This window comes from Python bivittatus, unplaced genomic scaffold (genome assembly GCF_059951505.1).
Source record: "Python bivittatus isolate LINGU-HERP-01145 unplaced genomic scaffold, Pbiv_v1 ctg000660_np1212, whole genome shotgun sequence".
In the NCBI taxonomy this organism is placed as follows: Eukaryota; Metazoa; Chordata; class Lepidosauria; order Squamata; family Pythonidae; genus Python; species Python bivittatus.
In genome coordinates, this window is record NW_028277092.1 from 1,484,378 (window position 1) to 1,614,342 (window position 129,965).

General features: G+C 50.2%; 5 protein-coding genes across 7 annotated transcripts; 2 read left to right on the plus strand and 3 right to left on the minus strand.

The window, feature by feature from the left end:
* The first annotated feature begins 253 nt into the window (after window positions 1–253).
* Window positions 254–15,471, plus strand: LOC103059951 (inositol-trisphosphate 3-kinase B-like). Its single transcript, XM_088151106.1, has 8 exons — window positions 254–386; window positions 3,501–3,991; window positions 8,464–8,548; window positions 9,114–9,327; window positions 10,915–11,119; window positions 11,200–11,301; window positions 12,352–12,423; window positions 14,361–15,471. Exons 2-8 carry the CDS (start codon window positions 3,602–3,604, stop codon window positions 14,598–14,600), a joined length of 1,308 nt encoding a protein of 435 aa, XP_088007232.1. The 5' UTR covers window positions 254–386; window positions 3,501–3,601; the 3' UTR covers window positions 14,601–15,471.
* A 2,177-nt stretch (window positions 15,472–17,648) lies between these two features.
* Window positions 17,649–61,399, minus strand: ATG2A (autophagy related 2A). Of its 3 annotated transcripts, XM_088151056.1 has the most exons (42): window positions 61,051–61,364; window positions 56,051–56,213; window positions 55,754–55,906; window positions 53,471–53,576; window positions 52,558–52,711; window positions 52,278–52,406; window positions 51,128–51,224; window positions 49,565–49,726; window positions 47,393–47,535; window positions 46,508–46,583; window positions 45,218–45,473; window positions 44,011–44,161; window positions 43,252–43,353; window positions 40,645–40,812; window positions 40,312–40,549; window positions 38,888–38,990; window positions 38,574–38,736; window positions 37,945–38,087; window positions 37,127–37,287; window positions 36,736–36,893; window positions 35,775–35,925; window positions 34,462–34,655; window positions 33,246–33,326; window positions 32,922–33,028; window positions 32,300–32,392; window positions 31,572–31,642; window positions 30,931–31,007; window positions 29,334–29,504; window positions 29,006–29,123; window positions 28,383–28,591; window positions 27,359–27,588; window positions 26,152–26,292; window positions 25,070–25,262; window positions 24,153–24,254; window positions 23,503–23,587; window positions 23,081–23,213; window positions 22,230–22,302; window positions 21,135–21,217; window positions 20,437–20,558; window positions 20,165–20,319; window positions 19,803–19,955; window positions 17,649–18,282 (listed from the first exon to the last, which is right to left on the minus strand). In XM_088151056.1, the coding sequence occupies exons 1-42, from the start codon at window positions 61,219–61,221 to the stop codon at window positions 18,046–18,048; spliced, it is 5,976 nt and encodes a 1,991-aa protein (XP_088007182.1). In that variant the 5' UTR covers window positions 61,222–61,364; the 3' UTR covers window positions 17,649–18,045. The 3 variants fall into 3 exon arrangements, with proteins under 3 accessions (XP_088007182.1, XP_088007183.1, XP_088007184.1); XM_088151057.1 differs by lacking the exons at window positions 55,754–55,906; window positions 56,051–56,213 and having other exon boundaries at window positions 61,051–61,399; XM_088151058.1 differs by lacking the exons at window positions 55,754–55,906; window positions 56,051–56,213; window positions 61,051–61,364 and having other exon boundaries at window positions 17,650–18,282; window positions 52,584–52,711.
* A 7,713-nt stretch (window positions 61,400–69,112) lies between these two features.
* LOC103063061 (solute carrier family 22 member 6-B-like) lies at window positions 69,113–84,541 on the minus strand. The gene is made up of 12 exons (XM_025174642.2): window positions 83,460–84,541; window positions 80,892–82,030; window positions 79,938–80,795; window positions 77,280–77,383; window positions 76,275–76,429; window positions 74,777–74,945; window positions 74,204–74,327; window positions 73,933–74,045; window positions 73,468–73,682; window positions 72,075–72,183; window positions 71,093–71,296; window positions 69,113–69,817 (listed from the first exon to the last, which is right to left on the minus strand). The coding sequence occupies exons 3-12, from the start codon at window positions 80,346–80,348 to the stop codon at window positions 69,736–69,738; spliced, it is 1,686 nt and encodes a 561-aa protein (XP_025030410.2). The 5' UTR covers window positions 80,349–80,795; window positions 80,892–82,030; window positions 83,460–84,541; the 3' UTR covers window positions 69,113–69,735.
* A 3,175-nt stretch (window positions 84,542–87,716) lies between these two features.
* On the plus strand, window positions 87,717–108,482 carry PPP2R5B (protein phosphatase 2 regulatory subunit B'beta). The gene is made up of 13 exons (XM_088151065.1): window positions 87,717–88,892; window positions 95,133–95,329; window positions 97,126–97,227; window positions 97,436–97,528; window positions 98,656–98,786; window positions 100,030–100,089; window positions 101,705–101,813; window positions 101,956–102,009; window positions 102,628–102,678; window positions 102,810–102,929; window positions 103,064–103,191; window positions 103,435–103,536; window positions 106,306–108,482. Exons 1-13 carry the CDS (start codon window positions 88,694–88,696, stop codon window positions 106,433–106,435), a joined length of 1,476 nt encoding a protein of 491 aa, XP_088007191.1. The 5' UTR covers window positions 87,717–88,693; the 3' UTR covers window positions 106,436–108,482.
* Window positions 108,483–110,542: 2,060 nt separating this feature from the next.
* GPHA2 (glycoprotein hormone subunit alpha 2) lies at window positions 110,543–114,939 on the minus strand. Its single transcript, XM_007444692.3, has 3 exons — window positions 114,846–114,939; window positions 113,685–113,869; window positions 110,543–111,822 (listed from the first exon to the last, which is right to left on the minus strand). The coding sequence occupies exons 1-3, from the start codon at window positions 114,937–114,939 to the stop codon at window positions 111,721–111,723; spliced, it is 381 nt and encodes a 126-aa protein (XP_007444754.1). The 3' UTR covers window positions 110,543–111,720.
* Between the last annotated feature and the right edge of the window lie 15,026 nt (window positions 114,940–129,965).

Genomic DNA, 129,965 nt, shown 5'->3' on the forward strand with positions numbered 1-129,965 from the left:
TCGGGACCGAGCAGCATTTCGCACCCAGACCCTCTGCCCAATTTCCTGACTTCAGGCCGCCGCATCTTTCTCTCTCTCTTTTAATGCCCCGGCCCTGGGCACCGAACACGTCAAGCGAGGTGGAGGGAGTGCCTCCGAGCATGGGCAGAGTTCCGCCTCTTCCTCCCTGGGCGCTGCCTGCGGGGCCGCCGGGCGAAGGGAGGGGCTGCGCTCCCGCCCGCGGCCAGCAGAGGGCAGCACGAGGCAAGCCTTTCCGCGGGGTCCTCCTTCCTCCGCCGCGCCCCCTCCCTCCCCGCTGCCCGGGTTTTCTCCCCGCCTTCCTGACGTGCTCCGCCAGCCAGAGGCGCAGGGACGGGGTGAGCGCCCCGTAGCTCCGTCTTCTGCAGGTGAGGATTTGAGGAGGGGGCTTTGGGGGCGCTGGAGAGGGGCGGCCCGCAGGGGAGGGGCGGCTTGGAGCCGAGGGAGCCGCGGGCTCCGGCCAGGGCCCTTCGAGGCCTCCTTCGGGGGTCCAGAAGCACTGGGGAGGGGTCTGCCCGCTGCAGCCGCCCTTCCTCTGCCGCTTCCGTGCAGAGCGGCGCGCGTGGGGAGCGGCGCGTGGGGAGCAAGATCCGGGGCGCCCGGGAGCTCCGGCTTGGCGGGGGGCGGGCCGGAGAGGGTCCCCCGTTCCCGTTGGGTGGGGTCTCCCGGCTGCCCTTCCCGGGTATCGATCGCCCTGCCTGCGGTCGGAGGCGGGCGGCTTTCAGAGGGGAGGAATCTCCGCGCCGGTTGCCCCCTTGAGAGTTCTTCTGGGCATGTGCAGAGCGCATCGCCTCCTTGTTCCCGATGGCACGGGAAAGAGCGGCTGAACAGAGTGCACCCGGTGCACCTTGAGGAGCACGTCAGGCCGCCCAGCGCAAGCCCCCCGGGCGATCGGCACCCAGCGGGTTGTGTGAATCCGGCCACTGGGTCTTTCGGCGACCCGGGTGCGACAAACGCGCTTCCTCGTTGCACTGTTAAAATGTTGCTTCCTTGTTGCTCCTTGAGGACCCCGTGCCACCCCACGGCTTGCCTCCACCCCGCATGCCAGCCAGGTTCCCCTTTGCTTGCGTTTTGCAAGCAAAGCTGTCCAAATATTGTGCAACCCCCAAAAAGGGAATTAATTCAGCTACTAGTCAAGCCTGTTCTACAAACGCAAGGGGCTTATTTGGGGATGGGAGCGTGGCTGGCCGGAGGCCCCCGACCGGTGTTTGAGTCACGCCCCAGAAACTGCCCTGCGGAAATCCAAGGTCCGGATTTCATTACTCCACCACAATTCAAATTCTGGAAAGTCAGAATTTTCAAAGATAAGTTGTGGGCAACGCTCTCTGGGACTTTTTCCCCGGGTAAAGCTGGTAATTTAGCAGCACCTTGCTAGCCCCGAGTGCCCCAGGTGTGGTGGGCAGGGAGGCGGGAAATTGCCTTGCAGTCTGGTTTAGATGTTCCTGTCTATTCCTTCCCAAAGTGGAGTTTTGCCTTAATCATTATTTCCATTTTAGTGCTGGGCGAAGGAGAAGCATTTTAAGCTGTGTGGACTTCACCTCCCAGAATTCCCCAGCCAGCATGGCTGGCTGGGGAATTCTGGGAGGTGAAGTCCACGCATCAGGTTGAGAAACTGCTGTAGATCCTGTTTTGCTCCAAAGAAGCACCAAAGAGCCAATCTCAGTTCCTTAATTTTTTTCATTTTCCCGGGGCCCTTACCCCACTTAGCCTTCCTACGCGGCCAAAACAACGAAGTAAACTTCCTAAAAAGGCACAAATCAAGGAAATAATCTTTTCGAGGGATTATTATCGGCACCTCTGGCCACCTGCAGCGTTAAACCTGGTCCCGCGTCCCGCCCTTCCCAGCCCTTTCAGGTCGTTTGGAAGGAGGGCGCGCTCGCCCTGCAAACGTCTCGATTCGGCGGAATTCCTGCTTCTCCCGCTACCATTGTTGGATTAATCATTTCTCGATTAATTACATTCCCTCCTGGGCCAGGACAGGAAACCTACTATTCAAAAGTCACTGGAGTCCGGCAGCCCCTTCTGCGACTAATGCATTTTATTAAGATGCTTTTGTTAAATTCTATTTTACAAGTTCACGAGCTGCATCTCAGGAGAGCGTCTGCCTTTTAATAAAATTTGCCGGTCGGGAAATGTGCCGCCGGACTCCTGATTTTTTGCTACTGCTCTCCTCCTACAGTGTTTAAATGGGAACCACTAGAACACCACTAGAACAAACTTGGTTTTACAAGTTCCTGAGTTTCAAGACCAAGACACATCAGACAACCACATATAAAACAAAGCTTTTAAAACTGTTTCTAGGCCTGATTTGCTGTGATTAAAAACAATCGCTTTAAGAACAGGTGGGTTGAGAACAATGCACTGATGGGAAGTTAAGTGTTTTTTTTTTCTTCCTCCCTCCCCAGTCTTTTTTCCTTGCATGCTGGGTCTTTTAGATGATATACTATCTCTCTTCCTCACGTGGCTAATAGTTGCAGCTAGTTTAGGGGCCTTTCTCAGCAAAAGCATGGGACTTTTTTATGCTTTAAGTAATAAACCAATAGATCACCAATGCGCCACCACCGTCTTCATTCCAAGCCTAGCAGGGCATGAAAAACGAACGTCTGCCTGCAGAAGAGGCTACTCTCCTCTGCAAGGCCCGTGGAGTCGGAAAAGATCAGGGGCAGAGCAGGGTGGCAGGGCCGTGCTAAGACGCAGAAATATTTGGCAAGGAGGGGAAGACGGGCTGGGTGAGCAGGTGCAGATTAAATGCAAGGCAGATCATTATTAACAATTGATAGTTAATAGATATAGACTACTGCATTGCGCTCTACGGGGGGCTACCCTTGAAGAGTATCCAGAAGCTTCAGCTGGTCCAGAACGCAGCCGCACGGGGTATTTTTGGAGTCCCCCATCACAGGGAGATGGGCAGAGATAAATCTAATAAATAAATGAATACATAAATAGTTGTGGGGTCGGTTGTCAGGGTGGGTAGCGTGTTCAAGACCCAACCTGATTCTCACAAGCAACAAGCCACACCAGGAGGATGATGCTAACGTGGGGACGAGGCACTGCCAGATGCCCACGGTGCCCCCCATCTACGGCAGCAGCACCCTCACAGGACCCCCAAGAAGGACCCCCACGATCAGAGGTGCCTTCACCTGCTTTTCCTCCCACCTAATGTGCCGGATGGCATCCTCGGCCCCCAAGCCCCCTTCTGCGTCCTGCGCAGGACCAACGGGGCAAGCTTTGCATGAAAGGACGAAGGGAGACACGTTTGTCTCTCAAAATAAGGACAAAGCAGTAATAATAATCGGCACATTTGCCTTCCCCCCACCTCAACCCGGTTTAAATCCTACATGAGTTCAGCCACGCTGTGCCCGCAATGAAACGAGCTGTAATTTTCAAAAGCTGCTGCCCTTGGATCAACGTTGTATCAGAAAAGGTGCCGTCCCTTTCCTGATTTCTTTTTCTTTTTGCCCCCCGTTTGGCTTCCCTTACAGACGATCCTGGCAGGATCTGAACCTGGAGCATCCGAGGGCGCGGGTTGCCTGGTCTGCGATCCGGCGGTCCGTCGCAGGGGGGGGATTCCTCCGGAGCCCCGATGGCATGGCTCCCGGCCTCGTCCGGATCACTCGTCCAGCCCACCGAGCCGGAACGGTGGGAAGCGGCAGAGAAGGGGCCTGACCCGCCCAGAGCCCCCGAGGCGGCCGAGGGAAGGGGGCAGCTGCCGCGGGGCCGCGGGGCCTTTCCCAGCAACGGCTTGCAAAGGTGCCAGGGGCCCTCGCCCTGCAAGGCGGGCAGGGCGGCCTCGCTGGAGCCCCCGGTGCCGTCCCCCTCCCGGGGGAGCCCCGGCCCCGGCTTGCCGTTCGATCGCTCCGTCTCGGGCTCGTCCACCTGCTCGTCCGTGGTCAGCTCGTCCCAGGAGTCGGATGAGGTCTTCAGCGACGCCGAGGGAAGGCCCGTGCCAGAGAAGAAGCGGGTGCTGAGGAAGGTGAGGCGGAGGCCGGCGGGCAGGGGCTGGGCGGGGGTCTGTGGGCCTTCCCTTTGGAGGGTGGCCCCGGAGGGGGAGAAACCCCCCAACCCATCCAGGTCCGTCCTTACGCAACGGGGGGCTGTAAATCAAGCCAGGCTTTTGAGATTCGTCAGACGGGGAAAAAGTTCTCTTTGAATTGAGCTTCGGTTTCCTGAAAAGGTCTGGGGTTTTTTTGTTTTTACCCCGTCTTTATTATTTTTATAACTAACTCAAGGCGGCGAATGTAGCTAATGCTCCTTCCTCCCCCTGTTTTCCCCACAACAGCCACCCTGTGAGGTGGGCTGGGCTGAGAGAGAGAGGGGGACTGGCCCAAAGTCCCCCAGCCGGCTTTTGTGCCTCAGGCTGGACTAGAACTCACCACCTCCTGCTTTCCAGCCTGGGGCCTTCACCACCAGACCAAACTTGTTTTTTTGGCAACCAGGCAGAAGTGGCTTACATCTTCTGCCATGTTTTTTCCCACTTCCCAAACCAGTTTCTACTCCTGGTGGCCTCTCAATCGAGCATTAACCAAGTTGGGCCCTACTTCACCTTTTTTCAAGGTAAGCCAAGGATGGGGCCATCTATCCAGGCCTGAAAGTTGAGTCAAACTTGACTCCTGTATACTTTTCGTGGCAAGAACACAGAAGCGGTTGGTCGCCGCCTTTTTCCAGCACCGAGATCTCTGTGTGGTCCCCCATCCGAGTCCTAACCCGCCCTCGCCCTGCTGAGAACGGTGGAGCTCAGCCAAGGTTGCCGCGTTTCATCTCTCGGCATGGTTCAAAGATCTGGAGGCCAAAGATCTTTGCTGCGGGCGCCGCCCGGTCAGAAATCAGTGATTTATTCGGGCAGGTGGATCGTTGCAGTTTCATTCTGATCCTGAAGCAGGGAAGCGAAGCTGAACTCACCCTACAAAGGACGGCATTTTGAAATCCGGCCAACGGATCAGGAGGATTTACCCGTGGTTGGTTTGCTTGTTGACTTGTGTTTTAAGCCTGAAACCTGCAGCTTAGTGTTGTTAGCAAAAGGAGAAAATTAGGTGGATGTTAGATGATGGTATTAGAAACTCAGGAGGCGGAGATCTCCCGCCGACGTGGAGACTTAGATTGAATTCCTGCCCAAAAATTCAGCACTGGGTTCCCTCGGAGCAGTGTTCCTCAACCTTGGCAACTTTAAGATAGGTGGACTTCAACTCCCAGAATTCTGGGAGTTGAAGTCCACCTATCTTAAAGTTGCTAAGGTTGAAAAACACTGCCTTAGAGGGAAGTGAGGAGGTCTGCATGGAGTTAAAATGGGAAGGAAGTGCAACGGTGGTTCAGTGAAAAGTGCTGTTGTTTGCAAAATACCCACACTGGATTTTTGCAAGATTAGCCATCAGGGGGAAAAAAAGAAGAACGTTTGACCCTGTAATCTTTTGCAAAAGCGAAAGAACCCTGTGGTTGGACAATCCTGACAGGGAAGTCTGGAAGACTTCAAATAACGCTTTAGGACAACCTCCCCCAGCTTGAGGCCCCCAAGGGCCGGGGGAGCGGGGTTGGACCTCACCGCCCCTAATCCCCAACCCTGCAGGGTGGGGATTGTGGGAGTTAAATTCCAGTCCAGCGGCGTTAAAAGTTGGATTCCTGAGGAGCAGCAAATGCGACGGAGAGCAGCTTGGTCCTTCCTTAAAATTCAGTTTGTTTCTTTGCTCGCTAGCCCGGCAGGCTGATAAATATCTTTCTGCAAATACTAATTCTGTGATCAGTCTTGCCCCCCCCCCCCATCAAACGTTCGAGCGTCCAAATCGAAAGATGAAACCTGTTCCTTCTCGCTGCACTTTTTAAAAGTTTCCGAGCGTCTGCTTAGGAGTCGGGTTGCCCCTTTCCTGACCAACAAAAGTTATTAAAAGCCAGCAGCTTTTCAAAAGCTTTCTTTCAAAGCCTTTTTTTCAAACAAACCAACCTTCTGCCTTTTAATACGTTTCTGCCTTCTAATAAAAGCTTCTGCCTTTTAATAAAGCCGCTTGGCCGGAAGAGGGGCTCCCGGCTCTTGATTTTCTGCCAGATATAGCTCTCCTCCTACAACGAGCGCCTATTTCAGTTTAAACGAAGGCCTTTAAAGAAAAACTTCTGCTTGTTTTACTAAGCGCTGCGTGACTGTGAGCCGGTGCCCCAGCAAAGCTCACCGGTGCTTCGCTGCCCTCCAAACTGGCACTTTTAAGCTGAGAGCGGAGGAGGCGGCAAAAGCAGTAAAATAAGCCAAAGTCTTTGCTGTCTTTGATTTCCACCTCTTTTGCACCGCGGCCAGCCAGGCTTAGTTTTTTAACCCTGGGCCCACCGGCTGTGGGGAGCCCCTCTTCCAAACGCCCCTCCCTCGGCTGGTTCTGGGCGCGAGAGCGTGGGCACCCCCCTCCCTGCCTGGCGTCCCCAGGCGAGGCTTGCAAAGCCTCCGCGCTGCGTTAGAAAGCGGCCGCGTTGCCATAACAGATCCAGACGAGAGTCCCCCGCTTAGCGCACGGGCCACGTGACGGCCCACAGGCCTGCGTTTCCGTGCAGCAGAGCAGGGTGTGCAGCGGCGACTCTGCAGGCTTGCAGCCAGGCTTTGCACAGACCGCAGGGGTTCCCGTGCTGCTGCTGCTGCTGCTGCTGCTGCTGCTGCTGCAGAGGCTGCGTGCTGTTAGCAGGGCCCTCGTCCTTGCGGTCGGCAGGCGTAGCCAGGCGTGGCCGCGCTAGCTGGCGCGCAAAGGGTTCGAGGCCTGGCTTGCACCCCCGGCTTGCTTTGCAGCAGAAGGCGGCCTCTTGGCACAGCTGCTGGGCTGAGATTTCCTTTCCTGCTTCCTCCGCCGTGTGGGAATCCTGGCGGGCCCCTTCAGGCGGCTCTGACGTCTCTGCCTCGGTTTCCTTCGCTGTGGCCGGGGACGAGGCCCGGGGCTGCCGGGCTGGGAAGCGAAAAAAACAAACCCTTTGCCGTTTTGCATGCATTCACCAGAGAAGCCCGGGAAGCTAATCCTGGCGCCCGGCCCCAGCAGCTGGGAGCTTCCAAGGCTTCGGGAATTTGCTCCTTTGTGGAAGCAGCGTCTGTTTTCCTTGTCTCGGGGTTGCAGCCTTTACTCTGGATTTGAGCTGAACGGCTGTGGGCGGCGAGGGGGCCCCCGGGCTGCTGCTGCTCTCGCGGGCGCTCAGGGTTCTGTTCGGCCCCCCTGTATCCCTTCCCAGGCTGGCCAGACACCCCCATCGAAGCCGCCCCGGGGGCTGCAGACTGCAGGCGAAAGGCCTGGGCAAGGAAGGAGGGGGCATTTGCAGCCCTCCCCCCAGGCCATCCCATTGCTTGCTGGCTGAGTTACCCCCAGGGGCGTCTGCTGAGGGAGGGGCGTCAAAAAAGTCAAGGTGCAGCTGCAACTGCACGGTGGAAGCCTTGCTTACCTGCACTCGTGCCCATGAAAAGGGTGGGGCTTTGATCATGCAGGCGGGGCTGCCATCTTGACTTCTTTGACCCCTCCCCCAGCAGACGCCTCGGTCGGCACAGCATCGAGGCAAGGGTCTCTGCTGGCCCCGCAGGCTAAGCTTGGTTTTAAACCGTGGTGCTTTTGTGGTTTCGCACATCAAGTGCCCCTGGGCACGTTTACAGTTCAGTCTTCTGCATGAACTCAGGAAATGGGTGAATTCAATAACTGGAGTAAACGTGTTTTGTGAACTCCAGAAGGGCAAGTGCAAGACTTACTTTTGAAAGACATTTTTTTTAAAAATCAGCTTGAATGAGAGCTGTTTGAAAACCAGGCTGGAAGATTTTGGGGCGTCACCGGAAGAGGCTGCCGGGCCGTTCGCACCCAGAGCAGTTACAACCCACCATCGCCAAGCAGACCCCAACATGGCCAGGTTCACAGATTACACGTAACGTGGCTTGTCTGGCTTCCTATTTTATTCAGTAAACCACGCTTAAAGCTCAGCAGACTCTGCAATCGCATGCCCTCCATCCTTCAGTGCTGCAGAGCGTTCCTCGTGTTCACACAACATGCTTGACTCAGCCAGCTGCAAAACTAATGGCCGCACTTGCTCGTGCTAAACGTGGTTAGTTTTAACCTTGGTTTGTTTGGGGTGGCTTAGTGGGTGTGTTCTGCACACTCAGCCCGTTGGGTTACTTTACGTCCTGCAGTTCCAGGTATTATGTGAACCCGATCATTCATTTAAGCAGGCAGGTCAAGCGAGTTGGGTTAAGCGCCGCTCTTGGCAGCTCGTGCCAAGCGTGCGTTGCCCAAGAAGCAGGGTCTTTGCGTCCCTGTGCGTGTCAAGCCCAAAGAGCCAACGCTGCCCCTTTGAGCCTGGCCTGGCGGGCCGTGTGGGCCCAGCCCCTGCCTCAGCCGAACCAGTCCCGTTCTGAGATGTCCGTGTTTGGGGCCGCTGCCGCCGCCCAGGGTTTCTGGCTTCACCCCTGGGGCTTCCGCATTTTCAGCCACCTGCTTTCTGGCTCCCCTCCAGACCAAGTCCTGGAAGACGTTCTTCACGATGGTGCACTGGTCCTTGCGGCGACGCAGCTCCTGGGTGCAGCTGGCCGGGCACGAAGGTTTGTACTGTGCCAGGACCTGGGGGTGCCCGGGAAGGGAGGGGCGGGGAGGGAGATCAGTAGCCAAGGCCCAATGGGGGACTGAACAGGCCATGGGGCTGCTCTCCCCTGCCCCTCCATGCCGTTTAACACGCTTGGCCCAGGAAAGGTTTGTTTCACAGCTGTGCAAACGCGTCTCCTTTTTCCTGGCTCATCCCACAGTTTTCCACATTGAAGGTGTGTGTGGGGGGGGCGTGCATGTGTGACTTTTCATCTTGCGAGAGGGTGAGGCAGGCAGAAAAGTTCAACCTCCCCTCCCTCTCCAAAAGCTTTGCTTCGGCTTGGCACAGCTCTCTGAAAGCTTTGGAAGCAAGCCTGGCCCCCTCCCAGCATGGGAGCTGGCACAGTGCCACCCTCAGAGCCACAGCGGCAGACCACACTCTGGGGACCGGGCAGGTCGCCGGGAGCCCTGGTGGGCACCCGTGCAAGTCACGGCTTCCAAGCCACCCGAGCATCTCTTAGAAAGGCGGGACTGAGCAATGGCGGAGCGTCACCCCCGTGCATTCCCCGTCTGTTCTCCTTCCAGGAAACTTCAAACCCAGCGAAGGGGGGCAGATCCTGAAGAGGTTCAGCACCGTGGAAGAGGCGTGCCTGGCTGAGCTGATGACGGACGTCCTGCGCCCCTTTGTGCCCGCCTACCACGGGGTGGTGGAGGTGGGTGGTGAGCGCTACATCCAGATGGACGATCTTCTCCGCGGCCTTCAGAACCCCAGCATCATGGACTGCAAGATGGGCACCAGGTCAGAGCTGCCCGCCTCTCAGGGAGGGGGGAACTGGATTGGGCCAAACCTGGTACCGGCCAGTTAGTCTCGGAGGGGCTGTTAATTGAGGGAGCGTGGGTTGGTGGGGGAGATTTGCACCTAGAGATGCAAGCGCATTATCTGCACGTTGGAATGGCCTTGCGGGGGGGTGGGGGGCAGGAAGATGCAACCTCAGTTTGGCAGCCCAGGAGCAAGCCCAGGAGAGAATCCCCTTGAAATCCTGCCTGGCATCAAACGAGCAATGCAGGCTTGGGTTTGGTCTCCGAAAGGTGCTCCCAAGTGTGCAGGGAGGTGAACGCAGCGCCTGTCTGCTGCACCATAAAACAGTCTCCTCTTTTCCGGATCGTTGAGCTGTTTTAAACAGCGGCACACCGGCTTCGGGCTCCGGAACCCCTTTTTGGAATTGAGTCTGAAGCATTTTACAACAGTCTGAATGCACCTCGTTTGCAGAGAGAGAGAGGTTCTAAATCAGTGTTTTTCAAACTGGGCCACTTTAAGATGGGTGGACTTCAACTCCCAGAATTCCCCAGCCAGCCATGATTCTGATGCCACAACAGGCTTAAGTAGATCAGATAAAGATTGAGCAGACCATTTGCACACCATGCTAAACTTGGTTAGCATTTGGATGGTGCTTTGGAGTGCAAAACCAGCCCTTTGGGGAGTGTGTCGCCATCTCGGTCACTTGAAGATATGTGGACTTCAACTCCCAGAATTCCTCAGCCAGCCTGCTTGAGCACACGTCTTAAAGCATGCTGGCTGGGGAATTCTGGGAGTTGAAGTCCACCCATCTTTAAGTGGTTGAGATGGAGACCCACTACCTTTGGGGCACCGAATCCAGGCAGCTTCACAGTCCTGATTAGCCGCTGAACTTCTCCCTCACCTGTTCCTCGGTCCAAAAACTCAGGAGTTGACCTAAACCAGGTCAAAGTACTTGCTCATTAAGAATCTGGAAATGGCAGAATATCAGAGAAGATTCTGGTCCTCATGGTGGTCAACAAAGGCTGGCATAATAAGGCTTTGAAAAAGCCAATCTGCAGCAAGTAAGCCTCCAGAGCATTTCCATCTGAACCCAATTCCACATGATTTCTTTGCCGCCATACGTTTTCCTTTCTCTCCTTCTTCATGAAAGACAATCATTTAGGAATGACTTCTTGAGGCCCCGAGGTTCTGGGGGGCTCAGGTGGTGCACCTCGGATATAAAGGGAGGCAGCCTCAGGGCCTTCTGCTCTGACGTGTCTGGTGGCAGGGGATGCTGGGAGCTGTAGTTCAAGTGTCGGAAGGGCCCCCCTGCCTTTGCATGCCAGGAAGGTCCGTGGCCACTGAGCTATGGGTTTCGTCCCCCCAAGGGCTGCCTGAAGCGTTAATCGGGAGATCCGCTTGGGCACCTCCCTCTGCCAATCTTGCTGAATCCAGACACAGGCCTCCCGATCCACTGGACGAGGCAGCAGCCCAAGCCCCCCCCGCCATTTTGTCCCATCCACCGGGAAGTTCTCGAGTGGACTGGAGGGAGAATCCGAGCTCGCCGATACCAGCATCGGCTGATCTTCCTTCCCTCCCGTTGCTCAGGACGTACCTGGAGGACGAGGTGTGCAAGGGCCAGCCGTGGCCGGCCCCCCGGCGGGACCTGTACCAGAAGATGGTGAAGATCGACCCCTGGGCCCCCACGGCGGAGGAGCGCCGCCAGGGCGCCATCACCAAGCCGCGCTACATGCACTGGAGGGAAAACATCAGCTCCAGCGCTTCCCTGGGGTTCCGGATCGAGGGGATCACGGTGAGGGGCAGAAGAGCCGTGCGTGCGCGTGCGCGTTGGGGAGCGGCCGGGAAACCCCCCTTTCTAAACTCTCTCTGCAGATCGAGGGGGGAGCCGTGCAGCGAGACTTCAAGCAGACGCGGAGCCAGGATCAGATCGTCGAGATTTTTCTGCAGTTTGTGAAGAACCGCGTGGATGTTCTGGTGAGCTCTCGGGGAAGGAAGAGAGGCACAATCGCTTGCTCAGAGGCGGGGCCGCGCTTTGGATCAGTGGCCGAGTCAACGTGTGCGTGGGGGGGTTATTTTTATTTTTTGCTATTCTGTGGCTGTCTGCCCAGCCCAGTGAAGTCCAGAGTTCGGCCACCAAAAAGAAATAATCTCTTGGCTTACTCTGTTTCTAGGTTTGTACAATATTTGGAACCGTCCGTGAACCCTGATGACCTTGCTGTGAACATCAGATTAAGCCACAAAGAACTAGCCCTGGTTAAAAATAATCTAAGTTAGCACGCCGTGCGAATGCCTCCGCTAGGCCTTTAAGGTGGTTCCGTCAACCCGGCCTAACCTGCGAGGTGTTTCAGCACCTGCCCACAAAGTTCAGCGTTTAACTTTCTTTGCGCCAAGTTAAAAGAAAGCGCTCAGTTGACGGTTACGGAAACGGATTTGTCGCGTTCACACAACGTACTTTGGTCATTTCAGGATCTGGCGGCCACACTCAAACAGGCTAAGCTTAGGGTTCATTTTGATCAGTTTTTTTTTCCTCCTTGTGGCTTAGCCAACGGTACACGCTTGGTTAGTTTATGATGCATTGTGTCAGTCTGCTCAGAAAACGTTGGCTAGTTCAGCAGCCGGGCTGTGGGGATGCAACCCCAGAGAAAATTCGGGCTCCTCGGTCCATGCGCGCCATTTCCCCTCAGCCTGGTGTCCTCAGATTGACTGGGGCGAGTTCCAGTGGGCATCGTTGTCCCGCCACTGGAAGACTCCACGTTGGAGAAAGCAGATGCAGACTTTTGCTAGCTGGGGTGGGCGAGCCACGCTTCGAACTGAAAACCGGCAGGGGTGGCTTATTCAGCCAACCACGGCTCTGCAATTTCTGCAAATACGCCCTCAGTCGTGGCCACCCAAGCCATTGTTTTAAAGTCGCTCTTATCTTTATTTCAATTTTTTTTCTTGGTGAGGCATGCTTCTAGGAAGAGACAGGTTTGGGGGGATCGGGCCCCCACCTCTCCCTCATTTAATGCTCGCCTTGCCTTGCAGAAGACCTACCTGGCACGCCTGGAGAATCTGCGCCAAGCCTTGGCTGAGTCCATCTTCTTCAAGAGGCATGAGGTGATTGCTGGGAACCCCCCTCCCAAAAAAGGAGGAAAGCCGAGGGCTTCAGAGCTATCCACTGGGGCAAGAGATAACCTGTTCTATCAAAGCAGCTCTGAAAAAAAATTCTCCAGCAGCCCCCCCAACACACACCATCTACAGGTAGTCCTCACTTAACAACCATTCATTTAGCGACTGTTCAAAGTTACAACAGTGCTGAACAAAGAGACTTACAACTGGTCCTTGCACTTACAACCGTCGCAGCACCCCCGCGGTCACGTGATCGCAATCCAGGCCCTTGGCAACCAGCTCGCACTTACAACAGTTGCAGCGTCCCAGGGTCATGTGATTGCCATTTGCGACCTTCCCAGCTGGCTTCTGGCGAGGAAAATCAATGGGGAAGTGTGCAATTTGCTTAATGGCTGCATGATCTGTTTAATGACGGTTGCAAAAAAGGTAAAATAGGCCGCAACTCACTTAACAACCGCCCCGCTTAACGAATTTTCTGGTCCCTATTGTCATTAAGCAAGGACTACCTGTATTAAAAATAACCAGGGGAGGGGAGGGGAGGGGATCCTCCCCTCATTCTGAGAATTTACCAATGCAAGTTGGACTGGGAGGTTTGGGAAGAACAAGGAAAAAATTGCTCTCGGACTGGGATTCCTACCCGCCAAATGGCTGAGAGCTGAAAGTGTCTGGAGTGATTCAGGGATGGCCCCCTCTGGATGAATTAGACTTCAGCTCCCATAATTCCAAGTGCCGTACTGGGGAACTCTGGGAGTTGCGGTTCCATCAGGAGGGCCCAGGCTGGAGATGGCCTGCTTAAGTACAGGCAACTGCAGCGATTCCTGGGCACTTTACTTGCGAGGAAACCTCATCAAACCCAAGGGCCGCACTCACACAAGACCCGCAACTGGGTCCGTTCAAGGTCTAGCAGAGGCATTCGCACACCTCTCAAGCCTGCTTGATTTTTATCCCCGGATGGTTTTTAATGCCTTTGTTTTCGTGCCTGAGGGCTCAGTTTATGGCTCAGCACGTTGCATAATCCAGGCAAAAGGATTATATTCAACAATCGGATTAAGCGAGCTGTGTGAATGCAGCCAGTAGAACTTATTTTGAACTAGGCACATTATAAGGTTGGACATTTAATTTGCAAAAGAAGAGATGAAGTCTGGTTCCTTTGAGGCAGTTTCCCAACCTCTGCAACTTTAAGATGTGTAACTCCCAGAATTCCCCAGCCAGCGTTTGAAAAATACCGGGCTACAGGGATGCTGGAAAGCAGTGGATTCTTGCATCCAACCGTGCTCCCTGGTGAGAGAAGGCACTTTTTGCATGCTCAGTGGCTGCTCCCCCTGCTTAAAGCACACAGCGCCTCAGGGTAGCAGCTGAGTCTCGCCACACAAGGGCTTGAGGGTGGGCCCCGGGCGAACCCTTTCTATTTGCATCTTTTGCAGTAGGGTGTGTGTGGGGGGGTGCTCCCCCTTTCATTTGTTTATCTGCTGTACTACGTACGGTAATATTTACAATTGCTTTTGCCAAAAAAGAAAAACCTTCTCCCAGGGTGGGCGGCATTTCAAGGCTCTGATTCAAGTCCTAGCACACTTTTCTGAGGCCTGAATATTCTTCTGGTTTGGGGGAATTTATTTGACCTTCTTTTCTCCCCTCCTTTTTTTCTTTCCTTCCTTCCTCCCTCCCTCCTTCCTTCCATCCATCCATCCATCCATCCATCCATCTCTCCTCCCTCCCTCCCTCCCTCCCTTCTTTTCCTTCCTTCCTTCCTTCCTTCCTTCCTTCCTTCCTTCCTTCCTTCCTTCCTTCCTTCCTTCCTTCCTTCCTTCCTTCCTTCCTTCCTTCCTTCCTTCCATCTCCCCTCCCTCCCTCCCATCTTTCCTTCCTCCCTTCCTATCCCTCCCTTCCCCCTCCCTCTCCTACCCACCCACCCACCCACCAACCAGGTGATTGGGAGCTCTCTGCTCTTTCTCCACGACCAGAAGGGCCAGGCCAGCATCTGGATGATTGACTTCGGCAAGACGCTCCCAGCTCCCGCAAACTCCCACCTTTGCCACGACGTGGCCTGGACCCCCGGAAGCCACGAGGACGGCTACCTGATTGGCTTGCAGCACCTCACCGGCACCATCCGGGAGACTCTGGCCAGAGCCGAGCAAAGGCAGGAGCCGGCACCGGGGCCCTCCTGAGCGTGCCACCCTCGGGCGAGCCTGGACAGAGCCTAGTGTGGCGGGAGAGGGCTCGGCCCGACTCCCCCCGGGGGTGGCAGGCGTGCTGCTCGGGGGCGGCTGGGAGCGTCCGCAAGGGCTGCCTGGCCAGACGCGGAGCCGGGGCTGGCGGCCAAATCCCAGCCCTCGCCGAGACTCCGGCGGTTTGGGCTAGAAACGCCAGCAGAAGCAGAACGCAGCGAGTTTGGGTCTGTGGACACGGCCTGATGAATGTAGCGGCGTCTCCTCCTCCCCCTTGGGATTCCCTTTTCCGCGCCCCCCGCAGCCGCTCAGAGCGGGCCTTTACGCTCCCCTGGCCGTTTTCAGTCCCCTCCGCAGCAAGGCTGTGCTCTGAAAAGGAGAGCCGGTTGCAGCGACGAGCTGAACGGGATCCAAACTGAGATTAATCTGCGAGCGCAGGAGGCTGTGCGTCGCCCAGACATGGATCCAAGCCAGGCCTTCAGGGCGGGGAAATCAGCTGTGATGGCCTGTGGTGAACTGAACCGTGGTCTACTCAATTAGCCCAACTTTCTGGGTTCGCGCAAGCCACCGAGGCACGAGCTAATCGCAAGGGCCGGGCTTTCACGGAACTCGGGTGAAAGTTGGCTACTTTGCGATTCAGCGTGTCGGGCAAACACGAGCTGCTGTACCCGTGCAACGGCAGTCAGTCCCTGTTAAAGTTTGGAACTGTACATTTGGAAGGAACACAGCCTCCTCTTGTAACAGCAAGTTTAGATAAATAAAACCCGGTCACGGATGCATCTTCCAGTTCTTATCTGGATGACATTCCAGTATCTTCTCTCTCTGCCTTTTAAAATCAAGGGAAACTGACATAGGGGATCAAATCTCTTCCTTTTCCTCCCCTTCTTTACAGCCTCCAAGCCCAGCTCACCGTTCTGGTTTCAAATCCCCCAGGATAATGCTGGCTTTCTTCCCTCCGATTCCACCCAGGCTGCTTCACCTGCGCAGGGTCTGCAGCTCCTTCAGAAACCTTTTGCCGCAGCCAAACCCCCCACCCGCCCCTGCAACCGCCCAACTGCTCTGTGCCGGCCCAGATTCAGAGTTCGGGCATTGCAGTGGGCGTTCCACCTCTCGTGTTGCAAAAAGCCAAGATTCTAGTCCTTATGAAAAAATGAGGAAAGGGCTGCATTAAAGCTCACAGGTGAAAAGGAGAGAGGCCCTTCCCCAAGTGGCTTGTTGGAGAGGGGTTTGGCAACGGAGCCAGCAGAAGCGGACACAGAATGCCCCTTTTTCTGCCCGTGCCTCGGCAAGGGGCAGACAGTGACGGCGCCTCTCCCCCTCCCTGCTGCTCAACCCAGGCCCAGCTGGCTAAAGGAACTGGCCGTGTTCTTCTTTTCGTTCTGCAGCTTTACTGGCCTCGCCCGGCAACTCCTCTAATACGCCAGGTTGCCACAGAGACCGATGCTCCTTTCTCTTAAGGAGAGCGAGTGGGAGGAAGACAGCCAAGGGGAGAAAAGAAAAGGAAAAAAAGGGGGGGGGAGGCAAGATGAGACGTAGCATTTCAAGGAACGAGAGGATGAACAGGAGCCACAGGGCTACGTTCACAAGACCAGGGTCCCCTGCTGGCTTCAGCCCCAGCACCCGTCCTTTTGCAAACCCAAAGCCTGCGAAGGTGGGGATGGTCTGCTGGAACACAGACCAGGGCCCGACGCCTGTGCGGTTGCAGGCTGGGGAGCCGCCAAGGTGGACCCAGGAGAACGGAAGCCGGGCCACCCCACCCCTCCCCTCCCGAGGCAAGCGGGGGGCCATGGGAGCAAGGCCTGCCAGGCTTGCTTGGAGGATGTGAGCTGGGCACGCTGCAGGGTCAGCTCCCCGTCTCCCGAGGAGAAAGTGGCAAAGCTTCAGCGGGCTGGCTGGGTTCCTTCCTAAACCTGCGCTGACAGGAAAGGGCTGAACGATTGCATGGAGGAGGAGGAGGTGGGGGTGGCTGGGTGTCTCTGCTGCTGCATTCCGGAAACCAGAAGCTGGTTCCCCAGACCCCTTGGGGATGGCACCACGCTGCCCTCTGCCGGCTGCGGCTGGCTCTCCCGGGGTTGCATAATCGGTCCTTCAAACGAGGTTCCCCCAGAGCAGTGTTTCTCAACCTTGGCCGCTTGAAGATGGGTGGACTTCAACTCCCAGAATTTCTCCTGGCTGGGGAATTCTGGGAGTTGAAGTCCACCCATCTTCAAGTGGCCAAGGTTGAGGAACAATGCCCCAAAGGAATCCTTGCTATTCCTTAATTACCAGCTCCACTAACCCCTTCCTGCATTGCTCAAAACATCACTATGTCCATACAATGCCTTAACCAGGTCAGGCCCAAGCTGTGTTTGCACAGCAGGCAGAGCTCGGTTCGCCTGGGGGCTGGTTAGCCTGTGGAATGAACCCAGGATCTCTGGTTAGCCCAGGGGTCAGTTCAGGAAGCGGGTTTGGCACATCGTGTCAATGCTGTCATCAAGGCATAAATAGGCGAGCCGGATTTTCAGCTGCGGGTCCCGATCTAGACCTGTAAGTTGGAAGGTCCTGCAAACCCTGGAAATTGGACTGAGCAAACCCTGGCAAAATTAACCAGGATTTATGCAAAGGGTTAGAGGAACTCAGTTTTAAAAAAAAGCTTGGCTACATGACCCATTCAGCCCCAAACCATCTTTCAGCTTGACCTCGTGGGCTGGTTCCCAGAATACGCTAAGCAGGGGTGTCTTCGGGGAGTGTCAAAAATGTCAAGATGGCGTTTGTGCAACCGTGGGACTGCCAGCTCAACCGGACGCCTCCTTTGCGAAGAGGATGCTCACAATCTGTTGAACCAAACCAAGGACACCAAGCGGGGTCTGACCTGGCCTGAAAAACAGTCCAGTGGTTCCTCTTTCCTTTCAGCACCCCCCCAGAAGATCAAGGGTGAATGCAAATCCCCGATGCAAACTTTTGGGTTTCTGGGCTGGCCCTAATCAAAGGATCCAGGCTGTCCAGCCACTCAGCCTTAATTAAACCAAGGATTTGGCCTCCCGGAAGAAACACGAGGCCCTCCTGTGACACCCAAGTGAGCGAGAGGTGAAAACAAGTCACATCTTTTAATGCTCAGTTATATTTCTCTCCCCCTCCCGCCCCCCCCGAGTGCTTTCTCGGGGAGAGCGCACAGCTGCAGATCATGCATCAAATGGGGGGGGCAGTGAGACACTTCAAAAAGTACAAAAATAAGGGCAGGCGAGAGGAGATGGCCAGAGTCCCATCGCGCCCTGGGCCGGATGCCTTGGGGGCTCGGCTTCTGCGTGTCCTGAGTCTTCAGGCAATGTCTAAGCCCCCTTTGCCGTAACGTGGTTTGTGGTCATCCTGGCCAGGGTCATCTCTGGCACGGTTGTGCAAATGGCGAAGGGGGACAGGGAAAGCGCTGGGTCCGTGGTTCGGATCCGGGGCTGGCGAGCGCCCCACTCTATTCCTGGCTCTCTTCCAAGCGCCACTTCAGAGACTCTTCTTTGAGGGCGTCGGGCTTGATCTGGTTGCGCATCCCGCCGAGGAGGTTGGAGGTGGCTTCGGAAGCCACAATCAGCGGCTTGACGACCGTGGGAGGGATCTGCCGCAGGACGCCGCCAACGGCCCCCGTGATGCCCTTCTGCTCGTGCCCACGGGCTGCCACGTCGCAGATAGCCTGGGCAGTGTCTATGACGCCCTGGGGACAGACAGGGAGACAAGCGTTGGGGGGAGAGCAACGGGAGGGAAGGGCCCTTCTGGACGGCCTCCAGGATCATTAAGAGTGGGTCCTGACCTTGCCGGGAGGCTAGAAGTGGGGAATACGCAGCGGGGGGAAAATGGAGCCTGTGTACGTCAGTGATGGCGAACCTTTTGGCTCGGCATGTCAACAATTCAGAAAATGCCTCATCCAACTCTGCTGGTGTGTCAACCTCCCCCCCCCGAACAAAAGAGAAGCCATTCTTTCTGCATTCATTTATTTTAAAAAAAACACAGTCCAATCGTGCGTGGAGCTGTGTGTTATAGAAAGAAATGTCAAATAATTATAAAAAGGAAATATGAGTGAAACAAACTCATATTTCTCTCTTTGGTAACTCAGGCAGGGAGAACTGTGGTTGTCGGGTGCTGGGGAATGCCGGCGTGTCACCCAAAACGTTGACGCGTGTCACCTTTGACACACGTGTCACAGATTCGCCATCGCTGATCTATATCCACAGCAGGGGTCTAACCAAATTCAGGCAGGAACGGGTTCCCTGATAGATATCTAACTTGGAGCCAGCCGCCCAGAGTTGCTGTGAGTTGGGCACATCACAAGCTTAATAAATTATTATTATGAATGACACAGCAAAGCAAGCTGAGACCTTCAGAATGTGGTTTTTGAAGACAGAGTGTTTAAAAATTAAAAAAAAAATCCAAAGAGAAACGCGCCGTAATTGCAGAGGTCCAAAGCACAGTATACAATATTTAAGTAGAAATTAGGGGGGGGGAAGGGGGGAAAAAGAGAAGGGGGATACCAAAATGCTTTTTCTCTTTTTTCCTTTTTGTATGTTATTCTTTTTTAAATTGTTTTATAATCATATTTTCACTTCAGCCTTCACTCCATTGCAGTGTTTCTCAACCGTAGCAACTTGAAGATGTGTGGACTTCGACTCCCAGAATTCCCCAGCCAGCAAGGGGTTCCCAAGGCTGGCTGGGGAATTCTGGGAGTCGAAGTCCACACATCTTCAAGTTGCCACGGTTGAGAAACACTGCTCTAGTGTAAAGGCTGAATATATGTGTATTCCTTTCCCTTTTCTCTGTGTTTGCGTTTCTGTTGTTTGTTTTACTTATTTAATTAAAAATGGGGAAAAAAGAGCAGTTTTCAGCGGGGGCATCTGGAGAGGGTGTGGGGCGAATTCTTGCAACAGAGCTCCCACCGGGGGCCTCGCATGCAAAATAGCTGCAAGGGAATGAATGCCAAAGCGTGCAACAATTAAAAAAAAAGGATTAAGGAAAAATGGCTTGCTGAGGGAGGGGTGTTCTGCTCAGGAGCTAGGGAAGAAATGGAGGAACATCCAGCAGAGGGCACGGCCGGGTGGGCCCTGAAGTTGAGGACGTCACGCTGCAGCATTTTGCTGCAGCAGGAAAGGTGACGCCTCCCCCCGCTAGCCAGTGATGGGACTAGATCTCTCCCCCAGCCCTCGCCTGTAACCCCAGGGGGATCCCGGGGGGCAGGATCACCTCGCGCACGGTGTCGTAGGCCTTGGCCACCCCCTCGCGTAGATCTGCTGGCTGATGACCCCGCCGTAGCTTGCGGGCGTACTTCTTGTCCGGCAGGGTGCGTGATGGCGGAGCCGTGGGGGAAAGGATGTCGTAGACGGTCTCGGCGGTGGCCTGGGAGGGGGAACAGACAGAGGGGAAGGTCTGCCATCTCTACCCCCTCCAGCCCCGGGGAGGGAGGGTCTCAGGGCTGCCCAGTAGCCAGATCCACCCAAATGGGAAGGGGCAGGTTCAGGATCTGGGTTCAGCTGCCCCCACCCCCCCGACCATCCTGGGGTGGGCTTTGGCGGACCCCTCCCTGCATGACCGATGCCCCCAGAAACCTGAATAGCCTGGACCAGGCGGTTGCTGAGCTCCAGAGCAGCAGAGGCCGTGGAGGTGCCGAAGGAGGCTGCGCCACGCTGCAAGCCACGGATGATGCGCCCGTCCTTGCGGTACTGTTCAATTGGGAGCCAGAAGAGGTCCCGCAGGCCATGGACTGTGGGGGAGAGAAAAGGGGGGAGTTAGGAGAAGGAAGCCTTCCAACCTGCCCCCCTCCCCAAAACCAGCTTGGAGAAAAGCTGGAGAGAGGCCAGCGCCCCCCAGGCCAACTCACAGAGCTGCACAAACGAATGCATGGGTCCAACGCCACCCAGGATGCCCGGCAGCTGGTTTTTGCGAATGTCCGTCAGCCATTCAGTCAGCGCGTAATTCACCACCTTTTCCACCCCCAGGAGCCTGGAAGGAGAGAGCAGGGACGCTGACAGGGCAGCAAATAATTCTATCCAGCCTCCACACCCTCCAGATGAACTTGGCCTGGCCCCCCGTGTCAGTCAAAATGGGGCACACAAGCCTTGGGGAGGGGTGGCCCCGAACGCCCTAAGGGTCAGCAAGTCAGTGTTGCAAAGAGCCTCCTCTGAGCTGCAGCCGGTCGTGCAGGAAGCCCAAAATCTCCTCCTCACAACTCGCTTATCCTGGTTACGGAACAGAACTGTTTTCTGGGCTTAACCAAACACTGAAATATAAATGAACCAGGATGTGTGTGTGTCCCTGCAACACTCCAAGGTCCTTAAAGAGCCCAATCTGGGTTAAAACCCACCAAACTGTGGGGGGACGGCACCCTGATTAAACATGTTGTGGTTTTAGATCAACAGATCAAGGAAGAAAAGAACGTTAAAAATGAGCTGGGGCTGGGGAAGCGGGTGGGGTGGCCTCTCAACTTCGTAACTCCACCCCACCAACGCCCTCTTTCCTTGCAAGTACTACATAAGTCCCCCCTTCCCTGACCCCTAAATAAGAGAGAAGGGTCTTTACCCATGGCGGCAGCAAAGCCTCTTCAGCTTCAGCTCCGAGCAGTTGAGTTGAGCCAAACCGATCAGAATGCCAGCAAAGGTGCCCTGACGGGAGAGGAAGAAGCTTGTGCCAGCTCACCCCCTTCTCCTTTCAGGCGGGGTCGCCTCTTCCACAGCCCCACAGCCCTCGCCCTCCCACGGGTCCCGAAGAACAGATTTATCACAGAGAGGATTCCCTTTAAGAATCATTTCAGCCGGTTTTACCCACCAAGCCAACGCTGACAACTGCATTTTGTCCAACGTAGCCGGTATGTACACAGTACTCAGCGTGACCTCTGGCCGGCTGAGCAAACCACAACAGCTGGGTTTACAAATCACAGGGGCTCAGTTCCCACAAGAAACTGAACTGTGGCTGCGGGTGAACTACAGCAGCCACGAAACCTGGTCTTTAGGTCGAAAAGGGACGATCCAAAAGGAAAAAGAAAGCAGGACCAAGAAGTGCAGCTCCTTTGTCTAAACCTGGAAAGATTCCTAATTCCAAATGGTCCTTCAAGATAGGCCTTTTAGGAGGAGGCTTCGTAAGATGGACAAATTGGAAGGGACCTCAGAGGTCATCTATCCCAACCCCTGCCACTCGAGCATCTCCAACCGGACCACCAGCTCCCACGTTCTTACCACCAGCCTTTATTGCCTAATATACAGCCTTGGTTCTTGTAATGTATGGAATCACAGGCTTGGAAGGAACCTTGGAGGACATTTAGTCCAACCCCTGCTCAGTGCAGGATGCCCCACATCATCCCAGACAAACCCAACGTTTCTTGGAAAGCATCCAGGGGGCTCACCCGTGACTCCAGGGGACAGGCGCTCTGCTCTTCAGAGCTCTCATGGTCAGGAAATTCCTCCTTATTTCAAGGTAGGATCTCTCTCTGTTAAACATCCACCCACTAGCCTTTGTCTCACCCTTGGGCACCACGGAGCATAAATCCACCCCCTCTGCCTCATGGCATTTGGCATGGTAATTCAGTGGCTGCAATTTCAACCCACGGGCCAGCCTTTACGTTCCCAGAGCAAACTCTTTGGCTTGGGACAAAGGGCTTTGGACGGCTTAGCTACCCACCACCTGGTCCACAGTGACATGTTTCCCGTGGTAGTCCAGCCAAATGGGGACTTCGGAGGTGAAGCGGAATTCCCTGGGGGAAGAGAGAAAAAAAGCTGATGGGTCAGGGTTGCATCTCTGTCTTTGGGGTCAGGGAAGAGGGGGACTTTCTGCACCAAAGGCTTTCACCCCCATCTTCAGTGGGGAATCTGCTTTACAGTCTGGGGTTCCACATCAAGCCAAACTGCAAATGTGGCCTGTTTAGTTTGGGCTCCATGCCCTGTGCCAACGCAGCCTGGGAAACCAGGAGGACGGGCAACCTCAGCCAAAAACCGTGGTTAAACAAACCCGATGTGCCACCCATGCCACTGACTGCCAGTGGAGACTCCTGGGGTTTTAGACTGGAGGGTGGTTTAAAAGGGGCAAGAGGGCCGCCAAAACGCCAAAATTAATCCCCCACCTCCTTTGGAAGTGTCCCTCACATGCACCAAGCATGGGGAAACGGGGTGGGGCTTTGGCTACACGAAGCATCCACCCTCTTTTAACATAACCCTGGGATGTCCCTGTCTAATCAGCCCTGTCTGGAAATGCTCAGATTCAAAAGTTGGGACCTGCTAGAACAGTGTTTCTCAACCTCGGCAAGGTTAACATGTGTGGACATGAACTTCCTGCTGGCTGGGGAATTCTGGGAGTTGAAGTCCACACATCTTAACCTTGCCGAGGTTGAGAAACGCCGCTAGATAAAAAGCAGGGTCTGAACTCCAGGGGGGCTTCCTTTGTTCCTCAAGGGAGTGGGGCAGAGGGCTCCCCCATTGACTCTGTCACTCTGGCAGTCCTCCTCCCCCCCGGCCCCACCTACATCACGTTCATACCGGAAATAAATGGGCTGCTCTGAAGAAGAGGAGGCGTTGGAAAGGGAGCTGTTTTCACTGGCCGTGGTTTCCACCGAGGCTGCCATTATCCCCTCGGCTCCCTCTGGGTCCTTCCCAGGGGACTCGACATGACCTGCAGGGGTGACCACTCTTTCAAAGGCCTTCTTGTCACACGCAGGTGCCTCCAGGACAATCCTCCCCACCCTCCTCTGTTTTACCCAGGATTTGAGACAGGCACCCATCACCCCAGCCAGCTAGTAAAAGAAGAATGCAGAGAACTGCAGTCCAGACTGGGAGGTCAGGAAGCTGGAACTCACCTCCCAGTATGGCCAAACTACATTTCCAGCATTCCTCTCTACCAACCTGGCTGCCTGGCTCAGCGCCCAGGCTGATCCAGGAGCGCCACGTGGCCAGGGACATACCTTCAGGTCCAGCCTCAACGGACACGACAGGATTGATGCTGGCCGCCACGCTGGTGAAAAAGTCCTTGAGGAAGAACAAGGCATCCTGGAAGGACAAGCAGAGCGGAGAGGGAATCAAGGAATGGCTCAGGCACCTCCTAAGGAAGCCTGGGTGTCGGCCTCATGGGGCAGACCAGACAGGAAACACGACTGGATGAGCTAATTCTACTTAATTTTATTTTTTAATTAAAAATTAAATTAATTTAAATTAAATTAAAGTAAAGTAAAGTAAAAGCTACATTGACAGAATCTTGCAGGTCTGAAAGTACAATTCTCCCGCCATCTCTTTTACAGCCCGTGAAACTAGGGAGGGTCCCTTCTGAGCCTCTTTCTCCATCCATTATGCAGCTGAGGGCTGTGCCCTCTCTTATCGGACTGTTCCCTAGGCAGCATCTCTTCACCCCGTCTCCCAAGGTCTTTCCCACATACCATTACCCTGGGAAACGTCAGCAAGAGCTGCAAAGAGGGAGAATCCAGACCCCTCCCCTCGCCACCAATCTTGGCTTTGCCTGAACCTTGTGATGGGAGCTGGTTGAGTTGCAAGGAGCTACATTCATCTTCCCAACTCCCACCTGGGGCTGGGGCCCCACAAGCCAGGATGCATCCTTTACCTGGTCTATGTTGAGCCGGAGAGGCATCAGGGAGACCCGAAGGCAGCACTCGGGACCCCCCAGGCCAGCCTCAGGGCAGACATGAAGAGCTTTGATGGTGAGCTGCAAAGGAGGAAAGAGAACTGAAAGCAACCAAGAGCGGGGTGGGGTGGGGTGGGGTGGGGGACATCCTGAAGTTGGTCCAGCCCAGGGTACCAAGCCTCTCCCCACAAAAGCAGCTGACAAAGCCTCCCTGGACTGGAACCTTTTCCAGATGTGCTACCAACTATCATCCCAGAGGGAACTGCTCAAATCCCACCCAGAAAGCAAAATCCATGTGGATAACTCTGTCTTCTCCGCAATGCCAGCGCTGGAGGCTCCCCCACCCCCCAGATTTGCAGGAAAATACACCCCCACTTTTGAATAGAAAACCAGGAGATGTTTTAATCAACAGGTAAATATGGTGGCACCAACTTTCCTTGGCCGCCACCAGACATTTCCCCGGGCACCTGGCAGACCCGTATTACCTACATTCTTAGATCGAATTAATATTTTAAAAATTAAGTGGAAATTCACATTCTGCAAAACAAAGCCCCAGCTTCCGGCGTCGTCTTTATTTACAAAACTGCCGTTAATCCCCCCATGGGTATTCTTAGGGTATAAAGGCAAGCTGCAGGCCTGGTCTTCTCCAGGGGCGGGGGAGAGGCCCCAGCGACATGGGGGGAACATGCCTCCTAGCAAACAGTCTGGCGATCGGCCAGCTGCCCTGCCAACTGTGTAGTGAAAGTGCTGAGCGCCCCTTCTCTCTGTGATGGCCAATGCCCACAAACCCCCACGTGGCTGCTTCCATCTGGTCTGGCCAGAATTCCCAGGGCAGTTTCGCCGCACCTCGATCAGAACTGCCAGATCCCTGCTGGAAAGAGAGACCCGGCCCATACCATGTTGGAATGGGCACGCCGGGGCATGCGCTCGCTGCTGTACAGGTACAGGAACTTGTTGATCTGCGAGGAGGCCAGCCGGTCTCGGATCTCCAGCTCCTGGACGACGAACACCTGTCTGGCTAGTGGCTGTTCCTCCAGTTCCAAGGACGGTTTCTCTGGCGCGCCACTGGAATAGGACTCGTGCTGGAAGCTCACCTGAGCACAGAGAGGAAGAGGGCAGCGTCACTGACACGATACAAGCAATATGTGGAACATCATCCCCCACAGAAATAAAACTGCCTCCCCCTTGATGCTCTTCCGCACAGCCCCGACGACGTGGTTTTGCCAGCGGGCTTGGGGATCCCAGGGCGACCTGGAGCCCCTCAAATGGCTAGTGTAAATGTGTCATTGTCGCCAGGGGGGTGGGGGGTGTAGCGGGTTTCATATTGGGGGTTTTTACTCTTGTAAGCTGTGGGGAGTCACCGTGAGTGAGTTGGGCAGCCATATAAATTGCTCAAATAAATAAATAAATAAATGCAGGCTGGGTTCGTATATCTTCACTATGCTGTGAAGGGGCTTAGCACGCTCGATAGGTTACCCCCAGCTCAACAATAGGCAACATTTGAATTCTGGGCTCCCAGTCCTACTTTTATATTTAGCTGCATTAAACTGAATGAGGATTAACTTGCTTCCTGAATTAAGCCAACTTTTCAGGTCCACGCAATGCATTGAGCCCCACGCTAACCCAGCAGGCTGGCTTTGCAGAAGAAGCCGAGTCGTGAAAACTAACCCAGGTTAGCAGGCTGTGTGAATGCAGCTACCAGGTCTTTCACTAACTTCATTCACGGGTTTGTGCAAAGCCCAACCACACGTGCTTAACCTGACCAAATTAACCCACCTTTTGGATTGACACTGAACTGCAAACTTATCAAAGAGGTTGGGCTCACACAATAATCTAAGATCCCCAAACCCCTAAAACAGGCAAACTTTAATCCACCTTGGTGTATGCAGCCGCTTGGTCTTTTACTGACCTCGACTAGCCCATTGTGTGAACGCAGCTGAAGAATCTCAGGGCGCTTTAGGACCCAGGCCCTGCCAACCTCACCTTTGTTAGCTGGATCTCCATCAGCAGGTCGTGGATGCGGCCGGGGCCTCCCTGAGCCCGCCAGGAGTTCTGGGGTCGGCTGGGGACTGAAGACCGAGAGGGGGAGGAACGAGTGCTGGAGAGGCTCGACTTCGTCCTGGAGTTGAGAAGATGGGGCAGGGGGGAATCGCTTGTTATTAATGTCCCCCAAGAGACCTGACTGATCTCTTGCCAGCATTAGATAATTTCACCTACACCAACATTTTTCAACCTTGGCAAGTTTAAGATGGGTGGACTTCAACTCCCAGAATCCCTTTCCCCTTGTAGAATTCCCCTCGCTGGCTGGGGAGTTCCGAGAGTTGAAGTCTACCCATCTTAAACTTGCCAAGGTTGAAAAACACTGATCTACATGAAAGGACACCTTTCTCTCAAGCTGTTTATCTTCAAAACGGGGAAGCGATCTTAGTTGGTCTAATCTTCTCTTTGGTGGAGGGACTGATCTAAATTCAGGATTGGCTTCTTTATAGCAGTGTTGTCCAAACCTGGCCACTTTAAGATGAGTGGACTTCAACTCCCAGAATTCCCCAGCCAGCCATGCTGGCTGGGGAATTCTGGGAGTTGAAGTCCACTCATCTTAAAGTGGCCAAGTTTGGACAACACTGCTTTACAGGGACTGCAAAGATGATTCCAGGACAGTTCTCCCAATCATGCCACAGCTTCCAACGGCTGACAAGCAAGATTAACTTTTTCTAAGATTTTTATTTCCCCGGTCTGCAAAACTGCCAATCACTTGGCTGTTTTTGAATGATCCGTTCACTGATTTCACAATTTGAGTTCCTATTGAATTTGCCTAAAGATCCTGGACAGCAGGGCGGCGGGGTGGAGAAATCTGTGGCCATCGAGTCCCTTCTGGTGGCATTCCCCCCCCTTCCACAATCAAGGCTGCAGAAAACACACAGCACAACTTCACTGCATTTTGCACATAATGGAACATATGCTATAAAACATAACCCGAGCCCTACAATATGCCTGTCACTGTTCAAAAGGCAAAAAAGCCCCCCCACATTCAACCCCACCCACATTTATGAAGTTCATTCCAGGATCTCCAGCCCCCTCCCCACATTCAGGGTGCAATGAGCAATCCCTGCTTAGCAAGCATTGAGTTTCCGTTGATGCGGGAAATGAAACTTGTCAGAAAGCAGATCACGGATGGGAAGAATCACCTGGGTGAATGCGTGTGGCCAGAAGCTGAGCGCCCTGGCCCAAAATCTCGGCCCCCGTAGAGATGCCAGACCACTGAAATTTCCCGCATCATGACTCGGCTCTCGGGCACCGGGAAGTGCGATGGGGCTTTCAATAAATCCGTGCTGCCCAGGGGCCGGGAGAAATGCCCCTCCTGGATGTGGACAGGCCCTTCCAAAAGCTTTGTCACCACCGGTTCTCCATCCCGAGGCTGCAGAGACAAAAGTGCAACCTCTGTCAGGGGTGCATGAAAAAAGCTTTTTTTCTGACGGAGCTGGGAAAACACCGGGACTGCATCGACTCCCTGCTCAATCTGGTCCATCTCAATTTTCTTCCTTTTTTCGGGGGAGTCATGATTCAAATCCCTGTAGCTCACTGACAGTTTGGAGTTTAGATGTGACGGCTTTGCTTAGTGGCACAGAAATGTTCCTCCTGGCATTTCTGCTCTTGCAACTAAGAGAAGCCACGCACATCGCTTTCCCGCTCCGTCTTCCTTCACAGTCACCCTGCGAGGTAGGCAGGAGAGTGAGGGAGTGAGGCAGCTGAGCGAGTTTCATGGAAATTTCAAGCTCGTTTGCTGGATGTGCAACTTTTCCCAATGAGATGCTTTCCAAATGCACAGGGAGGACAGTTGGGAGACCCAGCCGCCAGCTGCTCTGGCTAGTAATTTGGAAAACGGTGATCCCAACACATCTGGAAGGCACCGCCTCGGCGCAGGAAATTCAGCACTATCCCACAACATTTGCACAGGAACGCACTTGGCTCAGCGAAGATGGCATTGGACAGTTTGGAGTCCAGAACCAGGCCGTTTCCTTAAACCAAAGCGTGGCTTCTTTGGGCAACATGTAACGTCAATACAGCAACTGTAGGCTGTTAACTTGGATTTGGGGTTGAGCGTGCTGTCTGAACGCTGCGACCGGCTGTCTTCTGAGAAGTTCAGAAGAGGCTGGGTTGCTATTGTCCAAAAACGTGCTAAAGGAGACACAAAGAGGGCCAAGTCCTTACCGGGATGCCTGTTCCTGGAGCATCCAAGATGCAGAAATCATCGGTGGCCTCGCTCTCGCCTTCGCTGTCTTCCGAAGGGCTGAAATCAAGCCCCTCGCTCACTGGGATCAGTGGGGGGGCCGGGGCCTTCCCCTGGCCCGCTGCTCCGTTCTCGCCAGGGAAGAGATACACCGAGACCGGCGAAGGCTGCCGCCGCATCCCAGAGTCACCTGGGAAAGAGTATTTCGAGCGTATTGAGCTGCTGCGTTCACACAACCTGCGTGTGGGCCAATTCTCTTCGTTTTAACCTGGCTTCGGTTTTTTGCAGCTCGGCATTGGGTGGAACCCAGCCTGCTGGATTTGTTCCATGTGTTATACAGACCCAGAAAATGGGTTCACTCAGCCAAGTTAAGCCCGGCTAGGTGGTAGCACCGTGCCGATCCTGGCTGATTCAAACAGCCTGGTTACCCCTTGGATGGGAGACGCCAAACAGTCTGAGAGTGGGGAGAGAGATCGGGAAATCAAACACTTGGAAGCTTCCTCTCAATTGTTTAACTGATTCCAAATGGCAACGCCACCGCTGTTATGAAGGGTTGCCTGTGGGCAAGCTAAAATCTGGCCTCCCGGCTTCGCACCAGTCTCACCGGCCACTTCCTGGGGGCTGCGCTCCGTGTCTATCAGGGCATCGGTGAGGTCCCGCTGGTTGATCACTGCCGTCTCAGCTGGGGGACATGCGGGCAGAGAAGCAGGGCTTTCGGATAACTAGCGGAGGATAAGAGCAACACTGAGGATGCAGCAAAGGGAAGGGAAGGGAGAGGGAAGGAGGGACGTTCTTTGAGGCGGCTCCCCTCCAACCCAAAGGGATCCTCCTTCAACCCTGGACATCTGCCACCGAGGGAGGGGAGGGGAGGGCACGCCCCTCCATCTTGGCTCGAGAGGGTCGGGATCCCCCCCCCCGCCCTTTGGATTTACCTGCACCTTCTGCCCTGCGATCTCAGTGGGGCTGTCATGCCGAGGCGGTGGGTGCAGGTCGCCGTTGTTGACCACATACTGGATGAGATTGGCCAGTGCTGCGCAGGAGTCAGCGCACGTGTGCACGTGGACCACGTTGTTGGAGCAGCGCAGCTCAAAGAGGGGCCGAGTCTATTATATATATACACATATAATAGATAGATGGAAATGTATTACTAATCCTATTGAAAGTTAAAATTTTTTGTAATATATGATTTTATAGATTAGCTATGAATGATTAATAATTGTTAATTGATAAGTATACAAGTATATTTTGAATAGATGATATGAGAATTTAAGATTATGAAAGGGGCACCAACGAGTTTAACTGGTTGACACACGGTATAAAATGGAAGATGCTTTTTTATGCCTTTTTATGTTTTTGTTTGTTCATGTTTGTTTTGTGTTTGTTGTAAAAATAAAAAAAAAAAAAAAGAGGGGCCGAGTCTGCACCAAGGGGAGGGAGACGGGGAGGGAGAAAGCGAGTTAAAAGGACCTCCAAGATTTACTGCAGGGACCGCCAGATTTCCATGATACACTAGGCCAGTGTTTCTCAACCGTGGCCACTTTAAGATGTGTGGACTTCAACTCCCAGAATTCCCCAGCCAGCCCTGGGGAATTCTGGGAGTTGAAGTCCACACATCTTAAAGTGGCCACGGTTGAGAAACACTGCACTAGGGGGTGGCAGCCCCCCCAGCTCCACCCACCCTGTCTTTCTCCCCACCCAGCTGTATTTTGGCAGCCCCCCCAGCTCCACCCACCCTGTCTTTCTCCCCACCCAGCTGTATTTTGAAGACTAAGTTCAACCAGGTTAATGGAATGAGCAGCGACAATCATGCGACAGGCTACCTAGGTTAGTTTTAACTTGCCCCAAGTTGAGGCTTAGTGAATCCTGCAAATCCAGCCAGATGAGTTTACATGTCCAGCAAATGACTGCATTCAGTAGTCCAGCTCAGCGTGTTGCAGGAAGACAGGCCAAAAGGCTGTCAGCTCCCCTGGGAGAGCTCTCATACTGAAGGGCGGCTGTCCTGTTTTTAAAGAGATGAGGTGGGCAGCATTGCGCAGCATGTGCCAAAGGACATATTAATTTCAGCCCTTCAGTCCTGGCCAGGGGACATCTTCTTGGGTCAGTGCACATAAGGGGAATGTTGAAAACACATTCAAGAGTGACATGGGAGTCTCATGTGTCACAAAATACCAATTTTCAGAGCTGAAGATTTAATTTTCACATTGCACTTCATTCTCATGCTTTCCAGGATCTCAGCTTATCTGTGTCTTTTGTTTTTTGAGTTGGCAAGACCCACTTCTAAGGAAAACTCCAAGTTGCGCTTCTGACCCCCACCCCCACCCCCCATTGTTCTCCACCTCTACCAAAAGAGCCTATGGAGACTTTTGGAAATAGAAAAATGTGCCTGAAGCCAATGCTCTGCCTGGCTCTTTCCTACCTTCCCAATCTTTTTTTTTTAAATTAAAGAACTGAAGGGAGAAAAAAGTCAGGGGGACAGAGTCCGGCAAACCCCAAGGCCCCCCTTTGCAGAAATAGCCTCTAGGAACGCACCAGTTTGCCAGTCGTGGCTCCCTTCCACGTGGTGATGACCAGCTCCAGAAGGTCCACGTCCACCACACAAACGTAATCTAGACCGAGAGAAAAATGTTTCTTGCTTACTGGAGCTCAGTAAGCAAGAAGGATGCTGGAGGAAGACTTGCTTAGCCTCTGGGATTCCCAATTTAATAGGATCAGGTCTCCAAGGGGGCAAGGGACCAAGTACCAGGGAGTACTTTTAGTAGAACACAGTTCCAAGGGAACCAACTACTACCCCATGAGGGTGGTACAATTTCCAGGAACTTTTGCTGTGGGGGGGAAGAAATGGAAGCAAAGATGTCATTCATTAGGCACCTGTGCATACACATTTTACAGTCAGACCCTCTCCTCTACCCATCTCCAAAAAAAAACCAGAGGGGAAAAACAGGCTGAAAGTTCCAACCCGCCCCAATAGGTGGAAATCGCAGCATTGTGGCCTTTGGGGGCTGTGATAAAAGCGTTAACAACAGTAAAAATAATATTAAAAATGTGGTCCCTGGCTGAACCATCTCCCCCTGTTTAAGGCTGGTTGCAACCCATCTTTCTCCTGAGAGGCCCGGACATTTGCCAGAGGAAATCCCCATCGGAGGTGGGGGGAGTGGGAGATAATGGGGTACCTTTATTCAGGTCACCCGTCTCTGCTTCGCATTTGTTGGAGAGGAACAGAGTGGAGTTATCCAAAATGAACCTAGGTGGGGAACAAGTGGGCCGGTTAGATTCCCCCTTCCAACGGACACGAGGACTGCCCTCTGCTCGCACCCCTGAACGCTGGAGGGAAACTTTGCCAGGGGCGGGGAGACAAGGGGTGGGCCCCCTGCCTGGCCAGCTTGTGGAGAGGCCACGGCTGGGAAAGGAGATTTGTGTGAAAGCTCCCTTGGCTGGCACATGCCACATCGGCTGGAGCAGACGGAAACAGCGCCCCAACAAATCTGGGCACCTGGGAGGAGGCAGGCTGAGAACGGATGTCCTTGGACCATGACTTGGACTGGCCAAACCTCTCAGCCCATCACATCTTGCAGGTCCTTGTGGGAATTAGGTGAGGGAGGGAAGCCCTGCTCCTGTGTGGGGCTTCTCGGTGGAAAGGCAAGTCAAAGGCGGAAGCCAGCAGGTCCAGCGCACCCATGCTGGATTCAACGCGCCTGTCCTGCTGCGGATGCAGACTGCGTCCTTCTCTACAGGGAGGGGGCAAGGCACAGGTGGCCCCCTGCCCGCTTCCACAAAACCTACCTCTCTGCAGGAGCCCCCTCCCAAGCGAAGCAGTGGCGTTCTCCCAACCACGGCTTCCATGGTACCTCCTGCTGTGGCCCCCCCAGAGAGCTTCGGAAGGCCCAGCCCCATCACACACCGGAGGAGGAAGACGGAGGTGTCCACGATGATGTTACTCGAGAGCGTGAAGGTCTCAGCCATGATGAGGACCCGGATGGGCAAGTAGAGAGGCCTGCATAGAAGTCGGAGTCAGCCCCTGGCGGGATGGGGGGAGCCACAGCACAGCAGCCCCACCTGGACCAGAGCTCTGTATGTGCTGCCCCCCCAAAGCTCCAGCAGCTGGTGGAAGGAGGCTGGAATGAAACCGAATAAACCAGGCCATCTCTCCTTAGCCTGGCTGGCCTCCCCCCATTCTGGGCAAGTTGATCCCACGGCTCAGTGGCAGAGCACACATTCTGTGCATAACGGCTGGATTCCCACAAGCCACAGGACGCAACTGAAATCTGAGTCACTGGGGACCCAGTTTGTTATAAGAACCCAGCCCTTCTGTAGGCACTTGATGGGACCCAGACCAGCAGTTGGTCTCCTTGTTTGGGAACAGCATGTTCTGTGCCCTTCGTTTAACCTGGATTTAGCACACTGTGGGAACACAACCACCAATCTCCAGCCTCATTCCCCAGGCGGGACTGACAAAAACAGCCAACGGCCAACTCAGGCAACGCTGAGTGGGACAATCTCCTTGGGGCTCGTGACCTCGATACCTGTAATCCACAGCACAGCTGAAGAGGTGGGTGTGCAGAACGGTGATGATGGCGGGGGGCGCGAAGCCCAGGATGGGGTCATCCACGACATCCAGGAAGTCGATCAACTGGCGGAAGGAGATGCTGCCGTGAGACGTGAACCGAGAGCCCCAGAGCCCTGGCCTGGCCCGCAGGCTCTCCAGCGCCCGGGGCTAACCTCAGCCCGGTCTAAGAAAGGATAGAAAAAGGGGCTGCTCCCAGATGCTGCTCAGGCCCCACCAGCTCAGCCCCCTCTCCTCTTATAACCAGAACGCAAAAAACCTTCTTTGGGGGATCCGGCCTCACCTGTGTGTACCAGCTCTGGTGTGCAAGTGCCATGTGGTGCCGTAGGGTGGCGCCTTCGAGGCGCAGTGTCACCAGGAACTCCTGAAACCAAGGAGCAAAAACTGGGTCACTGGCTTAGCCTTTCCCCCTACGTTTTCCCACAGCCATCCTTCGCTGGTCCAGGTACCCCAAGGGAGCCAAGGAATTCTAAAAAAGCCAGAGAGCTCGACCCCAGAAACCAACTCTTCATGAGGTGGGATCCAGGAGACATTTCTGAGGCCACAGAAGCTGGTTTCAGTTTTCTGGGACTGAGACGTGCTAAAATGGCCCTGGGGCTTGCAGAAAAGGATCATGGGAGATAGTGCTAAGAGGGGTTTCGACAAATGGTTCTCTCCTTAAAAGGAAACAACAAATGGAAATAGCTGTGTTTGCATGGCACAATACTTTAAGACCAGAGACAGATTAACAGCTACATTTCTACATTGGTTAGTTTTAACCTTGGCTCGTCTTTTGTGGCTTATGCATTATGTGAACTCGGCCTGTCTGGTTAGTTTACGACAGTGTGCAAACCCAGAAAATGAGTTCATTTGGTAACCAAGTTGATGCAGACCCAATCCCTGAACTGAAAGCTAGCCAGATTCGCTTCCAGTGTGTTGCCCAAAACTAACCCATGTAGTTAATTTATAATCACATGTGCTGGGTGAACCCTGAAAATCAGATTATTTGAAGAATCAGTTATGGATCCTCCAGAGTTATGTTCACACAAGCACAAAACCCTAGCAGCTACTTTTTTACAGTGTACCATCTTGATTAGTCTTCACTGAGTAGAGCCTGATGGTTTTGCATACAAACCCCGCTTATGGGTCATGATATTATACCAGTGTTTCTCAACCTTGGCCGCTTGAAGATGGGTGGACTTCAACTCCCAGAATTCCCCAGCCAGCATGACTGGTTGGGGAATTCTGGGAGTTGAAGTCCACCCATCTTCAAGCGGCCAAGGTTGAGAAACACAGTATTATACCAACCCAGAAAATGAGTCAATTCAGTGAACAAGTTAAGTGTGTTGTGTGTTCCCAGTATAATCCTTGTGCCAGAATGAGCCAAAAGGGCTACAGGCAGTACTTACCCAACCCACCCACTAGCCAATCCTGTTCTTCTCACAAACCACAGAGCCAATTGGAAAGACCATTCCCATAAGCCACAGCCCCGAGAACCAACTCCCCATTGTCCAAGACACCTTTATGTTCTTCTCCAAGTCCAGATTGATCTGGATGGCCACGGAGAGCATCTTGAAGGGCTCGTCCTTCTTGGCCCCCAAAGGCCAGCTGATAGGACCTTCCTGGGAGGCGTAGATGGTGGGGTGTAGCCCATCAGGGGGCAGGAAATTGGGAATTTCCAGATGTTCAGCTGTAAGATAGTCCTCCATGACAGCTGTGGGGACAAGAGAGAAAGCATCACAGGTTAAAATGCTGTGAGGTCTGTAACCTGCTCTGGTCCTCGTCCCTTCGCAAGCCCCTTTTCTCTCCACCCCCGCAACAGTCAGCAGAAGCAAAAGAAGCAAGGGTATAGTCAGATGAAAATGTTCAGATGCCTCCCCAAAGCAGAAAAATACAGGTAGTCCTCGACTTACAACAGCAAGTGAGATGCGGTTGTAAAGCGCAATGTTACGTGGCCACATTGCTTAGCGACAGCAATCCCCGCAGTCCCGGTTGCTGTTGTTAACCAAATCCCACAGCTGTTAGGTGAGGCAACTTCCTGCCGGCTTCCCACAAGCAAAGTCAGTGGGGAAGCCGACAGGAAGTTGCAAGTTCCGGGCCGGCAGGCATATAAGTGGCTGCTGCCAGGTGGGGGAGGGAGCCAGGGGTTGCGCGGGGGTGTGGGGCAGGGTCGTGAGGTGCAGTGTGGGTGGGGGAGACCTAACCCTAACCCTAACCAAGGAAATGATCAGACAAAAGAGGGAGGAGCCCACAACCGAGTAACGGGCAGAGAAAGAAACTTAGCAAGGACCTGCCCTAACTGATCAGGCAGTAAAAGGGATGGTGGGACATTTGCACTTTCAGACTTGCAAGATCCTGTTCACATAGCCTAACAGTATAATAGAAGTAACTCATCTGGTCGTGTTTCCTGCCTGGTTTACCCAGGAGAGCTGACAATGGAGTAAACATGGAATGGAGAAGTCAGAACTGTTCTGCTGGGATTTGCAGGAATAGGGAGAGAGATTTATTAGAACTGAAGGACTTGGCTGCGTAATGTCTTTGGAAAAAGAGAAATTAGATCTTTGGATGATCTCTTGATAGGCTATTTTGGAAGGAGGGCCATTGGTATGTGAGACAGGGAGGAGGGTGAGACAGGAGTGGGAGGAGCTCTGGATCAGTGTTGTTCAACAGTGTTGTTGTTGTTGGTAATTTTAGGAGTGGACTTCAAATCCCAGAATTCCCCAGCCAGCAACCTCTTAAAGTTGCTGAGGTTGAGAAACACAGGTCTACAGGGCAATCCAACAGAGCCCCCCCTCCCAACACACACATACTCGCACCACCGCTGGATCCCTACCTTTATGATAAAGGGCCACCTTCTCTGCCTCAATACAGAAGTAGCCGATGTCCTCGCGGCCTTTGTAGTGCGAGACACTGAAGAGGCTACCGTTCTCCACATCCAAGATGAGTTCCCCGTGGGTGGCTTCCAGTTTCTTGCCTCCCTCGCCCTGCAGAGACGAAGGGAAGAGCTGACTCAGAGAGAGAGCTGGGGTTGGGCCAAGGTAACCAACTGAGGGGATCAGAGAACCAGGAGGAAGCTAGAAATCTGAGCTCTAAACACGTCTGGTTGCTTGAGGGACACGTAAATAAAAGGGGAACCTTGGAGAATTGTTCCATGGGTTAGGTTGGGCAGATCAGGGCTAAAAAAGATGTTCAACGGTATCTGAAAACATCTCCAAATCCCCTTCTAGTAGCTCTCAGAATATGCCATGATCACACTGTCAACATCTGGGTGCAACCCTAATACCATAGACCACAAACAAACCACGTCAGCTAGGCTTGCACCACACAGCAAGACATAAACTACTCAACCAAGGGCAGCAATTAGCAAATTGATCAAGTTACCCAAATGCAGAACCAGGTTCTTACTTAGTTAAGCACTGTACAAATAAGTTATTATGAATCTGGCCTAGAAAAAGTCATTAATTCCCATCTGTTTCTCAAGGGGGATCAAAACACAGAGTGTTAAAGGGGAGCAAGTTCTACTCTTTTTAAAAGCTCCTCCCCCCCCCCAACAGACACACCATGCAAAAAGGGCTTAAAATTCTGCCTCCTGGATGTCGCTGCAAAAATTAAATTGAAAATATCTCCTCTCCTTTCTCTTTGGAGCTGGGAGGAACTAGTTCCTGCAAGAAAATGTGCCAGAGTTTCTTTGTATGGGTCAATCTGATTTTCCAAAAAGTGGTTAGTTTTAGACATTCTTTTAAAAATAGCTATTTCATTTTATTTAGAAAATGTATACGGCTGCAGTTTCTTACTTTGGCGTCGCAGAGAGCCGTAATCCGTCCCTTGCCCACGCGAAGCACAACAGAGATGCAGCTCTGGGGCGATGGGTATCTCTGCTCCCCCCTTTTCTGCTGCGTGCCCGTCTCATCCGCTGAGTAGAAGTGGGAGTCCTCATCCTCCGAGTCTGAATCTGAAAGAGTGGGCAATCGAGGATGACATGTTTCTACCCAATGACGGCCAACTCTCTACACCCAGCTCTTCCTTCTCCCCTCTGAGCCAGAAGTGGGCAGACAACCACAGCCAATCAAATAGCAACTGGGTCACAACCAGCCCTACCCTACCTTCCCTCCTGCTCTGGAAGGGCCACCAAGTCCATCAAATCTCCTTCTCCCACCCCCACCCCCCCGAAATGCCATTTCTCACCCAGTTTAAAGGCTGATTTGCAGATCTGGAAGCTTTCTGGCCAATGGACAGGTGAGGGCCCGTCAGTGGCAAAGGGGGATGTTGATCCAGCCCCCCCTGGAGGAACAGAGGGGCTTGGGGGTGGGCTGAAGGGCTCCCACATCAGGAGGTCATTATTGATCCTGGGGGGTGGAAAGGAAGAGACAATGAATGCAAACCACCCGCCTGCCACATCCAAAATGTTCCAACTGCATGCAAGGGAAAACAATAAATCACTCTCCTAAACTCTTCCACCAACTTCTTGAAACTACGTGACATCCTAAATTCTGTCCCAGAGCCTCCAGATGGTTTAGGACTGCAACTCCAGGAATCCCCCACCCAGACTGACCTTTGGTATTCTAGGTTACCCCCCAAGAGAATTCTGGATTGATGTCAGCCAAATGTCAGAGCCAAATCCAGCAGGTTCACCATGGCCCTATGAACCCCAACATGGGGCAGGCAGAAGCCCCAAAGTTCTGCTTTCCAAAATGTATGGGAAGAAAACCTCCAGTGCCTCAGTGAGAGAAGATACAACTTGCCTTGTAGGAAGTCTCAATGTCAACTGTGGCATCTCCACTTAAAAAGGATCAGGCTCTTTCTCTCAATGAGAACTGGGGCAGCCAATTGGGGCCTGCAATACTGGAGATACGGACTACTATTCTGATTTGGTCCAAGGCGATCCAGCTGCTGGGGTGTCAAGACCCCACAGCAGCCTCTCAAAGACCTCCCAGTTCTTCTTCAGTCGCATCATCCTGTATCCCCCATGGCCATCCAACGTTCTCCAAGCCAGGCATTCTGACCTGTTGTAGATGCTCTCGTAGAACTTCTTGCTCGGGAAGAAGATGTGGATGGTGGGGAAGGTCAGCTCCAGAGTGTAGCGGGAGGCCGCCAGCGTCTGGCTCTGGAACTCAGCCATCTCCTCGGGATCTCCAGGGATGACCATCTTTAGAGGAAGAGGAGAGGATGAGAAATGAGGAAGAAAGATACCCCTAGCAGCCTGGAGAAAGGGGGCCTCCATCAAGGGGGCAGTTTTTTGGGGGCCGAGGGTGGGCCTGTTCCCCAAGGAGTAGGTGAGGCCAGAGCAAGAATTCACTTGGATTTCCTTTCCACTGAAATGCAATTAAAAGTCATTCTTACTAGAGCCCAGTCTCTATTGCAGTGTTTCTCAACCTTGGCAAGTTTAAGATGGGTGGACTTCAACTCCCAGAATTCCCCAGGCAGCCTTGCTGGGAGTTGAAGTCCACCCATCTTAAACTTGCCAAGGTTGAGAAACACTGCTCTATTGAATAGCTGTTGCCACAGCCATCTCAGCTTTCAGATGCTTTTCTGTAGCCCCAATCCTCTGGCTGGGCATCTCTGGGCTAAAGCAGACCTCCTTGGCCCGCTGCCTCCTGACCCCAACGGATGGGGCGGCTGGAAAGCTTCACACCTCCTCTGTCTCATACATCGTCCGCTTGGAGGAGAAGGGCGAAGGCTCTGGCTGCTTCAGCTCGCAGGGGCTTTCAACCGTCGAGAGCTCCATCTCTTCAGCTTTTGCCAGCACCGAATCCCAGGGGCCCTCCGTGGGTGGAGGGCAGAAGGTCAGGGTGAGTCTGCCAAGGAGAGGAGAGCGCTGGGCAGGGATGCCTGGGTCTCCACCACCATCCCTCCTCCTATTGTAATCTCAGCCGTGGAGGCATGGGCAAGAGCCCCCCTCTCTTTGCAACAGCAAAACCCTATCTTCTCTGCTCATGACAGACTTACTTTGGGAGGAGATATTTCTTCCCAACGCCTCTGGCCAGCAAGTCAGGGGCTTTGCCCACCCGAAAGCAAGGCACCGACGGGTTCTCCCCATCTTCGTAGATGCCTGTGGAATAACGGGACAGTTCATGCCTGCTTCCTGCACATCAGAGGCCTTGCAGCCTCCTCCAGCCCTCGATGCAACAGAAGGTATTTGCAGGGCTGTCTCTCCCTGAGGGTATCTGCCTGTTGCACCAGAGCCAATAGAGTAGGCACGCTCCAGGTCCCTTCCCTGAAATGCTGCCATCCAGCAGGACCTCAGAAGCCTGCCTTGTCCGTGGCTGCCCCAACCTTATGGAACCCCCTCCCCCGGTGACCCGGGAGGCTCCCATCTCACCCTTTTAGCCTTCTGGAAGGCCATCAAGGCTTGGCTCTTCACTCAGGCGCTGGGATAGAGCGGTGGGAGCCTATGGATGGTTGCTGAGGCATCCCAAGGGGATGGGTGAGGCGCCAGGTTTTGGTTGTGGTTTTTATAGTTTGGGATTTTTTATTGTTGTGAGCTGCCCAGAGCTGTTTTAAGATGGGCGTCCATACAAATCTTTTAAATAAACAAATAAATAAATAAAATAAGATGGCACAACAGTGGTGAGGGCCTGTTGTGAAGCCTGCTCACCTTCTAGCAAGAGTTAGTGCACTAGAGAGGACCAAGTTCAGGATTTGAGGGGGTGACCTTGGTGTTCTCTTCCCAAGGAGCCCAATACATTAGCCTGTGTTCACACATCATGCTTTACCTGCTTTCTAAACGGACCCATTTCCTAAATGGACTCATTATGCACACCTGTTAGCCCCACAAGGTAAGCCAGACTAAGAAACCAGCACCATGTAGGCCAGGACTACTTTGACTGTAACAGCTCTAGTAACAGAATCTTGTGCGTCTGAATGCGCTTCCCTCTCCCTCTCTTTATCTTCATGAGAATTAGGGAGGGGGCCTATCTGAGACGTTTACTCAAACTAATTTCTTGGACTGGGCTCAAGCCCCGCTTATCTGAGCATTGCCTTGGTAGCAGCTCTTCCTCCTGTCCTTCGAGGCTATTCCCTCTTCCCTCTACAGCACTGTGTGGTAAACCACGAGCAAACTAAGCAGGCTGGGTCTGTACAACACACTAAGCCACAAAAATCTAAAACTGGCCAGATTTGTCATGTTGTGTCAAAGTGGCCACTGGGTTTTTCCCTGATCGGGTTAAGCATGCTCCGTGAAAGACACCAACATTTACGGTGCCTGTTGATTAAGCCTTAGAATGTCTACAGTATTCTGCCCCACCAAGGCGAGAGATTACGGGGCTTGGCTAGTCCAAGATGTCCCAGCAGATCTGTCCTTGGCCCTTTCGTAACTTCCTCCTGGGGAAGGAGGATCTTTGGGAAGAAACAAAATCCATCTCGTCTCTTACCATGCAAGTCGGCCAAGGTGACTTCCAACTGGGTGGGCCCCGTTGGCTCCAAATCCACGCGCAGCTCAATGCCGGCCAGGTCCAGCCGCAAGCTTTCCTTGCGCACCGCCTTCTCGGCCCAGGGACGCCTCTCGGGCCAGGCTCGGAGGTCCGGGATGGGGAACTGCAGATGCAGGGAGGCTTTGGGGGCCCCCAGCTGCACGCTGGCCTGCCATCTGGCAGCCGGGGGGAAACCTGGCTGGCACCAGCAAGGGGCAAGGAAAGAGAAGAAAACCTCAGTGGGGAAGGAGACGGCGCTGCCATCTCGAGCCGGCCACCTCCCCTCCCCCTTACCACGGGTCCCTCTGGAGGATAGCCGCCCGGCCTGGGTGGCCCCATGGCAGGCTGCAGCAGGGAGCAGAGGCGATCCAGCGTGCCCAGGTCCACTTCGGAGCAGAACTCGGCCAGCTCCACCACCAGCTCCACCGTCAGCTTGGCAGAGGCAACTTTGGCAAGGCAACTCTGCAAGGATGGGGCAAGATGTCAGCCTAGACCAGCGCTTCTCAACTCTGGCAACCTGAAGACGCGTGGACTTCAACTCCCAGAATTCCCCAGCCAGCAGGCTGAGAAACACTGGTCTAAACTTCCAAGGGGTTGGCTCATTTGAGAGCCAGTTTTAAAGAGGAAAAATTGATGCCTTACGTCAGCCCCAAATCCCTCAATCCGCAAAAAAGGCGCACGTTTTGGCCCGCTCACACTGGGGAAGGCATAGAAAGATGCTAATGGGCCAGATGAAGACTCCAGGTAGCCCTTCTACACCTCTGCCCTCCACCCATGTCTAGATTTCTGCCCCTATTCATCCTCCCTTGGATTGTAAGCTCCTTGATGGCAGAGATCTCTCTATCTTGGACCTATGAATTTCTCAGGGCTCCAGTTTTACTCATGGTACAGGATCAATTCTTTGGTCTGAAAGCTAAAGTGACAAAAACATTTCTGAGGACCTATTTCCAAATCCTTTTGAGAGCCAAATGATTTTCAGCACTTTAACCTGAAACCAAGTCATGGAGCATCAATAAAAGACTGCAAGATCAGATGTTAAGCCAGATTCTAATACTTCCTGCACTTAATAAAAGGGACTTGGATTCCTGCTCTGCTAAATTGGGGGTTGAGTGACAAAGCAATTTTTTGTGTTTCTTGCTTCAAAATAACACGAAGCAAAATATTGATTTCCTGTGTGTGTGTGTGTGTGAGAGAGAGAGAGAGACTCAGGGCCACAAAAAAATGGCTCTGCAATTGTGGCTGCTGTTCTGGTTGTAAATCAAGAGACAATGATAATGAAATGACTTCACATTATGAAAACCACCATCATGAGCCATGAGGTTTGCACCTTTCTGCTTCCTTCTGTGCGAGATGATTTCCCGATTGCTGTTCCACCTTAAGGAAACCAATCGAAGACAATCTCTGTAGCTCAGGGTTGAACGGTGGAGTCCGTGGGGTTCTCTGAGCTTGGCTGTTTTCTTGCAGACGTTTCGTTACCCGGCTGGGTCACATCTTCAGTGCTAGAAGGGAGTGGGGTTTGCTCCCTGCTTATATACTGCGGCATGACCTGCCAGTGTTGGTGGGGGAGTAGTTTTTTCCTTGGTAGTTCCTAGATTGGGCTGTTGTTTACTGCTTGATTGTTTGTCTGGTGTTAATCCCTGCTTATCTGGGGGTTGATTGCTGGTGAGGAGGTGTTCTGGTCTTTCTGTTTCCTTTTTACTGTCTCTTTTGAATAGTTGTTTACGTGCCTGTTGGTGGCCACCTTGTCTGAATACCAAGCTTCCTGGAATTCCCTCGCATTTTTGGATTTAGCCTGGTCTAAGATGCTGACAGTTTCCCAATTGAAATTATGGATAAGTCTGTCCATGTATTGTGAGATGAAGGAGTTAAACCTTAAGGAAAACCTACCTTGCATTTTATCTACCCCAGGAACCGGCAAATCAGGATGTGGGCTGGGTTGGAGAGGGAAAAGAAGAACTACTCTTTCACCCTGATCTAGGTTTACAGACCAGACACCTGAAGCCTTAAAGCACCACAGCAGTTTAACTTCCTGTCCAAACCCGCTCAGTCTCCCTGGCTGCATTGCCACAACCCTTAACCCAAACAGCTGGGGGCTGGAATATGAACTTTCACACACCCAAGTCTCTTCCTACATCAGAGCTCAAGCAGCTTTTCAGAACCGAATGAAATGCTTTGCTTTGTGCCACAGCTAAATCACCTACAGGATAAATATGGGCCTGTGGTTTATAAATAGGGGAGTTGACGTGCTGAGCTAAGCTTGTTGGTTTTGGCGTGGCACAACCCAGCCCCTACAGTTTGTAAACGCTGGTGGATGAGTTAGCTCCTCCAAACCATAGTTAGACTCACCATGGTGTGGGCAAATCAAATCGGTGTGTTCCTGGGATTCCAGGCTGCGCTGATGGCAACAGACTTGTCACACAACGGTTTTATAAACCTAGGAAACCCTTGGCAGGACTTTGACAGGCACAGATAGGATTGGTTGCCACTGCGTGCTCCCCCTGGCTAACAAGGTATTTACAGTTGACTACAGTGTTTCTCAACCTTGGGAACTTCAAGCTGTGTGGACTTCAACTCCCAGAATTCCCCAGCCAGCATGGCTGGCTGGGGAATTCTGGGAGTTGAAGTCCACACAGCTTGAAGTTCCCAAGGTTGAGAAACACTGGTTTACTATGTTGTCTTGAAACGTTTTCAGGAGCAGGCCATTCGATAATGCCATGACCCCTCTATTTCTTGTTCCTTGCACGCTTGGTGACACCCCCGTGTTTTGTTTGTTTTGTACGAACACCGCCAGCATCTTTCATGATGCAGACCCTCCAGGGCTTGAGTAGGTCTGCTTCAGACATGCACAGCAAATCTCTCCCACCCCCACCCCGATCACCCCACCCCAACTGGCATGCAAACCTTGGAGGGGGGCAGCTTCTCCAAGTGCTTGGCGTGGATGCGTGCGCAGGGCTGAGGCGACTGGCTGTAGGGAACGGTGCCCGGGGTGGGAAAGACCAGCAGCTGCAACAGAGAGAACGGAAAATCAGCTTTGGAAAGATGGCCTCTGCTCGTATAAGACGTTTATTAAGTTATAAAAAGCAAACAAGAACTAATCATCAGAGACAAGTAGAAAACAAGAAAGCTAGAGATAAAGAAGGAATACAACAGTGATGAAAATTAAAAGGGGAAAAAAGGAAAAATTACAAAGAGAATGATTTCCGACTTCCTATACAGCAGACACAGATAAATCGTATAGCGACTTCTTACTCTAAAACTACATCTTAACATATATGTTTTGTGTAACCTATTATTTTAACTAATCATCAAATCCGTAAATCATAATTTCATTTTTTTTCTGTCTCCTGCAAAAAGTCCAAAAGGGGCTTCCAACTGGCAATAAAGTTAGTACGACCTCTGCCGCCAACATCCTCACCTGCCTTTTTTCCTCACCCGGGTAAAGCACGCAGCCCTTCCTCCTTCGGGGTGGTTTATCGGGGGGTGAACAAAGTCAAGATGGGGCTGGGACGGCAGGATCTAAGCCCCACCCCTAAACTTCCAGCATGTCCTGTACTCTATTGATTAAACATCTTCCTACATCACTTCCAGGAAGAAAGCACCCCAACCCCACCAGCCTTGGGGATGCTGCCCCTCTCTCCAGAGACACTCCCCCCTCCGCACCTGAGTGTATTCAGGTTTTCCTGCTCTGCCGCCCGCTGGCCAGAGGCATTCCAAGATCTCCAGAAGGCCGAAGGAGGCGTCCCAGTTAAGTCCATGGAGCTGCCGAGAAGTCTTGCGTTCGCAGGTGAGTTGGACCGCGGCCGCCGTGAGCCTAGAAGACAGGAAGAGCGTGCACCTCCAACAAAGAGCCAGGCAGATGGGGCAAACCTAAGAGCAGGAAGAAACCCTGCCTGTTCTCTCTAGGGAGAGGATAACGCCCTGCAGTACAGGTAGTCCCCGGGTTAAGAACGCCCAGTTGAAGGACGACCTGTAGTTAAGAACGGAGCCTTACTGTAGCAAAATTTGAGTTAAATCCACAATGGTTCGAGTTCATGACACAATACTACTTATACAATATTATACAATAATACTGTTCCAACTTACGTACAAACTCGATTTAAGGACAGACCTTGGGAATGGACCTCGTGGGACTACTTGTAATCTTGGGAATGGACCTGGGGACTACTTGTACTCAAGGACAGAATGTGTGGAACTGGAGGGCTCCTGTCTCCAAATTCCGTATTCCTGTGCTCAGGCAGAGAACCTCCCTGCTCACATGGATTTATTTATCTAATGCAGTGTTTCTCAACCTTGGCAACTTTAAGATGTCTGGACTTCAACTCCCAGTTATGCTGGGTGGGGAATTCTGGGAGTTGAAGTCCAGACATCTTAAAGTTGCCAAGGCTGAGAAACATTGATCTAATGATTCAGTGGCTGCATCTGCACCATGTTAAACCTCAAAGCCAGGTGAAATGAATAACTGCTGGGTTTACATAACATGCTGGGCCCAAACAAATAACCAACAGCCTTTCTGACTTAATGGGGTGGCCTGGTTCGTTCAACATGCTGGGTTCCAGCTCAGAACAAGAGTGACGGTCACATCACAGCCTGTATTCGAAAGGCAACCTTTTGCAAACTGGTGTCTTTCAACTCACCTGGACTACAGCTCCCAGAATGACCAGGGGGCAGCCCTTACACATGTTCCCCATCCTTCCTCACAGCAGCCCCCTGCAGATCACTGCCTTCCCACTGGCACTTGGAAGGGGGATTAGGGTCCCCGCCAATCAGGTCAGCAGCTGGCTGGCCAGAAATCATCAAGAGGAAAGCAGAAAGTTGGCCCCGGCTGGCCAGAGGGAAACAGCGGGTGGCCCCTGTTCCCTAGACCCACCTGACGTGGCTGCGCGGAATGGCCCCCTCGAAGCACTGGCGCAGGGGATGGAAGTCCCGGCCCCCGAAAGCAGAGTCCTTCAGGCCCCCCAGCTGGGAGAAGAAGCGCTGAGCCACCAGGAGAGGGAGGACCTCGGACGGAAAAAGCCCTGGAGGCTGATGGAGCAGGGTCAAGGTAAGCCCCCCGACAGTCACCCGCACCAGCATCTCAGGGCGCTGGCTCTCCAAGGAGGGGGGTGGCAAGTGGCCAGCCTTGCCTGAAAGAGAAAGAAAGGAAAAAGAAATCTGGAGCAGAGTGCCAACCCCTGTGTAGAAAGAGGAAGCTGAGAAGAAATTTGTGGACAGTGTGGAAAATGGGAGGGGGTCAGCTTCTTTCTATGTAAGAGAAAAGGACATTTGTGAGATTTAGAGCATCCTTTTTATTTACATGGCCCACAGAAACGTTTTTACAATTGCCAAAGGACCTGCCCAGGAGAAAAAAGCAAGGATCGGGTTTGGGAGGGGCTACAGAGAGCAGTGGGACCAATCTCCAGGTTGTTTTCTGCAGTTGGACCATCTTCAAAATCCCTTCTTTGTGGCTCCAAATGGGGGCACTGAGCCTCGTCATATCCCCCACGTGGCTCAGGGCTCTTCCGATGCACATCTCCCCTAGGTTGGGCAGAGGAATTACTGTTCTCCACACAGGAGGACACAAATGCTGCCTTCGCACAACACACTATCCCCAAACCTGGGTTAACAAATCACAGCGGCTATGTTCTTTCAACACACAATGCTCAAATGCACAAGCCGCATTACGATTTGACATGATGTTCACTCCACAGGCTATGAGAAGGGCTGAGTTTGCATACGATTCCGAACCACAAACAAGCCAACCCGATTTTAGCCTTGTCTAGCAGTTTGGTGGAGCCAGCTAGAGAGAAATGGGTCACCGTATCCTTCTGCACAGAGACATGGAGGAGGATGGAGTTTAAACCAGACTTCTGCAGCCCACGCTGGGCTCTCAGAAGTAAATTGGCCAAACCCATCTTCCATCTCTCTCTGAAACCAACTTTTCCTAATCTGATCTCATCTTGCTAAGTGATACAAGTTGTCCCAAGCATCTAGCCCTTGCTTGCTTAAGGAAGACTGTTTTAACACCATCCCTCTATCAGAAAAAAAAAAGGATGTTTATATTTCATGCAACATCAGCCTGGCCGCAAGAATGAAACAAAGAAAAATCATTGCACAATCCCCCTACTTTCCCCCCATCTTTTCCCAGACTCTCTGTGAAATTCCAGGAAAACCACCTTACTTGGTATCTTATTGAGACCTGGCAGGGTTGAGGCAAAAGGCAACCGTCTGTAACGCCGGGGGCTTCCCAAGATCAGCTGTGGAGTGAAAGAAACAGAGGAAAGAGCAAAGTGTTGGTGATGGAACAGCATTATTCCAGAAGATATATGATACATGATTATAGAGACAGAAGGAGGAAGAGTCTGAAATATTAAGGAGAGCTAAAACTGGGATCTATAACCAGAAAAGTGGGAATTCTCAAAAAAAAACAACCAGCAGCACTGTCGGAACCTACATCACCCAACTGTTGTTGTTTTCCATTGTATTGCATTCGTTGGGAGTTGGATTGATTTGTTTCTGCCACTTGTACCTTGGGGGGGGTGGCTGTTAATGGCTGTAATGGGAGTTGGGAAGCAGCTTAACCATATATGGGCAATTTAGACTGGCTTGATTGCCAGCCAGGCAGCTGGGGCCCAAAGAGCCCGGATGAAGCTCGGGGAGGAAGGAGAGAGGTCAACAACAGCAATAAGGGGAGGGGGGATAAATAGAGGGAGGTTTACCCAAGGCGTTAGTTTTAGCAAGGTTCTGTTTACAAGCTACATGTACCTCTTAATAAAGAAGTATTTATCTGACCCAAGCCTGGTTGCGTAAGAATGCTTCAGAACTGAGAGTTGGACATCGTGGACTTGACAAGCACCAACTGTGCCAGCGTTTACAAACTGGAGCCCTTCTGGCTGGTTGGTCTACAGCTCCCATTCTCCCCAGCCAGAAGCATGGGAGATACACAGAGGCGCCTTGGAGAAGGGGAATCAACACCAAGGTGCATAGTGCATTTAGAAACAATTGAGAAAAACGATGTTGTTTAAGGATTGCAACACCAAAGAAAGCAGCTGGACGAGGCTCTTACCCCCGGGGTAAAGGCTGGAGGCTGCAAGGGACCTGTGCTAATGCCACTGTGGATGGAGGAATCAAGATCAAGCTCTGAGAGGTCGCTGACTGAACGCAGAGATGTTACGCTGCTCATCATGGGGGCCATGGAGAAGAACATTTCTGCAGAGAAATTGTTGCGGGGGGTGGGGAGAGAGGGAACAGGTTTTAACATCTGCTAGTTCAGCCTGTCTTTCAAAGAGGACACTGGACACGTGGAGAGTGCAGAACATTTCTAGATTCTGAATTCCCAAACCAGGGGGTGGGTGTAGGTTCCTCACTCCTTGTGGATTTGTCAAACAGCAGAGAGAGACCTAAGTGGTGATTGTACCAAAGACGTCTGTTGCCCTGCCTAGCCCAGTCCTGCCTGCTCAGAAAATCACTTCCTCAAGACATGGTGAGAGCCAAGAACCAGGAAGGCAACTTCTGGCTGTATACAGCTGTCAACACAAGTTCCTAGTCCTCATGGTTATCAGCTATTTCCAGGATCAAAGGTAGTAGAACTCACACACTTCACTAACTCATGGTTGGCTTCGCTGGAGTTCATTAGGGAACCAGAATTGGTTGCGATTTGCCCAAGACACTATGCCATAAACCCCTGGTTTTCTACTGGCACTCAAGATTTGCTACAGTGGAAAAATCTTCAATGGCTTCTGATCTATACAAAAAGCATTCTTGGTTCAATTATTGTTTAAAATGTTATAGCTATTTATAACTGTATTTATATTTTAAAAGTTGTTAAGATTTTATCTTAACTCCTGCTTTGGTATCTTTTGCTTATTACCACTTATGCCTTTCCTGTGCTTTTGCACTATTGGCACTTACCCTCAAAGGGACTAGCATGTTGGGTATGTATGCAGGTAATTATTTCCAACAGGGCACTGAGTAATTTCTTTAACCTGTGTTATCAAATCCCAGAATCCTTAGTAAGAGCCAGGATGGGCAGGGAATTCTGGGAATTGATGCCCATCCTTTTAGAGAACATCCAGATGAGGAAAGGCTCCATGTGATTTTTAATTCAAAGGATGGTCTCCATAATTGGCTACTCGGGTCGTTTTTGATCAGGGGTGGCAGGAACCCAAGGCTTATTTCCCCAGAGGTTGGGGGGAAAGAGCTCCCTCTCTGAATCCAGAACAGAAAGCAGAGTGGGATAATTTCAGTTTGGTTGCCATGAAGCACAGGTAGGGAATTCTTTGCCCGTACTGCAGAAACAGGAACTGCAAGGGGAACAGTGAAGAAGGGAACCTAAAGGCTTGAAATAGGACATTGGAGAGAGTGGGGGATAAAGCAGGTGGGCCCAGTTCACACGTGGGTAGGCTGAGTTCTGGGGGGGGGGAATTACGGAGCAGTTCTTCATTTTTAAACTTCAACATGCCCACTTTACAATTTATGCTATACTTTCTGTTGGCTTCCTATTTGGGGAATCCAGAGTCTGGAAATATTCTGCAGACTCCAGGGCTGGAGGTTGCCCATCCCTGTGATAAATCTTTGGATGCAAAACCCTTTCTCATCCCTCAATCAGGAAGTGCGGATGAGGGACGAGGGGTGTGCAAAACGCTTTGAGCGCTTGACGATCCCATTTCGACTCCCAGACAGGGTGTTCCAACCATACTAGAAGGGGTCCAACCAATCCTGGAAGAATTCAAGCTCAAAAACATCCATTTCAGGCTCAAAGTCTCCTTGGGAGGCCGGAACAGTTGTTTGGGGCTTAAAATAGGGTGTTTTGGATTTAAAACCTTTTGTATTCCCCCTTCTAAAGGCTGACTTTTCCCCAGCCACAGCTGTGAAGGGCAAAGTACAAGCGCTCTTGGGGGAACACTGCTCAGACCTAAAGGGGGGGACAGGTGGGCCGTCCTGCAAAGTTTGTTAACTGTTGCATGTAGACCTGCAACAGTTTAATGCGCTGGTGGCCATTTTCATAGCCTCCCTATGAAAAGCACTGGGGAGGGGGATGGCTGGGACCCTCCCACCCAAGAAGGGGGGAGAAGGTGCTGAAGGGGGCCACCAGATCTTGAGAACCAAAATATCCCAAATCACTTGGACAGAACTGCAGAGGGTTCTCCTTGCTTCTTCCTGATCCTGGGGGAAGTCTGGGACAGCAAAGGAGAGGTGGGTCTCCCTAGGGCTCAAAGCCTCTGTTCCCAGGAATCACCTCCATTCTCTACTCCAGCAGCAGCCGCCAACCCCTCCAGACGTGCAGTAGCTGATCCCAACCCTGAATGCAGCTGCTGGCTAAGGTCTTGCTCAATCAACTTCAGATCTTCCGAATCCAGAGGGCGGTTTTTGCTCAGCTGCTCCTGCAGAACGCCAGATTCTTTGCGGGGTGGGGGGAGAGGAGAGAAGAAAAAGGGTGAGGGAAGTTAACCTCCAAGAAGAGGAGAAATCTGGCATCGCAATACCTTTGAATCAGTCATTCAGAAGTTGAAGTTGCAGAGACAATAAAAAGGAAACAAAAAGACCAGAACACCTCATCCCAGCAATCAACACCCAGATAAGCAGGGATTAACACCAGACAAACAATCAGGCAGTGGTTGTTTTCTTGCAGACGTTTTGTTACCCGACTAGGTAACATCTATGAACACCAACTAGCAGTCAGAAGACACGCTGAAAACTCCTTAATCTCACAATACATGGACAGACTTATCCGCAATTTCAATAGGGAAACTGTCAGCATCTTAGAGCAGGCTAAATCCAAAAATGTGAGGGGATTCAGACAAGGCGGCCACCAACAGGCACATGGAGATAAACAAAGAGACAGTAAAAAGGAAACAGAAAGACCAGAACACCTCCTCACCAGCAATCAACACCCAGATAAGCAGGGATTAACACCAGACAAACAATCAAGCAGTAAACAATACTCTAATCAAGGAACTGCCAATTCAGACAAACAATCAAGCAGTAAACAACAGCCTAATCTAGGAACTACCAAGGAAAAAACTACTCCCCCACCAACACTGCCAGAGCAAGTTACTGTATATAAACAGAGAGCAAACCCCACTCCTTTCTAGCACTGAAGATGTGATCCAGCCGGATAACGAAACGTCTGCAAGAAAACAGCCAAGCTCAGAGAACCCCACGGACTTCACAGAAAAAAAGAGGCCAGACAGGAACTGAATACGGAGAGGTCCTCTGGGCCAAACCACAGAACTCTACACAGCCCGCAAGGCATCCCGTTCAGTCCTTTCTCCACGCAGTGACACAGAGGCACAATTGTCACATTTTCCAGATTCACAAAACTCCTGGAGTCACCAAAGAGGTTGGATTCACCCAACACACTAAAGCCAAACTGCTTTGACTGTTATGAAGTTCCTCCTAATGTTAAACCGGAGTCTGCCTTCCTCTAACCTACATGTGTTTGTCTCCTCTTCTCATGCCCAGCTTCTTCCTTTCCCTTCATCGTTTCCAGGGCCCTGATCCCCCAGCCTCCTCTGTTCCTGCTCCATCGTCCCTGAATCCTTCCTCAAGTGAAGGGCCTAGGGCAGTGTTTCTCAATCTCAGAATCTTTAAGCATCGCTGGCTGGGGCATTCTGGGAGTTGAAGTCCACACAGCTTAAAGATTCTGAGATTGAGAAACACTGGCCTAGGGGCATGAGAGGGTCCTCCAGAAAGCCAATCTGACTGGGGGGGGGGCACTACCACAAAACTCGAAAGCCAGAGGCCTTCAACCATCTACACCTTGGCTTTTCCAGCCCTCCTGAGGGACCACATTGCTCACCAGAGAGGTTCAGGGATGATAGAAGGTCCGCCAGGTGCAAAATTTGCTGAGGGGCAAGTAGGAGGTGCAGTGATCCGATCTTTCCATCCAGCTCCAGCTGCAGGGGGAGAGAACCACGTTCCACTTCAAAGAGAAGCTCCCTGCCCATTCAGGTAGAGAACACGATATAGGAAACGGACAAATCCAGGCGTTCTGCCCAGAGGTCTGCTCTCGGTGCCACTCTCCCCCTTGACCCCACAGCCTAGCTCCCGTAAAGAAGAATCATCTTCTTTCTGTACACAGGATGCTAAACAAAGCATGGATTCAGGAGAAAAACCACAGAGTGAGAGATTTGCATACTTTCAAGATTAAAAAAAAAAAGCATTCCTATGTCTATTTCTTGACCTGGCCTACCTAGAAGGGTTGACATCAATCTTGAAAGTTTCTCTCTCTCTCCTGTTATACTATACAACAGTGTTGTCCAAACCTGGCCACTTTAAGATGAGTGGACTTCAACTCCCAGAATTCCCCAGCCAGCCATGGCTGGCTGGGGAATTCTGGGAGTTGAAGTCCACTCATCTTAAAGTGGCCAAGTTTGGACAACACTGCTATACAACATCAAGGGGGGGTTATTTTGAGCTTCTTTCTCATGCTTCCTTTAATTTCTGGACTGGGTCATCTCTTCTCCGTGTCGCTCCTTTAACGGCTCTCTCACACCTTCCATGAGGTGAGCTCCAAATTCCTTTGAACCACCCCCATCCTTACGAGATGGCTTGTTTGTGCAAGCTACTATTTATTCAACAACCCAGGTTATTCAACAACCCAGGTTTAAACAAATTATGGCTCGTTACAATGCGTGAGCCAGTCTAAAATACGCGGCATCAGGGTGCCTAACCTAGGGAAAGCCAGTTCAACTTATACGAGGGAGACCTGGCCCCAAGTCCGCACTCACCCAGGGGAGATCCTGACTCCACTTAGGCCCAATCTCTCCCTCGCTATGTTTAGCCTACCTCACAGGGTTGGTAAAATAAAACAGGGAGAACTTTTGAAATCATTATTTCTTGGCAGAAAGGCAGACCAGAAGTCGCCATCAACAAACACCCTAGTTTTGCACATCGCGTTCCCAAGTTGTCCTGAGGTATCCAACAATCACTGAGCAGGCCCAAATGACCTTGGCTCCAGGGAAGGCTTCATTTTGCTTGAGCTTAATCCTCATCTCAGTGTACCCGGAGCAGCTTCCGATCTGAAGCAGAGGGCTGGGTCCGGCTTCTTCCCTGGGGGAATCGCACAGCTCGGCCTCCTGGGTAAAATGGAGATCAAACTTCCCTAAATACGGCGCAGGGGACTCGCAGCACCGCAGCTGCCACCCAACAGGGACAGACAAGTGTTCCAGCAGACCCTCAGCTACCCCTCCCACCCCGACGGGAAGGGAATCTCCCACAAGGCCATACCTTCGGGCCCCGGGCACTGCCCTCACCAAATTCCTCATAGTAAAGCAAGACGCCGCTCAGCTGCAGGAACTTTTGTACAAAGGGCGGAGGCTGGTGGATGTCGACTGGTAGCGCCTGCCCAGGATCCCGCACCACTTCATCGCAGTAGTCCAACCTGTAAAGGGAGGAGGGGGATGCTCAGAACAAGACACCAGCCATTTCCCACCATACGAAGCCGAGTCATTCCTGGTTTGGGGCAGGCATTGGCTGCATTCACCCGTCACGCCTACCCAAGTTCCTGAACTGACTCATTTCCTGGGTCCGCCCAGGACATTAAACTGAAACCTGACCCGGCAGGCTGGGTTCTCCCAACACTGCCTGCCCCTCAATCTAACCCAAATGAAAAGTAGCCAAGCCTTGCATGGCGTGCAACTGCAGCCACTCGGTTGTGAACTGCTCTGGCTAAACCTGTTGTGTGAACTCAACCTTGGGGTGTAAAAAAACAGGGTTTGGGATTGAACACGTTGCCTGAAACTGGCCAGTTGTTGCTTATCCTACAGGCCACAGGTTAAGCAAGCAATGGCTTAGGACAACAGATGAACCAGATCATTCTCACCTGAGCCAGGGAGGGGCACCAGAACTGCTTAGCAGCCCCTGGGTGCCCTTTGACCGCACCGGGTTTTGCAGTTAACCTCCCTATTGGAGCTCCACAGGTAGCCAAGATATGATCTTCCCCCAATGCTGCCCTCCAGACGCATTGAGGCTCCAACACCCAGAATCCCCCAGCCAATGTGGCTCCTAGAAGTGTCCCTCCCTTCTTGCTCAGTGCCTTTCTTGAAGTAGTTAAAAAAAAACTCTTGAGATGCTTCCCCCCAGAAAAGAGCCCCCCAAAAGTCAAAAGAGCAAGCCCATTCGGGGAAGGAAAAAAGCTGACCTCTTGATGTGGATTTCCAGGGCCACACCGGCTGCCTCCCCACTTCTGGGCGTGTGTTCCACACGTATCACCGTGTCCAGAAAGGTCACTTCGATCCTTCTCAGAACTGGGAGAAAAACAAGATGCCAAGGATGATCTGGGCTGCAGAGCTCGGAAAGTCAAGCCCTCTTCACCCTTCGACGCCCAGGACACCCGTTGCCTCTTATGTTCTTAATAACGGATGTTCCTTGCACCACAGCTGGGCTGCCACTCTGGGGAGGGGGCCACCACTGAGACTGAATTCCTGCACTGTCCTTCGACCCCTGAGATCCTACGATTCCACCCCAGGCCTTCTCTGATTCTCTGATTCCATCTCAGACACACTTCACAGCGCTTGCTCCCGGTGCTGTGAAATAGCAACTCTGGACCAAGACCGAAAAGACCTAACAGGGAGATGGAAAGCTGGGAAACCAAATGCACAGTTTGCACTTCATGCTAAGCCATAACCTGGTTTGGTAGCCATTTCAAGGCACTCCTGAATCCGAAGCACGGATTAAGGAAACTGACCTCCACCGGATTCCCATCCTGGAGACCAGGACGTTCAAGGGGGCATGTGAGTTACCACAAGTTCACTCCAACCCTTGGTTCATGTCCAGGATGCTACTGTTCAGGGTCTTCTTATTTTACCCCTCTTTTATTACACTGGTTGGGAATGGGGGAAAGATACAGGATAAACCGGTGTTTTTCAACCTTGAAGATGTTTGGACTTCAACTCCCAGAATTCCCCAGCCAGCATGCTGTAAGATTTGTGGACCAACTCCCAGAATTCTGGGAGTTGAAGTCCACACACCTGAAAGTGGCTGAGGTTGAGGAACACTGTCCTAAACCATGGCTTTCAGCTTAGCACACTGACAACACTGTCTACAAACGTTCCGAAGCGTCCAGCCATAGGACCTGGTTTGAACAGCACTCTGCATGAGCTGGGTATGCAACCCCCCCAGCTTGCATTCACAGGACACCAAACCAGCAACTGGCCAACCACCCCCAGCCTGGTAGGTTGTGCAAACCCAGATTATGTGGATAATTGTTGGTTCAGACCACCAAACAATCAGAAAATGGGGCTAACTGCATAATCAGGGCAGTGTGGGGAAATGTGAATTCTTTTCAAGGACCTTTTAGGCTAAAAGAGTTGCCAGATATCAGGCAAAAGAAGGACACGCCCTCTTTTTCGTCCACACGTCCTCCGTCAAGCAGAATAGTCTTAAAATCAAATATTGTCTGGATTTTTGAATGTCTCTCTCTTTTTTTGTTTGGACTGTTTTCACAACAGTAGTCATCCAAGCTTTCGTGTGATCCAACCTTGTAAATTGTCTGCTTCTCTTTGCCTTGTCTGTTGACAGCCTCAACAGCCTAGATTTATGCTATTTAATTTATTTCCTCATTCCAGCCATCGGCTTCAACCCAGCTCTTTCAAACCTATGATCACTGCCGTCTGGAGATTACACGACCTGTCATACATTTCTATGGTGAAATCCGAAAAGCGTGTCGCCATTGATTCTATATTATTGTTAGTCTATATGCTTGGAAATAAAGATTTCTTGGAAAAAATATTGCTACTGAAAAACCAGTCTTTCTGATGCTGGAAAAAGTAATTTCATACACGTTAGCCTAAGTACTTTCTTTTTGCAGCTTTTTTGCTGTAATTTTTGTTGTGGATACCAAGAAAGTTAGACAGTGTGTCCACTTCCCCCCACCCCCAATTTGTCCTCGTTTCCAGCTGTCGGTGTCCTCCTTTGCCTGTTCAGATATCTGGTAACCCTACCTTTAGCAGCACCCTGGAAATCCCTAGGCAGAGGTTACCAAACCAAGAGATGCCCCTCTGCACCCTTAAAAAAACAGAGATGGAAATCAGAGCAGGCCAACATCCCCCAGCCAGAGCCTGCGCGTGGGTTGAAAGCGCTTCTAACGAGGCCTTTGTCCCCTTTGGTCAAGCCCCACGTGGCTGGGCAAGCCAGAACTACAGAGTTCTGCCAGGTCTCTTTAATCCTCATCTGGGTTAAATACTGAACCTTGGAAACAATAAGAGGAATTTCCCACTTGAGTCAATTAAGTGAGTCAATCAAGGCAAAGTCTCTTTGGATGGTTTGAAAGGCTTCTTCCCCATTTCCTTCCACCTGGGCAGAGCTGCCATCTACGAGCTGAGCTGCCAACTGACCCACCCACTCTATGTCTCTTGATTGCTTCAGTCTCTTCCTTCCACTCCTTTCTCAGCCCCCCCCCTCCCCCCTTTAGCCCCACATCCACCTGTTTCAATGGTCTGGGCAAACATCTCCAGGCCCTCCAGGGGCTGGGTGGCATCTGACGGCTCTTCAGCCTGTTCCTTCAAGCACTCCTGGGCCAGCTGCATGCTGGTGGTCATGCATGACGCCCAGCTTTGGGCCTCGGAACCAGAGTTCGCTGGGGGAGAAGAAGGGTTGGGAAGGAAAGGTCAGACACACAGGCAAGGGAGCTGCTAGGGCAGCAGGACCCCCCTTCCCCACCAGCAGGCCCCCACAGCTCTGCATCTCTCCCTGCAGCCCCGTTCCCCGCTCTGGCTCCCACCTCGACGATATTTGGGCCGACACGTGACCTGCAGGCCGCTCACTTCCACAGTGCAGTTCTCAGTGACTAAGGCAGACCAGGGGATGGTGACGGCAATGCTGTCAATGAAGCCATCCAGGATTTCCAGCGGGGCCCCCACGGACTCCAGGAACTCATTCACAGACTGCAAAGGGGAGACAAGGCAGCGGGAGGTGGTCAAACAGCAGAGAGCGGGCCCAAATTTATCCAAGCAAAACATCCTACTAAGATACAGAAGACGTGGACGCAGAGAGGAATTCAAATGTGTCACACGGAGGGCTGCCGTTTCCTGTCCCCCCTCCCAGCAACATCAATGACCATCATGATATGATCTGTGCCCTGCAGATCTTATAAACCAAACGCTGACACAAGAGAAACCAGAGGAGAAAAGGGGACCATCCGGTTATTTCAGTAAGGCGGGACACACACTGATTTCTTTAAGGAGCTGGCTGGGGAATTCTGGAAGTTGAAGTCCACATATCTTAAAGTTGCTAAGGTTGAGAAACACTGTGCTAGATACCTGGCAAAGATGAGCTGGTGGCATCTTCTTTGAAACTTGACACGACACCCATCTTTTTCATTAAGTGCCTGGCACAGATAGCCCAAAATAAAATAAGCCTCACCCAAAATAGTCCACTGAACAAATTTGGGAACATTTCAAATATTCCACCATAGGAAGCAAGACTCTGCTCCCTTGTGTTTTTCCCTAGGGTCATGAAAGCAAGCGGAGTACTTAATCATATTGAGCACTGTCTATATTCCACAGAAAAATTGACCAAGGGGATGATTTTTAATTGTAACAAAGAAACTTCTAATAGTAAACAGGCAGCAGACCACAAATGACTTTTATTGTTTTCTAAAGGAATGTTAAAATACTGGCTTGGTTGGTCCAGAAAACCAACCAATAAATTCTGGTTACGAACTATCACAGCTGAGATCCCATAACTCATCAAGCTAAAACCAAAAAAGTACACTATGTCTAGATTTGCACAAAAGCTCCACCAGTTCTGTTAAAGGCACGGCAGTGAATATTTGCACAATGTACAAAGCTCAGCAGTGCTATTTTTGCACGTGGCTCGGCACGCTGTGCAAGCTCCACCTCCTTGTTTATGATTCCCAGAAAATGGGTTAACTGAGTAACCAAGTTAAGCTTATTGCTGCATAGCAAGAGAAGGGCTTTGGCTCAGAGAAAAAGGATCACAATCATCTTGGGCGCCCACAAATATAAATTGAGACACGCCCAGAAGCAAAGGCCCAAATTTGCAGCTGTTGCTCCAGGCTGGCGTTTTCTTTTGGTGGCCAATCACCTCTTCCATGCACAGACACATTTGGCTTTCCTTGAGGGCAAAGACATCAACATCCCGTTTTTGCAGTCACTTCAAAACCAGGCAGTGAGACAACAACAGTGACGTGGAAAGAGAGCGCATGAGTCGGTTCTATAAAAACAAACATCCCAAATTCCTCTCCAGCTACTTGACACTTCTGGGAGTGTTGCTCCATCAGATGCTTGTTTTTCTTGTGCTCAGGGCTGGCTGAAGGGGCAGCTGAATCGCGCCAGGTCACCCTGTCCACGGGAAACGGGGCAGCAAGGCACCCCTCTCAGCTTCTCTGCTAGAATCTGGCAGGCTTCACACATCACGCCAACCTGTAACCCAGTCTAGTTTGGAGTTCACGTATGGAGCGAACATGGCCGTGAATCCAGCCCCGTGCCAGAATGCAGCCAGGGGAAGGGAGGTGGGCCTGGGGAGAAGCAGGAACGTGAGCTAATTAATACCCCGTCTTCTCAAATGAATCAGAAGGCCACCAGGACACAGTCCTGCTAACCCCAAGCTATCCTCAGGCCGCCACTTGTAATTTCTTTCTGGAAACCTAAAAATAGGCGAGGAGGATGACTTGCACAGATAATTATACTTGGGAGGCCTTTCTCCAGGCAAGACAAGGAACTTTGGAGCACGTCAACGCCTCCCCTTTCCACCTTGGACACACCAAATCACAATTTCCCGTTTCGTCAGGTTAATTGTTCCACAGTTGGCACCACCACATCCCAACATCTGCCATCTCCCTCACCCGAAACACAAGAGCCTCAGTGCAGAAGCAGCTGTTATGGGGCAGAAGAACTGACCCTTTTTTGGAAGTCCCTAACTTTGAGAAGGAGGGGGGTCATGATCTGGATGGGAAGCCAAGATGCTCCAGTCATTCTTGGCAAGAAAGGAGCTTGCACAAGCAACTCCCCTTATTTTTAGGGCACATCAGAAACACTTGGGGTTCCTTCTTCTCCTTCCTTCTTCCACGAGATTCTCCTTCCCATGAAGCTCTAACAACATCCCTACTTCACAGAAGGCCCCGTCAGAGTGAAGGCAGTGGCAGCTCGTGCTCAATGCCTCTTTGAAAGAGACCCCATTTTTCTCTTTCAGTTGACCCCTTTTTCAGAGCCAAGGAAATCAATGGCCATACAGACCAGGTCCACACATTTCCCTATGCCACAGCTGGTGGACCCACAGATTCCCAAGCAAAACAATGCCCGTTGGGTTCACACAACTCATTGACCAAATAATGCAAACCCAGATTAGGGTTGAGGGCCCTGTGTTTGGAAAGCCTTTTCTCCAGATGGACGCCTTCAGGTCAACCCTCTGCTCCCTATTCACCAGCAGCCCTTTCTACGAGCTTGCAGTTCTACGAGAGCTGTTCCGCACAACAACTTCCCAAGAAGTTTCAGCCTGTTGCCCCAGATGCTTGGAAGGTATTTTAGGAATCACTTTGTCCAACCTAACAGCCTGTGAGGTCCGGACAACCAGCAGGGAGACCCAGGTGCTAGTCCATCCTCAGCCTCATAAAGTTAATTGGGGAACTTTAAGCCCATCGGCCCAACCTACCCCACAGGGCTGTTGTGGTGGAGAAAAAAAGAGCAGGGCTGGCACGTACCCTACTTTGAGCTCCTGTACAAAAGGGAGAGTAGAAATCTAACCGAGAGATGAACGGATCTAACCCATAAATAAACTCACTGTCCAGAAAGAGTACAAAGGGCCAAACAGATAAGGAGCACCTACTTAGTTCATGATTTGCTAGATCAGCTTGTAACTAGTTGGAGAAGCTGGACTAAGTTTCTCCAACTCTCCAATACACTCAGACACCTCAAAGCCATCTCGCTGGGGCTGGTCGAGGTCAACCTTGGTCAGGGTCTTAGGCAGATTTACAGAGTAAACCCAACCCACTGCGGTAGTTTAGGGTGTAGCGTATGGACCAGACTCAGAAAATGGCTTCATTCAGTCCCTGATTTAAGCTTACTGGGTGAATGTAGACTGATTGCGGAGCGCACAGACAGCATTTCCCAACCGGATAACCTCCTGTTATATTGGACTTCAACTCCCAGAATCCCTAGCAGGCAGCTCACTAGGAAGCAGTAGCTAGCCAGATGGGCTAAGGCTTCTGGGAGTTGAAGTCCAACATATCTGGAGAGCACCAGGTTGGGCAGGGTGTCTTCCCAGAATTGCTAGCAAACAGCCAACTAGGAAGCAGTGGCTAGCCAGAGGGCTAAGGATTCTGGGAAGTGAAGTCCAAATGCTTGGAGGATGCTGGGGTAGGGGGGGTTGGTCAAAGGCTTGGTTAGAGCTGGAGCCAAGCGCTGCTTTTCACTGAAATGTCTCCTCTTTTCTTTCCTTTCATGTTGAGTTCTGATTGAACATTAGGAAAAACATCTTAATTGTAAGAATAAGAGGCAGGGGACTCCTTTTGCTGGATTCTTGCACAGACCGTGTGTGCGTGTCTTTGCAACCTCTGTAGTGAACGCAGCCCGGATCGCACCACTACCCTCAAATAAACCCAGCCCCGCTGTTCTCTTGCAGCTGCCATAAACAGGAAATACCTTGAACTTTGAAGAAACTCCATGAAAAACGGCATGTTGAGACTCAGAGCCCATTCCTAGCAGAGCACATCATGGTCCACAGAGGGCCGCAGGCCCAGCTCCACCAGACCCCCCTGCCTCACAGGGCTGTTGTGAGAATGAAGAGGGGTTCCCCCCCCGGAGTCTTACCACCCTCTCTCAGCCCAAACCATCTCTCTCCTGGGCTCAGCCTCTCCCACCTCACAGGGCTGTGGGGAAGAGATTTTAGGCACGCTAAAAATCCAACTACTCTCCACCTTTTAGCAAAAGCCGTTATGGGTTTTCAAGGGAAACCCACCCGGCAGGACTGTTGTGAGAGGTACCAGTGGGGTGTGTGTGTGAGTTCTTGCTCTCCCTCACAGGGCTGTTGTGAGAATACATACCCCAGGCAAGGTGCAGGTGTTTACACAGCTGTTCTCTCTCTCTAAAAAGCTATACGCATCTGTACTCACCCATATATATAAGTATTTTATAGCTTTCCATACACAGATACCCAACAAATCTATCACTTTGTGTTCATTGTACTGTATGAGTGTACATCTCTGCCTCAATAAATCCACTACACACATGTACAAAACATGCACACACAGATTTCTACACACACCTTAACTTCAATATATCTCTGTATCTACAGGCATATGATAGAGCAGTGTGTTTCTCAACCTTGGCCGCTTGAAGATGGGTGGACTTCAACTCCCAGAATCCCCCTTGCTGGTTGGGGGATTCTGGGAATTGAAGTCCACCCATCTTCAAGCAGCCAAGGTTGAGAAACACTATATGCCATGGATTGGTGCACCCCTTCCTGTGTATCCCCAACACAACCACCTCTTGGATGAGTCGACACTACACCCCCCCTCACTCCCAGCCCCTTAGGCAGCTGCCTCTCCTGGAAGGGGGGATTATGGGGTTTGTAATCCCAGGAAACCTCGGGGCGGAAGGGGCGGAGGGCTCGGTAGGCCGCGAGCAGAAAAGCGGAAGCTCTACCGGTGGGCTTTCTGCCTGCCCGGGAAGCCAGTGAGAGAGCGGGAGCCAAGCCAGCCGAGGCGCCCGCTCTCTGCCCTTCCCTTCCCTTCCCTTCCCTTCCAGCCGGGAAGAGGCTCACCCAGACGTCGAGATGGAGGCGGGTGAGGCGGCCGGCGCCCGCGTAGAGGTCGAGGCTGAGCTGCTCGAGGCCGAGCCGCTCCTCCAGGAAGTGGCCCAGGTAGTGCTGCAGCAGGTAGCGGCAGGCCCGCTTCTTGATCGAGCTTGACCACGGGAAGAACCACCGGGACATGATGACGGCGGCGTTGTCGGAGGAGGCGGCCGCCGCCCGCGGCACTTCGCCCGGCCGGCGCGATCACTCGACTCCCCGGCTCCGCACCCGGCTTCTCTTGCTCTCTAGGCCCGACCTGCTGGCCGACGGGGTCGCTCATTGGCCGCGCCACCCCTTTGCTCTCGCTTGATTGGTCGCTCGGCAGAACCCGCGGGTGACGTAGGCGAAGGAGGCGGCGACCTGAAGGCGAGGAGATGAAAACACACCACCGGGGGGCGGGGCGCGAAAGAAGTTCCCCTTATCACTAGAAGCAAAACATAGAAGAGCAGCCCATCGCCTGTAGGAGAAGGCACTTCCGGGCTCCCGAAGAAAACATGATTTTTGCTCTTCGTGAAGAGCGCGGTTCAGAGCACCGGTGGTGCAATTTGGAAGGTTTGGCTTTTGGCCTTTGGCCTGAGTGGTTGCGAGCTTCCCTTCTTAAAGACGGTCATCATTCTGACCTTGAAGGCTTCCAAGAGCTGCAAAAAGGCAGGATGAAAGTGATCAATTCCGAATACAGCAAAAAACTTGAAATGATTTACCCAAATGGCCATCCTGACTGTCAAAAAACGAGGAAAAACGGGAAACGTTGTTAGGGAGAGCAAGGACCAGCCCAGCGCATCCACTGTAGCCGGGTGCTCATGTCAGCTGCTCAGCGGCTGAGTTCACACAACATGTTAAACCCAGGTTGGCGGAAGACAGGGCTGCCATTGCAGAACATCCAGTCCCCAAAATAATAAAACCGGATTCCGGCTTCACACCGACACACAGTCTGGTGGTTACCACAAATGACTCAGCGCCATTGTAGCCTTGACTAACGTATTGTCAGAATCCACGGTTTTTGGCAGTGCCTGTCTTCAAAGCCGGTGGGGGCTTCATAGCACAGGGTTTGTCAGCGGGTTGTGTCAGCGGCCACAGCTTCCAGTTCCCTTGGCTGGATGTCACACTGGTGTAGGGTTTCTTTCGCAGTGTCTTTGTAGCGCTTGCGTGGTCAACCTCGAGGTCTCTTCCCGGATTCCAGTGCACTATAGACCAGTGTTTCTCAACCTTGGCCGCTTTAAGATGGGTGGACTTCAACTCCCAGAATTCCCCAGCCAGCTTGCACTGAAGTACAGCTGGTGCCAAATACCAGCCCCGTAGAACAGTGTCCCTCAGCCTTAGCAACTTGATGATGGGTGGACTTCAACTCCCAGAATTCCCCAACCACCATGGTTGGCTAGGGAATTCTGGGAGTTGAAGTCCACCCATCATCAAATTGCTAAGGTAACAATGGAGGCGAATATGGTAACACCCAGCTGACAAATGTCAACAGCTTCAAATACTTGGGAAGCACCATTTTGAGCGATGGTCTTTGGGCAAAGAAATTGAAAAGAAGCTTGCTGGCTGGGGAATTCTGGGAGTTGAAGTCCACCTTTCTTAAAGCAGCCAAGGTTGAGAAACACTGCTATAGAGCAACTGGCGAGGCATATGGTGGTCATCCATTCGGATGATATGTCCCACCCACCACATCTGGCCTCTGATAATCAAGGACTCAAAGCTGGTGGACTCTGCATGGTCCAAGACCTCCAGGTTGGAGACACGGTCTTGCCAACAAATGCCAAGGATGGAGAAGAGCGCGCGCATGTGGAATTTCTCCAGCTGTTTGATGTGCCAGGACTCTCATCCATCTAGGAGAGGAGGGATAACCACAACTCTGTAGACTTTCAGCTTTGTGGAGATACAGATGTCATGTCGATTGAGCGCTCTAGTGTGTGGCTGCCCCAGGGCCTGGCTGGCCTGGCTGATCCTGGAGTCAATTTCTTTGCCCAAAGACCCATCGCTCAAATTGGTGCTTCCCAAGTATTTGAAGCTGTTGACATTTGTCAGCTGGGTGTTATCTTAGCAATTTGATGATGGGTGGACTTCAACTCCCAGAATTCCCCAGCCAACCATGGTTGGCTAGGGAATTCTGGGAGTTGAAGTCCACCCATCATCAAGTTGCTAAGGTTGAGGGACACTGTTCTATGGGGCTGGTATTTGGCACCGGCTGTACTTCAGTCTTGTTCAGGTTGATATTCAGCATATAGATTGAATAAATAAGGGGAGAAGATGCAGCCTGGTTGCCCTCCTTTGCCAACCTGGAGCCAGTCTGATTCACCCCGTTCTGCCCGTACTGTGGCTTCCTGACCTGTGTATAAGTTCCTCACGCAGACGACCAAGCCCTGACCGTGATGCTAAAATCCAGCCTGGCTCACCATGACTGTAAAATCAGTGAAACAGCCATTCAGATCTGGGCTGAAAGGGGGTTTGATCCAACACTGGAGGGCACTCTGTTGGGGAAGCTGGCAATAGAGGAATGCCCCATTCAAATGAAATACGGCCTCTTGACAAGGCAAGAAATATTTACAAAAATAACAATAATTAGGGAAGATGGTAACGATGACGATGACTGCCGGTCAAAGAAGAAATTAATTCACCATTCTTCTCTTTTGGAAGTTGCTTTGGATACGAATACTGGTCTTCAGCTTTGAAACCTTTGCATAATTATTATACATGTCCTTTAAATAGAACGTCATATTTTAATATCATATTTTGATAGAATATTATATTTATTATAATATAGCCTTTGCATAATTAGTTACTTTTTGCGGTTTGGAAAATAGCTACTATGGCACTTTACAGCCATCTTCTCCAACCTAGCATGCTCCAGAGCATTACGATGACAGTTCCCATCCACCACCACCCCTGCCAACTTCTCCAGGGCCAAGGATGATGGGAACTGCCGCCCAGGACAATCTGCTGAAGCCCCGGAAAAGTCCTTCAGGAATCTGCTCCTGCAATGCAGAGATTGGCCACAGGGGGCAGCACAACACAGATCAGCAGCTGCTGACTTCACCCTACTGTGTTTCTCAACCTCAGCCTCGGGTGGACTTCAACTCCCAGAATTCCCCAGCCAGCATGTCCATTCCCCAGCATAGGGAATTCTGGGAGTTGAAGTCCACTCATCTTCAAGTGGCCGAGGTTGAGAAACACTGCTGGAAATTCTTCGTTCCAATTCCAGCCTTTCCCAGGCTCAGATGGATGGGAATTGTAGTCCAAAAGATCTGGAGGACACCAGCCTGAGGAAGCCTTCCTAGCTGTAGCCTATTCCAGATTACTCATTCAGCACCCATGCAATTGCTCCTGACCGCGGGTCAAGGCACCACCTGTGCTGCCTTCCCATTGTACTACAATGTCCATCATCTCTTGTTGTTAGACATACAGGATGGAGCCGATGGGAGCCAGAGTCCAAAGCACCTAGACGGCATCTGATTATTTTTCCATGCTGTACCAGAGGGCGAACCAGAGTAGGTCCATCCTGGGAAAGGGAAAGGTGAAGAATTTGGTGGCGCGGTGAAAATTAAGCAGAAAGGATTTGGAAAGTCACATTTTTGGATGTCGATGAGGTGGAGGCTGTGTTCACACAGCACACGTAGTCCGGTCAGTTAAGCACCTCAATTTTGGTTTAGGGTTCACCTGGGTTATTTTTTGTGGCTCAGGGGCTTGCACGAACCCAGCCTATCTGCTTAGTCTGAGGTTCACTGTTTGGTCGAAATATAGAAAATGGGTTTATCCAACCATCAAGCTACGTCTGTTTGTGAATCTTGTTCCTTTCTGGCTGTTTCCGGATTCTAGAAGCCTTCGGTGCTAGGCGCTTGTCAACTTTTACCGAGAAATTTCCCGGGAGGATCCAAGCCGGTCACAAGAGCAGGGTTCGCAGAGAGCCTTGGCAGGGTTAATGATTCTGAGATGAAAACCTGCTTTCATTCAAGGACCTGAAAACACCCGGATATTATTCTGCTAATAGGATGACGATTGTTATATAATATTCACGCCCCGCTAGGGAGCAGGACCTAGCCGGCTGGGCTGATCTCGGAAAGCGGAGCGGAGCCGGCCCTGTTTTCTCTTCAGAGATTCAGAAAGTCAAGGATTTCAGGCTAGATTGGAAAGCAAAACAGAAGTCATGGAAGAATGCCGTGGCGACCCACGTCCCTATTGCTGCCAAGAAAATGTCTCAGATGTATCCGCTAGGAATCCCTCTCAAATGGAAGAGTTCACCCGTCCACCCGCCCGCCACCCTGGCCATCCGTATCCGCTCAAAGGCTTTCATTTCGTTCATTTTACTTATGGTCAGCAGGCGAGTCTGCCGAGCGTGGTCAAAAGCGTCAAGTGGGCAGCCACGAGGGCGCACTGAAAGCTCTACCTGTTTTTTTCTGCGCATCGCAGAGCGCTGTTTCCGCAGGGAGGGTGTGGCGCCCAGGCTTTGCTAGCTGATGGATCAGCCCAGGTGTATCTTCCTGGCTGTGATGCTCTTCCTGGGGTGCCACCTTTCCTTCACTAGCGGGCAGTGCAGACAGCATCTCTAACTCCGCCCCTGAGCATCCCTATGACCAAACACGTGTAGCAGTGTTTCTCAACCTTGGCAACTTTACGACGTGTGGACTTCAACTCCCAGAATTCCCTAGCCAGCCAGCTAACTGATGTATAGGACTGGACTGTGCGGCCTCAGGTAATCATCTGACCGAGTGCCATCACTACATTTAGAGGAACAATGGCTATACAGGTAGTCCTCCTTTAGCAACTGCCTTGTTTAGTGACCGTTCGCAGTTACAGTGGTGATGAAAAAGTCACCTGGTGACCAATCCTCGCATTGACGACCTTCACAGATCTGTAAAGCAGAGGAAAGCTGATCATAAGCACAGTCGCGGTTTCACTTAGCGACCGCCTCACAATGACCTGGCTGCAGGTCCCAATTGTGGTTGCTAACTGAGGACGACCTTAGCAATGGGGTATTGCTAAGAGAATTATTTTGAGAAATTAGAAAAGTCATATTAGTCCTGATATGCAAGAGATGTAAAAGAAGTCAGGAGGAATTTGGTTGCACCTCTTCCACCTAACGCACTTTATTATTTACTTATTTTGTTATTTGTTCATTTTGCTGCAGTTCACGAAAGCTTCTGCCTTTTTTCGCCACCATTGACTAACTTGGGTCGCCTCCTACAGATTCAGGAGATGTGTAATCTATCTGTTTTTGGAAAGGCCATTTTATCTACTAATAAAATAAATGATCAAATATGTTTCCCCTTGGCACAGATTTCATGACATTTTGCAACCGCAGCGTGCAAGCATTTATTTTCTTTAAGTTAGAAATTTTAAAGTATCGTTTAATATTTGATGTGTATGTGATATGCTTAAATTGTTGGTAAATCTTTTTCCCTGTTTCTTTTTATTTATTTAGTTATTGTTTACTGTTGCTTTTCGGGGGGGTTGTGTCTCCCCCCTATTTTTTTCTGGGTATTTTGGGTAACTTGTTAAAATCATTACCATAAATTATGGCTTTTTTTTTTATTTAAATTTTTTAAAAAATCATTTAAATTAAATTTAAATTTTGGGTAACTTGTTAAAATCATAACCATAAACCCTAATCCCAATTTTAAAAGTTTTATTGCCATCAGGTAGGAAAAAAACCCTGGCCTTTTATTGATTTTTTGTTCATGTTCAGTTTATTTTCCCCACCAATCCTCCTGGGCGCTTGAGGAAAGAAGGCCCAAATTTGAAACGTCTCATTTCAAAGAAGAAAGATCAGATTGAAGAAATTCTCCGTGGCGGAGGACGGCATGCTTGTCCTTATGAATTTATTAGCTCGCTTCCTTACAAGGGTTTGCATGCCCTGGAAAAGGCTGGACAGCCACTTTTGAGAATGGTTTAACTGGGCTTTCTGCACACTGCAGAGGGCTCGACTGGATGACCTTCATGATCATTTCCAGCTCCACAGCTGATTCTAGGCTGCTCCAAACTCCAAAGACTCTGACCTTATAGATCAGTGTTTCTCCACCTTGGCGACTTTAAGACAGGTGGACTTCAACTCCCAGAATTCCCCAGCCAGCCATGCTGGCTGGGGAATTCTGGGAATTGAAGTCCACCTGTCTTAAAGTCGCCAAGGTGGAGAAACTCTGATTTAGGAAGATCTCCAAGGCAAAGCAGCTTCATCCATGCAGTTCAGGGGCCGCTGAATCTGGCCCATCTTGCTATATTGCAACTTTTAGAGACATCTTAGAAACTCTCCAGTGGACGTCCCCTGCATATCCCGATGAATTCTATGTTCAGTATCTTTTATTAGACAAAGACCCTAAAATAAAATAACTCCCCCTCTAGCTAAATTTGCATTATTGGCGTGCAAAATTCGTGAGCAGTGAATTAAGCTACAGACTAGCGAGGGGGCAGATAACTTTTTCCCCAGCAACTGACATTCATTTCACTTTAATTTCTGGTTTTGGACTGTGATTGTATATAACATTTGATTTGAATTATTCATGAGATCAGATAAAGATCATAGCCATTCCTTGGTATTATTCTTGATGATCTCCCCTTGTCTAGTCGTTCAGAGTTTATTGTTATGTTTTATCACAAAGTCTTAGCCTAGGAAAAAAAATGTATTTTATTACTCTTAATCCATCATATAGGCATTCTGGATATTAAGTAGTATTATACAAGGTTAAAGTCCTATTATGTAGGTCACAAATTTTCTTGTGTAGTTTTTATGTAGATGTTAGTGGGGCTTATCTTACCATTTTATGTCGTTCGATGCTGGTCAATGATTGCAATAAAGATGTAGATTGGATTGGATTAAATGGCAAAAGCAAGAATCGCAGCACTCAAGAAACTCTCAGCTTTACAAGCAGGAGAAATCACCCACCAGAAGCGGGGTCCATTTCTTGCCGTTCTAACCCTGGGGCTGTCTGGAAAAGCCGCATTTTTCTGGTCTCCCGAAAAACTGGCAGGGCTACTGAGCAATGAGACGTCTTCCTTTCCAGCTCCCCTGACTTCCTACAGTTTAATTTCTCTTGTGGCCCCTGCTGAGACTAACACAACAAGCGGAGACTTGTAGGATGTGTTAACCACCCTCCCTCTTGACTGACCACAAATGAACCACATTGATCCATGGCTGACACTCAGTATGGAAATGCCAGTCAGGGCAGCGTGATGGGATCACAGAAGGCATTGGGTTGAACTGGGCTTGCATCAGCAACGGAGCGTGGGAGACCCGCTCAGAGTGGAACGGAAGTCAGAAGAGAAAGGTCCAGAGTGATGAGTCTGAAGGGAGCTCCACAAAGAATTGTTTTTCCTAACCCCACAAAAAAACAGGTTGTTTCCATGTGAACTGGATGAGGCGAAGGCACTCTGATGGGGACGCACCAGGAGGTGTGAGAAAAGCACCCAGGTGAGCTGGTCCAGTCAAGCCTCGTTGGAAGGTATAAACATATATGGGAATTGTGGTCCTTTGAAACCACCGCATTGACATCTTGTGCACGATGGGTACCCTGCCTCTATGTCTCTGGAACTCAAATCTAGCCTCGCAAGCTAGCGTTTGACTTGGGAAGAGGTGCACGGGGGAGCGTAAGAATGAATGGAACTTGATGTTTAAAATGTTCAAAACGGCCAAGAAAAATTGAAAATTGGTGTTTGGTTTTACAAGACAGGATAGACGTTCTCTGCCCATACAGCGGGTGGAGAATTTCACAATGCCGTTTGCAGCCAGGCTGAATCTCCTTTCCATGTGGTCAAGATCAAATTCATTTCCCAAAACCCTTTCGAAATGGGGTACAATTTTTCCCAAAAATTCCAGATACCATTTAATAGAAAAAACAGAAGCCTCTGTTTATTGATTGACATTCCACTAGAAAAGACACCAAATAAATAGCATTCAAAACTAGCCAGGCAGGCGGGTCCCTGTGCAGTTTGGGGCCCCTGCCCTGCAAGACAGGAAGAGCCGTTCTGTGTCTTTGCCCACATTGTCTCACAGCTTGGAGGAAATCTTCCAGCATTCGCCCCACATTTCAGCGTTTGCAGGATCCCAGATTTTTCCTAAAGTGCTTAGCTTCCAGGGCCTCGGCTATTCCTTGAAAACCAGATCTCCCAGTATTACCTCTCTCCAGGGCTCGGAGCATCCCTGTGGTGCTCAAGATGACCATGTTGGAGCAACCATGTTGGAGCAACCGAGATGGAGAACTCGGACAAAGGTGGGGATGAGGAAGGTGATCTGCAGGCACCGCCTTAGGGACCCACAATTAATCACACACACCCCAACATCCGTGTTAGAACGCGTCTGACAGCATTAAAATAATTGTTTTAAGAATTCAAAGGCCATGATTTTTTTTTTCTCTTAGTCATTGTCTGGCACCAAAATGGGAGCAAAGTTGGTTTCCTTGAGAAGAGAGAAGACGCACCACTAGGAAAGTCCATTTGCTTCCAGATGCCAGAAGAACATCTTGGACTTTGAATGTTCTTCTATGCTGCAAATGCCAACATTATTTCTGTTCCTTTTCCTTCCAAGAATATGGGCGCTTAGCAATCTTGGCAACCTGCTAACCCACTGGAAGGGCCCGCTTGCAGATCGCTGTCCTTGGAGCAGGACTGGATCCTGGTCCTGCAATGCCCGTGCCTTGAGACAGATCCCAGATCCTGATTTGCTGAAACTCAAAGGCGGGTTGACTGGATGACGTGAGCTGAGCTCTTCTCCGGCGACTCTGCAAGGATGGCTTTAGATTTCCATCTAGCTCTGGGGAGACAGATGTTAAAAGGCCATTAAAAGCCACAGATTTCATTAGCGGAAGGAATAAAGGGGAGGCAAGAAACATTGTTGGAAAAGGACAGCCCACCCAAGCAGAGCAGAGCCTCCTTTGCAAAAAAGAAAGATGACAGAAAATCAATTTCTGTCGAGATAGGAACCAGTATGCAACATGGAATGGCGAAATGACAAAAGGCATTGAAGCAGTTGGTTTGGTTCAGCTGAAAAAGCCACAAACGAGGGGCCGTATTGGATATCGGGCTTCTGCAGCCTGACGCACTCTCCTTATGTGGAGACTGCAACTCCCATCATCCCCAGCCAGCATGGTTCAAGAAACTGCGGTCCCAACACACCTGGAGAGGCCAGGCTGAGGAAGTTTTGGGTTGGCTAAACCAGGCTAGATGGGTGTTTACTGTGCATATTAACAGTTCTGCTTCCAATCTGCCCAATAGCCAAAGTTCTTTGCGCAGATTGAAAAGATGAGCCAGCTCGCAACTTGAGAGGGGCTCCTGGTGATTTCATGGGCCCGTCCATGTCGTATTCATGGCAGCAGAATGGAAGGGGTTGCCACTGCCTCCTTAACTTTGCAGTCTAGCCTCCAGCCCTGGGATTTTCTAGACTAATTAGGTCTGATCTTGTGTAACTTTTTTGAGATCAGCCAATTCACCATGAAAAAAAACAATTTTAGAAAAGAAGGGAAATAATAAAAGCAGTGTGTGGGACAATGAAACAGTAGGAAGGATTGAAAATAGATATCTGCTACTCTCCCAGTCATTTTTGAAACAGTGCTCATAAAATAAATCTGGTTAGGTATGCTCACTGCCTGCTGTTTTGAAGAGATGGGGAGGAGATGGAGATGAAGGAGGAGATGGAGATGAAGAAGGAGATGGAGATGGAGAGGAAGGAGGAGATGGAGAGGAAGGAGGAAGAAGGAGATGGAGATGGAGATGAAGGAGGAGATAGAGATGAAGGAGGAGATGGAGATGGAGATGAAGGAGGAAGGAGATGGAGAGGAGATGAAGGAGGAGATGGAGATGAAGGAGGAAGAAGGAGATGGAGATGAAGGAGGAGATGGAGATGAAGGAGGAGATGGAGATGGAGAAGAAGAAGGGAGAAGGGGAAGGGAGAAGGGAGAAGAAGATGAAGGAGGAGATGGAAACGGAAATGGAAATGAAGGAGGAGAAGGAGAAGGAGAAGGAGAAGGAGAAGGAGAAGGAGAAGGAGAAGGAGAAGGAGAAGGAGAAGGAGAAGGAGAAGGAGACCCACCTTTCTTCCACCTCTTCCACTGTGTCCAGCAGTGGGACGTTAAACATTTCAGGGAGTAAGACAGCAGAAATGCCTGAAATGATGGGTGTGACCCCAAATATCACCAGGGGCAGGAAGGGCTGGTAGTCCCCAGCCATCAGGACCACTGGGGCTACGATGCCGCCCAGGCGAGCCATCATTGTGATGAAGCTGGTGCCTGTTTGCCTGTGAAGGAAAACACACGGAGGTCCTTAAAGCCCCTGCTCCCGCCTCGTTCTCTTGCCTAGAGGTGGCCCCACCGACTCCAGGCCATCACCCATTTGCCTGGGCATCCGTTAGCGCTGTACCTTCTCTTTCCTGCAAAAAGCTTCAGATGGCACTGGGAGGTTTCTTCCCCACCTCCCCCTATTCTTCCCCACCTCCCCCTATTTCACCTGCACCACGACCCTGTGGGGTAGGCGAGGCTGAGGGACCCAGCCCACAGTTGAATAATATATAACAATAAAACCCCTGCTCTAGCTTCACACAGGCTACAGATCACACATACCCAGGCAAGACTGGGTTTCCTCCACACACAGAACCACGAAAACCCCATCCCATTTCTCTAGTGCAGCGTTTCTCAACCTCAACAACTTTAAGAGGTTTGGACCAACGCTGGCTGGGGAATTCTGGGAGTTGAAGTCCAAACCTCTTAAAGTTGTTGAGGTTGAGAAACGCTGGTCTAGAGTGTTGTATGAATGAAGCCACTGCATGCCGTGGCTGAACTGGGACTCCAACTCAGGTCACCCCAATTCTAAACCGATTCCTCTGGACATGCCAAGCAGATGCCCTCCAGGGGAGGTTGAATTACAACTCCTATCATCCCCTGCCGGCTTGATCGTGACCATGATGGGAGAATCCTGGGCTGGCTGATCTTGAAAGGGAGAGAGGCTGGCTCTGGAAGGGGAAGCTGGGTTGGCTTCCAAGAATGATCCCCCCCAAAGTATTCCCCCCATTTGCTTACCTGATGACTGTTGGGAAGAGCTCCCCCCCGTAGAGGTAGAGGCACATGGAAGAAGCTGCTAAGCATCCTTTACCCAGTACCACGAAGACAAGACGTACCATCAACATATCTACAAGAAATGGGGGTGGGTGGAGAACAGAAGCTGGTTAGTTTTCTTCCAACATGTCCTTATGTTTTTAGGGATAGGATTGGGATAAGAATTTGCTGCCTGTCCACCTCGCCGAGACGGAGCAAAATAAGCTACTTGTTCTGGCGTGAGAGGTGACAGCTTGCTATGTTCCTATTTAAATAATCCCTAGCATTGGAACCATGAGGACTAGAATCTTATTTGATTATTCAGGGAAGGACCCTTTCTCAGGACGGAGGCCTTGGCTGTCAGTTCAGCCTTAGGGGTCTCCCAGGAGAGCTAGGAAAGGCCCTTCTCTCTCAAAGCTTTAGAGACCGCCCCAAATATATATATAATCCATATGTAAGATGGAGAAATAGTATTTCACAACTCCAGGCCACAAATTGCCCGCAACTCCCAGTCTGACCCTTATCCCAGAGGAATTCCTATAAGACTAAATGGAGGCATAGCAATCCAAGGACAGGTGGCCAGAAAGAGGATTGCACAATTAAAGACATCTCTCAACCGCCTGGCCTCTAAATGCCTGCATTCGCACAACACCCTTAACCTGATGATTGAGTGAATCCATTTTCTGTTGGCACCATGCACTGGACCCTCACCTAACCAAATGGGCTAGTTTTGCATGAGGCGGGAAGCTGCAAAGAGAAAGCTAATCAGGATTAAAATGGACCCCATGTTCAATGTGTTGTGTGAACCAGACGGGAAATGCAGGGACGCTATATTTTATCTGGGAACATTTATCTGAAATCTATTTCCTTGTCAACAAAGCAAGTTCTCACTCATCAAATTAAATATGAAAAAAATGGAGAAGAAAATTGGGGCAAAGCACTAAACCAGTGTTTCTCAAGCTTGGCAACTTTAAGACAGGTGGACTTCAACTCCCAGAATTCCCCAGCCAGCATGGGTTAATTCAGTAACCAGGTTATGCATGTAACATGAAGGAAAGCCTTGAAGGTCATCTAGCCCAGTGTTTCTCAACCTTGGCAGCCTGAAGATGTGTGGACTTCAACTCCCAGAATTCCCCAGCCAGCAAGGCTGGCTGGGGAATTCTGGGAGTTGAAGTCCACACATCTTCAAGCTGCCAAGGTTGAGAAACACTGGTGTAACAGCTTCTGCTGCAGCAGACTCAGGGCCAGTCCTACCATTAGTCAACACTCAGTAGCCTCTTGGTCCTGCCTTTTCCCACATACATAGCTAAAGGTGAGCAAAATACAACTGCTAGTAGAGCACTGAAGATGGCCACTACTTCCGGTCGTTTCTTCTTACCGGAAGGGACAGGAAGACTGAACAACAGGAACATCCCTGCAAGCATGAGAGAAATGGCCTGGATGAGGCGCCGGCCAACATAGCTGAGCAGCAAGGCACACGCCATCTTGGCCACCAGGTCTATTGCTCCGAAGAAGAGCTGCACCAGGAAGACGTTCAGGCCAAAAATGGAGAGGTCCATGGAGAGCCCGAAATAGGCCATGTTCATGGAGAAACTGAGAAGGACAGACGCTTGGTTAGAAGCTGGCCAGCGGGAGTCCGATAGCTCAACTCAAGAACTCTCTTAGCAAAATGTCCATCCCTCTTTTTTCCCCCTCTGATCAGTGCTGGTGCCAGGCTGAGGGGTTGGCTAGGGAAGATGGGAGTTGTGATCCTCTCAACCTGAGAGGACCCCTGCTTGGAGAAGACTGGTCTCCTTCATCCACCCTCATCCTTCCTTTTTGCCCCAGGACACCTTCCCCATACCTGATCAGCATGAGACAACAGCTGATGCGTCTCAGCCCAGGGGTGCGGAAGAGGTCCAAGCAAGAGTGATTGCCCCGTCCTGGAGAACTACCACCTGTCTGGGTCTCCAGCATCTACATAGGGAGAGGAGGAGATTGTGCAGTGATGAACGCAACAGCCTTTGTGCGTAGAGCAACCCACCCATGACACGTATTGGAAGGGCCAGGCCAACCCTTGGAGGGCAGGCTATGGGGCGTGCTCCGAACGCCGGGGAAACCCTGTTGCTCCTCACCTCCAGGACCACCGCTTCCCCTGCAGCGGCTTTTCCGTTGATCCTTGCCACGTGTTTCAGGTTGCGCAGGGCGGCTTCGCGCTCGTTGTTCAGGAGGAGCCACCGGGCCGATTCTGGAAGCCACCTGAGCAGAAGGTCCAGAGGGGGCTTGAAATTGTTTCCTGGGGTCTGGGGTGATCCTGGTCCTACGCTGCTCTTCTTGTGGGGAAGCATAGCTGGCCGGGGGGGCCACTTCATCCTAAGTGCATATAGTTAAGTGCTCTCTGGCCTTTCTCTCCTGTAGCACAGTGTTTCTCACCCTTGGCCACTTGAAGATGCGTGGACTTCAACTCCCAGAATTCTGGCTGGCTGGGGAATTCTGGGAGTTGAAGTCCACGCATCTTCAAGTGGCCAAGGGTGAGAAACACTACTGTAGCACTAATACCACTTAGCTAGCAAGCAGGCTGGGACTTAGGGCAGGACCCGCAACCCACTTAGCGCCCTGGAGAAATAGGACCTGATGCTCCAGAAACATCTGGGACCTGTTGTCTTCACCGCTAAACTCATGTCCGGAAGGCAGGACTGGGGCCTCACCAGGAATAGGCGAAGAAGCCGAAGAATGGGGCCGAGATGGCCAGCTGTAGCCAGCGCCAGTCGCGGATGGCATACGCCAAGCCTCCCAGGAGCACCTGTCCAGCTGTGCTGCAGTAGCTCTGGATGGACACCACCATGGCCCGGTATTTGGTGGGCACCCATTCCAGACCTGGGGGAGGAAGAGGAAGGCAAGCTGAATTCCAGCCCCCAGCAAGGGAGACCACCGATGTATGACTTACTGCTTTCCGAAATGTGGGATGGTCCCCTCGAGGCCAACCAGTCCACCCCCCCCCCATTGCAAGAATCCAGATTCCAGCATCCTGTACATAGTTGTACATCCAACATCTTGTACATAGTTCATCGTCCAAGCCCAAGGAACCACCTCCTAACTCGGGAGAAAGTAGGAAGTGGGGTGAAAAGCGGCTGGTGGATTTGTTGGTATATTAAGCCTGGATCGCACCTTCTTTGGGTTGGTGGTGATTTTATGGCATTATAATTGTGAACTACCCAGAGCTGGTTGGAGTTGGACGGTGCCTGAACGGAATTCAGTCATGAAATAACTGTGTGGGGCGATGTAGAGCACAGCGGTGGCCGCCACAGGTTAAGGCCAGGGAGGGGTTCCCACAACCCGCTGACTCACAACTACCTCGTTGCCTGTGGGTCTAACACAGCCTATTGTGTGAACCCAGACGCTCTGCAGCCAGCAGTGGATGAGGGGTGTCGTAATCACTGGAAAGAGGAGGTGATTTGGAGAAAAAGGCACCAAGAGGAGGAATTGGCCCCTTCACTGCAAATCTAAGTGAGTCCAATCTTGGTTCAAAGGGTGTGTACAGCTTCTGGGAGCCCAAGCAAAAAGCTGGTTTGGATCCCAAATCTGTGGATCCCACAGGAAACCCACCCTCCGTCTGGATCTACACCTTGCCGTGAGTTCTGTCGTATTTAACTGTGTTTTACCAAACCAACCATAATTGATAATAAAGCCAGTGAAAGTGTGTCACAATTTTAGCACGCTTCTAGCCTCCCGGATTGGGATATGGGATCCTCTCTAACCCTTTGAACATGGGAAAAAAAGAATAATCGACGAACCCTTTTTGTCTTATCTTTCTTCTCTGCTGTTTTTCTGTTTTTCGGTTTCTGTTTCTCACCTTTCCCTCTCAGCTGCTGGAGAAGGAGGTGCCCACTCTTGGCGGATAAGTCCAGTAGCTTGCAGGGAGTTTTTGAAACGGGGCCAAGGACTAAGGTGGCTTTAGGGATGCCAGTTGCCGGCCCATCATTTAGCCCAGTGTTTCTCAAGCTCAGCAACTTTAAGCTGTGTGGACTTCAACTCCCAGAATTCCCCAGCCAGCATGCTGACTGGGGAATTCTGGGAGTTAAAGTCCTCATAAAGCATGCTGGCTGCGGAATTCTGGGAGTTGAAGTACTGAGAACCACTGATTTAACCAACCTTCACCCTGTCTTCCTGCATGCCCCCCTTCCGTCCTGTCCACGCAGCACTCACTTAGGCAGATGTAATTCAGCAGGAATCCGGAGATCCCTATGCCGCTCAGGAAGCGAAAGATGCAGTAGGCCAAAAAGCTATTTGAGAAGGCTGCGCCCGTTCCCATGGCAGCCACCATCAGCAACGACCAAATAAGGATCAGCCGGCGTCCGAATCTGCATGGTCAAGAGGGTTACAAGCAGGCTTAGGACATGTCTGTTCGATCCCAGTGTCTGGGGGGCCCGGATTAGTCTTGCATGCAATTGGAAGGGAGAGTGTAAAAAATCTCTTAAAAATCAACCCCCTCCTTGTCTTTTTTTAGCCAACCTGGCCCCTTCTGGATACGCTGAACGGCAATGTTCAGATTAGATAAAATGCACTCTTTATCCCCAGGCTTCCTGTCTTGCAGAATTCTGCCATCTGTGTCCCATTCCCTTTGCCCTCAGGGCTTGGCGTAAGGAGCCAACCCTGCGTGTGCAAAAGGGAAAAACACGCCCCAGAACCGATGCCATGCCAGGGAGAGGGTTGAGTGGTGAACTGATCACTCTGAATTCGTGCAGAGGCTGTAGGATCCAGCAGGGCTGGGAGCGGAGCTGGTCATAAACAGCCGTTCTGGATTCTCCCACCAATTTATGGGGTTAGGACTTCTCCAAAGTTTCTCCTTTCCTTGGAAGAACGGGCAGACTCTGCTGGAGTCCTTCTGGCGGTGCTACTGAAAAATCCCCCAGGAGAGGATTGTGCAGGCAGGGTGTCGGCGCCCACCCCCCTTGGCCCCTCCTCCCCAAACCCACCAGCTTCCAACTCCACCTAGGGAAGCTCTCCCAAATTCTCCACTCCTTTGCAAGCAGTTGGGAAAGCAAATTCTCCCTCTTCCGATGGAAGGTCAGCTGGTGGGGAAACGCGCAGGCTTGCCCAGTCCAGCTGCAGTCTGCGTAAAAGAAGGTTTTTCCAGCTGCAGACCCAAAAAGATGAGCTCTTGGGGAGGGGGGCTGCCTCGTAGGAGGAGGAGAACTTGAAGCCTTTTACCTGTCTGAGAGATCTCCCAAGATGAAGGCCCCCACCAGGACCCCCGCCATGAAGAGGGATTGGGCCAGGCTCTTCAGAGGCTGGAGGTTGCAGACCAGGTCCCACTGCACGGGCAAAGAAGGAGAAACAGCTGCGAGCCACTGGCTGCGTTCCCACAACAGCTTAATGAAAGCCCTGCTCGTGCGACCAGCTAAGCTTGGCTGCTATTAACCCACATTCGCTTTGGGAAAATGCATGTATTTATTTAAAGAAATTGCATGGCCGCCCCACTCGAACCGCACGACCCTGGGCAGCGTAAAGAAACAACCGAGTTAAAAGCAGCAAGCAGTCATCATAATGATAGGGCAGTGGGCTCTCCTTCGTACCTCCTCTGGATGGGAACACACTCACCCTGGCCCCCAAATTTGGGGAGGGGGGGAAATAGCTATGTTTTTAAGGCCTTTCTAAACACCTGCAGGGTCAGGACAATCAGACTTCAGGGGGGCCTTTCCAAAGGGGGCACCACCATTGAAAGGCACACCGTTTTAAGTCATAATAGGTGGCACTGTTTCAAGGAGGGGACCCAAAACATGCCTACCCTCTTACAGCAAGTAGGACGGGCAGACGTCTTTAGGACAGTGTTTCTCAACCTTGGCAGCTTGAAGATGGGTGGACTTCAACTCCCAGAATTCCCCAGCCAGCAGAGCTGGCTGGGGAATTCTGGGAGTTGAAGTCCACCCATCTTCAGGCTGCCAAGGTTGAGAAACACTGCCTTAGGGAGAGGCAGTCCCCCAAATAACCCGGTCTTGTGCCGTGAAAGGTTTATAAGCACCTTGAATTGCATCCGGAAGCTGCAAGGGAGCCAGTGCAGTTCGCAAGGTGTCGGTGCTACACGGGTGTCCTGAAGTGCACCCATAACTACCCACTCCTGGACCAACTGCAGCTTCCAGAGCGTCTTCAAGGGCAGCCCCATGTACAGTGTGTTGCAGTAGTCCAGTCAAGACCGCCTGGCTCACTTTGTGAATCAAAGTACAGGGCCAGCCTTAAAAGTTTAGTAACTAGCTTAATTGTACCACCCCCACAAGGATGGGGAGGGCGTGGTGAAAAATACGCCTTGAGCCATCCTTGAATTTCACGGAGAAAACGCAGGACTTCAGTGGAACAGAGATAAATAAGGGCTGGATTCTCACAAGACACTAAACCCGGGTTAGCAAACTCCAGTTAAGCTATCTACATAACATGGTAACGGAGACAAACAACCAGGGGTGTCGTTGGGGTATGGTTAAGAAAGGCAAAATGGCAGCCACAATGGTGGAATTGAAGCCCTGCCCATTTTAAATGGGTGGAGCTTTGATTGCAACATCACAGTTGCCATCTTGACTTTTTTGACCATGCCCTGAGGACACCCCTGCTCAGAACCATAAGGCTGTAAGGTTAGACTGAAAGACACTATGCGAAGACGAATCAATCAATTCCAATCTGTATTTTTGTAATCCTGCCACTGATTGAGGTGAATGTGTAATCTAGTTTTAGTGCACCACAGAAAACTGTTATTTGTTTAGCACTGATTTGCAAGTGTTTATACCTTTTCCTCTTTTACGATTTATCTTGCAGAATACCTTGGGGCATCCTTATTCATTTCATGGTAAGAAAACATAACAAGCTTTAACAAACTAACTGTAATTAACTATAAGAGAAGGGGTTATAATTATAATGTTTTTATTCTAATAATAACTTTTTATAATGCCCATTTTTATTCACTTGTTATTTTACTTTAATTGCTATACGCCACCCAGAGTCGCTTTGTGGGAGATGGGCGGCTATATAAATGTGATGTATGTATGTATGTATAAATAAATAAAATAAGGGGTTAGCCAGTTCACACAACAGTTCAACATTATGAACCACCTGACCTAGGTTAGACTAATCTAGCATGTTGCGTGAACCTAAAAATAAAAGCTCTCTCAAGTTCAGTTCAGCTGGTGATTTCATGTAGTTTTACTGGCAGCAATATGGAAGTGGTTTGCCTTTATCTTCCAGTAGTTTTCAACTTCACTGGCAGGGTTTCTCAGTGGTCCCCCCTCCAGGTACTAACCCAGTTTGCTTAGCTTTTGAGGTTCAGCTATGATTGACTAGATGCAACCACGGTGGCCAAAAATCTAACTAGAGCAGTGATAAACCGCTTGCGTGAAGGAATCTCAAAGCAATACATGAAAATGAGAATTCTCTCCCCCTGGCTTGTGGGAGTGCCCCATGGATCCCCCATCTCATTTCCAAAGCTGCTGAGCGTCAAGGGAATGGGCTGCTTTGCCATCTCTCTGCATCCCCCTCTTTCTGCCCCTCTGTACCTGCCGTTAGGGTCTCAACCCTGCCCTGTTTTCACGGGATCCAGAATTTCTAACATCCCTGTGAGTCCACGATGAACAGAGCCAGAGCCAGACTCAAACTCCCAGGACCCCTGAATCTCAGTGGGGCCTCGGTGCCAGCTTCTTTCTCCCAAACAACCTCACAGGACCATTAGGGGCATAACGTAAAAGAGGGTGGAAATGCTACGGATGTGCCCTTCGCCCTTTGGAGGGAGAATCAGATAACTGGAATGTTCACCCAGCTCAACATTTCTCCACTGGGGCAAGCAGGGTGTGCGAGAGACCGAGAGGGTTGGAGGCGACCAGAACGTACCTCAGTCACAATGGTGGAGGCGAAGGTGCTGTGGTCGTACTGCCACCCATCCAGGCACGGCTCGAGCTCCGCAGCCCTGCCCGAGGTGTCGTTGGAGTCAGGCGCCAGCCACCCGGCGAAGCGCTGGCAACTGTCAGGCTTCAGGTCCTGACCGAGAGGCACCAGATGCTCTTGCCGGGAGATGTTTCCTGGGTGCGTCACATGGCACCGATGCTCTGGAGAGGCAGCGCTGAAATTCTGCACCAGGTTGTGGCTGGCGAGGAACAACACGGGCAGCGAAAGGAAAAGGACCGAGAAAATCTGGAAGGTCCCCATGCTGCCAACTTCTTCCAGCAGGTCTCCAAAAGGGATAGTGGCCACAGGAGGCCCCGGGCACAGGGACAGGCGGCGTTGACCCTTTGTGGGGGCCATGTCTGCTTGCTCCTTTTTTTCCCTGTCTCCCAAGGAAAGCACCCCTTTTATAACCAAGGAGAGGAAATGGAATGGGGATGTGGGATTAATGATTGACCATCAGGAAGCTGCGGCTGACCGGCTGCCCCCTGGCACGGGAAGCGGGTGGGAACGCAGCCATGAACAAGGAAAGGGGGGTGTTTATGTGTTTTTTGCCTGCATTATATTTGCACAGGGTTCCCCTGGCCCTTTCCTTGCCGCATCTCCACGCACTTGCAGCCCCCAAAAGCAACATATTGAGTGCTGGATTGCCCCCGGCAGTGAGATTATATCACATCGTGCACAATTGCCAAGAGGTGTGGATCTTGATAAAAGGGACAGATCTGCCATGGACTGCCGGACGTACGTATGTCTTCAGAAATGCGTTCCAGCCATTTATGAAAACCAGGCCATCAGATGGGAGGTTTTCTGTCATAAAGGAAAGGCAATTCAATTCAGATATGCTACGGCTGGCTGGGGGTCAAATAAACTGTGACTTCAGTGGGAAAACAATGCAGCTCTTACCTTATTTATTTATTGGCCAACGTTCACATTGCAGACCCCAATATTTGAGCAGATGTCTGCAAAATTAGAGGCAGCGTAGTGCAGTGATTAAAGCAGCGTTTTTCAACCTTGGCGACTTGAAGATGGGTGGACTTCAACTCCAAGAATTCCCCTCCCAGCCAAATTCTGGGAGTTGAAGTCCACCCATCTTCAAGTCACCAAGGTTGAAAAACACTGGATTAAAGTATTGACTTGGACCATCATTAACCTCCAAAGAATGCTGTTTTAGCAGTCCAGGAAAAATGGCTTCCTCTTTTTAATTTTGGGAGAAATTTGTTTGGATCTCTCAGTTGGCGCACGCCATTCCGTGTACTCGCCAGGCGCACACATCGTTCTAAGCCACAACTGGTTTGATTGGGTTTTCGGTGACAGGAATGTTCTGCCCTCACCAAGTCAGTTCACATCTCTTGCCAAGCCAGGATATTCTTTTAGCCACACTTTACTGAACAAGCTGCATTTGAGATTAATAATACAAGATTTGAAAGAAGCCGGTGCATCAAAATGCGTCATTTACTTCTTGGAACGTTTCTTCCATTTATCATTTATCTATAGACTTTGGAGTGATTTCTCCCTTCCTTGAAATTCTTGCTTCTCCTAACTGGAATTGAGGATCCTTCCCCACGTGGTTCTAGTTAATGAGTTTGAGGACACAACAGCCTTCATCGGCCCATCCTGTCTTATATCCAGGGATGCTGCAGTATATGGTTAACCATTCATGAACTGATCACCTATTTCCTGCCAGCGCTAAGTACATGGAGGACCACGCACACCTTCTGCCCTCCGTTCTGGCCCTTCCATCCAGAATCTCAAATTCCTGGAAATCATCTGGTTCACAGACAAAGACACACCGAGCCCCGAGTACTACAGCTCCTAGCCTTTGACGCAGTCCCTGCTGGTTTGGGCGCACAAGCATGCACAGCATCATAGAGTCACCAGGTTGAAAGGGATCTTGGAGGTCATGTAGGCCAACCCTCCACTCAGTGCAGGATTCACTAGAATGCCTCCAACAGACGACCCTCCAGACTGTGCTTGAAGCCCTCCAGAGAAGACTTCACCAGGCCTGATCCACTTGCCAGACAGCTTGTATAATGAGGCTTCTCCTGCAATGCAAAAAAATAGAGTGGCAACCAATTTCTCTTTTCCCCCATCCCCATTCATTCTTTAGGAAAGCTGATTTTCATTCTCAGCTTCACCCTCCCCAAACTGAACATGAATTCCAGGCTGGGAAGATACAGTGATGTGGCGCTCAGGATGGCCGTGTGCGCTCGATGACATCACGATGCCTGCGTCTTTCCTCCTCCCCCTGTGAAGGTCCGTGAGCTCGTGTTAAAGAGCGATCTGCTTTATCAAGCTGCAAAGAGAACTGAAATGGCAATTTTATCGTCAAGGTTTGCCTGCAGCAAGCCGTTTGGACATCGCCGGTGTGAACGAGCCACTGCTTACAAAGCCGTGATAATGGCTTGGTCCGTATTATGAACCAGGTCAATTGCGTTCGATGTAACACCCCACAACTGAACGATGACAGAGCTCAGTACGTGAACTGCAACCTGAGGCTACTCGTTAAAACCATCCAGAAATTGCAACTAGAGTAAAATGCAGCAACCAGGGTAAGAAAACGCAGCATAGAAGGCCTGTTCTAGAAGATCCAACTCCGTTTGCCAATTGCCTAACAGGCAAATTTTAAAGTGTTGGGGTTGAAAGTCCTAAATGGCCTAGGCCAGTGTTTTTCAGACTTGGCGAGTTTAAGAGATGTGGATTTCAACTCCCAGAATTCCCCAGCCAGCATGGCTGGCTGGGGAATTCTGGGAGTTGAAGTCCACCCATCTTAGTTACCAAATTTGGAAAACACTGGCCTAACAATTGACTACCTGTAGGACCATCTTGCCTACCACAAATCTACCTGGTTTCTTAGATCAGCAGAGAGGCCCTTTTGACGGTGCCAGAAACTCGGTGTTGATCCACCCAGCAGAGCCTTCTCCTGTGTGGCTCCCCGGAACTCTTTCCAGGGTGAAGCTGTTGCTCCCATTCCCCCAGCGGGGGGCAAAGCCCCATCTCCTTCGGCAAGCTTTTCATCCTGCACTCTTTCAATGACCAATAACAACGCTGGTTTTGACTGCATGGACTTTACGATCACGTTTTTATCGTCTGCGTTTGCTTTTCTTGCCAAAGACTTCTCTAAGCCGAAGAGCGGAGTAAGAATTTCACGCCAAATGCATTTCAGAAATGTAAACCTTAGGGAGGAAAGGGCATCAAAGCACCCCGCCTGCGTGATACGCTTATCCAGATTAGTGGAAGACTAGCGGCTGCATTTGCAGAACACGCTAAGCGTGGTTAGTTTTAACCTGGGTTCGTTTCCCCAGAATTTAGCATCTCAGGCTACTAGATTCTATTAGCCTGATTGGTGATTCAGTGCATTGCACAGACTAAGAAAATGGATTCACTCATGGGCTATACAATCCCAAACTCCATTTTGGGGCTAAATCCCAGGCCACTGCCGATTATTTGGTGAATCCCGGTTAAGCAACTCACCCTGTCGCAGGATCACAGCAGACAGACAGGAGATGGTCCCTCCAGCACTGGAACATTTAGTGCATATTCCAAGCAAGGTTCCCAGGGCGTAGATACGTCGGTGTCTTTATTATTGCTGTAATTATGTTTCCTTTTCAGTTTGGTTTATAGCAATTTTGTTTTTAAACCTGATTTAGGAAGGTCAGGGATGCAGGCCGCTCAGCCTTGGTGCTGACGGGAGCAGTAAATAAATACAGGAAAAGATTCTTTGTTGGCAAAACAACTTGGCTGGAATGGGGTCCTCTGGACTTTGACGGAGATGGGGGAGAGGTGAGGGGGGTCATTTCCTTTCTGCCCTGGATGGCAAAATAAACCGGGCTGGCCTTGGGTGCCAATGCAAAGCCTTTCCTGCTTCAACTGGTTTTCTCTCCAGCAGCCTGGGATGAAACTGTGGCACATGCCAGGCAAGGCAGGGGTGAACAAGGGCTTCCTGTTATCCCAGGGTTAAGCCGGCCTTCCTGTTCTGCCTGCTCACGGGTCAGCGGTCACAGCAGCCAAGGGCCTGCCGCGTTCTTCCCTTCGGCCAACCCACGGCCACAGCTGGATCCAGATGTTACGGCCTGGAACTACCGGACAAGCTTACGTGGCAATAGCTTGTGGTTTTGGGGGAACCTGTTTGGCGACTTTAGGGTCCAATGCGGTGTTTCTCAACCTTGGCGACTTTCAGATGCGTGGACTTCTGGGAGTTGAAGTCCACCCATTTGAAAGTCGCCAAGGTTGAGAAACACTAGTTCAATGCATTGTGCAAATCCCCCAAACAGCAATGTTCAGTGAGTAAACTAACACACTCAAACCCCAAAGTTTCTCTTGACTTCTACACTCTGCCCATCTGAGAACTGCTGTCTTTTACCCACGGAAGGACACAGATCTAAGCACATCCCGATTTTTTTTTTCCCACGGAGGTCAGCCGTTGCATCTTTGTCACAAAATCCTGGCAGTTGCCATTTAAAAGTACAAGAAAAACTCTACTTATCTTGTCTTCTCTCTCTGGATCTAACGCTGCTGCTCCCGTTCCTTACAACGGTGAGGTTTCTTTCTTTCTTTTTTTAACCTCCCTCCCTCCCAGCCTAATACAGAATTAATGCCCCCCCCCCAAGCTTGCTCAGTTTCCTGAGTTTGCCTAGGCCAGTGCTTCTCAACCTTGGCCGCTTTAAGATGGGTGGACTTCAACTCCCAGAATTCCCCAGCCAGCATGGCTGGCTGGGGAATTCTGGGAGTTGAAGTCCACCCATCTTAAAGCGGCCAAGGTTGAGAAGCACTGGCCTAGACTCACACACCATGCAAAACCTACAACCCGGGGTTATAAATCCCAGGGTTATGTTCACACACTTAAGTACAGAGTAGCTGTTGTCAGCCACAGGATGAACCACAGATGACTTTTTCCCATTGCGAGGAGGTCTCAAACTGTGGGGCATGACTCAGGAGAAGGGGGCAAAGCAGAAGAGTAGCCAAAACCCGAACGAGGGCTTGCTCGAGTGTCCAGAGCAAGTTTTGAGACATGGTTAAACCCTGGTTCCCACAATAAGAAGTCCCGTCAAGGTGGCTTGCCACCGGCTGGTAGCTTCCCCCGTGCCGCGTAATCTTTCCAGGGTCTGACAACCTGTACGCCTTCCTGAATTTCAGGATTTCTAGCTGTTATTTTCAAGTTCTAGATGGCATGAAAAAAGGCGATATCAACAAAGTACGGTGGAAGATCTATATCTTCCATAAGTACAGGGTTTTTGTGCCCAACCCGAACCACGATGAAATCAATGTTTTATTCACAGAGGGGCACCCAAATTAATTTATCATTTTAGGGGAGTCACGGCATTGCAAAGTTTAATCGCCTCTGGCCAAACTACAGTAAGGGACTATGATCCTAAAGCAAAGTATTGCCAGCAACAGACTTGGAAAGGGTTATTTTTATTTTTCATAGATTAATTCATCTCATGAGCGCTTTCGATGCATCCAAAAGCAAGTGTGAAAACACTCTGGGAGTTCACAAAGCCACAGACTGCACAGCAGATGAAGGATATGATTGTGCTCATATTACGTTGCCATGTTTTTCTGAATAAACAAAAAATGTGTAGCTTACACTACACCAAAACAAATCATAGCAGCTGGGATTGCTCAGTCATATTTCAGTTGCTCTTGTGGTGCATACCCAGCCTGTGTGGTTGATTGACAGTTTCCCAAAATACTGTATTGTAATACTAATTTACAATTTCACAAAATACTGTGAAAATCCAAAAAAATGGATTGAGTTAATCACCGTTCAGTTAACTACAGTGTTTCTCAACCTTGGCAACCTTAAGATATGTGGGCTTCAACTCCCAGGATTCCCCAGCTAGCATGGCCGGCTAGGGAATTCTGGGAGTTGAGGTCCACATATCTTAAAGTTGCTAAGGTTGAGAAACACTGAACTACAGTATGCACAGGTAGGCTTATCATGGAAAAGTAGGTAGGTAAATTATTCCTTAGTAGTTACAGATCAGATAGCCTTATCTTCCACAAATTTCTTCATAAAATCATCCCTATTTATGGCTATTATTTTGCAATTTAATTAGGTGCTACAGGAAGAACTCACAGATGATGTTGGTCTGGCCATTCTATTTCAGCCCATCCTACCTCACAGGGTTGTTGCTATGGGGGAAAATAGGGGTACTATGTACACTGCATTGAGCTTTAATTGACAATTAATTTTTCACAGGCATAATTGTTATATGTCTAAATAGCAAAAGACCTCAAATGCTGTAACCTTCTCTTGCAGAATCATCCTCCAGCAGTCTCTTTGATTCGTTTCTCTCTTTTTCAATTATACCACAGATTAATCTAGGATCGTGACTGCCTTTCTTAAGAGGTTAGCTGGGACTACAACTCCCAGGATTCCTAGCCAGGGGAGATTCTGGCTGGGAATTGCAGGCCTAAAATAGGAGGATATGAGAGAGTTGAACACCGTATTAGGCATCAAGAGTGTTTGCTTCTGATGCTTTTCCAACTACAGTATGCCAAACTGGGACATGACTATGCAATTTGGGCTTTCTTTATACCAGCTTGGAGCAAAATTAGCTCTGATTTTATACTTGGGAGTAAGTCTCATCGAACATGGGCTGGATCCGCCCCAATCCTATCAGCTTTATTAAGGAAAGAGAAAGTCTCCAAGTTAAGCATACCACCAGTGCCGTCATGGACTTTCCTGGGCAACATCAGGGAAGCAGCGCTTCGCCCGAATGCTGTTTTGACTTCCCCTTTTAGCCTCTGCCCCAGGGAATTCCAGGTGGTCTCCTATTCGGGAATAACCAAATCTGACCCTGCTTAGATCAGCCAAGGTCAGTTTAGGCTGCGACTCCTACCTGGGAATAACTTCCCTCAAATGGAGGTACTATCAGGCTCCTGATATCGTGATTTCTGTAAAACAGGGATCGGAGTGGTCTACCTTACAGGGCCGTTGTAGCTAAACCACCACCTTACTTCGGAGAGCCACCCGCATCGCCACGCACCCGATCTGAAGGTCACCTTCACTGTCAGCCGGCAATTGGCTCGCAACCGGCGTGCGTTTCACACGTGCAAAGAGCGGTCCGGGTAAGAGCGCTTCGCTCTCCCCAGGGGAAGGGGGCGGGGGAGAGGCAGCAACCCTCGACCAGGTCAGCCCCAGAGCAGCCTTCCTCAGTGGGGGCCCTCGAGCCCGATGCGGGGACGTCAGCATCGCCCCGACGCAGCCCGAGGCACCGCGGTCGTGCTGGGCTGACGGGGCCCCCTCGGCTGGGGAGGATGGGCGCTGCGGCGGGGTGCCCCGAGAGCACCCCCTGGGAGCAGGCCGGGGAGGGACCGCCAGGCGGGAGGGAAGGCTGGTCGAACGGAGCGCTCCGCTCCATCGGGAGCCGCGCGCAAAAGCGCATTTGGGCAGGGGCCGCGCGAGGGAGCTGGCGCAAGGCTGGGAAGCCGCCCGGGGGGCAGACCCGAACGGCCGAAGCCCCCCGGCCGCTGCCCGCCTCCTCGCCCCGGGCCCCGCCGGGCCGCCCCGCAGCTCCGCTTCGCCCCTTCGGCGCGGCGGCTCCGACCTCCCCGCGCGGCTGGCCGGGCCAGCGGCAATGACATCACCCTCTCCAAGCGCCTGACGCAGCTTCTATTTTTAAGGGGCCAATGGGAGGGCCCCCGCCGGGGTCACGTGGGCGCGGGCAGGTTGCTTGGCGTTGGCTTAACGCGGCGCGCGCGCGCGGAGCGGAGGGGGGGAACCGGCGCCAGAGCGGCGCGCGCCCCCGGCAGCTGTCCTGCTCGGAGCGGCGGCGGCGGCTTCGTTGCTTCGGCTGAGCTGCTGCGCTGGTGCGGCTGTGCAGCTGCAGCGCCGGAGGGAAGGCGAGGGGGCCCGGCCCGGCCCGGCCCGGCCCGGCCCGGCGGCGAGCCATGCACCTGCCCGCACCTGCCGCCGGCTAGAGCGCGCTGGGAAGGACGGGCGTCGCCTCCCCGGCTTCTCCTCCCACCAGCTGCGCCCGGGCCCCATGGGAAGGGGCCGGGCAAGAGGCGCACCCGCGCCCCGCCTGCCTCCGCGCTCGGGGATGGCTCCTGCGCCGCTGGCGTGAGCGAGAGCGGGCGCCTGCCGCGGCTGCCGCTTCCCCGCTGCGGCTGCGAGGAGGAGCGCCCGACGCCCGCGAGGCCAGCGGGGCCCCTTGACCTTGCCGACAGCAGCGCGGCGAGGACGCCGCTCCCGGACCTGTTGGCCCGCTCTGGGGCGCCGGGCCTCTGCCACGGAGGTCGCCGGCGGTCTGACGGGAGCAGCCCGTCTCGCGGCCGCAGGAGCGGCGAGCGGCCTGCGCTGCGCGGGGCTGGCTCGGCTGGCGGCGGCGTGAGGCCCCGCTGCTCCGCGCGCTTCCCCGCCCGCCAAGGGTCGCAAGGCTTCGGTTTGTCTTCCTGCAGCCCACCTGGCATCGTCCTGATGGGGGGGCCCTGACGCGGATGCCGAGCAGGCCGACAGCCCCTCCGATGTGAGCCGGCTGCTCCTGGACTTCAGCAGCCCCTCGGCTCCCTGAGACCCGCGAGGAGGCCACGCTCACGTACACCTTGGCAGCCAGCCTTGGACGGTGCCACCGGCCCTGGTCATGGGGTGCGTGCTGCAGCCGGAGGGAATGCCCGGGGCCGCTCTGGAAGATTAAGAACAGCCTTCTCCCTGGCATCTCCGAGGGTTAGGCTGCAGGACGGACTCTGCCCCCGTTGCCAACATGGAGACCAAAATCCCACCTGCTGTCACACCGACCAGCCCCTCTTCCCCTGGGCTGTCCCCTGTGCCACCGCCCGACAAAGTGGACGGTTTCTCCCGCCGGTCGCTGCGCCGGTCCCGCCAGAGACGGTCTCACAGTTCCTCCCAGTTCCGGTACCAGAGCAACCAGCAGGAGCTCACGCCTCTTCCTCTGCTGAAAGGTAGGCCTGGCGAGAGCGCCTGGGCGCTTAGATGGCAGGATGGCTGGCCCTTTGCCCCCAGGCGGGTTGTGGAACGGAAGGTTTGTTAGACACCCATTATTAAGCCTCCCTCGGGGGCTGGTTTGTTTGCAGGGTGACCTGAAAAAGGTGGCCTTGCCAAGCTGGGTCCATGCAGCCCAAGGTTGGCCAAATCCAAGCGGAACGCTGGTCCTGTGTTGGCTCTGCATAACTTGCTCAGATGAACTGTAGTCGCTTGTTTGTGAACCCAGCTGACGGTTCTGTACTTGCAAATGATGGCTTATGTGCTGTGCAAAGCTGCCCAGTTTGGGTTTGTTTAGTAAAACTCTGTGGCTAATAGCTTCCTCTCATCCACCCTTTCTGGGCCTGAACTGCAGGCTTGAAAAAGCAATAAATGAACCCAGAGCCACTCACTTAAAGAACTTTTGTATAGGGATTTCCATTCTGTGTTTTGAATGTTCTCCTCTTGTAAGTGGGGAGGGGGGTGTTCCTCTGCCCCCTGATGTTTCCTGTACTGTTGGGACGTTGCTGGAGATGGCGGGGTTGCAGAGTCCCCGCAATTGGGTAGCTGAATGGATCCATCTTTGGTCTTGCCCCAGTAGGTTGAATATAAACTAACCCACGAGCTAGTTTGCAGTACAAGGGAACCCACAAGGACAAAAAGCTAATTTAAAACTGCTAGATTTTTAAATGCCTTAGTTAAGGGCAGTGTTTCTCAACCGTGGCAACTTTAAGATGGGTGGACTTCAACTCCCAGAATTCCCCAGCCAGCATGCTGGCTGGAGAATTCTGGGAGTTGAAGTCCACCCATCTTAAAGTTGCCACGGTTGAGAAACACTGGTTATGGGTGTTGTGTGAACTGGCCTCAGTGTTCCTCAGACTCAGCCAGATGAGTAAAAATTGTTTGAAAGAAGTGAGGAAGGCAGCCCGCTGGGGTCTGCCCTTGCTGGTCTTGATTTTCAGGAGAGACTTTCAAGGGTAGGTCATTTCTTTTGCCTACAGGGGCCCGGTTCACACAACACACTCAGCTAGGCTCAAACGAAGTTGGGCCGTTTGCGGTTCAGTGTAGTGTAGGAAACCTAACCCTTGCCTTAGCCCATTGTTATGAAACGGGCCATCTCATTAAACCATAAACGGCTTAGATAGGCATGGTTTGTGTGAACGTAGCAATTACATTGTGCGAACCTGGGTTTAGCGTGTTCTGGGAATGCAGCCAGGAGGTTCCGGCTCAGTCTCTGACATGGTTTGGGAAAAGATGATGAGAAAGACCATGAGGTGATGAGAAAGAGATGATGAGAAAGACCTGAATCGACCCTGGAAACCAGCTGCCAGTGCAGGAGACAACCTAGTTAGGTGGACCATGGTTCCACGTCGGTAAAGACTTCGGTGTTCTTGAGATGGGTGGCAAATCAGCGTGCACAAACGATTCTGAGGCCTTGGTGCTTCTGCTTAAAAGGATCAGTCCGTAAGTAGGTGACAGGAGTAATAATCCTCGCCGCTCTTGTGAGTCAAGAGTGGACAATATTGACTATTTTCATATGGCTTCGGTTAATGCCGCTTCCTCTGTCACAGTCTTGAGGTATCTTGAGCAGGTGGGGCGAGGGGAGCCGGCCAATAAATGCACTGTCAGAGGTCTAGCTTGGCTCCTGGAAAAGCTCAGATTACAGGTGTGTTTGCAAGAAAGGACCAGCCTGGGTCCTGGATCCTGTGCAGCATCTTACTTAAGGGATTATTTTCGAAGGCTCCTGAGGGGGCTGCGGGGATTTGGCTGGGATTGGTGGGGGAGCTGCTCTTATTGATTGCTAGTAAAAATGATAGAAAGGAAATCATTTCACTGATGAACTCTTGGCGGAGACGCAAAGCCTAATGATTGCTAAACAACCTAACGGCCATTAAACACATGACGTATTGCAAATAAATAACCAAACATATTACAAATAAATAACCAAACTTGCTACGTATAAAAACAAAGTACACACAAATTTTAACACACACACACACGCAGAGATATATGGAGCTGTGCCCCACCCCAGTTGGAACAACAAAAGGTGATGGCAAACTGGCGTTTCATCGCAACAAATTACTTCTTTTGTTTTTTTTAAAAAAACAGGAGAAACCTAAAAAACATTTTGCCCTTTTGGGGGGCAGGAAGAAAAACAAAAAGGAAAATCAGCTCCTCTCCAAAGAAAAGCAAGCCCACATCTGAAAAAGCAGATTTTTTTGTTCGTTTGTTTTTAAAAAGGGGTCTCGTTACCATCCAACCAGCTCCTGCCTCTTTCTCCAACCTGGTGCTCCCCAGAGGGGTGAGCTCTCCATAACCCTGAAATCAAGCAGATCTGGAGCCCGTGGTTTGGGGAAAGTCCGTAAACCCCCATGATGTGTTTGCATTATCCAGGGCAAACGTTCTGCCCCCTTAGTTTCTGGTCTTCTCCGTGAGAAGCGGAGGGAAGAGTGGCGAGCTTTTTCTGAACTCCGGGTCTCGGAGGATGGGTGCTCCTGGCTCCCTGTCTCCAGATGTGGCCACCGTTCTCCTGAGATCCCCTGCTACGGGAACCTGGTCCTCTTGGAGAGGTCATTTGATCCTACCACGTCCCTGCTGGTTCTTCAATGCAGGAGTCTCCTCTTCTTGATGTAAGCCGTCAGCCTCCCAGCTGCCATGGTTACAGTTCCTGGAACTCCCAGAGCTGCTTTGTGCCCCAAGGGGCATCGGAGAGTGGAGAAAGCAGGAGATGGTGGCATCGTGCCCACAGTGCCTCAGTCAGAGCCAAGGCTCTGCTCTTCCATCATCCCTTATTCCAGTGTTTCTCAACCTTGGGAACTCGAAGATGTGTGGACTTCAACTCCCAGAATTCCCCAGCCAGCACACATCTTCGAGTTCCCAAGGCTGAGAAACACTGCCTTACTCCTTGCTCTTTCGTGCTTGCTGGTGACGAACTGAGGTTGGCCATTCCTTGGTGTCTCTGGAATGGCCAACCTGGAGTCTCTGGGACCAGGTTCTCCAACCTGCAGTCCTCTCCCCCTGCAGACCCTGGTGGGGCTCTCTAAAAATGGCAGCAGAATTATCCCACTTAAGAGGACCACAGGGGGAATGACTTGCTGCATGGCGAGCAATCCTTTTCGCTGTGATTAATGAATGTAATTACAGTTTTCTGCCCTCTAAAATCAGCTCTACTTGCCCTCCACTGTTTGGAGCATGGTCAGATGGACCAGCTTGCATTAAATAAAAATAGATGAGTAACTTGTGGATCTCCAGAAGTTGTCCCCTCGCCATTGGCAGGTTAGCTGAGACACTGGGACTGTAGGCTCCAGATGTTCAAAGATTCCCCATCCATAGCAAGAGATGGCCTTGTTTATTGTTCAGGAAAAAAAAGTTTTATCTAGGAAAGCTAGAACTTAGTTCAGTCAAAGACATGTTTCCACCATGTTCTCCTTCCTTCTTGATTATTTGGAGAGCCTCAGCTGGTAGCGACCTTGAGAGGACATCTGAGCTTCAAAGCTAAGCAGGGTTGGGCCTGGGGGCTGCTTGGATGGGAGGCCACCAAGAAATGCCAGGTTTATGGGCTAGACATCTCAGAAGAAGATGGGGCAAGCGGCTTCCATAGTACTACCACGAAGGCTACATGGATGTGCATGTGTAATCAACAGGAAGGTCAGTTCAGAGGAGATTTTCTGGATGAAGAAACTTTGTGGGGGCAAAGGAAGTGTTAGACAGGGTGTCTCAGGGTGCCACCCTGAAAAATAGGAGTTATCTGGGCAGCTTTGACTCAGAAGGTTTTCTGCTCTTCTTAACGGAGGAGTATTCTGTTTTTTTATGGGCATTTAGTAAACAGCCTTCTCAAAAATTTTGCTTCACAAGGTATGTTCTTTATCTGTTAGAGCAGTGTTTCTCAACCTTGGCCGCTTGAAGATGGTGGACTTCGATTCCCAGAATTCCCCAGCCAGCCATGCTGGCTAGGGAATTCTGGGAGTTGAAGTCCATCCATCTTCAAGTGCCCAAAGTTGAGAAACACTGTGTTGGAGAATTGGGCTGAAAATCAAGTGGAATTTAAGACATGCTAATGTAACATTCTTCACTTAGGAGACAGAAACCCACATAATGCTGTTGAAAGGGGAACTGTCATCTGGCTTGGTAACAGATGTGTGTGAAAAAAAGCTCCTTTGGTCACAAGCGGAATGGGAATCAGCAGTGGGAGATGACTGTTAAAAAGGCAAACTTATTTTTAGTTCCACTGTCTTCTGCGCCGGTCGGTCGCCTCCTCTAAATCCCGCGCCGTCTTTGAAGCGGAAGTTTTAAGGAGGATTCTTGTAAATGTAAATTCATGCAAATCGAAGCAGGTTCAAAAACGGGCAGAGAAGGTGATCAGGGAACTAGGAGGAGAGACACGGAGACAGCTGGAAATGTTTAACTTGGAGAAGAAGGCTGTGGTGGCAGTCTGCAGATTTCTGAAGGGAAGTCGCAGTGAGGACAGCACAGGACAACAAGGGATAAACTTCCCACTCGCAGGAAGACAGATTCCAGTTGAATGTTGGGCAAAAGTTCCCAAATCTATCAGCTCCTGTTTGCTTGGATACCTGAAAGACCAGACTTGGGGACAGATCATCATGGAGAAAATCTGTCTAGGTGGTTCCTAGGAGCTGAAAACAACTTGATGGCACGTAATCAATTTAAAAAAACTTTGCTGGATATATTTAAGCACAAGCTGGGCACTCATCTCTGGATCGTTACGATGCAGATTCCTGTACTGAGCAGGGGTTGGGCTTGATCGCCTCAAGGACCCCTTCCAGGTTTTGGATTTTATGCCTGCATATCTTAAAAACCCCTCTCCCCCCTACGTGAACTGAAATATTGGGGGTGGGAAGAGGGAAATAGCATATCCAGCGTGTTTTAACTTCAGGCACACGAGGCTTTGCTGGTAGCTCCGTTGGTGTTTTTCTGTTTGTACGGGGAGATTTGTAAACATTTGAAGCGTCCTGGCCCTATTTTAAGAAAGGAACAAAGTCGCTGAAAATAGAGCGAAATTTTGCAGAGGCCATGGAAGATCGGCGGTGGAGCTAAGCCGTGGGAAAGCAGGAAAGGTCAAGCAACCGAGTTCCCTGGAAGCCGTGCAAGAGGATCACATTTCAGCTTCTTGGGGAGTTTAATTGCCCTGCAAATGTAAATGTAAACATACGTCTGCAATATAGGCTTATAATATATTTATAGATGCTTAGTCAGTTGTATCTGCAATGTACGGTTACCTATTGGGGCAGCCAATTTCTTTCAGATGGGCTACACCCTTTATACCAACCGCCCAAGAGATAATGATCATTAGCAGATTTTTCACTGTAGGAATTGGTCAGTTAAGTCTGAGTTGAGCTGAGCTTCTGGAGACTTTCTGGGCACATCCATGGAGTTGTTTCGGCAGCCGCATGGAAGCGGTTTGCTATGGACTTTAGATACTGGCAACTCTGAAAAATGTGCGTTTGTAGTTTGCTCATCTTTTAATTATCGTGTTTGTATCAGAGAGAGTACTAGCAAATAAAGGTAATTACCATTTTATAATTTTACCATTTTATGTTCCATCAAAGCACCGTACAGGGAGTCCCCAAGTTAAGAACATCGGGTTTACGGACGACCCATCATTAAGAACGGAGCCTATTGTAGCAAAATTCGAGTTAAAGACACAATACTACTTATACAGTATCATACAATAATACTGTTCCAGCTTACAGACAAATTCGACTTAAGGACAGGCCTTGGGAACGGAATTCGTTGTTAAGCTGGGGACTACCTGTAATTAAAATACTCTGTTCATTTCTGTTGCTTAATATTGCTTGAGCTCCAGGGATATAGAGAGGGCCTTTCTCATCTGTGTGATTAGACGTGCAGCCTTCTCAGTGCAGTTCTGAGCTGTGGCGCCTTCGCACGGATCCACACGTTCATCTGCATCTCCAAAGCTTTGAGCAGGAATCTTCTGCTGCATTTCTGACACTGCTGAGGGTTGAATCCAGGATCTTTTGTATACAAAGCTACTGGCCTGCTAAACAGCTGTGGCCGTTCCCTTCAAAAATAATGGAAGAGAGGGAAAAGATTTATCACACGTGTTGCTCCAGTCATGTCCCCACGCTGGGTTGCAAGGAAGTGGAAGGGGTAGTCAAGTGTGCAGTTCAGTTCTTGGGCCTCTGCTTTCTCATATGAGACCCCATATGAATTCTCACGGGGCCTCTGCTTCCTCCCTCCAGATGCTCCAGTTTCAGACCTCCACGACCTCCTCTGCAAGAAGCTACAGCAGTGTTCCATCGTCTTTGACTTCCTCGACTGCGTCGCTGACCTGAAGGGCAAGGAGATCAAGCGGGCGGCACTGAACGAACTGGTGGAGTGCGTGGCCACAAACCGTGGCATCCTAATTGAGCCGCTGTATCCCGAGATCATCAAGATGGTAAAAGACTGGCCCAAAAAAACCGGGGGTGGGGGGGTGGGAGGTAGGGGCTAGGAACTTGAAATTGTATTACTATTCTTCCCTTCCTGGTTTTTATATCGATCCATTGCTCTTCTTCTGAAAGTAAGAGGGAAGAGCCACAATAAAACATGCAGTGAAAAGATAAAATTATTGCATTGCACTTATCGAAAGGACGGTAATCCTGAAATGAAGATCTCTCTCTCTCTCTCTCTCTCTCTCTCACACACACACACACACACACACACACACACACACACACCCTGCTGCCAAAAGAAAGATAAGGCTGAGAATGTGTTCTCAGGGAATCTAAGAAGACTCTCTGTCAGTTAAATTATTTGGAGATCTAATCTAATCTTTCAGGTCTTCCAACCGTTTAGAACAGGGGTCTCAAACTCAAATGAATGCCGGGGCCACATTACATAAAATGTGTTAATTAGTGGGCTGCATTCACACACATGCAAAAATTCAACAAATAGTCAATGTTTATTGATCGATTAAATAAACGAATTAAAATATTGTAATATTTATAGTTAATAATCATTTAAAAATTAAATTAAGATGACCCTGTTGAGGATTAAGAGAGTCAGTTTGGTGTGGCAGTTAAGGCACCAGGCGAGAATCCAGGAGACTCTGAGTTCTAGTCCCGCTTTGGGCACAAAGCCAGCTGGGTGACCCTGGGCCAGTCCCTTTCTCTCAGCCCTAGGAAGGAGGCAATGGCAAGTGACTTCTGAAAAACCTTGCCAAGAAAACTGCAGGGACTACTCCAGGTAGTCACCAGGAGTCAACCCTGACTTGGAGGCACCAAAAAAAAAAGATGGTTAACAAAAGCATAAATATGCTGCCTACAGTAACGCAGTAAAATATCGTGTCTCAGTGGCTGCAATTTCTGACCTCTCTGTTGTCCCATGCCTCGCTGCTGCGTTGTTCTGCATGTGCCCGCCCCCAGTGCCAACTAGCAAAAAATAAAAATAAAAATTGGCAGCACAAGCCAAGCCAACAAGCCAGGATGGTGGCAGAGCTGCCCCAACCGAACTCACCGGGCCACGTACTTTGGTTTGAAAGGAGGTTCCTGCATCTAAGCCAGCACAGAAGGCATTTGCTTGGTAGGACCATTTCAGCTGCCGTCATCCATCCTTGGGAGAAGATCCCATCGTGTGGATGGCTCATCCCTCCACTTGTTGACCAGCACCAGTGCCACCCCTTCGGCTGTTCATCAGCTCAGTATTTGCTCCTAGCCAAAAAAGCCACTTGCGCGGCAGAGAGTTCAGGCCGCCTTATCCCCACGTGCCGGAAGATGCAGCCAGGGTTTGGGGGAAGATCTGGTTGGGATCAGTCCACACACTAGACCAGGCTAAAATGGGCCCTGGCAGTTTGTGATTCCGAGTGCGGGAGGAAGCCAAGTCATGATCTTGGCGTGCTGTGTGAACTGGGCCATCAGCTCGGCCAAAATACGGTCACCTGATTCGGGCATCGTGTTGATAAAGAGAGCAGTTGTGTTTTGCTAACCTGGGTTGGGGCTTCACATGCTGAGAGAATGGGACTCTTGCTGGCTTGTCTCCTGCCGGAGAACAGCTAGGAGGTCTTCCGCTCTTTGGGGGGCTACTCTGGGGAATTTGTCTGGCTTTTGCCGAAGGCAGGATGGGGAACGTGGACAAACCTCTCTTCTTGGGACTTAGCTACAGAGCTGAAGCTTGGATGGAGTCTGTTTTGTTTGGCTCAAAACACCTTCGAAGGGATGCTTTGGGCTTTGGCTGATCTCTCCCTTCTCCCTGCAGATATCAGTCAATATTTTCCGAATTCTTCCACCCAGTGAGAACCCTGAGTTTGATCCTGAAGAAGATGAGCCCAACCTGGAACCTTCTTGGCCACATCTCCAGGTTAGAGTCTTTCTGAAGGCCAGCAGGTGAAGATGTCCCCTTGAGTAACAGCACGTGTGCTTGGACGTATCTCTGGCTGGGAGAAAGGGCCAGCTCTGTTTGGGCATAGCACGCTCCACCTTTCCAAGGCTTTGAAGCTTTGCCTACTGGTGGATGCAGAAAGTTGAGTTCTGTTTGATGGATTCCAGCTGTCTCTGTCTCTTTCCAGCTTGTATATGAATTTTTCCTCCGATTCCTTGAAAGTCCAGACTTCCAACCCTCAGTTGCCAAGCGCTACATAGACCAGAAATTCGTATTGATGGTAAGTGAAGGAAGTGAGGGGTGAGGGAAGGGTTTTCTGGCTGGGGAGCATGGGGGCAGTTCTCTTCTTTGCTCTGTGGAAGTTCCCCAATATTCCATGCAGCTTGGGCTCTTTAGATCCAAGATGGGCAGTGTAGTACCCAGACTCTCTGCTGCCTGATTATTTTAGATGATTTGAATTAAAATATTGTTTTCTCTGCCTGCTGCAAAGACAAATGAAAGAAAAAGAAAAAGAAAAAAAGCCAACTTCAGCCTTACTTCTATTTCTGGGAATGCTTGCTAACATTTTGCAGTTAAAAAGTTTTAATTGCAAATAGGCCTTCTGTATTGAGACTACTCCCAGTACGGCCGGTCCTTGATCCTGGGTCGCTGAACAGTCAAATTCAAGGTTGGAATACTTTGATCATGAAATGTTCTGCCTGCCAAATGTTCTTCTAGATTTCAGGTGGGCCTCAGGTGTTTTCGTAGAAAATAACCATGGTTGGGAAGGGCATCCCTGTCCAGAACAGGAGAAGCCATTTTGTGAGAGTGCCCACCTTATGCTCTCGGCGTTCTGTTTGTGTGGAGTTGTGACCTTGACGAGCAGAAAAGAACTGCTCTGTTCACAGTGATTGAAGTGTTAGGCTGGACAGAACCAGATTCAAATCTCCATTTGACCACAGAGTTCACGGGTGACTTTGGACCAGACACACACACACACACGAGGACTGACCCCACATATGCTGCCATGAGCGCCCTTGGGGTGGAAATGTAAGAAATAAATATTAAATGAAGAAGAATGGGTTCCAGGGCACTGTTTCAGAGGTGCTTGGAATGGGAGACCACCAGGGCATAAGCCCCCTTGCTTTATTCTGTGGATCCAAATACCCAAGTAGAGTGTCAGTAGACCATCATATCAAGGGAGGTCAGGGGTACGCAACCTTTTAGGCAGGAGGCAGATTTGGCCTTTGAATTATATGCTGGACGCAGCTTCCCCAAAAGTGAGAAATGGGGCCAGGCCAAAAAAAAAAAAGTCCTGGCCTTGCCCATGAGGTTAGATCTAAATGCAGCTGAGGTCATGAAACTGGAACCGGGCCTTCCGAATCCTTTGCAAACATCTTTTTCCCTTCCTCTTTCGCCCGCTGCTAGCTGCTAGAACTGTTTGACAGCGAAGACCCCCGGGAACGTGAATACCTCAAGACCATCCTCCACCGGGTTTATGGCAAATTCCTGGGCCTTCGTGCATATATTCGCAAGCAATGCAATAACATATTTTTGCGGTGAGGAGCTCTTCCGCCTTCTCTTTGCCTCCCTGCCCTGATTTCCTCATCCTAAGAAGTCAAGAAGGAGTGTTGGGTTGTTCACAGCCATTTCCTAATCCTGCACAAAGCCTCTGATGAATTCCACTCCAACCGGTGCTGCTAAAGCAGGGCTTCTCAACCTTGGCGACTTTAAGCTGGGTGGACTTCAACTCCCAGAATTCCCCAGCCAGCCATGCTGGCTGGGGAATTCTGGGAGTTGAAGTCCACCCAGCTTAAAGTCGCCAAGGTTGAGAAACCCTGCGCTAGAGGCTGGCTCATGCAACCTTTCCCCAACCTAATGCCATCTACGCATGTTGGAGGTCAAAGCTTATCGTCCCCAGCTGAAATTATTTGAATGGCAAGATGTTGGGGGAGTGTACACCAGCATGCACAAGGAGTTAATTTTGTGCTGTCCCCCCTCTTTTTTGAGATATTTTTTTATCCCACCTTTATTATTTTTATAAGTAACTCAAGGTGGCAAATATACCTAATACTCCTTCCTCCTCCTATTTTCCCCACAACAACAACTCTGTGAGGTTCCCAACCAGGGGACTTCTGCTTCCTTTTTACTTCATTAATATTTGCCCAGAAAAGTGGCTCGTTGTGGCATAGAAGGGCGGATTTAAAACTGTTTTTCAAAACACGGCCACTTTAAGAGGTGTGGACTTCAACTCCCAGAATTCCCCAGCCAGCATGCTGGGAGTTGAAGTCCATGCATCTTAAAGTGGCCAAGTTTGAAAAACATTGATTTAAAATATTTGCCTACCATTTCCTCTGTTTAGAAGAAACCTTGAATGGCTAGCTTTGCACCAATATCCTGAACAATTGACCCGGTGGGCTGCAGACCAGTGGCATGCTAAGCCCACCCAGAAGGTGCTTAGATGTGGTACATGGGTCTGGGTCTTTGTAGTGTGAACTCATTTTGTGTGAGTTCAAGATCCCATCTTGGTCCTTTCCTGATCCCCTTCTGTGGTGGGGACTCTGTTTAGTAGGAAAGACTCTTCTGGTCTGGGGTCCTGTTGATCTTCTTGCATTCTTGGCTAGTTTGGCATCGTGGTAGTCTTTCAAGGAGGGGCAGATGGTGGGGAAAGGTGGCAAAGGGGCGAGGGGGGTCAGAACTGCCTGCACCCTCCCTCTGCGGGGAATACAATGTTAGGAACAAAACCCTCTCTGCTTCTTCCTTTCTTCGTCGTTATTTATTTATTTCCTTCCCACCTGGCAGGTTTATCTACGAGACAGAACATTTCAACGGAGTGGCCGAATTGTTAGAAATCCTTGGGAGGTAAATCTTTCGGTGCTGTGGGAACCAACGCTCTGTAAGTGCGTGTAAGAAGGGCCAGTCCCTGTCCTTTAAAGCACAGGCTCATTGGGTTGGAAGGGAGCTCAGAGGTCATCTAGCCCAACTCGGTGCTTAGGGCAGGATCCACGTGAGCATCTCTGACAGATGGCCCTCCAGCCTCTGTTTGAAGACCTTGAGCAAAGGAGAACTTGCCACTTCATGTGGCAGCCTGTTCCACAGGCTGTGGCATATACAGTTAGGAAATTCCTTCTGATATCTAGTCTGGATTTCCTCATGCAGGAATTTTAGTCCAGTGGTCCTGATCCTGCCCACAGGAGCAACAGAGAAGTTCCCTCCTCTTCTCTTTGACAACCCTTTGGATATTTGGAGACTGCTCTCCTCTTTCCCCTTGTCTGCCTTATCTGTAGACTGAACATACAGGTAGTCCTTCACTTATGACCATTCATTTAGCAACTGTTTGAAGTTACGACAGTGCTGAAAAAAGTGATTTACGACTGGTCCTCGCACTTATGACTTGCAGCATCCCCTCGGTCACATGATCCAAATTCGGGCACTTGGCAACAGGCATCCATTTACGATGGTCACAGCATCCTGGGGTCACATGATCACCCTTTGCGACCTTCCCAGGGTGCTTCTGACAAGCAAAATCAATGGGGGAAGCTGGATTTGCTTAACAACCATGGCAAAAAAGGTCGTAAAATTGGACGCAACTCACTTAACGATGCATTGCTTAGCGATGGAAGTTCCAATTGTGGTCGTAAGTCAAGGACTACCTGTACCTAGATCTTTTGACCATGTTAGTTCATAAATTGACATGCCCTGTTTCTGCCACTTTTTAAATTATTTTTAACACCAAAAATGGGCATTGGAAAGCCTTCCAAAGATGCTTATTTTTAGATTTATTTTATTTTTAAGGTCACTTTTTCATACGCTTCCTCAGCTGAGAACAGTTTAACAAAATCCAAGCAAGGGTACAGAGCCAAGGGCAGTTGTGTTTCCTTCCGGAAGATCCCCTCCACCAACATCCTTCATACATCGAAGCTCTACTTTCCCAAATCTGGTGCCGCTTGTGGTGGACCCAGCTCCCGTAAACCTTCCCCCCCAAGCCAGCTGTGGCCAGCCTTCCTACCTTTGGCATCCGTTTCTCACTGCCGAGCTGGGCTTCTTCCAAATCATGCCAGGATAAATAGCAGACTGTCTTGGCAGAAGAAGGTCTGGACGACGCTTCATTCCAAAAAAAAATGTTTCAGTTTTCTCCTCCAGAAATGTTTGAAGTGGACGTGTGTGTGTGTAAGTAATCATAGAATGGGAAGTTGCCCCTAAAGTTCATCTAGATCAGTGTTTCTCCACCTTAGCAACTTTAAGATGGGTGGACTTCAACTCCCAGAATTCCCCAGCCAGCCATACTTTGAGATAGGTGAGATTGCTGGGTGGGGAATTCTGGGAGTTGAAGTCCACCCATCTTAAAGTTGCTAGGGTGGAGAAACACTCGACTAGATCACCCCCCGCTGGTGTGAGAAATTGGCTGATCCAACATCCCTGCAGGGGATGGTCCTCCCTCCCGGAAATCACTCCGTTGGCTTCCCTTTCCTCTCAGTATAATCAACGGCTTCGCCTTGCCCTTGAAGACCGAACACAAGCAGTTCCTGATCCGCGTCCTTATCCCGCTTCACTCGGTGAAATCACTCTCCATTTTCCACGCCCAGGTGAGCGGTCCCTGGCTTGGAAGGCACCGGGGGGCTGGAGATGAAGGGTCGGGGGGCTCCACCCTTGGAGAGGAGCAGGCGGTGGGTGAGGGTCCTCGGCTGCACACAGCCATTTCGTCTCACCCTGATTCCTCTCTTGCAGCTGGCCTACTGCGTGGTTCAGTTCTTGGAAAAAGATGCCACGCTGACGGAGCATGTGAGTCCAGCCTTTGCCGCGGGGAAGGGGGCTGGTTGGAAGAAAAGAAGCAGGGCAGGAGTAGCCTGCAGTGGGTGAGGGGGCCGTGCGTAGGCAAGGCGAGACTGCAGCTCGGCAGCTCACCTCCTTCAGTCAGCGGCAGGACTTTACGGTCTCCGTATTTCTTTTGGTTGGCATTGGGCAGAGTTGAACCCAGGATTTCTGTGTTGATGCCCCAAAGGAAAGATTTTGCTGAAAGAACCAGAAGCCAGTCAGAAGAGGAGTTTAGGGAACTGAATTCTGTTTGAATCTTCCTTCTCTTGCTTTTGCTCTCTCTCATTCTCACTTTCTCTTGCATCCTTTCTCTGTTTCATTGTTTCTCTTTCATTTCCTTCCCCCTTGTTTTGCTGTTGACTCTTTCTTAACTTCCCCCCCCCTTGTTCTCTCATGCTTGTTCTTTCTCTTTCCTTCACATCTTATTCTTTTTTCTCTCTCTCTTTCATTCTCTTGATCGACTGATTGATTCAATTTGTATAGCCGCCCGCCTCAGCAAGTGACTCAGGGTGGCAAACAAAATTAAAATGTTGCTTTTCCTCTTCTTTTTCCTCCCCTTCACGCTCTCTCTCTGTTGTTACGTAGGTGATACGCGGCCTGTTGAAATATTGGCCGAAGACCTGCACCCAGAAGGAGGTACAGAAGGGCCAAGAAGGGGAGTGGGTCAGCATCCACACGGGGGTGCTGGAAATGCCTGGGCCTGTCTGCAGCTACAGGGCCCCTCCCTCACTTCCTCTTCTCTTTCTCCCACTTCCCTTCCGGACCAGGTGATGCTCTTAGGGGAAATTGAGGAGATCCTGGATGTCATTGAACCTTCACAGTTTGTGAAGATCCAGGAGCCGCTGTTCAAGCAGGTGGCACGATGCATCGCCAGCCCTCACTTCCAGGTGCCTTGGGTGGGGAAGGAGGGTGAACAAAGCCTAGCTGGAGAACCAGCTTATGGAAGGCAGCTGCGTTGCGGACTTTCAGATAGGCTTTCAAACCATGATGGCCTTTCTCTGTGCCCTCTCCCCCAAAACAGGTGGCAGAACGGGCCTTGTATTTCTGGAACAATGAATACATCTTGAGCCTGGTGGAGGACAATTGTCACACAGTACTGCCTACCATCTTTGGCACGCTGTACCGTGTCTCCAAGGAGCACTGGAACCCGTGAGTTTGGCAGGCGCGGCACCAGGGAGGAGGAGTTGTTCAGACCCCATCCTCCAAAAAGTTAAAAAAACCACCCGGGAAAGTCCACTTCCCAGTCCAGCATTGGGGAGTCTGGCATAGGTTCCCCTCCCTGTCAGTTGGCAGGTGACAGCTGTGGGGCTGTAGGAATGTCAGTCCTTCCAGCCTGTGTCACAGGTTCATCTTCCCCTTGTCCCCCCCCAACCGTCCTACTTCTCTTCCCAGGACCATTGTGTCTCTGGTCTACAATGTCCTCAAGACCTTCATGGAGATGAACGGGAAGCTCTTTGATGAACTCACTGCCTCCTACAAGGTGGAAAAGCAGCAGTAAGTTTATGTATGGGTGAAATGTTTGGGTGCGGGAGACGAGATGGTGGTGGGCAACTCTTGGTGATGGAACAGAATAACAGAGCTCTCTGCTACAGGAAGAGTGGCCGTCCCCCCTTCTGTCTAGCTTCAGAAGACGTGGTTGAAAATTGAAAGGTTGAAAAACTCAGCAGGAAATCTACGGCTGCTTCCCACATTTCCCAGATTCAGTTGCCCACCGATAATAAACCCCACCCTGACTCTCTGGTGTTCCTTGACCTCTTATCTCTTCTCTTTCTATAAAACCTCTCCCTATGTGCATGTCTGGAACAGTATGACCAAATTCGCATGACAGGTCAGTTCAGGAACGTGCTACGCTTGGTTTAATCTTGGTTTGGTTTTGTGAATGGGGGTGGGCTTGGCCTGTTGTACAAACCCAACCCATTGTGTTAGTTGATGGTTCAGTGGAGAATCGCAGAACTGTGGGGTTGGAAGGGATCCCAAGGATTCTCTACATCAGTGTTTCTCAACCTTGTCCACTTGAAGATGTGTGGACTTCAACTCCCAGAATTCCCCAGCCAGCATGGCTGGCTGAGGAATTCTGGGAATTAAAGTCCACACATCTTCAAGTGGTCAAGGTTGAAAAATACTGATCTAGACCATCCCTTTGTAATGTGTAGGAAAACGAATTAAACCATCCATGAGAGGTGGTTCCTTCTTCAAAACCTCCAGAGATGGAGAAACCACCATCTCCATGGGTAGACTGTTCCCCTGATCTTCAGATCTTACCCTCAGAAAACGTTTCCCTATATGTAAACTCAGTCTGGTTAACTGCAATTTAGACCAGTTATTTCTGATCCTAGTTTCTGTGGTCATAGAAAACAGATCCTGGCCATCTTTTTTCTGGCATCCTTTTTATGCATTGGGCAAACTCAGAAAACGGATTAATTAAGGAACTCGTTGCATGAACCCAACTGATGTGCATGCAAGCGGGGAGTCGCTCCCATATTTCCATTTTTTATTTATTTTATTCCTGAAAATTGCAGCGTGAAAGGTTTGCACAGTACCCCGGCTTCGACCAGTATTTCTCAACCTTGGCAACTTTTAGACGGGAGGACTTCAACTCCCAGAATTCCCCCATGCTGGCTGTGGAATTCTGGGAGTTGAAGTCCACCCATCTTAAAGTTGCCAAGGTTGAGAAACACTGGCTCAGACTAAATTGAGGTTGGTTACATCGTGCTTCACCTTCTTCTGGAAACCAAGCCACTGTCTTGGCATAATTTTTTGGTAATAATATTACTAACTTCCTTAAAACTGCAGTCAGTTTTGTATTGTATACAGTTGAATTGTATACAATTGAATCGATACAGCTGAATTGTATTCACAACCCCAAAGTTGTGAATACAATTCAAACGATACTGTATATAAAAACCGAGATCAAAGAAACTCTCATAGATGTGAAGAGAAAAAGAAAAAAAAAAACAGCGATCTTTTCTACTATTCTACAGTATGGGTATAATAGTTACATCTTTGTAAAAAATTGCCACAATTTACTTTTTAAGCAGTAAACTGAACCCTGAGCATTGCCTTAGCATATCTCAGGAATCAGCAAAATCCTGCGTTTTCGCAGGGGCTCTGTGACTTCACATCAAACTTGTTCTCAGTTATCCCATTTTGTTGATTTGAATTGTGAACTAACCGAAAGGGTTGGGGTTGCACAACAAGCTAAATACCCCTCCCCAATACCCTTAACCAAGTCTAATGCTAAGCAACCTTTCTGTATTGCATGAATGTAAAAGCTGCAAGCTTTTACTTGACCCGATAAAACCTGTGCAAATGCAGCCAAGGATTTTCTTGGCTTGGACGTTAAAAAGGAAGTAAAAACTCCTTCAGGTATTTAAGTTTTAAGAAAGTTAGTAACATTATTACTAACAAAAATATGCCAAGACAGTGGCTTGGTTTCCAGAAGAAGGTGAAGCACGATGTAACCAACCTCAATTTAGTCTGAGCCAGTGTTTCTCAACCTTGGCAACTTTAAGATGGGTGGACTTCAACTCCCAGAATTCCACAGCCAGCATGGGGGAATTCTGGGAGTTGAAGTTCTCCCGTCTAAAAGTTGCCAAGGTTGAGAAATACTGGTCGAAGCCGGGGTACTGTGCAAACCTTTCACGCTGCAATTTTCAGGAATAAAATAAATAAAAAATGGAAATATGGGAGCGACTCCCCGCTTGCATGCACATCAGTTGGGTTCATGCAACGAGTTCCTTAATTAATCTGTTTTCTGAGTTTGCCCAATGCATAAAAAGGATGCCAGAAAAGAGGTGGGCAGGAACTGTTTTCCATGGCCACAGAAACTAGGATCAGAAATAACCGGTCTAAATTGCAGGTAACTAAACTGTGTTGAAATATAAGGAAAAACTTCCTGAAGGTAAGATCTGAAGATCAGGGGAACAGTCTACCCATGGAGATTGTGGTGTCTCCACTTCTGGAGGTTTGGGGCAATGTTGTGAGGCCAGGATGACAATTGTCAGATTTAGTGAGTTGTGTGAACTCCGTCTGCGCTTGCTTTCAGCTGAACGCTTAAGTCATCCAGTCCAGGGTCAGCCATCCATATCAGTGTTTCATTTAAGCTTCCTCTGGCTTCCGAAGCTCCCTGAAACCCGATTTTGGGCCTGGGCCCAGGCAGGGTGGGAGTTTCCAAATTCTTCTGGGGGACCTGGTTGGGATGCTGGGCCGGGGGTGGGGAGCCCTCTTCCTTGCCCCTGACCTGCCTCCTGTCCCTTCCCGCAGGGAGCTGAAGAAGGAGAAGGAGCGGCAGGAGCTCTGGAGGCATCTGGATGAACTTCAGCTGCAAAAGCTGCAAGGCTTGGAAGACGCCAAGATGAACCGCTTGAATTTGCAACACACCCTGGCCAGCTAGGAGCCCCTTCTCCCCTGGAAATGACCCCCCCACCAGGCGGCGGGAGCACAGCACACCGGTGCAGACCCCGTCCGAGACAGCTGGGTGCCCCCCATCCTGTGCCAAGCTGGAGCTCGGGCCCTCGGCTCCCCCCAAGAGCCATGCCGGCAGCTGGAAGGCAAAGGATCGGAGCTGTGTGTCTGGGCTGGGGGCAGGGGAAGGGGGGAAAGGAGTTGGCGGAGCTCCTTGTTGTGCTTCGATGGTGCCCCTCAAATGTACATGGGGGGCTACAATCCTGTAGGTGATGCAGAGACTAACCAGCTTGGGGGAACTGCTGGATAGGCTTTTCTTGGGGGGGGTTATGACCCCGTTCTGAGGCACTGTCGGACCCAAAGCTATTTTCTGTCTTGGTGGGGGGAGAAGTGGAGTGCAATACCCTGATGGGGAGGGGGACAGTGCTCCTCCCCCTCCCGTTGTCCTCAGGGACAGGGGAAACACCCCCTCCCCATCAGTAGTGACCCTGACCCGTGTCTGCAGAGCCCTCCTTCCCTCCTTGCCCCACGCTCCCTTCCGTCTCTGCTCCCTCCCCAAAGGATCAGGATCCTGTTTTGGGTGGGGCAGCAGGCGGGAGGGTTGTTCTCCCTGGGGGGGCACATGCTGCCAGGGGAGGAGAGGGGGACCTGCAGTGGAGGCTGAGCAGATGCATTCCACGGTGTGCCATTGTCTTGCTTGGTGAAGAAACCCCCCCACACACACACACACAAGCAGTTGCGAGTGTGGGTTTGCCATTGCATCTGGCTGGCTTGGGAGCAGGCTGTGTGTTTGTGGGGGTGCGTGTGAGAGGAAGGGCCGGACGCAGGGGGCCTTTGCTTCGTTACTTGTAGCTCTGGGGGGGAACGTGGGTCTCAGACTGCACCCTTCCTCCTCCTCCTCCTCCTCCTCCTCGTTTTTGCTCCCCAAAGGGTTTCAGAGCCACATGGAGACATTTGGCCCAGGGTCAGAGGGCAGAGCGTCCAAACCCTGGCACTGCAGGAGGTCAGCTTCTCAGCACGGCCAAAGCAAGGAACCCTCCTCCCCCCCCCCCGCTGGGATCCTGAATGTGAGGAGGGCGTATTTGCTGGATGGGACACTGGGTGATTTCAAAGGAGCGGGCGCAGCCTCTCTGTACATGTGTATGTGTGTGCGTGTGCATGCATGTGTGTGGGTGTGTTTAGGGCAGGGACGGTAGCTCTCAGCCGTCCTCATGGCAGCGATGCAGCAGATCCCCTGTGGCAGCATCCCTGATCGGTTGGCCCTGCTGGGTGGCTTTGGTGCCCGTAGAAACGCCTGGCATGGAGCACGTCCTTGGAGGTTTTGGCGAACAGATGTGTTGGCCTCATCTGGCTCGGGATTCTGGGAGATCCGGAACACTTGGAAAGCTACTTTAACTGGAATTTTTTCCCCGCTGCACCTGGATGGGGGGGAGAGGGCGGAGAAACGTTTTTAAAAACCCTAATTCTAAACCCCAGGGAGTTTGAGTCCTGGAATCCTACTTTTCCACCCCCAGATGGACAACATATTTTTCTCTCCACCAAAGGTGCGTGTGTGTGTGTGTTTCTGTGTGTGTGTGTGTGTATAAGTGTCTAAGGGGGGGGGATGAGGGATGCAAGGTAAAAGTCCCCCCTCCCTTTTCTAGGCATGATGACCTCAACGCAGTCTCGGTACCCAGAAACAAACCCTAGGTGGTGATGGGGGAAAGGAAATACCGTACGGCTTTTATTACAGGTTATTTTTTAGCAGAACGCTTGGAGCGGATCCTTCTTCTGTAGTCTTACTTAGTCATACCACACTGGTGTAGCTTTCACAGGAGAAGGCCCTAAGACACCGGGGGCCCGAGTGGGAATTGGGGCTGGCAGGGTAGAGATGGGAGGGTGCTGCAAAAGAGATATTTTGTGGGGGGGGGTCTAGTCTATTTATGAACAGTTTCATTATCACGAACCTGTCCCCTCCCCCTGTGTTCCTTTTGTTGGACGATTCTGTATTCAATAAAGAGAAAGTTTCATGTCACAAACGACGTGGGGCCTGATCCATGGTATGGAGGTGGGCAGTGGCATGTATCTTGAGTTCACAGTCAGTTGGTAGAGCAGTGTTTTTCACACTTGGCCACTTTCAGATGGGTGGACTTCAACTCCCAGAATTCCCCAGCCAGCTTGGCTGGCTGGGGAATTCTGGGAGTTGAAGTCCACCCATCTGAAAGTGGCCAAGTGTGAAAAACACTGCTGCAGATGTGAAGGAACAAAGGCTTTCTATCCCCTCCACCTTCACCTCTCCCACTAATACATGAAACCCACCAATACATCAGCCCTGATCAATTGGCTCTGATATTGACCTGAATTTTCTGGCGTGAGAGCAGATGGCTTCAAAATCTTGCTTAGAGGCTTTTCAGTGCATTGGATTCTGTTCCCCAAAGGTGCTTTGGAGGGGACAACAAAACCCCTCTTGAAAGCAGCCCCGTCTTTTCCCAGCATCGTACGGCTGCGACACAATCCCAGGAGAAGATAGGTCTGCTTTAGAGAATTGCAGACGAAAGGTTGTGTTGTGTCTTTGCGGGCTCTGAATTCCCAAATCCTTGTTTGAGAATGGCATTGCCCCGCTCCAGTTTCTGAGCACAGGTTCCCTCTTTTTTCAAAATGGTAAATTGAATGACTTTTTAAGCCTCTTACCATTTCTGAATTTTCTGTTCAGTCATTTTGCGTTAATTTATTGGGCAAAGCTGAACTTAATCCCTGTATTTTTTTTTTTAATGGAGGATGTTTACGCATTTCTAGTTTGAATGAAGACCCCAATACACTGTTACTGAGGGGGGCTTGGAAAATGATCTTTTCAGAAGCTGAAAAATGAAGAATTATGCCAGGATGACCTCCAAACTGGCTTATTTACAGAACAGTATCAAGATTACTCCATAATCTGGAATAGAGACTGTTCTTAACCTCTCTGGACTGTAAGAGGATGGGGAACTGTTACTTTTTAAAAGCCAGATTACGCTGTTACTTCAGTTAAGCAGCTGCATGCTTAAAACTTCATGGCCAATAGAAGCATTTGGACTGGATAGCCCACCTTTTCCTAGCTCTTTTTTGCTACTTCTTTCTCCTTCCTCTTTAAAATAAAATAAATGTATGTTAAATTTATTTTATTTTATTGAATGATTTCTATTCATTGGGAAAACCTCCAAAGTTGGTTTATAACAATAGTATAAAAGGGATGCATAAAAGTCCGATTTGCAAAGAGAGAGAGGCTGCCGCAGAAACCCGCATCCGTGTTATTCCCAAGTTGCAAGAAGTTTTCTAGAGAGAGAGGCTCAAAGATTCTGGTGTTGCAGGGCTTGTATAACTGGAAACTAAGGTGGTGTGTTTGCACAACATGCTAAACCATAGTTAACTAACACCGCAGGCTCTTCTCTGGCAACGTACCCAGTCTGGCTTAACATGATTGTTTGCTTCACCCAACAGACTAAGATACAAATAGCAATGGAGGCGAAGATACAAATGCCACTTGTTCAGTTGTGGTCTGTGAATCCAGGGTTGTTGTGAGAACCAAATCCATTTTTAACGACAGTATGTTGCAAAGCTGAAGGTGTGTGTTGGGTGGGGTGGGGTGGGGGACGATTTCGTGTGAATGCACAGAATCCAAGTGCTTGGCTGTCGTCTTGTAAGAGTCGAGGAGGAAGGAGGATTCCAACCTCTCAATATCAGTGGCCAGGGGTAGACTGGATGATCTTCAAATTCCCTTTCTTTGATCTTGCACGAACAATCCCGTAAGATGCCCTTTAAAAGGTGAAAACTCTAAATGTTTTGTGCTGCAATAACCTTCCTCTCTTTGACCCTTGGCTGTGTCTCTGGGGATTGACAAGGACGTTCACCCCCTCATCTCATAATGGCAGATTTAATTTGTCAGAAGTGTCTGGCTTTTGTTTATGATCAGAATGTGAGTTTTCTGGTAAATTCCAAGCAAGTTCCCTCTAGATCAGTGTTTCTCAAACTTGGCCACTTTAAGATGTGTGGACTTCAACTCCCAGAATTCCCCAGGCACCCTCATGCTGGCTGGGGAATTCTGGGAGTTGAAGTCCACACATCTTAAAGTGGCCAAGTTTGAGAAACACTGCTGTAAATGTACCAGGTGAGAACCAAGGGTGCTGCATGGGGACAATGGGAGGTCTAGTCTGATGTAGCTTGAGGGGGGCTGGGTTTGGAAATACTCTTCTGGCAATGGAGTTCGTCAGCAACTGGAAGAGAAATGTCTTTGCTGCAGTCGATCCAGCTGATCCGACATGCCTTCAAGACGGCCAATTCTCAAAAAGAGACCGTGGAGGCCAAGCAAAGATTTGGGGTCAGCAGGGCCGTTCAGACTTCAGAGAGCGCGTGGGCGCAGTCGCAGGATGGCTCCCCAGCCAGTCGTAACAACCGTTGAGCAGAAAGATCCTGTTTTCGGTTTGCAAGCACCCCAAGCTTACAATTCCCCTTGTTTCAGGAGGTGGGCACCCTCATTTTTAATTTCTTAGAATCATGGCTCGGGAGCCCATTTATTTTCTGGAAAAATAAAGAAAAGACACTGGAGCTCCTTCCCTCCCTCCCTCATAGCCAACATCTCACCTATGTGGCTCTGGGCAGCTCACGACCATTAAAAAAAATCAACAAAACACCAAAGACAAAACATATGAAACTCTTTTAAAAAACATAATGTATTCAGCAGCCAAGTTATCAAAAGCACTCAAAGCATTCCATTGCTTCCCCCGTACCCAGTACAGGTAGTCCTTGACTTACGATCACAATTGGGACTGGAACTTCTGTCGCTAAGCAATGCATCGTTAAGGGAGTTGCGCCCAATTTTATGACCTTTTTTGCTGCAGTCGTTAAGCGAATCCAGCTTCCCCCATTGACTTTGCTTGTCGGAAGCCAGCTGGGAAGGTTGCAAAAGGGGATCGCATGGCTCCGGGATGCTGCAACCGTCGTAAATACACGCTGGTTGTCAAGCACCCGAGTTTGGATCATATGACTGCAGGGACGCTGTGATGCTCATAAGTGACAGGACCGGTCGTAAGTAGCTTTTTTCAGCGCCATTGTAACTACGAACGGTTGCTAAACAAATGGTTGTAAATCGAGAACTGCCTGTAATTCCCTTGTAATTTCTTATAGGATTAAAAGCATATTTTTTAAAACAAGCAAACTGCTGAGCCCGAGCACGTCAGCAGGTACAGCCCCCAGAGGATCCACTTTGCTGGTGCCTGCAGAAATCAACGGAGGGTCTTCAAGTTCGCTTTCTGGGGAGCTTCAGTATCTGGAGAGCCGGCACATGTCACACTGGCAGGTCTTGGCGGTGAAAATGTCCACAGTTTTGTGTGGGCCGAGACCACAACGCAGCCGAAGTTTCACCTGTAAAGAAGAAAGCAAAAACAGCTGTTTGATAGCAGTGATGGGCTCTTTTTTTCAGTTCAGCACTGCAAAACCATGCAAAATATAGATCGTAAATAGCATCAGCGCATTTACTAATTTTATGGATTCAGTGAAAGTCTTCAGTTGGTGTCTCCAAGCTGCAGCTTTATACACCCCCATCAGAGCACCTAAGTTTCTGCTTTTTCTTTTAGTTTCCAGAACTTACACTGCAGATCCACTGCCTTCCTCTCCAGCGTTAAAAAAAAAATAAATAAATTTTTTTTAAGTCAACAGCTCCCTCTTTAAACCAAAGGAATGAAAGCAGTAGTGGGAGTCATAACAACAGCAGGCCCCAATCAAATCTAAATGAATGGCTGAAATTTAAAAGGCCCAGGGAGAAAAATTTTAATCTAGGATTTAAAAGACAGAGTGGAAATGCCACCGAATTACACTGTCTCCAACAAGTAAAGCAAGCCAGCTATCTGGGGCTTCAAATCTAATTTTTGGTGACCCCTAGAGCCCTCTCTGGCCATGCTTCCAAATTCTGACATTTCGGTAGCGAGAGTTCTTGCTATTTTAAGGCAGGAAATGCACTGAAGTTGTAAGGTGAGCTCTGCCTTGGGTTTTAACACCATTTAAAAATTATCCAAAAAAAGAGAGAGAAAAATTATGATGATGATCTAATCTGGAATGGGCTAGGCAGGTTTGGGTTGGTGATAGTGGGGGGTGATTTATGCATTTATTTTCTTTCTTTCTTGCAAGGCTTATAGGCCACTCCAATCCACCTGCTCTGAGGACATACAACTCCCCAGTTCTGTAATTGGGTTAAAACAATAAATAGTCAAAATTCAACCCCCAAACCTAAAGTTTCAATATTTATGGGCATGAGGAGTCCAATGTGCCAAAACACACAATTAACATGGTTAGTGCATCGTGAGAATGTCAGTCTGCTCATTCCTGGAACGTAGCGGACCATTGTAGATCAGGCCATGATCTGGCTGCTTTTGCACAATGTGTGTTAACTTGGTTAGTTATAACTGCTGTGACTGCATTCAGATCACTTGCTAAGCTTGGTTAGTTTTTTTGTGACTTGGCAAATAGCATGACCTCCCCCCCCAGCTGCCAATTCAACCCATGGACAGAGCCAGAAAACAGGCTAATTCAGGAACCAAGATAAGCATGTTGTGTGAACAGCCTTACTCAGCATAGATTTGCATGCTCTGGTAGCCAACACCTCTCTTAAAGTTTTAGGAACAAAACTCTCTTTCTCACTGCTTGGTTCTTCCACCTAGTTCAGTGTTGTCCAAACTTGGCCACTTTAAGATGAGTAGACTTCAACTCATGGCTGGCTGGGGAATTCTGGGAGTTGAAGTCCACTCATCTTAAAGTGGCCAAGTTTGGACAACACTGAACTAGTTTCAACCTGGAATTTTCACATGTCAGAAGACACACCTGTCCCATTTCTAACCCTCCTGCCTTAACCTAGCAGTCATTACAGAACACAGAATCCTAGGAAAGATCCAGTGAGACTATCGAGTCCAACATCAGAGGTCTAAAAAGTCAAGCTGGTGCCCGCAAATTCAGTGTTTCTCAACCTTGGCAACTTTAAACTGCATGAACTTCAACTCCCAGAATTCCCTAGCCAGCCATGCTTGAAGATGCGTGGACTTCAACTCCCAGAATTCTGGGTGATAAAGTCCACACATCTTAAAGTTGAGGAGGTTGAGAAACACTGACTAAGAGCTGGGCAGCCTTATCGGTGTCTAAATAAATGAATGTGTAAGCAGCCAGAATTCCAGAATATGATTTTATTCTGTTTCTGGTGAGGAAGGAGTTGGGGAAGGTCCGTTTGCATCCCCCACCTTTTGCATTTTGCTGATGGTGCAACACTGGGAGACCGAAGTGATGTTGTGCCTGAAACTGCTGGCCAGGAGGACCGAATACTTGGAGGGAAAGGCGCTCGACTCACAGTAGCCCACACAGGCCTGGATTACACGGGCACCACGGCAGGTGCCCTGATGGTCGCTCCGGATGGTGACATTGAAAGCTGGAGAGAAGCGGAAGGAGAAGGAGAAGGAGAAGGAGGAGAAGGAGAAGGAGAAGAAAGAGTTCAGTTCCTTTTCCCCAGTGGGCAGACTACAACTCCCATCCTGTGGACTGGGGGCATGGGAGCTATAGTCAAGCAGATCCCAAAAGTACTCATTGGAGGAAAGCAGGTCTATCGTATCCTTGAGTGGTTAGCTTTTAAGCTGCAACCATCTGGTTCAGATCGGATTTGGAGCATGGCATACCGAAAGTGCCATGCTGACTAATTAAGGTCACTTCATGGACGCACCCATGTGCCATTCCTGGGCAACGGGCGTTTTTTCATGTTCTCAGCCTTGCTGATGCCTGTGGGATTTCCTGGTGGCCTCCCATCCAAGGCCTAACCAGGCATGTCTCCCTTCAATTTCCAAGACCACAAAAGGGTGGGCTCAGGAATGCCCCTGCTGACATCCTCTAATCCCCCATGCAATTATTCTTGCATGGAGAACAACTTGGCTTGCTTCATACTTTGATGTTCAGGACACCTTGTAACTATTAGATTTACACATTATTCTACAGCAGCACTCTTCCTCGTCTTTGATTTAAATCAGTGTTTCTCAACCTTGGCAAGTTTAAGATGGGTGGACTTCAACTCCCAGAATTCCCCAGCCAGCACAGCACAGCTGGCTGGGGAATTCTGGGAGTTGAAGTCCACCCATCTTAAACTTGCCAAGGTTGAGAAACATCAATTTAAAGTCTTTGGGTACCAAATCCTTGTACTAAATAAGTCACAATTTAGGCTTAATAGTACTATGTGAACCTTGTCCAGTGTAATTTACTCAGGAATCAAAGTTTAAACAAACCATGGTCTAATGCAATGCATGAACCAGAAGGGTCTCCATGTCAAAGAAGTTCAAGTTCTTCCCTACCGCCCCCCGATCCCAACAGCTCCAAGAGTCTGTCTGTCTGTCCGTCCGTCCGTCCCCCCTGCAGCTTACAGTGCAAGTGGCAGCCAACTCTCGCAGCTTTGTAAGCCCAGCCTTCTGCGGCCAACAGGCAAGAGAAGACGGCAGCGAAGAGGAACGCCGGCATTTCTCTGGGGTCTCTGAAAAACAGAGGTTCAGCATTGGCAAAATGCGATGCAAAGTCATAGCTGGTAAGTGCAAAGCCAATCAATGAAGTGTTACATAGCAGTTCATGCTCTGGATCAATGTTTCTCAACCTTAGCCACTTTAAGATGGGTGGACTTCAACTCCCAGAATTCCCCAGCCAGCCATGCTGGCTGGGGAATTCTGGGAGTTGAAGTCCACCCATCTTAAACCTGAATTGGTTTTGCACTTTTGAAAAGTTGGAGATTCCCCCAAACTTGCTATTATTTCCTGCTTCGTGCTGATCTAGATGTGTGAACAAACCAGGCGTTGCAAATAGACCGATGAACAGATTGTAAACATCGACTTAAAATCAGCCTGAAAAGGTGTCTCCTCCCCCCTGATTAATCAGCGGGGAGATTTTCAAAAGGAAACCATCCATCAGCAACATAATCTCTCCGGCATAAATTGCTCTGCTTTTTTGGCCTGACTACAAAAGTGGTTTGCTGTTGCTTCCTTTCAGGAACTATGACATCTCGCTCTAGCTCGCAGCCCTGGTATCTCCTGGTGGTCTCTCATCCGATTACTACCACACACAGATCTGCTCAGGTTTTTTGCTTGCCCAGGGTTAGTTTGGCTGTAGGAGGTAAAATCTCCTACAAGAAGCTCAACTCTTGGGGATTTTGGGAACACACAGCCATGTGGTTTTTCGGGAGGCACTAAAGAAGTGGTTTGTTGGCCTTGGTCACACACTCTCCGGCTAGCCTACCTTGCAGCATGCTGGCTGGGGAATTCTGGGAGTTGTAGTCCACACATCCTAAAGAATGCTGGTGGGGGAATTCTGGGGTTGTGGTGCCTTTTTTCCAGTTATTTCATATGCAAGGAGCTATATAGATTGGTGAGGGTTTTTTGCCATGGCATACTCCCTGTTATTGTACCAACCACGTTTCTTTCCTCTGGACCAGATCAGCCCAGATCAAAATCTAATCCGCAGATCCTGCGGAGAGCAACAGAACAGGAAGTTGTTGGATGTTTTGACTTATTTGGGTTCTTTTTACAACTTTTGAAAGAGGAAAGGGGAAACGAAATGACACTTTTGCTATTACTGGCTTCGTCTCGTCCTCATCTTTCCCTTTTCTCATTTTTGCTGCTCTCTTGATCAGTCGCCTCTCTCTTTGCCCCATAAAAGCAGGCAGCAGCTTTGAGCTTTGCCCCGGGGCTCCAGGGCCGAGGGCCACTTGCCAGAGTCTTCAACTGATGCTGCTCCAGGAGAAAAACTCCCAATTCCTGCAACTCCCCCCCACCCGCAAAAAAGGTGCCTGTTTTATTTCCTGGATCTCCTGGTGCTTGAGACTTTATTACGGACTTCTCCAGGTGAGGTTTCTCAGCTGACCCTGAGCTATTGCAACGCGACCTGTTGCAGCCTTCGGCAATTTCCCGGCTACCCCCTGCCAAAGCAAGCCCCTCTCCTGCTGTCTTTATTGCGAAGGATGAAAAGCCAGGGAGGTTGCAGAAAGGAGAACAACGCCGGTGCAATGAGAGACCGGGCATTTCCACAGGCGCACACACAGAGACACCCCTTAGCCACCTCTTCCCAAGTACAAGAACCTGGAAAAGCACCCCCAGGCAAACTTTTCCAACGCTCTGAAAGCAAGTTCTCTCAATGAGAGGGGGGAAATGCAGTTATTTTTCTGCAGTTCATCTTAATTAGCCTCTGGCTGGACGGCTCCATCTTCCCTTGCAATCCCATTCTCCAGTTGACCACCCAAAGTCGATCTTAGCTAGATCTCCAGCCACAGGACCCCAACCCTCTTCCCGGGACTTACCCAGTAGCAGGAGAGATCTGCAGCATTCTCCTGGTCAGCTGCTGCCGGTCTGTTCTCTTCAGCTGTCCAAGGTATTTCTAGTCCCCCCCTCCTCGGGTGCCTATTCTCACCTGGGCTCAGCCCTCCCCTTCCCTCCTTCCTCCTTTCTCCACCCACCTCTGAACCAAGGAAGAGGCCCATTCACACCTCCCCGCCAGCCAAGAGTCAAGCTCCCGGGTTTGAAATCAGAGGGCTTAACCTCAGGTACTTATTCTCCAGAGAAGTGTTTCTCAACCTTGCCCACTTGAAGATGTGTGGCCTTCAACTCCTGGCTGGGGAATTCTGGGAGCTGAAGTCCCAAGGCATCTTCAAGTGGCCGAGGTTGAGAAACACTGCCCCAGAGCAATCTGACTACAATATGCTCAAAGAAAAGGAAGAGATCATGCAATTGGTTTTCTCCACATGTCCAAAAATGCGTGTCAGTCAGGGAAATTCTATTGCACATTTTTTCTCTTCCAATCTCTTTTTTAAGTTGTTTTTTTTTTTGAGCTATGGCAGCTTTATTAAAAAAAAAACAGATTATATTCCTTTAACAAGAACGTTTTTTTCTTTTTCTTTTCTCTTTTCCTCTTCCATGCTCAGCGGCTTTTAAGAAAGTGAAGATGCTTTTAAGAAAGTGAAGATTCTCCATTCTGTAGAATGGAGGTGAACTTTCCAAGACTTTACTTTTAATGGTGGGTTAACAGAGCATTTTCAACATCCTATTCTTAGCTGTCAGAAATAGACTACTGTATGCTGAAGGTTGTCAATTTCCCCCAAGATCTGTTCTCTTGCACAAGAGGCTTCTGTTTTTCTACCTCATTCTCAGGGTGCGGAGGTTTCTTTTAGAGTACCTTTGGGTGAGGCTTTGGAGCTTAATTCTTCACTGAAAGGAGGGAGAAGTTACTTATGTTTTTTCCCCTCCCCTGCCTTTCCCACATTTCTCCATCACTTTACAACCTCATTTGCTCTAGCTTTCAAATATGGAAATGGGATCAGAGAGAAAGAAGGGAAATCAGAAAGGTTCCGATTGTCAGAGAGAGCCTGAATGATGAGAAGGTGATGGCAAATCTCTTCTGAAAAATGTTGCCAAGAAAACTTCATGGATTGTTGGTGCTGTTGCTTGGGGTCACAAGCATCTGGAAAGGTCCAATTTGGGGGGGACTGGTCAAAAACAACACTGGAAGTCCCCTTCTAGCACTCGGAACCACTTCAGGATTCTGAATCTGTTAGTAACATTGAATTGATTTGATCTGGAGTTTTCAATCGATGTGGAAAAAAAAAAAAGGATTGAACATTATTGCTTTCCAAGCGACTTGGGAAAAGTGTACTTGTTGGGGAAATCTGTCCAGCCTCCAAACATCTGAATTTTGGCAGATTAATTTGGAGGCATCCATTTCGATTTGATGCCTCACCTCACTTTGGAAGCTTGAACCGAATCATTAAAGAGATTTGTCCTGGTTTATTTATTTATTAATGATCTGGATGAAGGGCTTAAGGAGATGATTATGAAATCTGCAAGAGATACCAACATGGAAGGCGTGGGGGGGGGGCAGTAATTTTGTAGAGAAAGTGAAGATTCAGACAGACTGAACAGTGAGCCCAGATTAACCGGAGGGCATTTAATAGGGAGAAAAAAAGAAAGGCATCTATAAAAGATGGGGGAGACCCGGTTTGGCAGAAGTTTACGGTGAAAGGAAGTGGGTGTTCTAGCAATCATAAATAAAACACGATCCGGTAGTGGGACGCTCAAAAGGCAAATGCTATCTTGATGTGCATTAACACGAGCAAAAAACCCAGATCATGTGAAATAACAGGCCCCTCTTCTAATGCTGTAAGCCAGTGTTTCTCAACCTTGGGAACTTTAAGATGTGTGGACTTCAACTCCCAGAATTCCCCAGCCAGCAAGGCTGGCTGGGGAATTCTGGGAGTTGAAGTCCACACATCTTAAAGTTCCCAAGGTTGAGAAACACTGCTGTAAGCAGTGTGAACCAGTTAAATAAATGTCTTTTCCCTTTCACTGGAGGTCTTTCAATAGAAACTGAGCAGCCATTTGCCTGAAATGCTCCGGAAGATCCTGCACTGGGCAGGGGCTGAACTAGGTGGTCTCCGAGTTCCCCTCCCACTCTGTGAATTGCCAATGGGTCTAACGCTTGCCCAGCTCTTTGTCCTCCCCACCTGGGACACTGGAAGAGAGCAGAGTCCCTGTTTCACTTGAGTTTCACCAGGACCCCCCACCTGGAGATGGTTCGGGAACCAAGAAAGGAACACAGCCGTTTGGTGCACGAGACTGCCAAGCGGATGCCCATTTCTTAGCCAAGGTGTTTGCCGCCAAGCGCGGAACCCCTTTCCCCTGGGTTCTGCCCAAAAGACCCCGAGGATGAGAACTGGCTGTTCCTCCTTTTATTGAAGTGCCTCAAGAAAAAGGACTCCGTCTCGCTAAAGGGAGAGGAGCCTCCAGCAAACTTTTACATCTCTTTTGATACTTGTTGGAAAAAAAGGGAATAAACATAATTGGTTACATCGAGATAAGAAAATAGGCGCAATGGGTTACAATGTTGCACAGACACACCTGATTCCATGTTACATATTAGCATCCCATCATAAGCTTAGCATGTTCTATGTTTTCTAACATTCCCACCTTTGGGGTGTGGGTTTTGCTATGCTAATGAAGCAAAGGTTGTCTCTCGGTCAAGCCTCCAATTTTCTGCATCCCTCACACTCCCCTTATCTCTAATATTCCTCTTTTATGCCAAACCACCTGCAGTTTTTACATGATTCACACTTACAAATCTCGTCTTCTGACCACAAGGTCTTCTTGCTGATCTCAAAGGGCCTGGCATCGTTTGGGCTCTGAAGTGCATCGAAGAGCGCAATCGTTCTTTCTAATGTTCCTCGATCCATTTGGGGACGAGGGTCATTCTAGGACAGGCTGCCCCGTCCATACCCTCCCTCCCAGAGATGCTTGACAGCCCTTCGCTTTTCTGGAAAGACCAAGCATGCTGGAGGGTGGGCCCGTGGTGCCACGTGGACGGGGCCTACGGTTGCCGCTTTCCTGGACCACGGGAGGGGTGGCCTTTAGATGTTTTTCTCTGCTTTACGTTTAAAACTCTCTTTTTAAAGCTTCTTTCGCAGCACACCCAGCAATTTTTCTGCTTTTTGACATGATGGGAAGTCACACCGGTGAACCAAAGTTGGAAATTGCTCTGGGAACTTCCAAAAACAGGTTTGGGGGCTGTGGGCAGTTCTGAGTATGCATAGATACAGACATATGTTTGTGGGTGTGTGGGTGTGCCCGTGCACAGTCTCACAACCCAGCAATGGTTGTATACCAGGGTTCCTCAACCTTGGCGACTTGAAGATGTGTGGACTTCAACTCCCAGAATTCCCCAGCCAGCCAGGGAATTCTGGGAGTTGAAGTCCACACATCTTCAAGTCGCCAAGGTTGAGGAACCCTGTTGTATACAAGTTAGTTTCAGCACTTGGATCTTCTGTCCTAAAATGGTAAGTCCTGGAAGTCCGAAGGAAAAAGCTGAGCGACATGGCACCCAACAGGCAATTTGGACTACAAGTTCCACAAGTCCTAGCCAATGCAGCCAAAGGGAATTTATGCAGCATACGGCGATTGTCCTACAAGACACCCAGAGAGCACAAAAACTTGGGCATGGAGAATTTACTTAGCAGCAGGGTGGCAGCGTCTCTTCCATCTTGGTTGGCCTCAGAGAAGCTGAGCGGGATCGGATCTGGTTTGTACTTTGGGTAGGAGACCACTCGGAAATCTTCGTGCTGTACACTAGATTGGGAAGTCAAAAAAACCCATTCCAGGACAAATAGCTAAGCATCTGTATTACTGCCAAGAAACGTATATAGATGTGCTCATAATTGCCAGGAGCTGAGCTTTAATCAAAAGAAAGTTTATTTTATCTCCTTCCTTGAAAACCTCCTGCTCATTTTCAAGGAAAATAATATAAAAAGCTGCATTTTGGCTGCTTATGTTTTCGGTGTACTTCTTTGCCTCCATTCAGCTGATAAAAATGCGATTTGTGGGTTTGGGTTTTTTTTTTCCCAGGAGCTGAAGCAGCGGAGATCTTTCATAGCTTGTTGAACACCCATTGCGCATTTATGAAGTTAGGAGGTGCTAAAATTTCCACTTAAATCATCTGTTTAATTAAGGGCTATTCCGTGCGTGCGAAAGCTAAGCCTCCCTCTCAGTGGAATTTATACAGAAAGGGAACAAAGTCCCCTCCGCTGGGTGGGTTTTCTATTTCCACGTTGGGATATCAGGGCCTCATTTTTTCCAGGCTGCTTCAAACATGTTGATTTAAAAAAAAAAAGATCACAGCAGTCTCCGGTAATCCATTTCTCTTTTGCCTTCAGCAGTTTCTCACGGGGCTTCATCAATGAAGAGCAGGTCTCTGAACTCCCCTAAAGCTGTGGAAGTTTGGCAGTAGAGCCTCCATAGCAGGGGGCAGCATGCCTCAGAGATAAATATCAGTAAAGGGGTAAATGGCTTTAGATGGTCCTGGAGGAGGCTGTTTCATTAAGAGGCAGGCAATTTGTTGACTCGAGTCCATAATCTACAAAGGAGAATACAATATATAATGTAGAAGAGGAAAACATTTTGGAGAGGAGGAAGCAAACTGAGACATTTCTGGCACCGATTCGCCATGTTAGAAAAGAGGCCGACCTTAATGCTTCTCCGAGAAAGGAGCGACCATCGTCGTAAATGAAAAATTAATCACGATCCAAGCGGCGTCATTCAAATATTCATAAGCAACCCTATGAGAACCAAGCACTCAACAGAGATTAAGTCCCCGGTTTATCAAGGACTGTTGCGTGTTAAACAAAAAAAATCAGGAAAATCTTTCTTAGCGGTCTAAAAGGCGGCTCGTTGGGACGTCTGTGCTATGGTGGGTTGTGGGAACGCACCCTTGGCTTTGCACTTGGCATGAACCTGGCGTGACTCAGGCCATAGTTAACAGGGCTGGACGTCAAATGTTATAGATGAATGCAGCATCATGTTTTATTAATCTGGAGTTAGGGTTTAGCTACTTCTAGGAACTCAGCCCATGTGGTAGGTCTGTTGGATGAGCTCAGAATCCAAGTTAATCCAATAAATTGAGGTGCAGTGTTGTGTGAGTCTAGACCAGCGTTTCTCAACCTTGGCCACTTTAAGATGGGTGGACTTCAACTTCCAGAATTCCCCAGCCAGCAAGGCTGGCTGGGGAATTCTGGGAGTTGAAGTCCACACATATTAAAACTGCCAAGGTTGAGAAATGCTGGTCTAGACATTGATGTCGGATGGACAAGAAAAAGGGGGACGGGGCCACTAAGTATCTTTAAAAGGCCTTGTGCAGAATACATACGCCAGCTTGGCTCTTCAGCCATGGCTGAGGCTTGCCTCTTCCGCCCAGCCTAGCGATCTCTTCCTCCTTCATGCTGGTCTGGAGTGTTTCCCTTCCTTGTTCTCTGGGCCAGACCAGACTCGTTCTTTCCAGCTGACTGAGGGGAGACTAAGGCGCTTTTGTATCCCCCAAACCACCGAGAGCCAGAGATAAGCCATCCCATTGTCTGCTTCAGCGCGCAACCCAACTGGAAAAGTTGAACAGGGGGTGATCTGCCAACTGCATTGCCTGAAGGCAGAAGCAGTAAGATCCGTCCTGGAAAACCCTGCTTTTCTCTCTCTGCTCTTTCCAACACGTTTTTTGCAAGTTCTGGGCTGTGCATGGTTCTCTTGGGTGTGTGGATGCAGAATTGCTGACCGATGTTGCTCTCAGTCCTGTTCTCCTAGATGCAGTTTCTCTTTTTTGGAAGGAATAAGATGGTTGGGGCAGTGAACTGGTTCTCAGGCCATCTTCTCTTCCTAAGAACCCTGTGAGGTAGGCTAGGGTTTGGTTGATAAGAAGATCATCCAGCGCCCACTTTAATCTAGCACCTGATTCTTACAGCAGCTGACCAGGTGCCTCGGGGGGCTCACAGGAGATGGAGACCTGTTCCTCTTCAACTCAGAGGGGGAAGTCTCCTGCCCCAATCTGGAGGTCATTTTGATAAATTGCAGGTGACTCATGGCCTTCGACCCTAAACTGGATTTGAACTTGGAGCTCTCTGTTTCCAGTCCATCCTGTAGCAATTTTTGGGTAGCAAATGTCATTGGATCAGTGAAAGGCTTATGGAACAATATGATAACCTTGGTTAGTTTAACCTTAGGGTTTTTTTTTTCCTTGAGCGCATCTGTTGGGCCCCCTCACCTGTTTGATTAGGTGACACTTCAATGTATTGATAAGCCCAGGGAAAAAAAATCTGAGTTAAATATCTGTCTCTCTACCTCCCTGCCTTCCAGAGGTGCCCACAGGAGGAGTCACAAAAGTCAACTTGGTGGTCACAGCCATGCGATGGAAGACTTTTTGACCATGGCCTGTGCGAGGCCATTTCCACCTGGCCCTGCTTCTTTTATTCTTTACCTGGGCAGGTGAGCATCCTTCCAAACCAAGCTCTGGAGGACTCCAGCTCATCCTTTTTGTTTTCTAAGCTACCTTATTTGAAAATATGAGGTGTTCCTGTAAGTAAAGGCGATGCTAGAGAGTGGGGCTTGGCTTCCCATTTTGTAAAGGATGATTTTCCCCCCCAAGGCGAAAGTCTAGCGTGGCGGAAAGGCTGGGGCATGCCAAGGGAGGTGCACACAGGCAGATTGGTGCGCAAAGCTGAAGATGGGAGTTTCTGGCCACTCCTGAAAGCTTCTGGCAGAGAACAGGGAGCTCTTAGCAGACACACCCTGATCAAGAAAGCCTCTTGTGCTCCAAGGGTTTAATGAAGTTCTGGCAACGTTTCCTGAGCCATCTCTTCCACTCGGCAGCCGCCCCGGTGTTTGGCAGGGACCGACAATTCGGCCTCAGACAAGCCATCTCCGCCGGCTCCGTCACGGGAACTTGCTAGAAGTAGTAATGGACAGAGAGCTTTCACCATCAATATTTTATTAGCAAGGAGGGCGTCGTAGGCAAGATCTCAGCTCCTTTGGCTGCCCTCTGAGCGACGCAAAGTGGAGAAAAAGGATTCAGCCTAGCCTGGTCAGGTTGGAAAGAAAGTTGGCTGCTTAGCAAAGTCATGCATTGCCTCTAGGACCAAGGAGTAGCACCCAAATGTTTAACCCTAAATTCCAGGCCAGTTCTTCCAGATGAGATACATATCCCTCATCCTGGGACCAAAGAGTATGCTGTAACTGAGTTTCCGCACTGTCTTAAGCTTTGGCTGGTTTAATAATGATTTATTGCAGGGCTGTTCAATCTGGGGAGGGCTGGGGGGCACATAGGAAATGTTGAAAACATGTTGCGGGCACTATCACAAAAGGGCTGCTGGGAGAGGGTATAGTGAGGAACACAACCAGCTAAAAACATGGATTGCCAGGTGTACTCTGTGCCATCTCGTGTAGAAGGCATCTACGGGCACATGCGTGTTGCCATGAATACCCTGGATTTGTGGAACCAACCAGCATTGGCTGGGTTCACACAGGACGCAAAGCCAAAAACTAGGATGTGTAACCGTAATGCTTGGGCTCACCAGGCATTAACCCTCCCGTGAAAATCAGACAAAAAAATTCCAGAACTTTTCTCAGTGGAAATCCGCGGAAAAGGCTTGATGTACTACTTCATAAGCATCTGGATTAAAATGGCCAAAGAGAGCTTCTCAGGGGAATTTGGAATGCAAAGCGCTGAATGATGGATGGTGAATCTACTTTGCTTGTTGGCTCAGGAAACGTCTCATTCCTTACAGTTTTCTTGGAAAGAATTCGGAAACCGAACATCATAACGAGACATGTTTGACACAAATGCCGCCTTTGATTTCAAAATTCTTCTGCAAGAGATCAGTTCTGGTCAATATGTCTCTCCTTCACTGCTCTTGGGGAGGGAGAAAGGAAGACGCCTGAAACGGAACAGGGGCAGTTACAGAGAGAGAAAAGGACATACAGATTTGGACACAATCCCCCCAAAATCATGGTCCATCCCAGGCCTAAAATATTAGTGTCCTGGAATCCTTTGAACTGAAAAGCTTCGTGGCTGAAATCCAGAGCATAGCCTTACTGTAGGTCAGTGTTTCTCAACCTCAGCCACTTTAAGATGGGTGGACTTCAACTCCCAGAATTCCCCAGCCAGCACAGCACAGCTGGCTGGGGAATTCTGGGAGTTGAAGTCCACCCATCTTAAAGTGGCTGAGGTTGAGAAACACTTGTCTAGGTGCCATCAGGTCAGGTCCAGCTTCTGGTGACCCACCTCAAGCTGTTTGCAGGAATAATTTGAAGCCCTTCCAAGGACAGTCTTCATTCTGTCCATCAACTGGGTCCTCAGCCTTCTCTGTGGTCCCCATCCCATAAGTTTCCTTCAGCCACTGCCACTTCTTCTGGTCCAGCACCACACCCTCAAAATACATGAGTTATTACTTAAAGGCTCCCGCTTTAATTTTTCTTTAACCTTTGTGACGTGGAAAAGTCATTGTTCAGGATTTTGACGAATTACTGGGTTTCTCCCCAAGAGTCATTTCCGCTTTATTTCTCCTATAACCTGTCCATCTATTTATTGATTTATTTAAAGAATGTATATGGCCACCTATGCCATTGCGATGACTCTGGGTGGCCTATAGAAGGTTAAAACCAAACAGCAATAAAATGATCAACCCATAATCCACATAGCCCAGAGTCCAGGGTCAAACTCCATCCTTGCTTCCTAACTTATCTCTTCTTGGGTCCAAGAAAACACACCTATTTACCTCCTTCATGTCTGTGTGTCCGCTGGGAATTCACCAAGCATGCTGGTCAACATTAATTTGCTCTTCATAATATTTAGCATTAACTAAATGTTTGCACTTTCTAGTTTTACTTTCCAAATGAGCTTTTCTAAGTCTTTACTTTTCTCTGTGGAGTTTAGAGCAGTGTTTCTCAACCTTGGCAACTTTACGATGGGTGGACTGCAACTCCCAGAATTCCACAACTAGCTGGCTAGGGAATTCTGGGAATTGAAGCCCACCCATCGTAAAGTTGCCAAGGTTGAGAAACAGTTTTGGAGGGTCAGCCTTTTGGCCTCCCACCTGTCATCTCCTCCAATTCTGACGTTCCTAGATGAGATGGTCTGTGAGAATTATCTCTGGAGACGGGAGGAGGAGACACAGACCGGACAACCAGCATGTAAGGGACGTCTCAGCCCTCAGAAGGAAAAGGGGTGTGGGAAGCATCTCAGAAGGGACCCTCCCGAGTTTTCCAGAGAGTAAAAGGAGAGGAGGGAGAAATACTTCCAGTCTTGCAAGTTTCTGTTCATCTCTTGCAATAAAGACAGAGTTAGTACTCCTGATTGTGCTTCTTGTCTGCACCACCTCAAAGGGTGACCCTAGACTTCACTGAAATATTCATATGAAATAAAGAAGTAGTTTCATTAAAAGACGTGAAGGCTCTGATCCAAACGGCAATAAAACAGTGGTTGGCTTTTATCCCACGTTTTTTTCATTCACTCTCCCCCCCTTTCAGAATCCATATAAACGAGAGAGAGAAACAGAGGAGCATGAAATCATCTGCCAGGGTTGTCTGCAGGAAGGTCAAGACGGCATGGCTGCAACTATGCGATCAAAGCCCGCCATTTTGACTTTTTTGACCCCCCCTCCCTGCACACACTGCTGAGGAACGTGGTCCTCCAGCATCTTTCCGCCTGGCCCTTCTCAGCATCTGCTGCCCATGGCACCCGGTGCGTGTCACACACGCGCATCGCCCGGGAAGGCCGGCCCTGGGCGCTCAGTCATTCTCTCAGCCACATACGCAGCAGAATCGCCAGCAGCTGCAGAGAATAATCTGGCCAGTTTTCATCCTAAAGCTGCAGAAGTTGGGGGCCTTGGTGCTGTAGAAGGCCGACCCAGGGGCTGCATTAAGATGCACGATCTGTCAGTAAATGTTGGGTTCGTAAAAGGCAGTGAGCCAACCAAATAGTTCTTCTAATTGCTGAAAAACAGTCTGTGCTTAGAACGCTCTGCAACTGCAGTAACCAGGTCTGTCGCTAATCTGGTTCAGTGTGTTGGCAGAACCCCTCCGACAGATGCTAACCTATAATTTTTCCTCTTTGTGGGTACAAAAACTGGAGGAGGGAAACAGGAAGCGGTGATTGTTTTTTCCCCCCAAACTGCTGTACTGTGGCTCCACAAGATTCTTTTCTTAACCTTAGGTTTATACGGCCATTGAAATCGCAAAGCCGTGGCTATTTGGGGGTCCCAGAAAGCGAGTTCATCCCGTTCCACGAGCCTCGGTTTCAAAGGGCAGACTTTGCAGATCCAAGAGACAGCCCAGCTGTGGGTTTGTGTGATGCTGCAACCCGAAAACTGCGTTTAAAGAGCGGATGGGACAGACAAAGCCGCTTGACAGATGACACCTCCGTGAGCGTGTCACCCAGCCTTTGGGGCTGAGCATGTTTGCAATCCCAGCCAGAAAAGGGAGAGTTCCTTTTCAGGCAGATGGAGCCTGGGCTGCAGAACTCAAACTACAATAATTGTTGGAGTCTCTCCTCCCCACAAAAAATCCCCAAACTCAAATCCAAGCCGAAACCTAGGGAGACGCAAGATTGCGCGGAGCACCAAGACAGCGCAACTGTCAGAACGAGGTCTCTGCCACACCCCTGCAGACAGGTAAAACACTGTGTTTCAGTTGCCCCCCCCCCCCGCCCATTATCTGTTTGTGTACTTTGCAAGGGGAGAAAATGATCTAATTTAGAAATGGAGACTGGGTTGAACTCCAGGGAAGAGAAATCTAAAGCTTGTTCCAACTAGGTGGGGCATTTCTTAAATGGATTTTTCTTTCTCTCTCTCTCTTTTTGCAAGGAGTTATAGAGACAAAGCCGGGCGAGACCCCCAAGATGGAAAGATGGAAACAGCCCCTAAGGAAGGACTTGGAAAGCTTTTTGCAAATCTAACGCAGCTGCCAATAGCGGCTTTCTTTTTCCTTTTTCAGTTGAGCAAACAAAACCTAGAACAAGAATATATATAAAAAAAAGAATAAAAAAAGAAAATAAGCTAAAATCAACAGTGAACCAAAGGAAACGAAAGACACAAGAAACAAAATGAATCTTTGGAGCATCGCGTGTGATCTTAAGGTGAAATGCAAATATTTGAAACATAAATATGTAACATTTCTAACCAGAAAGACATTGATACAGTCAAAAGGATGACCTTTTAACAAAATGTTAATAAACGGCCAGGTTTGAGCAATTTTCCCCTTCAAAGGGTTCTTCAAAGCTCTTGATTGTCGTGCTAATTGTCCAATTTCTCTGCTGCATCCATTTATGTATGATTTAGATAAGGACGATCAAGCTGCAGCAGGATTGCTTCTAAAAGGCCATGGGCTACTTTCTTCAGTTTCTTCGAAAACGTTGGCTTGAAAGGAACAGTTAATCGGCCACCAAAATCGTCATTCCGTTCAGACGCCCAGCGTGCTCATCTGGAAACCTTCCAATTTATTCAGCTTCATTTCTGTGGCGTGCATGGGTTACCGCCATGATCAGCTCTTGTTGACCTGCTGAACTGGGCTTAAGACTATAACAGTGGCCTTGAATTCCAAAACACAAAATGCAGATATCAGTGTGGGCCTTGACCGTCCTCCTCCAGTTATTTCCTACTTCTTGATCTCTTTTGCATCAAGCTCAGATACTTTGGTCACCTAATGCGAAGAGAGGAGTCTTTGGAAAAGGCCCTGATGCTGGGAAAGATTGAAGGCCAAAGGAGAAGAGGACGGCAGAGGATGAGATGGTTAGACAGCATCCCTGAAGCAATGAGCATGAAACTGAGCAAACTCAGGGAGGCAGTGAAGGACAGGAAGGCCTGGCGCAGTATGGTTCATGGGGTCACGGAGAGTCGGACACGACTTAACGACTAAACAACAACAACAAATCTTCATCTGTCCTCCAAGGAGTGCCAGAACAGTGACATTGGGGGCACTTAGGTAAACCGGGTTAGACAAGAGAGAAAGGGCGACTCTACCTAATGAATTTGGTGCTTATTTCTTCCAATGCACAGGAGAGCTGAGAATTAAAGGAACTGAAGCCTCATACATCAACCAGGGTTAGCTTTCCCCAGCCTGAATGCAAAAATGAGGGTAATAGGATTGATACGTTCTTTTCACGCAACAGATATGTATGGCACTTTTATTTCCCAAGTTTCAATAAAAAGCCAATAAGAAGACTTGAGACGAGACTTCTGATGAATAGCAGATGTATTTTGATCAAGACACAGCTGGGTGACCCCAATCAACACATTAACAAGAGATGTTGATGGAACCACACCTCACAAAACAGACATCAGAGGCTTTATAGACATTTAAATCTGTAATCAGATAGTGCATCCCCTCACACCCATTCAAGGGATTTTTGGGACGGTCTGAGCAAGTGAAAGGTGGTCCTTAGGAAGGTAAACTTAACTGTAACTTTTTCTTCTGGTTACCAAGGGAATGGCATACCAGATTCTTCTTATCTTTCTCTAGAATGCAGGGCCTCACAACTGTTGCAAAAAGCTTGGTCCAACAAACAGCTTGTACTCGGCTAATTGCTTATTCGAAGACAATCGGGCATTCAGCAAAGAGATAAGGGGGGAAGAAACCAGTGCTCTTTACAAACCAAAAGCAAGTTAACCCTTTAGAGATAAAATAGAGTGCACTGTTACAGGTATGGTTATACATTATGTGAAGCATATATATATATATATAAAATATAAAATTGTGTATATATAGAATATAAAATTGTGTATCAAAATAATGCCCTTCAGATACTTGAAGCTCTTGTGGCTACATTCACATAACACACTCGCTCCCTGAGTGCCTGCCAATTTTATATCTACCCTTGGATCTATTTATTTTCTATTTATTAAGATGATTGCATATGCTAAGTTTAATTGATTTTTAACTGTCTTGTAAACCACCCAGAGTCGTTTCAACAAGATGGGCGGTGACACGTCATATATAAATGAATGAATGAACGCATAAATAAATAAATGTGGCCAGTTTTAAACAGAATTGGGTGTGTTGTTTGGGCATGTCTTGGCATGTTGTGTGAACTCAAATCTCTTTGGTGAGTTTGTGCTTCCCTGGATGGAGCAAACTGAAGAGTTAATTCAGCTGTCAGGTTAAATGTGTTGTGGAAATACAGCCCGGGTTAGACCAAAGGGCAAAATGCAG

What these genes read in the sequence shown, in the direction of transcription:
- LOC103059951 (XM_088151106.1), top strand. Translation starts at nt 3,602, where the DNA reads ATGGCATGGCTCCCGGCCTCGTCCGGATCACTCGTCCAGCCCACCGAG. An exon ending in TCCGGATCGAGGGGATCACG is followed by an intron (nt 11,120 to 11,199) that starts GTGAGGGGCAGA and finishes CTCTCTCTGCAG; the next exon opens with ATCGAGGGGGGAGCCGTGCA. An exon ending in TCTTCTTCAAGAGGCATGAG is followed by an intron (nt 12,424 to 14,360) that starts GTGATTGCTGGG and finishes CCCACCAACCAG; the next exon opens with GTGATTGGGAGCTCTCTGCT.
- ATG2A (XM_088151056.1), bottom strand. Translation starts at nt 61,221, where the DNA reads ATGTCCCGGTGGTTCTTCCCGTGGTCAAGCTCGATCAAGAAGCGGGCC. An exon ending in CAGCCCCCAGGAAGTGGCCG is followed by an intron (nt 28,592 to 29,005) that starts GTGAGACTGGTG and finishes ACTCTTTCCCAG; the next exon opens with GTGACTCTGGGATGCGGCGG. An exon ending in AGGCTTTGCTGCCGCCATGG is followed by an intron (nt 20,559 to 21,134) that starts GTAAAGACCCTT and finishes CTCTCCTTCCAG; the next exon opens with GCTCCTGGGGGTGGAAAAGG.
- LOC103063061 (XM_025174642.2), bottom strand. Translation starts at nt 80,348, where the DNA reads ATGGCCCCCACAAAGGGTCAACGCCGCCTGTCCCTGTGCCCGGGGCCT. An exon ending in TGTTGTCTCATGCTGATCAG is followed by an intron (nt 73,683 to 73,932) that starts GTATGGGGAAGG and finishes TGTCCTTCTCAG; the next exon opens with TTTCTCCATGAACATGGCCT. An exon ending in CAGTCTTCCTGTCCCTTCCG is followed by an intron (nt 72,184 to 73,467) that starts GTAAGAAGAAAC and finishes CATTTCTTGTAG; the next exon opens with ATATGTTGATGGTACGTCTT.
- PPP2R5B (XM_088151065.1), top strand. Translation starts at nt 88,694, where the DNA reads ATGGAGACCAAAATCCCACCTGCTGTCACACCGACCAGCCCCTCTTCC. An exon ending in ATGCCACGCTGACGGAGCAT is followed by an intron (nt 102,010 to 102,627) that starts GTGAGTCCAGCC and finishes GTTGTTACGTAG; the next exon opens with GTGATACGCGGCCTGTTGAA. An exon ending in AGACCTGCACCCAGAAGGAG is followed by an intron (nt 102,679 to 102,809) that starts GTACAGAAGGGC and finishes CTTCCGGACCAG; the next exon opens with GTGATGCTCTTAGGGGAAAT.
- GPHA2 (XM_007444692.3), bottom strand. Translation starts at nt 114,939, where the DNA reads ATGCCGGCGTTCCTCTTCGCTGCCGTCTTCTCTTGCCTGTTGGCCGCA. An exon ending in AGTTGGCTGCCACTTGCACT is followed by an intron (nt 113,870 to 114,845) that starts GTAAGCTGCAGG and finishes GCTTCTCTCCAG; the next exon opens with CTTTCAATGTCACCATCCGG. An exon ending in CCATCAGCAAAATGCAAAAG is followed by an intron (nt 111,823 to 113,684) that starts GTGGGGGATGCA and finishes TCTTCTTTACAG; the next exon opens with GTGAAACTTCGGCTGCGTTG.